This window comes from Melitaea cinxia, chromosome 8, assembly GCF_905220565.1.
Source record: "Melitaea cinxia chromosome 8, ilMelCinx1.1, whole genome shotgun sequence".
Classification (NCBI taxonomy): Eukaryota; Metazoa; Arthropoda; class Insecta; order Lepidoptera; family Nymphalidae; genus Melitaea; species Melitaea cinxia.
The window spans coordinates 3,938,242-4,082,420 of record NC_059401.1 but is presented as its reverse complement, the minus strand read 5'-3'; the positions used below and the strand labels follow the sequence as shown (position 1 = coordinate 4,082,420).

The window sequence follows — 144,179 nt, the reverse complement described above, 5'->3', positions numbered from 1 at the left end:
TAAATGCAAAAAGCTTAAATCTTTTAAAAATTGTAAAAACGCTGTCCCAATTCAGTATGAAAATAATAATTATATTAATCCTTTTAAATAATATCTTTCTTTAAACCCTTTCAATTTCCTTACTCGGTGGCAAAACTTCACTTATCTCTTCTGTTTTGTTTGGAATTCCATTTACGTTTCGTTCCATAGTCATGAGACTATCCCCATTTTGCTCCAAATTTTGATTGTGACTAATTGGGTCATTCTTCACTAAAGTTGTAACAACTGTTTTTTCCAAATCTTCTATATTCTTTTCGGGTACTGGATCAGGTTTTGTATGTACTCCATTTTGAGGTGGTCGTCGAGGTCGTTGTCCTAAAATAAAGTAACACATCAAAATATTAAAACACAAGTCTATTGTAAAATAATTTAGGCAAATTAATTTGCATGAAGTTACATATCCAAAGTAATGATAGAAGACTTATCGTTTTATGTCGTATATTTAGTGTCGACATTTTAACTCACCTCCTTCTAATAAAATTTTGATTAATACCGAGAAAGGAGCATCAATAACCACTGTCACAAAAACTGATACGATGAATGACAAGGTGAACACAGACAAGAATTCGTATATCTGAGAACAAAGAGAAAACTCAATTAACACTGGATACACACTAATAATTAAGAGTTTAGAATACCTTAACAATTTTTTTGTATGATAAATAATACTTGTATTTTATTATCACAAAATTTAAAATCTAGTCTGATCAAGTATGTCAATTATAGAAGATTCAAATGTTCCTAACTTACTCTTGATCCTACAGAAAAATGAATGGGTGCTACAAGCGTTCCAGATATTATAAATGTAATTGGATAGTGATAAAGATACATAGCGAAGGATGTACGTGCTGGCAATTTCCAAATATTTAGTGTTAAGAACCAGTTTATTGGACCTGAAAACATAAATGTTATAAATTAACTTTTTAATAGACATTTGACGATTGTGGAATTCACAGGTAAATGAATAGATCCCTAAAATTTGCAACGTAATCTTTTTTCATAAATTTTTTAAAGTTGGACTGGTAATTTGAAATTTTTCTTATTTTATTAAATTAATGTATTCTTTGCTACATTTAACGACTTGGAGACCTTAATTACTACTACTAACCAGGGAAAACACTTGAAAACATATTTTTGATCTATGTACCTACAAAGCTCGATAATAAAATATTAATCTCAGGTATTTTTTATGTCATAATACTATGTAATTACCTCCGTATCCTTTAGCACAAGCAAAAATGATCCAACTCAACCCTATAGACCAAATTAACCCCATGAATGAGTTAATAAAGTTATCTGCGGTTTGGTTGTCCCAATCTAACTGAACATTCTCGTATGATACGTAGAAGGTTGCTGCGATTAAGCCCAGAGCTATCGTCCAGGATGTTAAAACGAAGCCCTGTAAAAAAAATTAGCTTAACATGAGAAATATTTTTTTTGGGACATTTGCACGTTAGTTAAGATTTGATTTTAAATTTCTAACATTTTATAGGCTTTTTTAACTGTCGCTTCTGCTTCAATATAATTATTTATTTAGCTTACAGAATTAAATTTCAGTAGTGAAAGTTAAGTTAGGAATAAGTTTAAAAGTAAGGAATATTTAAAAAAATCATCTGATAGTACAGAATCGTACATTGTACATTATATATTTTTTTCTGTTTATAATTCTCAACTTAAGAAATAAATATTTTCAGATAGTTATGGAACTTAAGTGTTAGTACAGATGTGTTTCAGGGTATAATTATGATTGTTAAATTATTAAGGCCGGTTGATGATAACTTTCGCAGACAAACCTAAATAATATCTTTCTACTGTCTATATCTATAACGAATTTAGGTTAAGTGAAATTTACACGCTTTCCATTTTATTTATTTTTTGATAGATGCTAATATATATTTTATTGGTTGCCATATCAGTCTACCCACATTCTTTTCATTCCAAACAATCAAATGTCTTAAAGACATTGACAAAAGATCATATAAAGAAATATATATATAATAATTAAAATATATACAATATATAATGTTAAATATAATTAAAATATATATAACTTAGAAATTGTCAAAAGCGATATTCAACTTGCCATATTTAAATGAATCTTCTTTCCTTTGTATAAATATAGAACGTAGCCGACAATCATTCCGAAAAAGAATGGAGCTCCCCTAGTCCAAGGAAGATAGTAGTAATTGCTCAAGTAAATATTTAAATCATTCAGGCGACTGTAAAAAAAGAATAATGCATTTATTCATCACCTCAATAAATAATAAGTTAAATCTAATATAACACCAAAAGGCCCAAAGCCCTAAATTAAGGACAACAATATTTAGACGTTGTAGCCCAATATATATAGTTTCCAAAATAATGAAATTAAAGCCCAGTGAACTACAATTATGAAATAAAATGTAAACCACTTTTTTAATCATTTAAAGAAACCCAACCATTTATAATTTCTATAAAAATACAATCAATCTTGAACACATCTTTGATTTTAATAATGTCATCTTATCATTTAGGTGGTTAGGTGCGCGGGGTCTATCTATTACTATATCTAAACAGTTTTATTCTCGTAAAATTAGGAATAGAGGGTTTATATAAATTTTCATAAGTCTGTTAGGGGTCGTAAACAAAATAAGTGTGCATATAAGGGGGAGGGGGGAAGTATTTGTTTACAGTGATAAGATTTGACAAACGGGAATCAACTATCGCCCGTTCTTAATTTTTTTTTTTTTTGATAACAATAAAGTGTAATTTATAGGGGCTAGTTTTGTGACGTTTTATTTGCTAGGGGTCATTATCATGAAAGTGTGATAGAGTCACAAAGAGAGAGGGGGGAATCAAATTGATAAAATTTCGCTTGACGTATATTTCAGACGTTCTTTATAGTTATTGTTTTATTTATTAATGACCATAAGCTACCTTAATATATGTATTTCTTCAGTATGTGTGTTTATCATTGAACTCCTACTGAACGGCTGAAACATTAGGGTAAAATTTCGTACGTATATTTCTATGGGTTCCTAGCGGTTTATAAAACACAACTGGACTTTGTAGGTGGCGCTGCTAGTGGTATGTCACCAATCAAATTGGCACTTGTATTCCGGGCAGGGCAACGCCTGCCGGGTCCGCCAGTATACTGTGTATTTACTTAATTATTTTGATTAAATTGTATTAGTAAGACAAATATCATAATACATTGTCATATAATAATTAAAATTAATTATACATTATGTATAGTTTTATTTACTGCCATCATTTTGGGGTAACTAGCGACCCCGCGCGAGCAACGTTATTAGTTTTTTGCGCGGCTAATTAAAGGTTAAACTGAAATCGTTGGGTTTATAGTGGCAGACGATTGCGGGATTTAGCCTTGGGTCACAATCAGGTACTATAAATTTATTTTAGTACGATGGGTCGTACTTAAAAATTTGGGCTTTACGACAAGATTACTGAATCATGATTATGACAAAGTGATTAAACAAAATTTCTTTACTTATTTGTAAAAGCGTATATTACATATACGAGTATATGCGCTAATAAATATTAGTAAAATGTGACTGTGACCGAGACTGAGAATTGAGAATATCATCATTACAGCCTATACAGTCCACTGCTGGACATAGGCCTCCACAAGTTCACGCCAAAAATAACGTGAAATCATGTGTTTTGCCCATAGTCATCACGCTGGGCAGGCGGGTTGGTGACCGCAGTTGGTGATAAATTCTCTCGGTGTTAGATAGGCCATTTATTTAGAAAGGCTGTGGGTTATCATCACGCTAAGACTAATAGGAATTGAATCCACACAGATGAAGTCGCGCGCAGAAGCTAGTAGTTTACAATATCTTTTGTGCTTTAGTATTCATCATCATTACAGCCTATACAATCCACTGCTGGACATAGGCCTCCACATTTTTACGCCAAAAATAACGTGAACTCATATGTTCATTGTGTGTCACCACGCTGGGCAGGCTGGTGACCGCAGGGCTGGCTTTGTCGCACCGAAGACGCTGCTGCCCGTCTTCGGCCTGTGCATTTCAAAGCCAGCAGTTGGATGGTTATCCCGCCATCGGTCGGCTTTTAAGTTCCAAGGTGATAGCGGAACTGTGTTATCCCTTAGTCGCCTCTTACGACACCCACGGGAAGAGAGGGGGTGGCTATATTCTTTAGTACCGTAGCCAAACAGTACAAATTGAGAATATAAAAAATTCTAAATCTAAAATTGTTAAATTTGATCGATGAGCGTATATTATTTAATGAAAAATTAAAAAAAAAGATAGCAAAAAGTCAAATTAAAATAAAAAAAGAACTCACGTAATTGATACTGAAGTGGAAGCCACATTCACCATGAAATTCCATACAGTTGATGCTGTTAAACAAACCAACAAGCCTGCTACAAGAGCAAACCACGCTGCTTTTTTGTTTTTTCCAAGCACCCAATATAGAATAATGGGCGAGACAATGTACAGTTGGATATCAATGGCAATATACCAAGAATGTGGAACGCACTGAAACGAACGCGGTTTAAAAATTAATCAAACCTGATACAATACATGTACTTGTACGCAAACTATTTTTATAAAAAAACTAATTTTATTTCATACTAAAAAATCTATATCTGATATTAAAAATGTATCAAAAAATACGTAAGAAAACTTTCTTTTGGTCACATTGTTCTATTATTATCGTTTAATATCTTACAAGGCATACATTTAACTGTGATGTGTTAGTCAACAATTACACTGAATCAAACAGTTTATTAATTACTTACTATATGTTCAGGATTCACAAGGTTCTGCACATGCAATAACGTTGTCCACCAGAACGATCTGCAATTCTGGACATTATCCGAAACAGTAGTCCAATACGGTCCATCTGTTATACGATGAAAAACGGATGCCTCAAGTAGTACTATCGAAGCTAGCAATGGAAACATTCGTAGGAGTCGGTTGAGGTAAAACAAGTGTAGACGTTTTATAAGTTGAACTGTAAAAAAAAATGTTAATTTATGCAATATTTATTGGAATTAATTGTCATTTAACGATTTTTAATAGAAATTTTCAGCAGTGAAACACATTTCCATCAATTGAAGCAAATTTTTTGTCAAAAAAAAAATCAATAAATATATTAACTAATATTTAATCTACATTGCTTCTACAACGTATTGATTTTTTGGAAAAAAATTAGACTAATATTTTTCACACAGTTTTAGTCTGACATTTTTTTCAGTTCGGTTCCAACATAAATATAAATAAAATTCTAAAACTTTAAATAATTTTCGCACATATTAACATTTTTATTTTATATAATAATATTACGTACTTCCTGTCATCTTTTCTACTGAAGTGTATGTTAGCAGAATACCAGCCATCAGAAAGAAGGAATCCACTGAGTATGGACCCGTGTTGATCCACACCGAATCAGCAGATAGTATCCACTAAAAATACAAATAAAAATATAAGTGGTAGTATTATGTAATTAAACGAAATTAGTTAAAAATAGTGTGACATAAATGAAAATAAAAATAATTTAGAGATGAGTTTTATCGTTGTGTTTTAAAAAAGAAAAACGTCTTAGATCTATCTAAAAACGTTAATATTGGATATTGTACTTACTTCTATAAGTGTCGTTATGTTTGATATCAAGCTGTGCATTTGGAATGTATGACCAACAACGACCCACATCGTAGATATAGTTCTTATGCCGTCCAAACATTCTAACGCATTAGGATTCGAATGAAAAGTGAGCAGTCGTTGCGTGTTGGAGTAAACAGAAAAACTTCGAAACAAAATGTTTGCTTTCTTTGGATCTAAAAAAAGTTGAAAGATGTTTATTATTATCTTATGATGATGAAATTTTTTATCATTCAAAAATAAATTATGACAAAATACCAGAAATACATCAAATTTAAAAATTAAAATGACCTATTACATTAATTTTTAAAGTGCGTAGATTACTATCAAACAAATCATTAAAACTTTGTTCTACATAATCAATGTTTATTTTAATTAAAATCGACAACTATATCAGCGATAAATTATAAATTGAATCATGCATTAAAATTAGTTCATCAGTTTCATTATAATTCACTGCTTTTTTATTTACTTTTGCTATCGACTCTGGCTAAGCAAGATTTTGAAAACAACTATTAAATCGAGAAGGAACCCTTAATAAAAGTAATACGCAGAAAATAGGGCATAGAGTCTTGAAATTGGTTCTCTGTTTGGAAGTTTAAATTTTTCGGTCTATTTCACATTAAATACTTATTTTTAACCAGGTTACGTCTCACTACTAGGCATAGGTCTTGTTTTGATTTGAAATCTATTAATTAGATTAACTCATACTTATTATTTATATCAGAAAATACCTTCATCTGATATCTAACAAAAAACTTTTCAAAATGATTTATCAGCGTCTAGCACGTGCTAATAAATTTATTAACTTTCCTTGCCTCGTGTTCTATGTATATAAAATAATAAATCGGTGAAATGTTTGTGTTTCCGGAAAACCATAACCTGGGGATCTTTAAGTCGCGAGTGAACAGGTTACTTCTAGGTAAGCGTGCTCCATCTTAGACCGCATTTTCACTTATCATCAGGTGAAATAGTAGTCAAACGCAAGCCTATCATTGTATAAAAAAGTGTATTTTATTGTATTTTTATTAAATTTACTAGTATTTTACCCATGTTTATATTTACTGTTTGTTTCATATGTTTTATATGTATAGCATCACATTATCGAAAAATAAATTTTCTGACAAAATAAGATTATTAAAAATTGGATCGATTGATAATAATTAATACACTTAAATAACTAAAAGATTATATAGCTTACATGATATTATGCATATTAAATTCTTACCTCTTTTCTGGATAACGATATGGTTAACATCATAAAAAGTGCTCAATATCGTGATAAAACCCAGTAGAGAGAAGACTGCACTGCAAAGATAGAAAAAGTAAAAGATTAGCAAATAAGATATATCCAAAAGCAATGTGCGCGTTTGAAAGGAAGCTCATTTGTTTTGCTAACCGTTTTTATATATACAATTCTCCAACAAAAATTCAAATTTTTTGAAGTAAATATGATAATTGCTGTTAAATCAATAGTCAGAAGGGCATAAAATTTTAATAACACGTTTGTACAAATAGATTAATTTAATTTAATACTGATATCAAACCTGAAGCCTACTAAACAATGAAATAATTTCAGCAATTACTATGCCAAGACAATGTTGCAAATAGTAAAAAGTATAGACAGACATTATTCAACCTTCAAATGATATTTCAATATTCACATTCCATATATATATCAATGTTTGTCTGTATGTCCTTTATAGGATCGTAAACTATGCATTTGATCATGTCGTGATCTTAAGCAAAGTGTTGTGCATGAGCCCATAAAGGTTTCTGAGTTGGTAAGACTAAAAAAATAAAATTAAAAGAAAGCATAGCAACGCGCCCAGGGTACAGCTAGTATAATATACTACTTACTAGTTGACTACATGCCCAGTTTTATAGCAATAAAATCTGTAATTTTGTGTAAAATAGTAACAAAAATCCATTCACATCTGTATGTACCTATTCGCATGATTTTTCGCTCCTTCATTACAAGTAGGAAGACAAATTTTATCATTTACGTCAATCATTTATAATATGAATAACATTTTTTTACGACTCTTATTTTATTAGTTAGTAAGTGTCAGTATGTGGGCAGTATAGATAAACATCATATAAATGTTTGATTACTCACATAGCGACATAATCAACTGGGACCCAAGGTTTGTCGTTTGGTAAGCGAACTATTAGTTCTTCATATTCGAATCCAAAAATAGAAACGTTAAAAAAAAAGCTCGTGATCCATTCATCTGTTGTGCAAGGTTTTGGCACACAAAATGCGACTTCAATTCCTCCTATATCGACCGGGGAACCGTCAAGTATTCTGTAAAATATTAGAATTTATGTTCATGATTTTCGATTTGCACATTTAGATTATTTAGATAACCAAGCAACACTCATATTTTTGTCGTATTATGGAAAATTTTAGTTTTTAAGGTTTTATTAGTCTAAAAAATTACAAAGTAAATATGCAATAAATCAGCTTGTCTTGTATCTATCCTGTTAGCTAAAGTTCTCTTTCTTTTAAAGTCAACATTAAAAATTTAGAATCGAGACAGCACAAAGAGAACTGATTACCTTTACAACGAAAAATGTACTGGAAAATAGTGCAAAATTTGCTTACCCATCACCATCATTCCGAATGACGAACTCTTGAATGCCGTTCAATAATGCCTTAACTCGAATGTCACCTTTTTCTCTGTTGCCTGTTGTTAGACTCAAATTGTAAGGTAAATCGAACGGTAGTGTAGGTTCTTGCACTAATGGTACACGGATTAAGTAATATTTTCCTTCAATATGTATATCACCATTATCACTATTTATATTTAGACATTGTTCATAGTTTCCTAAATCTACAACGCTTATCATAAAAATCCCTCTCGGTAACCTTACTCCTGCATCTAAAACTACAAAAGAAAAATTAATTATTTATCAAAAAAAATATATAATTTTGTACATAAACAAATAATAAGAAACTGTATCCAGTGTCATGACTTCAACCTTGATAACTAAGAAAAGAGCTAGCTAGAGAGGCTATTATTTTTTAAACATTTTTTTCTCAAACTCAGTTAATCAACTAAAAGAAAATATTGTTAATTATTGTTAATTTTATTTAAAAATCGCTTTAAAAGGAAATTTGCTGGGTTCAAGCGTTCTTACTGGAATGGGACATAGTATATTTTTTTATTTTTACTGGAATGGGACATGATTTTTTTTTAAATCTTTGTATAAATGGATATAAATTAATATAGAAACCGAAATTTATTTAGAAACTTGTATTAGTTGTATATCTACATTTATTTTTATACGAACGACTGCAGATATTTTTTTTTATTTTTTTTATTATGATTAGGTCAAGGTTTATCAAAAATAAATTTTAATTATTTTATATATTCACGAAAAAATAGTGGTACAAAAATGCTCGGTCTGATAATAATAATAAAATAAATTCAAAAATTATAACAATAGAAAAATGTACATTTCGTTAAGTTTATATTTGCCTTCATATATTTTTATTTTATTTTATTAGTATCTTATTTTCAAGAAAAAAAGGTATCGATTTAGAAATGAAATAATTGTACAAGTTTAGTTCAAATAATCCACTTCACTGTCGTATAAATTTAAGACTTACTTAGTCGTGTCGTCGTCGTATTTATTTATTTATTTTTTATTTAGTATAATTAATATTATATTTCGTAAAATTATTAATTACATTTTTTATGTACTTATAATAATATATGTACCAAAAATGATCTGACTTATAACTTCTAAATTGATAAAACTCACACTGAGCCAGCAAGATAGGATCACTTGTCCTCATGTAGTCAATCTGTCTCCGACATTCTTCTCTATCGATCACACTTCTGTAAAGATCTTCATCATATAGACGCTTAGGCGTATTTTCATCTATAACGAGTCTTGCACTTGCAAAGTACAAAACTCCACCGAACACCACTATAAGATACTTAAACAAATTCATTTTGAAAACACAATAATTATATTAAATAAAAAATATTACACATTCCTTTGATGCTCATTCAACGGTGAACTTTCTCAAAATGAGCCTCGTCTTCTTCAGGACGGGGATCTCATACTATATTTATTGTTATAATTAATATGATTTTATCTTATCAATCAAATAAAAATAATTTATTCGTCGACTATAGCTTTTTATTTCGTGTAAAGATCTAGATAATAATTGCGAATTGCTGCTGATAAAATCGGGTCATTTTCGTGTTCTCTTGAAGTTTTTGAATTCATCAAATTAAAATATACATTAAAACTACATCACATCATGTAAATAAAAAAAAAATGTGTTAAATAAATGTATTTAACGAAAACTGAGCTTAATCTGCTTTTCCCGATTTGAACCTCGTCCTACAAGAACCGATTCATGTATTTTGTAAGTTGGGTGTCGATGGCAAGGGTTTTGCATAAGATGCTAAGGCCAGGCACGGGGTCGGTATGAAATAGAGTGAAATCAGTGGAGTGTGTCATATACATAAGAAGAATACTAACAACGAAGGACGTCGAAATTATTATGATTGATTGAATTACGTATATATGGTACAGAAAAAAAAAATGTTATTTAAAAATTTATTTTGTTCTACTTTTATTTCTACGGGACGGGACCACGATTGTCATTTTAAACTACTGATATTTTGACCACCTGTCTTGTAGAATCATAAGTTATCACAGCAACCGTCGAAGTTTAAAAGGTTATATGTAAAATAAGTAATTGTACACCTAAATTTATTTTCATAAAATTCGCATTATGCTTAAGCTGTCGCAAGCGTAATCATTTTGTTGATCTAGATGGATTAGCTGACTTATTGACAGGAAATAAAGTGATATAAAATGAAATAAAATCAAGAAGACAAATGATATGTTTATTACCAATTACCAATATTGGACATTGACTTGTAGGATACGACATTTAATGTTATTTAACTTTGTTCGATTACAGATATATAATTTTTAATTGATTAAATAAGACAATGAATAATGAAGAAATTTTAATATATATATATATATATATATATATATATATATATATATATATATATATATATATATATAATTAGTGCTAATATAAAAAAAAAGTATTACGGCAAGAAAATTAATAGCTCCAATATAAAATTATTTAGAAGTAATTTGATATTATATAATTAGTTAGCTCTCACGTCCACAGAAAGAAATTTCTTTTGAGATAACTTCTCTATTTACCTATGTAAACATATTTCTTTGAGTTCTTTCTATATTAAAAAGCGTATTATTTCAATTATTACTACATTAGACATCGATCATAAATATACGGATTACTGGAGTCAAAGGCGGTAAATGATCGGTACAATATGAAAACTAAAATAACCATAATATATATATATATATATATATATATATATAATTAGTGCTAATATAAAAAAAAAGTATTACGGCAAGAAAATTAATAGCTCCAATATAAAATTATTTAGAAGTAATTTGATATTATATAATTAGTTAGCTCTCACGTCCACAGAAAGAAATTTCTTTTGAGATAACTTCTCTATTTACCTATGTAAACATATTTCTTTGAGTTCTTTCTATATTAAAAAGCGTATTATTTCAATTATTACTACATTAGACATCGATCATAAATATACGGATTACTGGAGTCAAAGGCGGTAAATGATCGGTACAATATGAAAACTAAAATAACCATATATATATATATATATATATATATATATATATATATATATATATATATATATATATATATATATATATAATAAATAATAATGAAAGTGGACGAAACGAAAGAAGTATGTAAGGATCGTAGCAAGTGGAAAGAAGTGGTCTCTGCCTACCCCTATGGGAAAGAGGCGTGATTATATGTATGTATGTATGTATATATATTTAAACTGAACAATAAATACTTGTAGTAATATTCAATGTATTGCTAATATAAATATACAAATCGGATAATTTTGAATAAAGTCTTTTTAAACGTTAGGGTCGCACATTAGGATACATTCGTTAGTAGTTATATTTATAAATTGCACTAGTATGGAATTTCAACTCGTTAATTATAAAACATGTAAACATTTTAAATTTCCTTTTATAATTTCCTAGTAATAAAAATTAGGTCTTAAATTACGAACATGAATCTAGACTTTTCATATCTTAAAGATTATTTCGATCACCGCTACATTACATGTTATTTATTAATTACAAATTTGATTTCAACAAGAAAACATATTGATTAATTATTTTTTTCTCGATATTTTCCTGTTCCACTATTCTAAAAACGATTACCGCAAACTTTAAAATATAGTGAAGGCTAAATATTTTTTTAGTTAGATGACTAACAGTCTTCTTCACGAAATAATTTCATTAAAACTAATATAATATACCATTCACTACACCTTTGCTACAGTTCTCTCCAGATAGATACATAGGTATGTAAATATATACAATGAAATTATTGTGTTCAATTAATAAGTAATATTTTTTTATTTATAATTACCATACAAACATGTAACAAAAGTACAAATTACACATTCACAAAAAAACCAATCAGGTTTACATAGGAATATGTCGTTCAACAATCATTCGCAACACAAGAATCACAACACAGTACTTAATCAAAATACTTTCAGCTAAACTGTTTTATATTGGATATTAATTCTATGTTGAATGTCAAGAAAACACATAACACAATCACAAATGCCTAAATTATGGTAATCATCTGTATGACCTACTCACGTTCGGAGATCTAATAATCAACCCCTAGAACATCATCTAGTTGCTATGACCACTGCGTCAAATGTATGTGTAAGATTATACTTACACAAATTATGGTTGCATCAGAAAATACAATAAATAAGTAATAATCAATTAATATCAAATAAAGTTTCAGACTTACATCAAATCACATCGTAATATCAAAATCATATCATCATTATAATACAACAGTTTCATACAGTAAATAAAAAACAGCAAAACACAACAACAAGACACAAATCTTCACGTTGCAAATTTACAGAAACATAATAAATAATTTTAAAAAAATTGTCACACAACAAATTAAAACTTAAAAAGACCAACAAATCGCATTCCATTAACAAAGTAACTGACATTACATAAAAATAAACTTATTTGTAAATGTAAGCAGCAGTGACCGAAAGTGCGTACTTTGTGGACAAAATGTGCATTAAAAACGACTGGAAATGGCATGGCACTTCAGAATAACAAAATTCATAAATATATATTTTTTTCATTTTTTTCCTGTTCTTATTTTGTTTTTTACAATTTCAGGTTTCCATTTTTTATCCCGTTCCCTTCCCATTTATTATAATAATAAAGATTCATAACTCAAGTGATAAAAAAGAAACAAAAATAACAATAAAAGTTGAAAAAATAAAAAAAAAATTTACATGACTGACAAGGTATGCAATTTATTTATTCATCCTAATATAATAATCCTAAATATTAATTGCTATATCAAATAACACATGTTTAGAATGAAATCACTTTTATTATTGCCTAAAACAATGGCAATAAAAAATTAAATTTATAGTTTATCTCTGTATGCATAACAATTTCATACAACTATACTTAATACAATAATTAAAATTAAAAAACAAATTGGAGCAGCGTGGTGGATTAAGCTCCGATCCTTCTCCTAAATGAGGAAAGAGGCCTATGCTCAGCAGTGGGATATTACAGGCTGAAGCGTAAATGTCTTATAATGTACAAACACGGTCGTCTCTTACTACGGTAGGTAAGCAACTTAATGCTTGTGTTATAGGTAATAGCCGACTGTTTTAACTGAATGATTTCACTTATTATTTCAAATATTTAAGACATCGTGACAACCCTAGCTACAACGCTATTAACGTAGTGTTGGTCATATTGTCATACTGAAATTGTTTTTCACCTTATTGTGTTGTTAAGCGTACGTCTCAACTGATGGTAAGCGATTACCGAAGCTTATTGACGTCTACAACACCAGAAGAATCGCAAGCGCGTTGCCGACCCTACACCTAATTCCCCCCAGGAGCGCAGGAATACAATACTGCTTGAAAGCAGTATTATTAAGCTGTGATCTTCTGTAAGGTCGAGGTACTACTCCAGTCGGGCTGCTCCATTTTTTGAGAAGGAAATTTCCTGCTTTGTTAAAATTATTACTTATCTGTATTAAGTACAATACTATGTATTTTTCCGTTATCTTTTTATCTAATACTGGAATATAATAATGATATTTGATTGTTATCATAATAGAATTCCATAACAATGACGGAAGGAAGTCCGTATATAAATTCGTTACAGTAAAAATATCTTCCTTTCATGTTTTGTTATCTATACATAATCGATATTTTTACACAAGAAATACTTTTGTTAAATTAATCGAGATAATATTATATAGTGTATTTTATGTGTGTTAAAGTAAATGTTTATTTTTTTTATGATACTATTATTTTTTTTTAAAGTTATTGTAATAATTATTTATGGACAATATGGATATAATTAGAAAACGAAGGTGTTTTATGTAAAAAAAAAACAGAAGGTCACTGTTAGTTCGCTACAATATGCTTGCTCACAGATTTGCACCATGTACGTAAGATGTCAAAATAACTTAATTTTAAGCCTTTTTACCAATTGCTTTACACGTGCAGTCTGTGGACTAGCTATAGCTCGCGTGCTTACAGCCTCCGCTTACAATACAATAATACGCTTAGGATACTGTTGGAGCTACCCGTGGCTCTGCGATTCCTCAGCGACGTTCGCGAAATGATGAATTGATGACTAATTCAAAGCTTTCATGCATAATAGGTGTGCCTTGTTACTAAAGCATTTCCGCGGCAGCCGTAATAGTAATCTGAAAGTATCTACGTATAGATAGATGGGAGAGTCCAATGCTGAGATATTTTTATTATTACTAATCGTCGCCCAGTGGTCGAAATTCATAATTAATGTAAAAAATTATACATTTGAACATTATTAAGGTTGTGTTGTCAAATACTATACTTCTATTATAATAAACATACATACTTTACATACATATAATCACGCCTCTTTCCCATAGGGGTAGGCAGAGACCACTTCTTTCCACTTGCTATGATCCTTACATACTTCTTTCGCTTCGTCCACTTACATTATTCCCTTCATACATGTTCTTCGGTGTAGGGTACTCGTGACCTGGCCTTTTTTCAAGACGTCCCTTATTTGGTCTCGGTACGTCCGCCTATGTCTACTCCTTCCATCCACACTCGCCTTATACACTTTTATTGTCAATCGTTCTTCACTCATTCTCTCGACATGACCAAACCATCTAATCATACCTTTCTCAATTTTTGTCACTACATCTTCTTTCAGACCACAACGTTTCCTTATCTCACTATTTCTTATCCTGTCACTCAGTTTAACTCCTATCTTATACTTCTTAACGCTCTCATCTCAACTGCATTTATTCTGCTTTCATTTCTTCTGCTATAACCAACATTCACATCCGTACATGAGTGTCGGAACCAACACCCCCCCGTGCACAGCCAAACGAGCCATGTTAGAAACCTCCCGACTGCTCATAAAGGAGTGTAAAACTCCATTTACCCTGTTTCCTGCATTCACTCTTCTTTCAATATTACTCTCACACTTTCCATCTCTTGTAAACTTTGAGCCCAGATACACAAAGTCATTCACCTATTCAATTTTTCATCTCCAATCACGATATTGCAGTCTGTCACTGCCTCATCTCTTTCAAACACCATCACTTTCGTCTCCTTTACATTCATCTTTATTCCCTTTCTTACAGAAGCTCCACTCATATCAGTTACATTTTTCTGCAACTCCTCGGACGAAGACGCAAGTAATACTTGATCATCAGCATAAAGAAGACATTTGATTCTCAACCCATTTTCATTCTCTTTTAAATCTGTCAAACAATTGTCCATGAACAGATTAAATAGCCACGGTGACGCTACACATCCCTGTCTAACACCTTTTTCGATATTAAACCATTCTGTGTATGCCCCATTTATCCTCACACAAGCACTAGATTTCCTATAAAGAGATTACAAAGCTCGTATGAGGACACTGCTCACACCATTCACGGACAATGCTGACCACATTCATTTCTCATCACTCTATCATAGGCCTTTTCTAAATCCACGAACGCGCAATAGACTTTTTTGTTTTTGGCCAAACACTTTTCGGCACATTATAATAAACAAAAGAGTATAAATGCATGTGTGTGCCAAATACATGTTAGTGTGTGTATTTTTTTTTTACTAATTTAATGTATTTTTTATGCATAATTTTAAAAATATATTAACATTCAGCACTCCTTCTCTATATAAACTATAAGTGTGGGAAATTTTATACTCCTCCGTCCGCGCAAATTTTCGTACAAACGGGAACAAAATTTTCGTTTTACGTAGTAATATATGAAATTATGGAATTTTAATATTATGAAAATGACAACAACAACAAGTACTTTTATCGCACATCAAAAATCTTATAAATAAAGAGTAAAATTTCAACAATTAAAATGTAGAAGAGGCGGCCTTATTTCTACAAGAGTGACAAGTCGTTCTTGAATGGGAATCTTTTTTTTCTATCTTACCATCACGCATAGTATAATTGGGCACACGTGGATATCGACCCGAATGAACTAAATCACCTATATGGGTTACATAGTTCATACAGGTATGAAAGTATTAAAACATTTTCTACTCTATTTTTAAAAGAATTGTTTGCTTGTTCGCTGGTAAAGAGACTGGGAACCATGTTAATTCAGAAAATGTTTTTAGTTGATATCTATTTATTTCAATTTGTGCAAACATACACATTTAATAACACACACACACACACACACACACATAAAAACATTATATCCCGAACGCATTAGAATTTCATTAAATGCACAAAAAAATACTATAATTAGTTTTCATAAATACCATACTTATAATATGATAAATAAAATAATTAATCAATAATCTATAATATAAAAATGAGTCGCTGAATGTTTTGCTAAGCGCAAAACTCGAGAACGGTTGGACCGATTTCGCTAATTCTTTTTTTTAAATATTCCTTGAAGTACGAGGATGGTTCTTACGGAGAGAAAAATTAAAAAAAAAAATTAAATTTCCTGAAAAAGTCTAAAAACAACACTTTTCTATATTCCCATACAAAAGATTTGTGATAATACTTAAAAGTCACTGTTAGGCGATACGAAGTTCGCCGGGTCAGCTAGTTAATAATATATTAAATTATACTTTACTGATAATATGATAAATAAAATAATTAATCAAATTTCATCGCTTTTGTATCCAAAATGCATACTTACACTGCATTAAAAAACTCGAAAAGGTACAAATAAGATTGTAATTTTCCAGAAAGAACCAAAATTGATAGTCTGTTGTCGAGGCTTAAGTCAATTGGAGACTTTGTAAAAATCAAGGCAGATGTATAGGATATCTACACGAACTCGTATTTGTCTGGATGTGTGTATGACATGTATACAGAGGCTTGTTTCGCAAAGATCCTTGTTCAACAGTAGTTCATTTTTGGTTGCGTAGCGAATAATAATTCAGGTGTGCTTTATCTATATAGCTGTTATAATATAACAATAAATTTTTATAACGTTTAGTCTTAGCATATCTATTCATCATAGCATACGGATCCTTCGCGATTAGGCTTGCTGGACTTTGTACGCCTATCTTTAAATATTGTTATATAAACAGTACTACCTTACGCGTTATTGTACTTATTATCTATATTTTATATATATATTATAAAACATTATTCATACAGTAATATAATATATAGTAATCTTTATATTACGAGTATGTAATAATACAGACCTAAGTCTCATTTTTAATGTGAAACAACTTTTTTATTTATTTTAAAGTAATGTTATTTCGTAACAATTTATTTAGTAATAATAACTAGCTGGATGTGTGGCGCGAACTTGGGGAGGCCTATGTCCAGCAGTGGACTGCGATAGGCTGAAGTGGTGGTAATAACTAGCTGTGCCCGCGACTTCGTCCGCGTGAAATTAAAACAAAATATTGTTTAGTTCGCAGTTACAAAAAAATCTAAAATAAAATTATCCTAATTACTTCTTATTATATCAACTATCTTTCAGTAAAAATCCCGTCAAAATCGGTCCAGGTGTTTCAGAGATTAGCCGTAACAAACAAACAGACAGACAGACGGACAAAAATTGTAAAAAATGTTATTTTGGTATATGTACCGTGTAATCTCTCGCTCTGATCCTTCTCCTACATTGGGGAAGAGGCCTATGCCCAGTTGTGGGAAGTGAGACAGGCTGAAGGGAGAGTGATACATCCATATGCATTTAGTAAAAAGCGGTTATTTTAATATTACAAACAGACACTCCAATTTTATTTATTTGTATACAGATGTATAGATTATATTAATATCATAATGATAGTAAATGAATTTTCTTTATAATCACAGATTTGCTATGAAATTTTACAAGGAGCATAAGTACAGGTTTAAATTTAAGATCTATCCTAACGATTTAATAAGGATAATAACAATTAAATACCATAATGTATTGCTAACTAAATTCGTTCCGATGTACAATTAAGGGCTATTGAAATCTCAAATACCTACACCAATTAGAGCTATAAGCTATAAGTTAAACGATGGTAGCAAATCGCTGAGAGTCGGTAATTATTGGCGATACTCGACTTGGTAAGTATAATGTCTCATTGTTAATTGTTAGGGCATATCACGAGCGGATCTCTTTGGACCTGTCCGCCTTATCTTTATAAGACGGTGCAAATCCCGGCCTTCATAAAGGCTGTTATTCATTTACGTTAAAAGTATTTTAATTCTTTTTTTTTTTAATTAATTTATGTTTTTAACACTCAACGTTCCAACTAAATTATAAATAATATATAATAAACTGTAGTTGAAGACTACAATGATTACTTTAAAAATATTTTAGAAGGAATCCCATTCCACTTATTAATATTTGTTTTAGTCGACAATGTACCTATAAAAAAAAAAACTTTAAGCTAACTTGGACAATCTATTAATAGAGCAGCCGCAGCAAGTTATAAAGAAAGTTATGGTATCCCGAACAACACCGGGAAATCCAAGTAAAATTAGATATTATCACGGAGTATAATATCTTATTATAATTATGATTATAGTATTTCTATCGTCTGTGGATATTATCGTTTTCCAACTAACATACGTGACATAATTTGCTGTATATTTGTCATTATATTTCATATTAATCATTTACTTGTGTATCTAATCTAATCGTTACTTAAAATTCTTAGTAGAAATGACTTAATAATTAATTTTATCGAGAAAAGTGGACTATCCTCAAGGTGAACTATTTATCTAATTTATGGATAATCCATAATTTTACTTGCAAGTAGCACTGGATCATGTCTGCAAGGAAATTTTCGATGTTATAAAAGGCAAGGTAAAAGATAATACAATAATGATTATGAAAGCATATCACATGAATCAGCAATAAAATAGCAATTCTATCGTAGTTTGTTATAATTTGGACGATAAGCGCAACCAATATTTATTAAGTGATGTAATGAGAGATTTAATGACGTGATGAGGTTTTATGAATATTTTCATTTGTAGTTTTTGCGATTCTTATCACAATTTATGTTTTTCGTTTGCTTAATTAGCTCTAACAACATACTCATTTAAATAACATAATTTGATGAGGGTAGCAGGCATATATTGTATTATATACCTTCTGAAGACCCGCCCGGCTTCGCACTGGTGCAATGCTAATATAAAATATAAAATAAATATTTACAATGTAAGCGCAAAAAATGTGTCTATTTATGGTATCACATTAGAAACCTCTAAAATTACCAGCGTTTCTCTACTATATTATGCAAGTATTATACATAGTACCCGGGTGACCGAGCTAAGCTCGGTATTTTTAGTAAATCGTGTTTTTTGGAAATCATAAAGTATAAATACGAATTACATATTGATAAAATATGAATAATATTTTTCGTTTTTACCGACATAATAAATAAAAAAGTAGGAACAGCCTATTTAAATAAAAAATAACCAGTGCAATTAGAAAAAGAAAAAGAAAAAATAATTGACCAGGGACATGGGGATTTGAACCATGATCTTCTCGGTTGGTCCCGACCGACCGATTTCCCACCGAGCTATTGCAACTAACTTGACAAATGTGAAATTTACTTTCGCATTCTAACGATATTTTTTTCACTCCCTAAAAACAGGGATAAAACGACATTTTCTGAAAATGAATCCTAGCTAGATAGATTTATCTCCCCCAAAACCCCCTATATACTAAATTTTATGAAAATCGTTGGAGCCGTTTCCGAGATCCAGATTCTATATATATATATATATATACAAGAATCGCTCGTTTAATAGTATAAGATAAGCCTTCCTCTGGAATCACTCTATTTACTAAAGAAAACTGCATCAAAATCCGTTGCGTAGTTTTAAAGTTCTAAGCATACAGACAGCGGGAAGCGACTTTGTTTTATACTATGTAATGATACTTACGTACTGTCTTATATGCAAACATACTGAACTGGTCTTAGAACTCGATACCTACAATGTTACATCCTAACATCCATCCTCAATACCTCCCATATTTTATCCTGCAATTCCGAAACAATCAAGGGCTACGCATCTATTAAAAACCGCGGCCTTTACTAGGTATAACTAGAAAAAAAAACTATATAATAGGAACAAATGAATAGGTACTTGTTAGCTTATAGGGGCAGATCCTCAAACACGGGCGTGTTTATTAATTTGGACACGAATCTAATTGATGTCAAAATAAACTTCTAAATTGACGTAATTTTTAATGGTTTACAGCACTCAATGTAAATACTCGTAAAAGGTAAACTAAAATTGAATAAGACAGGAAACTCTAAAATGCACCAGATTTTAAGTATTTATAGTCATTAAATAATACGTTTAATATTGTTATTGGTAATTGTTTGTGATTGGCATTTTTAAGGATTATACGTACGTAATATAGCCCTCCAACAATTTAAATGTTATATATATTTAAAAAAAAAAACTTTACGATATCATTTATAAAAAAACTGTCAGCCTCAGAATGGAAAAGTGAGATATTTTCTAAAACAATTCATTATATATATATATATATATATATATATATATGTCGGAGAAACACTAGTCTTCACGACATCGTCATTAGTGGTAGCAGGTCTAGTGGGCATCATCGTCGGGTTAAATGCCAGCACAAAACAAAGTATTCACTGTACTAAAAGTTTATTGAATATTTTTACACAACGAATAACTTATAACACTAATTAAACGATTAATTCGAGCAGCGGGTTCAAGGTACCGATCTGACTTCACTAAAGTATTAACCAACCACACCGTAACAACCACGATTTTATAATAATGATCCACCGCGATCAATCACCGTATATCTACCCTCACCACTGAACGTTAAGATGGCGCCTCGACCCCGCTCGAGGCCTACCCTCTGCTCTGACATAATGTGCAATAATAAAGTCTTTATAAAAATTACTTTTAAGCTAAATTAAATTTAAACAATACAATAATCTAAGAAATTAAACAAATTATAATTATGATTTAACAAAGTATTTTCTAAGCTTATTGATATAGTCTTCATGTAACCAGCAATCAACTCCATTCTCACTACTTCCTCCGACACGGCCGTCCTGACGTTTCACACGTCCTCGTGTGATGTTAAAGGGCGAACAACATCATTATCTGTAAAGAGAGAAACAGATTTGGGTAACATGGTTCGGCCTCTCCTGACCAAATAGAATATGGTCATTATCATCTTCTACTCCAATATAGTCTGATAAGCGTTAAATTCTCAATCTCAATGAACATCAAAATTTGTGTAATAAATTGCCTCCACGCTGTTTACTAAACTGACTCAATATTAATGAAATAGCCACCTTGCCCCTATATAGTTTATAAGGCCACCTCGCCTTTTATTGTCTGTTCGGCCACTTCGCCTTACAGACAGTTCTTAAAGTATCTAAATGGCCAACTCGCCACTATTCAGGCCACCTCGCTTTTTATTGTCTGTTCGGCCACCTCGCCTTACAGACAGTTCTTAAAGTATCTAAATGGCCACCTCGCCACTATACAGGCCACCTCGCCTTTTATTGTCTGTTCGGCCACCTCGCCTTACAGACAGTTCTTTAAGTATCTAAATGGCCACCTCGCCACTATACAGGCCACCTCGCCTCTATATAGGCCACCTCGCCTTTTATTGTCTGTTCGGCCACCTCGCTCTACAGACAGTCCCTCTTTAACTATCTAAATGGCCACCTCGCCACTTAGATACCTTCACCGCAGCACTGTCATAATGTTTTTCATATGGCTCACACAGCCACCACGCTGTTGATCCATTATACTTGAACGAACTATAGTTAGTTCTTCATTCGCAACTTTAGTTAGTTCTTAAGTAATATGTGGAACCATTCGTAACTTTTACTACGTCACAAACATTTACAAGAGAAAACCTTTTGAATATACTAAGTTTGTCACTCGATATAGGCACAGAAAATTCCAAAGCTAACAAATTACGTCCAACCAAATTAAATATCACTACTTAGGATATCATCGGGTAGCTTCAGCTTGTAAAATCTCACTGCTAGGCATATGCCTCTTTCCTCATGTAGGAGAAGGCTCAGAGCTTAATCCACCATGCTGCTCAAATGTGGGTTGGCGGATATATTTCCTCCTATGAGTAACGATCGCTATCAGGTGTACATGATAACAACCGGGACCGACGGCTTAACGTGCTCTCCGAGGCACAGTGGGGAAATCCACTAGGATTGCACAAACACCCACCCAGACCACGGCAAATATCTGTATGGCCAATACAAATGTTTTAAATATGTGGGGATCGAACCCGCAACCGCCAGCGCGACCGTTCGTAATATGACGTATGACCGCTTCGCTAATGCGTCGTCAGGTAATGCGGGTAGAATGTCAAATAAAATTTTGTACTTCATGGCCGCAAAGTGTAACCTGGGAGAGAACTTGCAAATCACACAACACACACACCTACCAGAGTTACAACTGAATGTTGTAATATACTAACCACTTTATGTGCAATACTCTCTTTCACAAGGGAACAAACAGCACCAGAATCAAAACAAAATGAAAACTGCTCACCAAATTGAGTGATTATGCCAGTGACAGGCCTCACGTCGCATATATCCACTCGTTTCACCACGCTTGTTGAGGCGGCGGGTATTGCGCTGCTACTGACAGCCGGCACCGTTTTTGAACACCGTGATGCTACGTGACACTCAACGCCGCACTTGTAGCACGTTACTGAGGGCTTTGTTACGACCATGGCTGTATTGGACCGATCGAAAGTTGTTTGTTGCTGATCACGCGTACGACTGAAACATTCGTAAGATCTGTGACCAAGTTTTCCACACTCATAACATTTTATAGAAGTAATATTTAGTCTAGGACGTTTGCCGTCCTCCGCAGTACTTGTAGAACTATTTGCAATTTCGTTATAACTGCGCTTGCGATATGAAAATGCCATAAGTTCACGTTGCATTTTAGTGCGGGTAGTTATTTCTTCAGAAAAAATATTTCGTTGCAAGCGTGGTTCAATCTGTCCCATGTGTGCAAGTATCACGGATACTACTATTTCTTCCTGTCTAAATTACCCCATCGTGACATAATTGAAGTGAACAAACGACTTGCATATGCAGCGAGACATTCACCGTCTAACGGTTTACCACTAAACATTTTTTAAAACTGTAGCTGAGCATGTTTCTAATGTACCAAAACGAGAAAGAAATACATCTTTAAATTCTACCCACTTCATATTGACAAAAGCTATCTGAGAGAACCATGTCGCTGCTGTACCTTTCATAGCCTTACTAAGTATAATGGTTAATTTACTTCCCTGTATGTCGCGCCCTGATAAGCAGATGTCTGCAGTCGCCAGCCAAGCCTGGGCATCCGTGTCTGCGTTCTCCGGTTGGAACTCAGGCAGCGTAATTTTCTCGTCTTCAGTAGCCACTGGATTACGAAGCGCTTCCACAAGTAGTCGCATGCTATTTTGTTGTGCCTCGAATAACGCGCGCCAACCATCGCTCGCGTCAGCTGATCTATTTACGTTTTGTGCCTGCACCGATCCCACTTCTGATGTCGGAGAAACACTAGTCTTCACGACATCGTCATTAGTGGTAGCAGGTCTAGTGGGCGTCATCGTCGGGTTAAATGCCAGCACAAAACAAAGTATTCACTGTACTAAAAGTTTATTGAATATTTTTACACAACAAATAACTTATAACACTAATTAAACGATTAATTCGAGCAGCGGGTTCAAGGTACCGATCTGACTTCACTAAAGTATTAACCAACCACACCGTAACAACCACGATTTTATAATAATGATCCACCGCGATCAATCACCGTATATCTACCCTCACCACTGAACGTTAAGATGGCGCCTCGACCCCGCTCGAGGCCTACCCTCTGCTCTGACATAATGTGCAATAATAAAGTCTTTATAAAAATTACTTTTAAGCTAAATTAAATTTAAACAATACAATAATCTAAGAAATTAAACAAATTATAATTATGATTTAACAAAGTATTTTCTAAGCTTATTGATATAGTCTTCATGTAACCAGCAATCAACTCCATTCTCACTACTTCCTCCGACATATATATATATATATATATATATATATATATATATATATATATATATATATATATATATATATATATATATATATATATATATATATATATATATATACATATACATATATATATATTATGGCCTATTTTATGGGTTGTATTCAATAGATAATTTGAATATATCACAGTAACGCGTCACAAAATTTGGTATATTTTTTACAAGGTTCTTATACCATCGCACCAATATTATTATGCAAAAATAGAAAACTTCAATAAAAAAAAAGATGACGCAGTATTTCATGCAAAATATTACCAATCTATACAATAAATAAAATCGGAGTGTCTGTAACATTAAAATAACCGTTTTTTTACCAGATTCATATACCAAAACGGTACATATACCAAAATAACATTTTTTATCATTTCTGTCTGTCCGTCTGTCTGTCTGTTGGTTCCTGCTAATCTCTGAAACAGTTGAATCGATTTTGACGAGACTTTCACTGGAAAATTGCTCATGTAATAAGGAGTAACTTAGGCTACTTTTTTATAACTGCGAACCAAACAATAAATATCTCGTTAAATTCCACGCGGATGAAGGCGCGGGCACGGCTAGTTTTATAATAAAATAGGTACATAACTGCAACATAATTGCAGAATTTTGTTGCCAGATCTTATTTGCAAAACCTATATTCCGAATCGGTAGGAACTACTATACTATACTATATTATACGATACTCTTAACTATAATTCAAATTTTAATTTTTAACATGACGATACAAAAGTGCTTTTGAAACCTATTTCAAAGAAATTATTTAGAGTTAGTTTTTGATTGACAAAGACAATTTTGTTTTATCTGTGGATGGTCTACGAGAATATATATATATATAACAAAAATTAATATAAAATATGTTTGAATATGCTTATTACGAATTATTTAAAGCGGTAGATGAACTATAAAATAATATTGACTCACGAAGACTGAAAAAAATGGTAATTTTTGTATTTTAAACATTATCACGCGTATTAAATTTGAATGAAACATACTTTATAATAGATAAGTGTACAAAAATATTCGACGTAGAATTTGTAAATCTCCTCAAAACCCTTCATAATTTATTGCCGATGGACTTAAACCGTTGTTATCAAATAACTCACTGTTTATCATTAAAGATTTACGCCAATGTGTGATATTTATCAAATCCATACCGAGCTATTACATTCGATTCAAAATTCCACTTTTTCACGTTTACAAGTAATAATTTCGTTTACTGTATTCCGCTATTTCTCAATCTTCGATCCACGATTACAGTATTTGTTCAACATTATTATAAACAACAACATCAACTTAATATAAGATGGATAAGGTATAAAAAATTAAAGTAATAAGTAATCTTTAAAAAAATGTATTAACAGCTTACAGACTTCCAAAGTTCATTCAATTTGTTCTTTTGCTCTAAGATTGTGTAACTTTTCTTATTTCTTGAGTTCAAATAAAAAATACAACAAATAAATACGCACACGCACCATATTCCAATTTTTTTTTATCAAATTTAGTCCACCCAGTAAAAAGTTCTGATGTATCGTAGGTACATAAAAAAATACATTCAAACTGAGAACTTCTTCCATTTTTGGTGGAAAGGCTTTTGGCACATTGATCGGTATAAAACTCTCTGAATCTTTTCTACATCTGGATGTATCAAATTGAGTGTTGACTGACAGACTGTTATGTTTCTTACCAATTTTTCTCAGTAGAATCTTCATTCCCAATCGGAAGTAGCTTCATATTTACTTTAATTAATGAATTGAAGACTAGTCTCTAAAATGATTATTCAAAATTGTTTTTAAATTTTACTGGAATAAAGAAATATAATAATTTCAATTTTTCATTTCGATTAGTGCTCTAAAAAAATTGTGTATGTCAGCTCCGACGCACGACTGGAGCCTACTCCTTCAGATCGACTGTCTAATAGGCACAAAAAAGGCTTACTAGTCTAAGAAAAATATTAATACAATATCAAATTGTAAATAAACGAATCAATTTAAAGTCGTAACGCCATCTATCGAAACCAATAGGGTTCCGATAGATGGCGCTTAAAAACGTAACGAGGTCAATTATTCAGTTTATTTTACTTCTCATATTTTTTTCATACTGAGGGTCATATATAAAAATCGAAAACTCCAAAAAATTAGTTTAACAGTTTTTGACGCGATAACGTCTTATAAATCGGCTGCAAGCATGAAATGGTCACGTTCCTCCTGAGCCTGAATGTGCATGCGTGAGCGCGGAACAAGTGCTAGAGAGGCACGATCGGCCCAAGCGTTGGCTTGTGACACATTTATATCATCTCTTCACGCGTGACGTCAGAGCTTTGAAATAATTCAGTGATAATGCAATTCAATTCATAAAAGTATGCAATATTTTATCAATGTTTCTTTATGACGTTATCACGTAAAACTATCGTATAAACCGAATTTACCGACAACCATTTTTTTTCAGAAGTTTAAAAAAGATTGAGAGCTACTGCTTCCCAAAACGTTTTAGGTCTTCGAATTATTCCTAATACGTTTCCATTTCTTATTGCCCATTTCGGTTTCAGACTCAGACAGTAGTCATCAGGGTATCGTTAAATGCAGGTTGCCATTCTGTTTCCGTAGGCTATGCCTTTTAAATTGGCAAAACGATTTAGAACGGGCACGCTATCTAGATGCTAATATAGTTTGGGAATTTTTCAAACAGGTATTTATTTTAAGTTATACTAGACGAAGTTGATATTACGATGGCTCACAAAAATATAAAAATTTACATGTGTACTTAGATATGTTTATTATAATTTAGGCTTCGCTTCAAAAATGCGATGTATAATACCAAGACTTAATGAATTGAATATTACATAACCTTTTTCTTACAATAAAAGTATAATATGTTTTTATCTATAATTTTTGCAAGGTAAGAAAAGTGGAACTAAGCATCGTTTCTGTATTTCTGTCACGAATGTCAGAATTAGTAATTTATAAAGTATTATAATTGTGTTTGCTAGCAAACGATAAAAAAATCGACTTCAATTACATTGACAAGTAATACAACGTAGGTAGACAAAAAAAAAATAAACGCACTACTCGCCACTACTGTTTTCGTAGGTTCCCCTCGATTTCTTTGGGATGCAATCATCAGATTCTGGTTTCATTATCATGGTACCTTCCTTGGGATATCTCCTTTCCAACAAAACACGTATAAAAAATGTTTACGTTCGAATTGACTAACCTCCTCCTTTTTTTAAGTCGGCTAAAAATCATCGAAATATTTCAAAATATCATAAAACGTTTTACAAAAATGACATTTCAGAATTCACAATGCAAGTAAGTCAACGGTTATTATTTTAAAACAATTTGCTTCCTGTATTCTTCATTCTAAGTGGCATTGACTATATAATTTGTGCTCTATTGGAAGTCATAATACCAAAAAATATAAACATCAACAATTAAAACATATTTTAAACTTCGTACATTACTCAATAATTATAAAAAAGTATATTTTGTGTTTGAAAACTATTATCTACACATCTAATTAAATCATTAAGATATTACCCAATACATCTAGTATAGTAGTTGGGCTTTTGAGTTTTAGCAATTAACTTTTTTTGTATTAATTTTAAACTTATATATTTGCTCTTATAAAATAATTTGTGGTATTTACTTATAGACACAACGACCTAGACAGAAAAATTTGCTAAGTTTGAAAAATTGAAAAATATTAAATAACAAAGGACCAATATAAAAATAATTTACATATTTATATACGTAAAGTTAATAAAAATAATTATAAATTTTACGACTATAGTGTTTTCTATTTTTAACAAACAAACAACTCACCATTTTGGTCGTATTGTAGTCATGATATTTATTCCATTTAAAAACTCATATAAATAAAAGATAATTTACGAATCACTAAATATTGCTCAGTTAAAATTCGTCGGTCCCGCGGCGATCGTCGAATCGTCGGAAGCTGCAATTTATAAATTTATCTAAATGGTCCTGACCGCCGGCGAAAGAGATTCTTCAAACACAAATTTATTTCGAAGCGACTCCTTTAGCTAAAATGGAATTTATTGGCCGTGAATTGTTTTAAAGTTTTGATGAGTTTTGAATATATTTCTTGAATATTTTTCATTTATATTACAAAAATGAAGTAGGAATTTTTCTCTATAATTGATTCATTCCAAAACTTTAATATACATTTTAGTTATTTTTAAATTCGTGAAATCCTAATCCTTTTTAGAAGATTAGAAGGTACAATGCACACTAAATATAAAAATACGATATTAAAATCCTAAAGACTTTGAATGACTGAACGCGATAATAAATAAGGAATATGACTACTTAAGTACGCATTATATTTTTACTTTTTAGCCGTGAGGTGTCGGCCGCGTAGAATAGCACCACCCCCTTTCTTCCCGTGGGGGTAGTAAAAGGCGACCGAGGGATAAACCTGGCTCAAAATTATCAGGGTCCTGGAGAAGGAAAACTTCATTTTCAACACATCAACACTGAAACCCGGAATGGGGTCTCCGTCAAGCATTCGTGGCATAGCTCTAAAATACGAAAAGCTCCTGCAGCCGCACCGGCTCCACACGTATCGACTTGTCGTTCCTGTGAGCCTAACCAGTGAGGTCGAGAGGGTGGCGCAGAGCTTAGGCAACTCTGCGTTTTCCCGAAGAGTGTCCTAGGCAACATAGTGTCTTTCTGACACTGTCTAAATCGTCTGCAATAGACGGACTAAGGCCAGTGATTATATTTTTATAATTTTTATTTTCTCTATTTGACAAATATTTCAACCAAAAATTTATTTTAAATTTTATATAAAATTTCAAAAAATAATTAGAGATTTAATTATACTTTGTAGACGTTAACAGCGAAACTGTAGCATGTATAATGTGTACAGACAAGAGCTATGTCAAGACATAGGCAATCAAAATATTTTGAAACTCACTGAAACTAAATTTTTGAAGACAAATTCTTAAGCATCTGTATCTTGACCAATAGTATTTATTTAAAGAATGCTTTATAAGTACGAAAATATAAAAAAAAGACTTCAAAAAAAATTTTATTTATAATTTGACCTGTATTCTGTATTAAAGTGTATATTTTATAGAATATTAATAGATTCTTATAAAAAAGAAAGAAAGAGGTTTAAGAATAAGCGCTTCCCGAACTTTTCATTTTGTGAGAATAAAGCACAACCTTTTTAGAGGCGTGCAATTTAACTGGTAAATGTTAACGTTTCTTTTAAGGTCTCAAAAAACAATCTAATTACATAGTTGTGTCCACTGGCCTGATATAGATAAATTGCAAAAATGCCCATCCCTCTAATAAGCATTTTTATGTTTCGTTAATAAAAACGAAATAGTAATATTATTTCATTGAATATTTTGTAATTTTTATTAAAATTTCATTGCTTAATTACTGTATGTATTTATTTTGTCACTTATAATAAATGTAATATTTTACATATTCCTTTTTTTTTGTAAATTACACTTGCAAATATAACAACAATCGCGATAGATATGGCGTGTACTAAGAATTACCTATGTATAATGAAGTTGGTAGTGTATATTATTTAGTAAGCGCCATATCTTAAAAAATCTAGAAGTTTTGTGCATTCTAAAAATTTAGAAGTTTTGTGCATTCGGAGTTCCAAGTTCTTTAAATCTTAACCAAGGTTTATGAGACAATATTTAAAAAATCTCATTTCGTACATAAATAGAGTAAATGAAAGTAGAATGATTAACATTTATAAATACGAGTATTACAGCTCGCAAATGTGTTTTTATACGACTAGGTCGGCAAACGGGCGTAACGCCCACATGATAGTTAGCGATCACCATGGTCTGAATACGCCTTCAATTCCAGATCCATCGCAAACACATTGTCGACCCTACTACCTTGTTGCTTTGGCCACCTTACTTCCCAGAGCAGAGCAATAACAATAACAGAGAGCAGTGTTATTACCCTGCGATCTTTTGTGTGTTCCCCAGACGAGCTGCTCCAAATTAAGAGCCGGATATATCCAGCTCTAAATGCCCTCATATGCTTATATAAACCAATATGTTATATACAATTTTTAATATCGATCGGGATCGAACCTCCCCATTTTGTCTTTTATGCAACGTCCGAAACTATAACCGATCTATGAGTAAAATATCTTGGATAGCTTATGAAAATAAATTGTTTAAATATTTTATTTTAAATTTAATAAATTTAAACGATCACGGCCACAGAACAATAAAAATAAAATAAAATCGCATTTTTGCTTTCAGTATCGATAATAATATCTCAATTTATTAAATAAGTTCATTTACAGTTTTATTATAAGTATTTTAGTTGTTAAACTTAAAAATAATTATATTGAAAATGTAAGTAGTATGACTGCATTAAAACTAACAAAAGATTCCACATTATCAATCAAGGAATGTCAAAAGAGTTCAAGGAAAAGTCAAGACGTATTGTTTTTATTCTTCAAAAAATTGTGCTTGTGAAGAAACTCAAATTAAGAAGTATAAATTATTTTGTTTAATCCTCTAGTTGTTAAGCTAAAACTAGACAAATTTTAAAATCAAAGCAGTAACTCATTTTATCATTACAATAAAATTTAAAAATATCAAAAAAAAAAATATCGTAATAAATTCATTTCAATTTATTAAGACGTTCAATAATATAATTGCTACCCAGTTGGCTGTTTAAGATAAAAGGACAAGAATTTATTTTCGTACAATTAGTACCGGCTACCGATTTTCGGAATCTCGACAAAGTATCAGCGCACATGAATTATGAACATTTTTTTTTCACCAGGTGCTACTGTCCAGTAGTGATTGCATTCGAAACGGATAATTTTAATACTGGATCTTTACAAAAAAGTTGTGGCGTGTTGGAATGTATGTGTCGCCCGCGGGCCGGAAGACGACGAATTAAATGGAAGCGTTGCTCACGCAAAATTGCTTACAAAGGTGATATGAATTAATAAATATAGTATACTTTCTCCGTAAGTACGACATCTGTCTTAGATCTTTAATCACGGTTTGTGAATGTGTACGAAATTTTGTACGCGCACCGTAAGGCATATTGGAACTTGATTTGAAGATGGACCCGCAGTGTTTGTTAGAAAATTCGGCGAATAATTCCATGTTTATTTATTATCTCATAGAAAATTACCACAATATTCAATGATTCTAAGTTTTTATATTTTTTTTTTTTTAATATAAATAAAATGGCAAATAAGCGTACTCACCTCATGGTAAGCAATAACCGTAGCCTATACAGAACACCAGCAGCATAGCAAGCGAGTTGCCGACCTTACCTAAAATTTATATATCGGATGGAGAGGTAAGAAGATAAAGAAGAAAAATGGTGATGTGAAAACCATCCTCATTTTTGGAAGTCGGTTACAAAGTAAGTTATTTTTTTTTTTTAAATGATCCTTAGAAAAGGATCTTTAGAAAAATGCATTCGTCCCAATTTTGAGAAAAAATATTAGTTGTACAAATAGTTTATATCTCAAGGATCGAAACTGCTGAAAAATCACAAACGAAAGATTACAGTAGATCGAGAGGAAAGTTATATATATATAAGTTAGATGGAGCTAAAGAAGGCTTACTTCAGTCGTGTGGTAAAGCACACTCATTTTTAATATATTTTTTTTATCTAATATATAAAATTCTCGTGTCACAATATTAGTTACCATCCTCCAAAACGATTGGACCAATTTTTATGAAATTTTATGGGCATATTGGGTAGGTCTGAGGATCAGCCAACATCTATTTTTCATACCCCTAAGTTATAAGGGGGTTAATAACATATATGGCAAAACAACGTTTGCGTGGTCAGCTAGTTATATATAATAAACTCATAGCAATGATAATACGATAGACAATTCCAAAAGCTTAAATTTTACTAAGCCTGGTAGTAAGTAAACAGTGTGCTTTATGGAACATAAAAATACCGTCACCGTCGGACCACGTCCTATCATTACTAGGCAGTCACAGTACCGTCGATCTGTAGTCTTAAGTAAAACATCGCCTGTAGGATAAGCATAATTATAATGCATGATGTATAAATAAAATGCATGGGCTTTTTAGATCCTGTGGGTATTAAATTTAAATAAAAAAATATCTTGCTATAGTGTTATCAAATATTTATTGACTGTATATTAAATAAAAAAAAAAAAAATGAAAAAAGTTTTGTGTAAAAACAATAAACATTGCACCAATTTGACTTTACTCAACCGACGATCGAATTAGAAATCTCAGCGAAAACACATTTTGATTAACCAATTCACAATTTACACTACACACTTCAGCCTGTACCGTCCCACCGCTAGGCATAGGCCTCTCTCCATGTAGGAGAAGAATTGGAGCTTAATCCACTATGCTGCTCCAATACGGGTTATCGGTAGCGATCGTTATCAAGTCTTTATAATAACGACCGGGGCCGACAGCTTAAGGTCTTCTCCAGGCCAGGTAGGAAGACCCACTAGGACAGAAAACCAGACCAGAAACCACCAGGTATATCTGTTATATAATTTAAAACAAAACATAAAAACTCACTTTTATAAAGTCGGTTTAAAAAAGATAAAATAAAAAAAAACTCAATCGACTGACACTAATACCGTCTCCAGTATCCTAAACGAACAATACCGTCGTGTTGTATCAGATTTACATCTTGCTTAAATTGACTTGAAACTTACGTGTTTGCTACGTCTTTCAATTTTAAGCCTTATGATCCACATGCTTAAGTTTTATTTCCCTTGAACGATAAAAATCAAATATAAATGTTTGGTTTCCACGTTTTCATTGAGTTTAGTGTCAGTAGTTCTTATGTCATTAAGTATAACGATTATAATGCCTTAAAATAAAATTCTAAACAGTCAAAACTATAATGAACTTTAAAAGAACAAAAATACGGTTGATTTTGGTTTAATAGTCTGGAGGGATTTCTATTTGGTACGTGTAAGAGGGTAAATCGGTTTAAAACCGCTTAGTGTCCATCCCGTGTAGGATAATTACAGCATATGGGATGAAAATGAATACTGAGCTCAAATATATGGTGCAAGCTAGTGATCGACCGTGACTTTGCTAACACAAAAATTTACAAAACATTTACACACCCCGAGTTAATCTAAGTTCCGTAAAATAAAATAGTCCGTCTGTCTGGTTGTTCCAGCTAATCTCTGAAACGGCTTGATCAATTTTGATGTAATTTTCACTGGCAGATAGCTGATGTAATAAGGAGTAACTTAGGCTACTTTTATTTTCGACATTTATTTGATTTTAAGTATAACTGCGAACTGAACAATAACTTTTTTGTTAAATTCCACGAAGATGAAATCGTGGCCACTGCTAGTCTGTAATAAAATTGTAAAATAGTTTATGAGATTTAATTATGTAAGCAGACACAATAACAAAGAAATAAAATATTTTGTTAGCACTGTCAGAAAGGTGTATAATTAAAAAAAAAAACTTGATTCGTTCATTTTTAAGTTCAATACTCGTATTACGTGTCGGTACGAATATTACGTTTTTATTTTCAAATCAAGAGGTTACCAAGAGCAACGACCGTTATCAATTGTTTAAGATAAGTATAACTGATAATAATTAATTTGACTACGTGCTTCCAAATACATAGGCATTTAACACCTATTTTATTTTCTAGCCGTCTTAGCGCCCCTGTGCAACAATGTGTTTTCTTCTTTTCCAAATAAAGCTACATAACATGAAACTACGTAGCACATTTTTTTTTATATCATAGGGTACATCGTTCCTTAGCTTAATTGACTAGAGTACCGACACGGTCAGTCGGAGACGCAGGTTCGATCCCCGCTGGAACGGTTGATATGATATAAAAAATGTTTAGAATTCCCTAATGTGTGGGTAACACAAAAATAAATAATACATAGAGTATATTTAACTTAAGCTTATTATCACAGATTAGTATTTAACCAACTTAAAAATAGGACGGTGTTCTTAGTCGATTAGATTTATTTGTGTGCTTCCTCATAACTTCAAACTTAGTGTACCAATTTTCATGATTCTTATTTTGTTCGAAAGCTGGTGTTTGTCATGTGGTCTCATTTTATTTAAGCTAGATCTAACAGCTAACAATGTGTATTGTAGGTACTACACGTGTCGAAGTACAGAGTACTAAAGGAGATATTTATATTATATTTATGTTTATACTTTATTTACACAGCGCACTGTTAAACTGCTAATTGTTTTGGCTGCACTGTATATCACATAAATTGTATCTATTTTGTTCTGTAAATAAATAAATAAAAAAAAGAAGTAAATTGGAGTCGTTTTTCTTCTTGTTTGAGAACAATCACAGTTAAACTGAGGTGGGCCACAGCAGGAAATATCCTACTCAAAACCTGGGGCAGCCCGTCTGGGGTAGTACCTCGACCTTACAGAAGATCACAGCTAAATAATAATGCCTTAATAACAAGCTTCACGTAGACTCTGCAATGAATTTATAATAGCGCAACTATTTGGCCATGAGATCATGACATACAGAGCTACTTTCGCATTTGCCGAAATGATATGAAATATTATATTTAGTGATAGCACTTTGGTGTAATTTTATGACTCAGTTGCTTAATTATTGTAACAATAACATATGAGTAAAATATATTATTGATGGCAGATATTAAAATTACACGACTGCTAAGTAGATTTGTGATTAAAATCATTTACTATGAAAACGCAAAAAACATATCGCTTGTATCGAATAACGCACATTGCACAAAGTAATTTCATCATACATTAATTTGATGAATCAAAGTTCATGTAGGTATTTCTCGTGCTTTTATCGTCGTAACTTTTAGATAAATAAATAAATAAATATCTTTAAAATACACACAGTCGTCTGTTCCTAAAGTACCTAAGCAATTACTGTTACCTATAAGCCTATAACACACCTTGTGTTATAGGTTGCCTGAATATTATCCCAATATACCAAGATTTTTTATATGTTTAAAAGCATAAATCTCAAAACTCATAGAAATATGCTTATTTCAGTGTGTAGATTTATTAGCTCTGTTATCGTAACACCCATCATTCTGCATAATCATGCTATGATGCTATCAAAATAAGAATAGCCTTGTAATCTTATCCGGGAAGGAAATGTGACAGACGTTTTGTTGTTTTTTAATAATAAATACACAAAATAGATAGAGACAAAAATTATTAAAATAAATAATTATAAGGTAATCAATAGATCTATAACTAGATAGGTAGACGTTACTTTCGTGAAAGACAATTTACATTTTATTACTTATCATATTAATATTGGGTATAAATGCAAAAGTTGTTTCAATGACCTTGTAAATTAATGGGTAATTCTCGTTTATCTAATTAATATATATATATATATATATATATATATATATATATATATATATATATATACATACATTATAGGTATATTTATATAGTTTAAAAACATATAGATGACTTTAGAACCCTATCTATAGGGAAGAATGAAGGTAAATAAAAGGTTTGTTTGAAAGATATAACCGTAGAATTTACAAGTCCGTTATAAACGAATGTTTCGTATATAAAATCTTGTTCAGTGAGGAAAGGTATAGGGTACAAAACTTCACACTAATACACACTGCACAAACATACACACATAGTTATAGGTAACAGCCGACTGATAAAGCGCCATTTTTTTTTTTCGATAAACATACATATATATAATACATATATAAATAAATATATACCTATATTATATACATCCAGACTCGTTGACAACAGGTATATCGAGTGTATATTTAATTCGTATTTGCAATAAATTTGTTAATGCAATTTGAATTTTATTTCAATGTTGATTACAATCCTTAATTATTTTTAATTTATCTACAGAATTTTTTATGTATAAGAATATCTTGAGATCTCTTTTGAATACATTAAAATTATACAATTTTGTATTTTACGTATTAAGATATTTAAGGTCATTGACTTTCTTGAGTACAGAATATGTGAAAAATAAAATCTATATTTAAAAATAATACCTATCTATTTAGCGCGTAGCAATGGAATTTCTAAGTAAATATGTTTAGGAAGCTTTTTTGTAGAACAAATCATACAGACACAACTCTAAGAAGCAATAAAATATATTGACGAACATATTTACGTCACATTTATATTTATTTATGACAATTTCACTGTACTTGACATGTATCGTATGGGACAAACGTAGATTTTGAACATTAAGTAAACAATGCACTAAAATCTGACCAATAGCAGTAAAAACAACCGAACAATACTGCACGGTAACGCACGGTGCGCGGGCGCAGGGGCGGTACCGCCGACGCCACGCCCATAAGCCCCGCCTTTAAAGCTCTCACCACGTGATTTATGGGTACATTTTTTTAAACAATACATAATAATATAAATCTGTCGCGTTTACTTTCTTCTCTGAGAGAGATCCCATCTTACTTGGTGAATTGTGTTTGTGTGTGTTTATCCATCTTCGTATTTAATCGAGACAATGATACTTTGTAGTGCGACTTATTTTGTATGTGTTCTTGTGTATTTTGTACTGATTTGGTTGAAAATTTTAAATTAGAACTTCATAATATCGTTATTCCAATCTACTTATAAATATTAATCTATCTCAATACATTGAAATTTAAGGAATTTCATACAGTCTTAGGTAGGTAGATATACCTAATCAGAAAGGAAGCAATAATAATTTTATTATGATAATTTGGTAAGTAATTATTTTACATCTGCAGTTACCTGCATATTACAGTATAAAGATAGAATACAAAATGTCATAGCCTACAATCTACTCAATAATCAAAATTCCATCGTTTAATTTACCAATTAATAATTAACTTTAGTGAAACTAACTGCTTATGAAAACTAAATGAACTACGAACCCTCAAGTTAAGTAGAAAGGTAAAAAACCGGGTGGATAAGGTATATTAGATAAAAGGGCTAAAAAGGTGAAACAAAGAAATGTTTGAAATTTAGAAAAATACAGGTCGAATTGAAAATCTTTACGTATTTTGAATTCGGTTAAAAGGATTCCTTTCAACGAATCATACGATATTTGAGAACCATGTATGGAGAACGCAATGACGATTGAATCTTATTTTAGTAAATATAAATTAAAATTTAAATAAGATAAATTTTCCAGATATGGCGATTTAATATTAATGAAAAATCGAATTTTTTGATTTAAAGTTGTTGGTAGAGTACTAATTTTTATTTACGTATTAAGTAGGTAGGTACATGTCATGGCTCAATCACTGACATTCTTATCGAGTGGTAAGCTAAGTCTAGTTAAATAAGCTTAAGGGTTTCCTAAAAAGGTAAGAGAAATTTTATTAGTGTAGATTTAAAAAGTCCAACGAAAAAACTCCACCATGGATTTCAAATAGATTTAACTCTTGGTTTATTAATAATTTTAATGAAGTATGAATATTATTCAAACTTTCTGTGTAAATTTCTTTTTACGATTTTATTAATAGGCCAGTAATAATAGCCATTTGTTTGTGAGATTGAGGTTGACCAAAGTTAACCTCACACTAAATTTCCCCGATTTTTCTATCTCGGCCGATAGTTCTTAAAACTATCTACGCTATCTCTTCTACCGGTTTATTAAATATGCCATAAATCGTAAACGGTAAGCCTTACAACAAAGTTTACAGAAATCAAAAGATGGAATATTTTATTCTCTGGAATAATGGTCTCAATAGCATTTCCCCTGAAGTACATAGTTTCTGAGATATTAACCAAAAAAGATTTTTAAATATGGCGTTTGAAGCTCGCCCTGAATCTGGCAGAATTTTGTGATTTTATGCTCAATATGTGTTCCTAAACATTAAAAAAATGGACCGGAAATTTAGTACGAGGTTAAATTCTATTTTAACTGAAAAATAACAATAGTTTTTAAACATTATACATATTTACAATTCACAACTTAAGAACTAAATATTTACTTATATTTATTTTAGGCCATTGCCTATAACAATAATGAAACTTTATCAAAAAAATAAATAATCGAAATCGGGCTTTATTAAAACTTGTATTTTTTTTACAAAACTAACGCCCAAATAGAATCTACTCAGTAAAAAAGATATCACGATGTAATTAAATTTATTTGAAGTGACAGTAAAAATGAGAAAATAATGAACTAAAAATATTTTTAAAATTTACAGCCAATGTGATCCTATCAGGAGTTAGTGCTATGAACCAGTAGTTTTCATAGACTGTCTCACCACCATCAACTTATTCTATGTAGCCGTTAGTTAGAATATTGTATTAGTATAGAATACTGTCTCAGACTCGTACCACATGGAATATCAGTGCACTGTTAAGTTGCTAATTGTTTTTGCTGCACTGTTTATAAAATAAATTGTATCTATTTTTTTTCTGTAAATAAATAAATAAAATAAATAAATAAGTATTTTTAACATCTACTAATAATTTCTTTTAATCCCACCAGAAATAATTTAAAAAAAAAATTATAATGTAACTAATAAATAAAGGTTGGGTTTTGTAACACGTGTTCGATTATTTTTGACACTAAATAAACTTTTATATATATAATATATTAGGTAGTAAATGGCTCTCGCGAAATTGCATCGTTTTACTATTTATAATAATTCTCACTCACTCACTTCAGCTTATCGCAGTCCACTGCAACAAGTTCAAGCTCGCGCCAAAAATTGCGTGAAATCCACAGTGAAGCCCATACCATGCTGGACAGGCCGGTTGGTGACTGCAAGGCTGGCTTTGTCACACCGAAGACGCTATATATATATATATATATATATATATATATATATATATATATCTCATGAAAAAAAAACAAAATATATCATTATTTCAGTTAGGATAAATACAATCATACGGTCGTTAAATCTAAATTAATTCAAATAACGAATTTTTTGCAAAGACTTCTACGTATCGGTATCGCGAAGATCGGTGTTTTGAAGATAAGTATCTGGTTTTTAGCAGCATTAAAAGTATTTTAGTTTTATTATCTATCAACGAATTTCGATATTTAATAAAGATACTTAAAAAAAACTGTTATTAAGGAAATGTACATTAAAATCAATGTAACCGATGCCCTGTCTCAGTCGGTGCTCAGAATTAATTCCTGTTAGATGATTTGAATTTAAACTTTATATTGAATAAAATAAAGCTCATTTTCATCTATGCAGTTAAATCTTTCATGTTACAGAAAATGTCGATGACCTATACACACCTGGCGTAACCACAATCCCACAAGTTCTATATTAATGTCTGTACCTAAGTCCTTATCTAGATTAACTACGTAACAATAAACAAGAAAATAAAAAAAAAAATCTGCGTATCTATACTAATAAGCATTATAAAGGTGACGAGTTTGTTTGTTTGTTTGTTCGTTTGCTTGAACGCGCTAATCTCACGAACTGGTCCGATTTGAAAAATTCTTTCAGTGTTAGAGCCCATTTATCAAAGAAGGCTATGGACTATATCATATTTTAGTACATCTTTTTTCTTAAATTAACGTTGGTGAAACCGCAGGGCACATCTAGTATTTTATACATAAACTATCGAATCATAGTGAATTTTATTATTATATTCGGCCGCTCATTACAGTTTGAAATTTTTTACTAAAATAAAATTGAATAAAAGTTGTAACAAATACACTAGTAGGTAATTGCTATGTTTTTCTTCAATTGAACAGGTCATAAAGGCCTATTTCAATACAAAGATTCACAAGCTAATATTTTGTAATTATATATTTTGGGGATAAAATAAATTTCTATTACTTATAGTAATAATACTTATCGCGTACTTTTATTTGAAGCTAAAATTTATGTAAAAAATATATATCTACTGCAACTCAAATATTGGTAAAAAAAGGTCAAGGTACTTCCCCAGTCGAATTGCTCCAGATTTTGAGTAGTAAATTTTCTTGTTGTACCCTATGTAAGTTAAATATATACATACATATATATTTTAAATCTAACAACAACCACGCTAACTAATAACAATATCAGCTACTATCACAAAAAATTGATCAAAGGAAAATTGGACAACGGGATTCTTAAACACTGAATTTCATATTTGTCTAACAGGAAGGACGATATTTAATTTTAATCTATGATACATTATGCAGTTAGGTTCGACATCCAACCATAGATTATTTAGATTTTTCAGCACTTCCATCACACGATCACTACAACTGTAGTGAAATATGTAGATTTCAGTAAGGAACAATGCTCTAGAAATAAGCTTATATGAAGTACATTTCACTATTACAGCCAGTAAAACGCCTTTTAAGTGCAAAAATTAATCTTTGTAGTAGAAGATATATAGGTAACAAAAACTTAATAGGTATCCATAGGATACCCATGTCTAAGAATTTCTTCCAAGACTCATATCCCTACGAAGATTGTTCTCACCGCCAATCTTAAATTTAGTAAGTCATTATTTAAAGGTTGATTTCTACTCTAACGAAAACCAACAATAAAAAGGCCCTAATAATTATATATATAATATATATAATATAATTAATATCAATAAAATATTGTTTAAATGTCGCAAATGATGCTTATAATATAAACAACGGATTTCTAAGAATATTGTAATTATTTAATGATCGGTGGCAAAACATTTAATAAATTCTATTTGTTGCAAAAGCAGGTAAGTCAATTTCCGCAGCTTTATCGAACGAAATGTTTTAGAAATCTATTCGACTTATCTTTAATTACATTTAACATATTCATTTAATTTTTAATGTAGACTAGATTTGAACGGCTTCTTCAGAGGAATAAATATCGGAAATTGAATCTACAAATTAATAAAAAGTGATATAAATACCGTTTTTCATGTTAAACAGCGTAAATAGCTGCAATTATACTTTTTGATAAATATAATCAGATCATAATTATGTGTTTTTATTGGATAATATTAATGTAGTGCTTGGAAATATATTTAGGTATATACCTATAATTTTGTTTTTGGCAAGTTTACATTCGAAGGATATCCTTTGATGAATATATACTTAGGAGTATATACCTGGAAAACAGGTAAAGATATTTCTAGTAGTTTTTTGACTTTGAGATTGAAACCATTTCGTTATATTACATTCCTATTTAGGAATACTTTGCTTTGAGAAGGAAAGAAATTATCAAAAGGAACGAAAATAATCTGAAGTCAGTTGAAGAGAAATAGCGCGAATTGTCTAGCTTTGAAAATAAAAGAATTATTCAACATTAGCTTCATTTTAGATAAGCTTTGTTAGTGTTACATAATGATTTATATTGAAAAGAGAAACAACTGTTTTTGTATTATTCATATAGATACACATTCTTTTGGTTCACAGGAGTCTTTCCCCGGCAGTGGGATTTTACCATCTATTAGAGTACAATAAAAATAAATGAATATTTATTCATAGCTCCATAAGTGCCTCTTACATTAAAGTTAACATTATAAATTCTCTACGTGACATAATTTTATGGTAGATTTAAGGTTAATAAACGTAAGAATTTTGCATAACTGTTTATTACAATTACTAATTTAAAAATCGTAACTGATTCTATTATTATTTATTCCATTTGACTTTGTAAAAATATATAAGATAGTTAAAATGCTGTTAAAATAGTGATTCAACTGCATGCATATCTAATGATCTAATACATAAAGTACTGTTGACTAAAATATATGACGCGATTAAGTGTCTATGTTGTAACTTTTTAATTTGAATGTGAAACAATTTCCTGTTTCTAATGTGTTAATGATGTCCTAACATTAACCATTACAGTGTTAATGTACAGTTCTAGTGCATTTTTTAACTAAGATTTATTGCACATTTATTTAATATAAATGTTAAATATAAAAATCCATATAATTTGAAATTTAATTAATGTAAAAAAGTTGTTGATTCAAATCGTCCCTATCACTTTAAAAACATTTGAATCTAAAGCAAAGAAAACAGAACCCCTCAATTAAAACGTCACGTCAAAAAAGTAGTATAGCAGATGTTGTAAAAAACGAACAGGTAGCATTTGTACGTTAGAATCAGGTGCGCGATCCGAGGCTCCACGGCGCTCTGACGGGCGGCGCACGCGCAAGCAGGTGCCGCCTATGGAGGGGAGCACCTTACTACTTCTTACAACCTTACCCACGGAGCTTTCAACACCCTTAATATAGTCACATAAAGTTTAAAATCAACTAATAGAACCGTGTAATATATTTGTAGGGTTTTACTTCTCTCCTTTTTATCGAACAAAAAATGAACTGTAAATGCGATCACGGCCGTGGCTAAGGTCAATGTTAGCGCTTCCTTCAGTGCTCGTTCGGAGAAGACCGCGCGCGCATCCTGCGTAAAGCACCCTTAGCGGTAATGCGCTGATATTGTACGAACAATATTAGGACGAGTTGAACGAACTTCTGTCCGCGAATCTTTGGAATTGAAGGACTAAAATACTGAACTTAGCATAAGCAGACAGTGACACGGCGACGTTTAACATATCGATCGATCATTGCTACCCAAATATTTTATCCTTATTAATCGCGATGGACAAGTTTATAATTAATACAATATTTTTCATCTTATACTGAACTGTGTTATACTGGACTTTTTATTTTTGCATTGAATGTTATGTGCATGTGATTATGGAGACTCTAGTACTGATACCTCAGGAGTTGAGTCTAGCATTGAGGCCAGGGGGAGCCAGGGGCAGGGAAGCGTCTGTCAGCGTCTGGACGTCAACGGAGATTCAAAGGGGTGCTTTATTGTACCCCTTCCAGGGGACGATTAGAATTGACAAACTACATGTTTACTCCTATGTGCCCGATCACGACGTAAGTATTTCTGTAATTAAATATATTTTAAAATATTTATAAATTACTTAATAGTCTACATAGCTATTTTTGTATTGAAGCTTTTGACAGTAGTTACATGGCTGTTAAGATAACGCACAATTAATAATATAATTTTAATTGAAACATAAATAGCTTATCTTAATTTTTTAATTTCTCATGTTGTCTCTGACATTAATGGTCGTAAGGAATCGATTTAAGGTTATTATTTAACTTTATTCGTTTATTATACAATTTCATTGTCATTATATAATAATATAAATTTGTAAGAAAGATTATAATGTTTTTTTTTATCTATTTAACAAAATCTTGTGAAGGTTTTGATTCGAGAATTATTATGTATGAAATATTTTATTTATTTACATAAAATAACGTTGGTCAGTAACTACTTTGTGAGAGAAGAAACTTTAGCGCTTTGATGGATGATGATAAGATGGTTGAATATTATCTTAATCTTTTAGACTGCTTAGAATTATAATTGTCTTCATATTTACAAAATTTGACATAATTATTTAAGTCGATTGTAATATTTCAAAAACCATTATAAGATAAATATTTAGATATATATGTATTAGTTTGTAGTAAATGCTAAAATAAGTGTGATAATATGTTAGATGTAGCAAAGCTATAAATGCCAACTCAAGCAAAATAAAGACAAAAGTCCTGTATCTATTTTAAAATGTTAATAAAAATATTTGTTTACATTATACAAATTAATATTTGTTCTTTAAGAACAAAAGTGACAAACAAAAAGGTGCATCAATTTTATTTACATAATTGTTTTATAATGTTTGTATATCGTCTTTAAAATGTTTCAAATTGTGAGTCACTGTGGCTTAAAATAACGCGTTTCATCATTTTTAATATTGTCGAGATTAGATGCATATTTGGCAAACGTAAATAAAAAAATCCATATCGCTTATAGTATAATAAATTAAATTAATTTTTAAATAAATTGAAAATTACAGTTCTTGTGTCAAATCTATAAAAATAAATAAAATTAGAGTGTCTGTTTGTAATATTAAAAAAAAACGCTTTATACTAAATGCATAGGGTAAGTATACACGGTACATATACTGAAATAACATTTTCTACAATTTTGTCTGTCTGTTTGTTTCGGCTAATCTCTGAAACGGCTGGACCGATTTTGACGGGACTTTCACAGGCAGTTAACTGATGTGATAAAAAGTAACTTAGGGTACTTTTATTTTAGAAATTTACTTATTTTGTAACTCTGCAAACTGAACAATATTATTTTTTAAATTCCACGCGGACGAAGTCGCGGTCACAGCTAGTAATAAATATAATATAATACCTACTTCCTTAAGTTACTAACTTTGAATAATTACTAAAGAGTATTGAATTGATTTCCGCAATAGATATCTTTTGAAAAAAAAAGACTTTTTTTCAGGAAAATAATTCTCATAGTTACGTTAGCTTAACAGTCAAATAAGTCCCCTTCATGAAAATATTAATATAATATATAAATATAAGGATTTTATAACATACAAAAATTTTAAATATTTTTTTTAAACATAATTTTTTTTATATTAGACTTAGCTTAATGATGATGAGCGGTCAATTTTATTATTAATTAATAATTAAAAGTGTTTAATAATAATCATTATCAAAAAATCATACGATTATGCCGTTCTAATAGATTACTTATTAATAAATCTTAAATGTCACTTGTCTAATTTATTATGATTGTTTGTCGGCTATTTTGATCTTTATTAATAAATATTATATTAATAAATAATCAAGCAAATGAAACGAATACTAAAATTATGGTGTAGATATAAATTTTAAGAGAGGGTTCTGTGAGGGCAAAAATGTTATCATAAAAAGTTCTGTAGGGGAAAACTATTCACTTTCCCGGTTTCTAGACTAGAATTATTTCTCATATTTCGATTTGTGTTAAATAATAATAAGATTTAAAAAAAAAGTACGTATTTATTAACAAACGCTTCACGGTTTAATTCTTAGTCAGAGAACAAAATAAATATATAGATACTAGCTGACCCCGTTGTTTGCCATATATTTTATTAACCCCCTCAATCCAAAATCCTCCTCAAATCCTCAATTCTTTTAACTTAGGGGAATGGAAAATAGATGTTTTTCTATTCTCAAACCTACCCAATATGCACACAAAATTTCATGAGAATCGGTCAAGCCGTTTCAGAGGAGTTTAACTACAAACACCGCGACACGAGAATTTTATATATGAGATAAATTGTAATATAGTATAAGTACCTTGGTTTATCACACCCTTTATAACTATTCAAAGACTTGTTAAAAGTGGGATCGAACCTGCAATATCTTGGGTTGTAGCTGAATTTTTGGACTTCTACATTTAACTGTTATTTATTTAGTTGTAAAATACCTATTACTTACACATTATTATACTAATAACATACTCAGTAATTAAGTCCTATTCACACTGCTTTATCTCATTCATTTCAAATATCAAAATTAAAAGTTAAAAACATAAATGCAACTTTAAGCTTCATTGGTTTAAGTTTTAGAGTAATCTTAGAGAACATAGCTATTTTAGTTGCCTAAATAATGTACTAATTAGGTTTTTTTTTGCTTTTAAAGGTACTAACAGTGCTAATAATTAATAATAAACTCTTAGCCTGTTCTATGCGTAATTTATTTAAATACTAGTTAAGCAGCGCTAATACCTGCGTTGTCACTTACGGTATGATCATAAGTCTATACCATTATATATTTCAACCTTACCTTCGTTGAGAATTAGAGTTTTTGACGTGAAACTTCTTTACGAACGCTTGAATTGGGTAGTGAGCTGGCGAATTCGTGACGAGAGCGTTACTAAAAGTGTGATCGAGCGAGGCGAACGAAAGTTGAGAGGGAGATATAAGTTAGTGAAGATAGAAAGAGATAGGGTTATGTTTCGTAAGTTTTACTTTAGTCGTGTGGTCTACGAAAAATATTTTTATCTTTTTAGATAAAAATATTTTTCAAATAGATCCAGTTCTTTCCGCGACCAGAGCGTTCAAACAAAGAAACGAAAAGTCTATTTTGGCCTAATACTAGTACATATTCTAAAATACCTCTGTTTTAAATGACTTTTACGTTTTAATGTTAATATTTAAATTAATAACAAGAATTTGATTGCAATCAATTAGTTTACGAAAATGTGTTTAATATATTCATAATTAATGTTAAAATATACATAATTAATTTTAATACATACTATATGTATGTATAAATTTTCTATAAGATTGAATTTTTCATGAATTATTATTACTCGCAAAAAGATGGCTTCATACTTTTAACTGAGGTAGGGCACAGCAGGAAATTTCCTGCTCAAAATATGAAGCAGCCCGACTGGGGAAGTACCTCGAGCTTACAGAAGATCACCGCTAATAATACTGTTTTCAAGTAGTGTTGTGTTCCTGTTGATGAGTAAGGTGACCAAGGCTCCTGGGGAATCGGGCGTTTCGGGATAAGGTCGGCAACGCGGTTGAAATGTTTCTATTTTTGCCGACGTATAATCGTCATAAGCTTCAGTAATCGCTCACCATCACCAGGTTAGCCGTACGCTTGTTTGCGTACGGCTAACCTGGTGATGGTAAGCGATTACTGAACAAGCGTACGGCTTAGCGCTTTACTTAAATTGTTTTGTTTTTGTTTGTTCGTCTTGGGGCGTAAAAATTCGCACTCAAAGAAATAGAATTTTAGTTGTTTTATATTATATTAAGGCAGGTAACATAGGATAGACTTACATGGTTGACAGGGTATACTAATTTTATAACAAAAACAGTTTGTTTCAAAGAGTAACTACGGATCATTTTCTTTAATTCTTCCCTGGATAATCTACATTCCGAACCGTTGGTAGCTCCACTTTTAAATATAATTAATTCATTACAACAAATTAATGTAACAAAAATTTGCAAAATGACAATTCAAAATTTTTTATGTAAAAAATTACTGTAATGTATACAGTATTTTTTTAACTTTGATTATGACAATTATCTTCTAATATTATTATAGTAAATATATTATATTTAGTATTCTTAAATATTATTCAGTAAATGTTAGTTTTCTTTTGTTTCTGTCATACGTTTTCACTTGTAGCCATCCATGTAATAAAACAGTAATTAGTATAGATACTACAGTATGCAATCAATTACATATATATTAAAATTTTGATTAATTTTAGCGACAGTTCAATATTGCAGTTCAACATCCTTGTTACTATCTCCAATATAAATTGTGTGTGTCAATTTTGATTTAGTAATGTCTGGCTTAATTGTCGCTTGATTTATTACGTACTTCTCGGTTCATTTATATATAAATGTAATTAAAACGTAGCTAGAACAGAATGTAGCCTTTGTCTATTTTATTTATTATTATAACTAGCTGTCGGGATCGACGTTGTAATTGTCACAAATTTCATTTCTTAGTTTCTATAGAAAGTAAAGGAATTATATAATAATAACAGTTATACTTATAATTATTATTTTTAATGTTCTATTGAAAAGCTAAAAAAAAAAAAAATTTTAAAAAGCTATTTTGTTTTTTACGTATATGCATTTGTAAGAAAAATAACCATATTATATCGATCATTTTCAAGTTAAAAGTATATTAAGTATTTTTAAAAATAGTTTTAATTGTCAAATATCAATTGTCAATCAATTGTGTATCTGGGTTCAAAGTTTACAAGAGATGGAAAGTGTGAGAGTGATATTGAAAGGAGAGTGAATGCAGAAAACAGGGCGAATGGAGCTTTGCACTCCTTTATCAGTAGTCGGAAGGTATCTAACAAGGCTCGTTTGGCTATGCACGGGGGCGTGTTGGTTCCGACACTCATGTACGGAAGTGAAAGTTGGGCATGGCAGAAGAAACATGAAAGCAGAATAAATGCAGTTGAGATGAGAGCGTTAAGAAGTTTGATAGGAATTAAACTGAGTGACAGGATAAGAAATAGTGAGATAAGGAAACGTTGTGGTCTGAAAGAAGATGTAGTGACAAAAATTGAGAAAGTTATGCTTAGATGGTTTGGTCATGTCGAGAGAATGAGTGAAGAACGACTGACGAAAAAAGTGTATAAGGCGAGTGTGACAAATAAAAGACGTCTTGAAAAAAGGCCAGGTCAAGAGTACCCTAAACCGAAAAGCATCTATGAACGGAATAATGAAAGTGGACGAAGCGAAAGAAGTATGTAAGGATCGTGGCAAGTGGAAAGAAGTGGTCTCTGCCTACCCCTACGGGTAAGAGGCGTGATTAGGTATATTTATGTATGTATTGTCAAATAGACAATGGACATTGAAAGTGCTTTTAAAGAATATCATTTTATAAAATTCGACACTGAAGATCAAAACTATAAAAATCGATAGATGTTGAAGCATAATCGTTAAGATCTTAAAAAGAAAATAAAACTTTAATCATTAGACCTCAAGTAGCCCAGTTAATAAACACAGTTGCTCACGTACAATCTCGATTACCAACAAGATGATAATCCATACACACAAAAAAATCCACATAAAATAATCACAAAACCTTGATAATGTGGTCTCGGTTTTGATGTGCATCGGTTTTGTTATTCTATTTATCTATTTTTTGGACGTATTTAAAACCTGCTACAAATAAAAAAAAATTAAGTATTTCGTGAAGGTTACGTTATTAAGAGTTCCAGGCAATTAAATAATTATCATATTTAATGATGTTTCTTATGACAACATTCTTAACCTTTTTTTAATTCAAATTATATCCCTATGAATTAAAAACATTGCTAGTTACAATATATTTTGCTGAATAAAAGTTTTTGTTATTTCCATATTTTAAGGTGAAAGTTTTTGGTGAATCGAATTCGCGTTTAGCTTATTAATTAAATAAATCAATTTTTAGATTTTCTTAAATCGAGAACTGTTACTTTACACTTTAGCTGTTTTAATTTTTAATACAGTGATAACAATTTGCAAAATATTTAATATTACGATGGGACAAATTAATTGATTACTGATTTTTACATCACATAAATAACTCACAAATTTCTCAAATTTTAAATAAAAGCTTTGTATTTTATATTTAACTTACATTCAATTAACATGTGATAATAAAACAATAAAATATAACAAACCGCTTAAAAATCGAATCATTTGATTTTCAATAATCATCAATAACTTTTGAAAATCGAATCAATCATTGATCGATTAATATTATTTGATATGTAGAATAAAAGTTATCAATACGAATTTTATTTAGACGTATCTATTCGTTTGTATAATTCATTAATTGACCTCACGTAAAGAGGTTTCATTGCAACCTTTCGAATATTTTATACGAAGTATTTGGATGATAAAATAACACCTTAGGCGTATCAACCGGAAGTACTCTGTATTAGTTAAGGTGTTATAGTATGCACATACAAACTTTCACCGTGTTGAACGAGTTTTGTACGTATATTGTAAAATTGGATCATATTTTATGTTATGTAGATTCCCTACACACATATCTATGTATATATTTGTGTGGCATACATGTACATGTACCTGAAATGTTTTTTTTTTGTAAGACGTTTTAAGTAATCATAAGCTTCATTGTGTAATATACTTTTTTTCTAATGAATTTTAATATTAATCTAGATGCGGCAATTTAGATACTGGCCAGTAATAAAAGCTTGAGAACAGATTTAAAAATTAAAACTATAAAATGAACGAACAATACGCAACGGGATATTTGTGTTCGTAATATTGTTTTTGTAATTAATTTCACTTCGTTAGTCTTTCATTGAGAGCGCCATTGACGCCTTTCTAATTTAAAAGAGATCGCGTTCATACATATAACTCTTACATAATAATGTAATTCGGTATTCTGTAAACAGAAAAAGCGAACAAAAATTTATATTATATGAAACAGTAAAGCATTTTTTTACTGTATGTAGTATTTATAAAATAAATTACTATTCATTTCATGACAACAGCTTATAGTTCTTCTTTAAAAACGTAATAAAGTTACAACAGCAAATCTTTAGTTATACCATTTTATATTATTAGATATATGTATGAAACGAAATTAACTTACTAAAAATAATAAAAATCTAAACAACTTATACTTAGCAAAATCACAATCACATGACAATCAAATCTAAGTATAATTATAATATTATTATATGTAAGAAAACATCTTTGTTGTATCATTATACAATATGAAAGTAGTCATATTGGTTTTAAATAAAATGTTGGCTAACAGACCCACAGACGTGCAAGATTACATACTATTTATATTGTTTTTTTTTTCTTTTAAGATTGTTTCCTATAACTTACGCCATACCGAGCTAGTCGCTTTTTGTAGCTTTCAACGCACGCGCCTCCGTTCATTACGATCATCGCTTTGTTTCGTACAAGAACCTAATTACGATTGTCTGAAATGTTTTGACAACGTCCATTTATAATAATATTACGCCTTTATCAATTCTTTCAAAGCTTTACAATGAATCCGAAACAATATATTTGATGTATCGCTCATGAGTCACGTAATAAAGTGGTTTGATTGAACGTCTAGAGTCAATCGGTGTTAATAATTTGTATTAATTTAATCTTTTACTTAAAATATTTTTTAAGTGATATTATGTGGGTATATGTAAATACAGGTTATGCACAAATTTTAATCTATCAGTTAATGATGTTCAAGTATCAAATGTACAGACATTTTCTCTAAAGGTCGTAAACGCAACAACGCAAAAATTTATAAAGTATTAACTGACTTTTTAGAGAAAATGCATTAGCCACTAAGTGCTATGACTACGTAGTGTACCTCCATAACTATTTTTTTTATGTGGTATACTTGAGAATATAAGCACATTTTGTCGTAATATCATCGCTGAAATTGCTTAATTTTAAAATCAACATTTCACACGTTTTCTTTACCTTTTTCACCTAAACAAAAGAACAAAGCAACGCACATTGTTATTTCGTAAAACATTTTGATTATTTAATCTTATGTTACCGTCACAATTGTTAATGAAATGCTCTCTCGAGTTTGATGATACAATCGTAATTTGTGCTAACTTACACTTTAATAATTTCTTCACTGACGACTTTCAAACGACTTGCACATGATATTTCTAGCAATTTGTTACAAAACAAACACTGTTGAAAAACGCATGTTGTTTTATTGCTTTGTTCATATAATTTGATACTTTCATCATTTGGTTGTCTGCTATAATAGACGTTTCGAAGTCGGTCCCATTAGAATATATCATATCAGAACGTAATCACAAACGCCTAAACTAAAACAAACAAAATTCAAAGACCAAAAAAAAAACATTTCTAGCCTATTCAACTATTTGTCATATATATACATCCCTACATCTCGTTATCATCTCGATACCTACCTGTATCGCTAAACCTCGATGCATCAGCTATCCAGTAGAGTAGTGTAATTACTACACCAACGTGATTGTATATTCTTACATACGTATAGATGTGTTGTGTGTGTGTGATGTGTATAGATATAGTATGTGTTCCCCGAAAGCTATGACCTGGGGATCTTTAAGTCGCGAGTGAATAGGTTACTTCTAGGTAAGCGTGCTCCATCTTAGACCGCATTTTCACTTACCATCAGGTAAAATAGCGGTCAAACGCCAGCCTATCTATGTAAAAAAAAAAATGTTTTCAAGAATCTTTTCATTAAATATAAATGATATTATCTCTTGTTTCCTTCAGATCCAAATTTTTTATTGTAAATTCCGACTTAAAAAAGGAAATTATTAGAATAAAATAATCAATAATAATAATAATAATAATAATAATTACATGCATCCCAAATCAAAAAGTTTAAAACAAACATTTAAAATGTAATTTAAAGAAAAGTGAAGATTAAAGTACCAATTAAAAAATAATGTAAATAAGCTGGTACTATTATATTTTGATTACATCTACTATATGAATAGTTATTTCCACTTTTTACGCCGTGACTTTAAAATCCGAGCTTCAATATTGTTCTAAATCATAATTACACAGTTAAAATCTTCAAGTATTAAGTTTAACAACTAAATTAACAAATCAATATGTTGATAAAGTATTACCATACATTTTAAATTAGAATCAGTGTATACGGACTGATGGAATTATATTTAATATTCGTGATTCATTTATTAAGCGTAAGTCTGAACGGTATGGTTTATTTTAATTATAAACCAATATGAATATGAAATTAGATGTTTGATATGTATGGTAATGTGCTTCATACAACGGCATACAGACTCACGATCATAATAGTTGCCATATATAAAAAACGCATGAAAATATTACCGATAGTTTTAGGCAGCATTTATATCATCGGTTCATTATATTACAAGCTAGCGGAAAGCAGGCATCATTAGGAAATACGAAAACTTAAGTCAATAAAAGATTACATGTAAAGTAATTTAACTTGGTTCATGAACCAAGAAAAAAACTTAACAAAGAAATTAAAGCTGAAAAATAAATTATCTTTAAGTAATAACCATAATACTAAATCTGAATCTAAATAGTATTATATCTTAAAATAAACCTTCCTATTATACACAATTCAATTTACCTGTACACATATTTACTGAGCTGGTCGGCTTGCCGGATTTCTTTTAATACTACCTTCATAATTATATTGATTTTGATTAATTAAGAATTGTATTATGATTCTTATGTTACGAATGATTGTTAAACGACATATTCCTATATAAACCTATTTGGTTTTTTTGTGAATGTGTAATATGTATTTTTTTACACGTTTATATGGCAATAATATTAAAAAAAAAACATAATCCAAGTTGATCTCTCAAGTAAGTCATCGCGTGTATGGTCACCATAAAACTTCCAAGTTAGGAGTTCATGAACCTCAAAACGACATTTTTGCTAACCCCTGTTACTGTCGTATTTATATATTTTATTATTGATTCGTTAAAATACTCTAAAAAAATAATTAAAAATATTTTGAATTATTGTAAATTTTCAATGAACACTTTAGCTTCATAAATATATATTAGTACAGACAACTTGAGAAAGGAGGCTATTGTATTCCTACTTATGTGGCGAATGCTAGCGCTACCCTATCTCGCCCCACCCTGGTGGACGACTGCTCACACGTGGTGGTTTTTTAGACAATAGGAGTCTGACATAACCCTCTGGCGCCCCCGCGCTAGAGGGTATCCATGACTGATTTTCGCCACGTAAAAAAAATACATTCCTACTTGTCTGAGAACGTTATATTCGCAATTGGTAAATGCATACTATGAACAACAAAAATAAGATTGTTATCAATATTTCATGTATGCAAATAGCTTTATTCTGATAACTCTTGATAAGAAGTAATGAATATGTTTTGCATCTATATAAATATCGGAATAATCGTGAATGTTGACGGTCTTTAGCAGTACAAGACTACTAAAGTTAAGATAACTGTACAAATGTTGTAAATTAGATTTTTCACTATCGTTGGTCATCTTTTTGGAATTTTGCTATATTTATCAAATAAATGGTTTCATAATATTATTTTTTATTAAATATTGAGCACTTACCTATTACGTCAGAGTAATATTTTTATGTAAGAAAGTGACCTCGGTGAGTTTACTCGCGATCAAAGGCCGAACAATGCGAGTGTAAAGAACATCGCACTAGACTATTGTTCAAGCACAAAAGCGAAAGTCCTGTGAGATAATTAGTTTCACTATTGCGTCAGATGAGTTTTTCCACAATTGTTCGAACGCATGGAAAAATCGTTTTTACGATCATATTGTATGTGATGAGTCGGAAGTTAAAACTATATTTTATTCACATAGAATTTTGTATATTTTTGTTTGTAAAAAAATGTTTCAAATCAGCTAAAATTTCTTAAACACGCTGTATATATACCAAGATTATTACTATAAAATTAATTCACAGTACAGGAAAATATATTACAATTTTTGATCACTACCCTCACTATTTCGAATTGCGTAGGATATCACTTTACGTACATTCATATCTAACTGCTTTAATAATAACAGTAGTTGATACTACTTGAGTAACATGTTATGGAAAATGAAATATTGAATTTTGTTTGTATTTGGGTAGGCGGAAATATAATAGGACTGACTATGACTGTTCAAACAAGCTTGTTGTAAATTATCTCGGCATGCAACTTTCTTAAAGTGTCATTTTGTTTTATAATAATTACTAGAAAATAATATTATTTTAGTTTTAACCATGACTTAGATATTGCTGATATCTGTCATAATTAATTTAGCAGATTACGCAGCGAAACAGATACGCAAGTATCTGACCGCATTTGCATGGTATGTACTCGGTTTCGAACAAATCAAGTCTATTCGATCGATCTTTGAATCTTAAAATTCTCTTATACTCAAAGAATACAAGGTTTGTATAAAAATATTTACAAAGCAAATGCATTTGTGACATTTTTGATGCCATCGAGGTACAATGCATACACACGCTAAGAATGGGAACAAATTGAGTATTTGTATCAGCGAAATTACTTTTAAAGTGTACCTTTTCATTTGAGGTTAGTCAATTTATCACACTATGAACGAGATTGCGTCGAAACATGGAGAACAAATAAATTAACCAAAATAAAACGCAATAATAATATAACCCAAATTACATATGTAATATTTGATAATATAATGTTTGATAACATTACTATCTGTAAAATTTATTGCACTATTTATAATAAATTGTATGTAATGCGGAAACAGAGCATTACCGTTGTTTCCTAATCTTTGACTTAAGCCACCGATAAAAAGATAAGCGACAATAAAATAATTTTTAACAAAAAAAAAACCGACTTCAAAAAGGAAACTAAAAAGTGAAAAATAAATTTACTTAGTACAAAGTAATTCGTATTTTGATTTAGTTAATCAGAAATGATTAAATAAATAAATTATAATTTTGAAGTCGGTGCCAAGTAAAACAATAACTACTCTAGTATCTACTCGTAAGTTATATTCAGTTTTCTTTCATAATTTGTTTCATTGACTATTAGGTTGAATACTGTTATTATTCTGTTATTGTTTTGACATATCTAATAATATTTTTTGTACTTGTTTGTTGTGTGTGTGTTGTTTGTATTTGTTATTGTAGTCAGAGGTTGTTGTAGTATTTACTTGGCACCAACTTCAAAATTATAAAATATTTGTTTAATCATTTCTGATTAACTAAATCAAAATACGAATTACTTTGTACTAAGTAAATTTATTTTTCACTTTTTAGTTTCCTTTTTGAAGTCGGTTTTTTTTTGTTAAAAATTATTTTATTTTACAATTTTTAGTGATGGGTAGACCTAACAAGGATGCTTTTTCTCTTGTGTCGGGGGTTCGGAAACATACACAATACACAAGCACAAACACCCAGATCATGACAAACATCTATATGGCCAATACAAATGTCTGTCGTGCGCGGGGATTGAACCCACTAACGCCAGCGCAACAACCGGTGCTGTGACCGCTGCGCTAACGCGTCGACATACTATGAGTAAAGTTCGCTATCAGGCGTACATAATAACAACCGGGACTGACAGCCTAGCGTGTTCTCCGAGGCTAGGTTGGGAGAACCACAAGGATTAACAACTAGACCAAAAATAAATATTTATATAAACATAAATATTCACTCCGAGCTGGAATAGATCCCGCAACCGTCGGTGTTTAGGCGCCGCCGACACGGCACATGCACCATTATATCAAAGCGGTCGTCAAACAGCAAAAGGTAACTGCTGTAAATTGTTGAGAAATTCCCTCGAGTGTTTATGGGCTCCATCATCAAACATGGTCCTGCGACACAGATGATCACACAGCAGGTAATTGCTATAAGTCGTTGAAGAGTACCCTCGACTATCTTTCGTCTCCATCATCAGACTGAAATGGCACTTATAACTCATATATATGTAAAGTTCTCATCAATAGAAACGAATTAAGTTCAAACAGCAGGTAATTGCTATAAATCGTTAAAGAGTTCCCTCGACTAACTTTTGTCTCCATCATCAGACTGTAATGGCACTTATAACTCATACAGGTGCAAAGTTCTCATCAATAGAAACGAATGTAGTTCAAAAAGCAGGTAATTGCTATAAATTGTTGGAGAGTTCCCTCGACTATCTTTCTTCTCCATCATCAGATCGACTCCAGACCTTTATTAAATAGTAGTGCTTTATAGTATTTAATGAAAACATGATTAAATTTACTAGTCACCCTTACGATTTTTGAAAGTTTTCCTCGATTTCTCTGGGATCCCATCATCAGATCCTGGTTTCCTTATCATGGTACCAAACTATGAATATCTTCTTTCCAACAAAAAAAGAATTATCAAAATCGGTTCATAAACGAAGAAGTTATCTCCGAACATACATTAAAAAAAAATATATATATACGGTCGAATTGAGTAACCTCCTCCTTTTTTTGAAGTCGGTTAAAAAAGTAACCAGACTCCTTTATTCCAGGTGTCGTTGTTGAATGTATCTAGGTTATTTCTGTGCAGTTGAAAGTTACAGCGAAAATGAAGTAATACAAATTTGTAAGTCATGTAATCACTAATATCTAGCCGTGTGGCTAACGCAGTAAACAATATAGCCACCCCCTCTCTTCCCATGGGTGTCGTAATAGGCAACTGGGACAACACAACGGGATATCACAGTTCCATTACCACCTTGGAACTTATAAAGCCGAACGATGGTGGGATAACAAACCAACCGCTGGTCTTGAAATACACAGGCCGAAGACGGGTAGCAGCGTCTTCGGTACGACAACTCCAGCCCTGCGGTCACCAACCCGCCTGCCCAGCGTGGTGACTATGGGCAACACACATAAGTTTACACCATTTTTAGCGCGAACTTGTGGAGACCTATGCCCAGCTGTTGACTGCAATAGGCTGAAGTGATGATGAGTGATGAATCACTAATATCTATTTAGTTTAATCCAATCTACGGTGAAAACTAATTATAATAAATATAATTTCTAAATGAGAATAACGGTCCGGAGTGATTTTTTTATTTTGGAATGTAATTGTAACGTTAAATGTACAAACCAGAGCTTATAATGAGTATATATATATATATATATATATATATATATATATATATATGTGTGTGTGTGTGTGTGTGTGTGTGTGTGTGTGTGTCAGTGAGTGTATATATCGTTAGTCACATCTACTATCGTTAGTAAATATGAGCTAGCAAATAACTCATTTTACTATAGAAGATTTTTTACGTGGGCGCTCAAACAGCTAGCGGCAAGTCTGGTTCGTATACACTGTTTCAGTCCCGATTCCTACAAGAAAACCATAAACCAGTCAAATATTAGCATAATACAATCACACATCATTCGATGTTTATAGACCTACTTTTCAAATGTATAGTGTTATACAAAACACACCCAGAAGGGATACAGTTATAAGCTTTTAGCTATTCATGTGGAGGGTATTACGCAGGATAAGAATATTGAGAGCGAATATTGAGTGCACGCAAGTGCAAGATTATTATAAATTTATAATAAACACTGTATTGATTTAATTATATTAAGATACGCTTAAGCCTGTAACATCCCACTACTGGGCATAGGCCTCTTTACCCATGTAGGAGAAGGATCAGAGCTTAATCAACCACGCTGCTCCAATGAGGGCTGGCGGATATATTTCCTACTATGAGTAACGATCGCTATCAGGTGTACATGATAACAACCGGGACCGACGGCTTAACGTGCTCTCCGAGGCACGGTGGGGAGATCCACAAGGACTGCACAAACACCCAGACCACGGCAAACACCTGTATGGCCAATACAAATGTTTGTCATGTGCGGGGATCGAACCCGCAACCGCCAGCGCAACGGACACAATCCATGGCTGTGACCGTTGCGCCAACGCGGCGTATATTAAGATACCTACTACCTATTCTATACCTACCTATTCTATATTAATAGCTCATTCAAAAATAATCTACGTAATAAGTGAAAACAAATGAAAACTTATTATTATTTATCACTAATTTTCTTGTAAACTATCTACGACATATGTCGTAATGTGTACTATTAAGTACTATGTTGATATTTACATGTCCTTTATCACTACAGTCTAGCGCACGTTAATAAACGGCACCTTCGTAAAATGTATTATGGATTTCAGCAAAAAAGTCCATATTTTGCTTATAACGTGCGAAAAGAATTCTTACTATGAACAACTGTCTAATATCATCAACACATTTTCAACAACATTTAAAGGATTGTGAAATCGCTTAAAACATTCGAATTGTAAGTGTTAATCGACCGTGTAACAAATCCACGTATAATAATCAATTACACACATGACAACCGAAACAATTAGCCCGTTCCTTTGTTTCTTAATTAATCGATAACAGATGGGCCCTTGTTAGTCTCTGAATCGATATTTAATTGATATCGATATAATTTCATCGATAACCCGAGGATCAAACACAATGACCTCCCTCCGAGCCACTAGCTTTCTATAAAAGCGTAATCACCCATTGTTCAAAAATACGCAATTAATACGCCGGCAAAGAATAAAGACATTAAATTTTTTTTAAATCGTTTTAGGGAGACTTTGCTTTAGATAAAATCGCAGGAAATTTTGCATACACTCTAATGATTTGCTATTAAGTAATAACAAAAGTTTTTATCCTTTTCTTATCAGTGAACGTAAATAAGCGACTTTTGAACCGATTAATACATTTACAATGATGTCCAAAACAACGTTCACATCTGCGGGATAAAGTTCTTAGGAAGGTATTATAATTATCTGATAAAATTTGGCGATTTAAAAACAATAATCCTTAAATGTTTGTTTTTGTATGATTAGCCATTTTCGGGAAAAACTAAAACTGACATTATTCGAAGAAATATTAAGTAGTGAGTTGCTTGCTAATTTAAACTTTACAAATTATAACTATAACAAAGCAATATTTGACAACATTGAAAAAAATATTCAAGTAAATACACGTTATCAAAGATTAATCAAAATTTACTTATCCGATCTCGATTATAATTTAAATGAAACTATGCCACAAGCACGAGCTATCGAAAGAATCGCGGATTAAAAAATCGGTCCACCGAATAAAAAGTTATGAGGTGTAATACAACTTAAGTCGACGAAAAAATAGTCAAGTTAATACGCATTATTTGAAAATACTCAAAAACGACTCGTCAGGTCTCGATTAAATTTAAATGGGACCACATGACACGTACCACCTTTCAATTTAAAAAATTAGCGAAATCGGTCCACCCAATCAAAAGTTCGGTAATACATTTAATAATTGTGTTTGCAGGCAAACGAAGAAAAACCGACTTCAATTATATCGACAAGTAATGTATTACGTAGATCGACGAAAAAATAGTCAAGTAAATACGCATTATCAAAGATTACTCAAAAAGTTGTAATCTAAATGATCTAAATGAAATTTAAATGTGACCACATGATAAACATCGGCTTTCGATTAAATTAAAAATCATTAAAATCGGTACACTCAGTAAAAAGTTATGCGTATTTTCAAGAGTTTCCCTCGATTTCTCTGGGATTCCATCATCAAATCCTGGTTTCCTTATCATGGTACCAAACTAGGGATATCTCCTTTCCAACAAAAAAAGAATTATCGAAATCGGTCCATAAACGACGGAGTTATCCCTGAACATACATAAAAATATATATGTATATATAAGGTCGAATTGAGTAACCTCCACCTTTTTTTGAAGTCGGTTAAAAATCAGTTAAATTAAGAAGCGTCTCCTTTTTTGAAGTCAGTTAATTAAGTAAATCAGAACTTTAAGCTTACCTACTAATATACCTTAAATAAACCTTTTTCCATCTTTTTTCCATTGTCTGTTTTTTTTTTAATCTAGATAATTGTTAAGTAATAAGTTTTAATCCCAAAGACTACTATCTTATTTTTATTATTTTAACTATTAATTACATATTCGTTCTTGAAAATTTGTATATCCTTTTTTAACAATAAAAACAAGTACAAAAAATTAACGAAAATAAAAATACAAGAAAATGTTAAAGACAACGCAAAGTTACTATATTTTTATGACAAAGGTTAGTTCATTCGCCTTTATAATGACATGTTATCGTACCTAACTAAATATCGAAACAAAGTATCTCTGTGAATAATATAATAAATCAACAATTCACAGAGGCTGTTTACCTATGTGTATTAAAATATATCATAATTCTGAAGTCGTACTTTGACAAGTAATAATTTACTTGTCAAAGTATACCATCTCCAATACTTTTAAGTCCTTCAAGATAAAGCACGTTGAGCGATGCTGATATTCGGCATATGTTAGTGATGGTAAACATGACGAAACATGGCGAAAAGACATATTATCACTAACGAAGCATCTTAGACTTCATGTCCTTTACATCCATTTTACAGATTAAGAAATATTTTTGTGGTAAGATGAACAATCAGGCAATTTATTATTACTAGTACAGATTCTAAATTACGTAACATAATATATTGTTATCTAATGCTTACGCGAATTTTACTCATTATAATGAAACCACATTTTTTTGGATTTCATCGCGATTTATTAAGTTCCTGTCCTCCTGTAAACATGGTTGCTGTAAAGTATCCGAAACGTCGGGCATCTAAAAAATCTAATAAACCATGATTAAATCCGAAAGAGTTGTTTCATTATTATGTAACATAATTTTATTAATAGCACAGTGAAATTTTGGGAATAACGTTTTTCACTTTCCTCTCTCTTATATTTCCACTTAAAAGCGGTTGAACTAATTAATTTCTAAAATAGTAGCAAAATTAATTTTTGAAAAGCCGCAGGCCTCGACTTGTTCCCAATAGTTTAAAACCTAGTAACTAACTGGTATTCAGATTCAATATACGTCGAGAAACTTATGTGTGTTATAAATAGTAAAATCTATTTCAATAAATATTGGTACATTCACACATTAATAGTATTTACGAATGGATCCGATAATTGCCTAACTGCTTTATAATACCCGAGGCGTTTTCAACAATAATTCATAAGCAAATGTTTATGGCCCGTGTTGGTATATCGTTCGGCAAGCTGTTTGAATATACTTATTTCTCGATTGTGTTAACCGTAAATAGTACAGACAGATACGAAAAAAAAACATAAAAGTTTTATAAATATGTTTTTAACAATGTCGCAATATTGTGTACACAGTTGTAGGCCATAAATTGTACACACAGTGGGATAATTAATGAAATAAAATAATGATGCTTAGACTATATTTGATTATTAGTAATCTCGTTTTAATAGTTAGGGGTACTACTACTGAATATTGCGTCGATAACAATTATATGTTATTTTAATATCCCCGCCTAGAAACGATCATATTCGTATGGAAATGAACAGATAAGGCAAACCTAAGACTGTAAAATTTTTACTATATATTGATAATTTTGATAATGTCATATTAATTTACAATGTATATGTTAAAATTATTCCACACTGTATTTTATCAGTAAGTAAATGTTAAAATATTCTCAACTATTTACATAATTGAAGATTATAGGAGGAAATTTGAATTAAATTGTTTAATACTTAAAAAATTACAGCATCAAAGATACTCTATTCCCTACCTTTGCTAATAAAATGCTAATAATCTGCTGTGTGGTTACGGCAGCAAAGAATATAGTCACCCCTTCTCTTCCCGTGGGTGTCGTTAGAGGCGACTAAGGTATAAACACAGTTCCACTTGGAACTTAAAAAGCCCACTGATGGCGGAATAACCATGCAACTACTGGCTTTGAAATACACAACCCGAAAACGGGCAACAGCGTCTTCGGTGCGACAAAGCCAGCCCTGCGGTCACCAACCCGCCTGCCCAGCGTGGTGACTGTGGGCAAAACACATGAGTTCACGCCATTTTTATTGCAAACTTGTGGAGACCTATGTCCACCAGTGGACTGCGATAGGCTGATGTGTGTCCGTGTGTGTGTGTGTGTGTGTGTGTGTGTGTGTGTGTGTGTGTGTGTGTGTGTGTGTGCTAATAAAATACCGAAGCTTTACACCGTAATTAGTGTCTAGGTGTTCTTATTTTCTTTTAGTCTGGTGCCAGCATTGGCTCAAAAGTCTGTCGCTCGCAAACGAAAAAAAAAAACACACAGTCAGTTTTATAGACTCTTGTGCTTAGGAATGGGAAAACATTATTTTGTTACCGCGTGTACGTAGCTATTTTACTCGCTAGAGTAAAACTGGCCCATATAGAATATTTTCCTAAATGTTGATTAAGGAGAAGTTTTTTTTCACAAATGGTAAAAAATAATATATTAAGGTAATTTTTGAAAACTTTAATTGAAGACGATTCTTCATTTGGGTTACTAACTATACCAACAAGTGGTTGTCCAGTGGTCGAAATTAGACCATAATTAATTATAAAATTATAGAAATAAATAATATAAAATTATATAAATTAAATTATAGCTTTAAATATTATAGCTTTAAATATTATTAAGGTACAGTTGTCAACGATACTTCTATAATAATAAACAAAAAAGTATATAGGCGTGTGTGTGTCAAATACATGGCAGTGTGTGTAATGTTTTCTTTTTTTAAATTCATTTAATGTATTTTTATGCATAATAAAAAAAAAAAACTATTATCGTTCTGCACCCCTTCTTTATATAAACGCGCTAATCTCGGAAGCACTGGTCCGAATTAAAAAATTATTTTTGTTTTGGATGGTCCATTTACCGAAGAAGACTATATTGGGTATATGGTATATTGGTAAGTTTTTTCCTTAAATTAACGCGGGCAAAACCGCGGGGCACAGCTAATGATATAAAATTAATGGATAGGGGTTGGACTAAAACATGATGAAAACGTTGATTTTTTATATTTTAGTGATTCAGGTACTTTTATGTGTATATTAAAAAATCAACCTCTGAATAGATTAAAAAATCTAAATATCTAATGATAACAGGTTTAGGTGGTATTAAAATTATGTAAAATTTTAAATCTTATAGATTTTTTTTACCAAGTTACATATACGGCTTCTATGTTTGTATGCGTTTACATCAGATTCCAAAATTTGTATGTATCAATTACCCATAAAGAAACCATCTTCGAACATGTTCATAGACTATGACGTCACGCTGCAACTTAAAGGGCAGAACAGTATATAAGTGTATAATCTATGGGCAGAACAATAATCCAAAATGTCACACAATTTGACAAATAACAAAAGTTAACTTGAGTTTCACTCAAACTAAATTTGCTATATATTATATATTAGTCAGCTAGTTATGTTCTATATTATAAGTAATTTGATATCTAGAACGTCAATACATCGTTTCAGCAAAAACAAACATTGATAGCTAACAGTGCTAGTAACGAACGCCTCAAATCGATATTTTCTTTGAAATTTATTTACTTGAGACAGATGCATCACAGGCTGCGGGGTTTGAACTAGTTAGTTGTGTTCCACTCTTATCTCTGAACTGCTGCAATAAAATATAATTATTTACAGAACCAATTTGTTGAAGGAGTGGTGATTTGTAATACCTTTTATAGTTTTGAGTATTATTATTATTCTTATTATTATTTGCGTATTTTAAAATTAGAACTTTTGTTCGTATGACCCTTTATTTATCACAAAAAAGTCTATTTTTTAATGTTATTTATTTTACTAGTTATTTTACCCAGGGGTTTGATTTAATTTAATCATACGTAGGTTACGTTATGTTATCTGTTACAAACGAAAATGATAATACTTTGTTACTTAAATTTTTTTAACTTTTCTTTTCATCAGTAGGATAAAATACTATCTGTATTTTTATGTGTCATTCTTTCGAAACAAATTATAATAACATTTTTTAGTATTTTATAGTGAATAATTATTATATTTGATATAGTGTATAATTAATATATTCTGTTCAACTAATAATACGTCATGTCTAAGCCTAGCTTAGTCTACAGCCGCTGCGGACTTAAAAGGGTAATCTTGATCTTGTTTCAGAGTTAGAAAGTGTTTGGTTTACGAACGTTACTTATTGGCATACAATTGCAATTGATTCATTATACAGAGATGTGGTGATTTTGATATTTTAGAATATATTAACCAACTTGAAATTAGCCATGTTTCATTTGAATATTCATAAAGTCGGAACGTTATATGTATAAAATTTGTTTTATGGAAGGAATTTTTTTCGTAGTATTATCGGAATATTATTTACCTTGCAAAATGTAACGTTATGATTTTATTGACGTAAGGCATCCTTAAATCTAATCTTAACACCGAAGAAAAAACTGCAAAAACTAAGAATAATGTATGATACTGCTTAATATTACCTAAACAAATTAATGTTCATGTAATTATCGTGACTAAATTATCTCGTAGTAACCCTGATTCGATTTCATATTAAGTCAGATTAGCTAATCCATGATTTAAAAAAATAAGTAGATCTCTAACGATTTAAATATTTAAATACCTAGTAGAAAACAACTACCATTAAAATTAATGTAACGAACGAAATAACTATAAAATACGCCGAAACGTCATAAAAACGATATTATCCGATCCAACGCATCATTAGCGAAATTGCGTAAACCGTAAAAAAAAAAACGAACAGGCCGAAGCAAGAATGAAGAACAAAAAATATACCTGTCGTAGGAAAAAATTATCAATGGAAATGAATTGACATGTGGTTTTGAGAATAGGTTTCGCTAATGCGTCATAATTTACGACTGTGAATGGGCCTTTTTCTGTTAACGTTTTAGTAGTTCCTTTGTTATTTTCTAATAATTAATTATAAGTCAATTTTTTTTTGTATATAAAGTCATAGTTTTTAAATTCATAGTTTTTAAAATATAAGTTTTTCATAATTTTAAAATTAAATGTTATTTGTAATTTCTTTCAACTTGAGCATAATATTTCTGTCTTGGTAGGTACTATTTACTTATCAGTCATTAGCATTTCTTAACTTTGTCTATTAATATTATAGCTTATCAAACATATTGTAAGTCTTCACGTGTTTATCATTAGCTAAAATCAATGGACTTTGGATTATACATAAGATGGCTATACGAAAGCTATAAACTTGAAATAGTAGGTGAAGGAATGAAATATAACTATTTATTAGTAAGTATGAAATTAGTAGTGCAAAGCATGGATAATTATGACACTCACATAATGCGTTATCACTGAAATTAATCACTTAGAGTTAGTTGACCTGCTAATAACCTGCCTATAAAACCTGCTAATAAAGAAATGCTACATGACTTTTCTATAGGGTAAGTATATTTTCTATCGTTCTATGCTGAAGTAAATACTTATTTTAGTTTTAATGTGATATTATTAGCAAACGGTAACAGTATCAAATGTCCCCCGTTCGGCACACCTGTCCAAAGACTCGAATGTGTTTGTAATTAATCAAAATAAAGAAATAAGATAAGGAAGCATCTTGCAGAACATCGTCTCGTTTTGATTAATAATTAAATTCAACAGGAAAAAACATTAAGCCTATATAATAAACCTTAATTAATATTATATATTTGAATGTATGTGAAAACCTGTTATATTATCTTACTTTTCACATATTCGATACTATATCGATATCATGGGAATAGGAAAGCTATGGGAGGCTGACCGTGACGCTCGTGTTACTATCACGAGGATATCGTGTGACAGATACCTGCTTTAATTGGACAAGTGTGGGAAGAGCGATTGGGATGAGTTGATTTCTCACACCTAACCAGTTTTGCCTGAGCTATTATAAATCATGGTTCTGTGAACTCAATATTCATATGGCACAGTTTTGTTATAAAAATAATAAATAACAAAACGTGCTGTGTTGCTTATGCTAAATACACATATATAATATATAGCAGCTCGTTGGAATATTTTAAAGTATCTTAGTTCACAAACGGTGGTTCATTAATTTTAATGGCATTATGAATACTCATTCACCACTGTGTTGAAAGAAATTGCTTATACAAGATCTAATATCTATTCAATACTGGGTAGTTCGAAGATAAGTTGTAGGTCCACTATACTAAGTACCCTTACATAAATCACCCACAATTGAAAGATACTGCTGTTTTACTTTATAATGAGGTGGTAAAACAGGCTCTAAATGGGTCATAATTAGCATTGGCGCCACATAACATCTTTCCTACCTTCTATAGCAATCTGATCGCTAACCCAAATTTAAAATCAATTGTAATACAATATTGTTCCGAAAAAAACCAACGATCTGTAGAACTTGATTATTAAGATATTCAAAGTTATGCTAATTCAAGAAAGGACAGGACATCCGTTTTGCGTGTTAACATTACGAAATAATTTCCCAAACATTATGAGAAAAAAAAATTGATATAAATCTCAAATTCGGATATATTATTTCGAACAACGGAAATGTTAACGGATAAACATAAATTTAGTGAGATTTAAAATGTACGAAATGTGTCGGAAAGATATTTATTTAATAATGTTATTCAAACTGAATTTAATTTAATTTCCGCAATTGGCGTTAGTCATTAATTTATTTTGAATCTTTATTTTATAATAAAAATACGATCTATTCTTTGGAGCCTTAATATCTACAATCAGTATTGTGTATACTTTCATATTATAATGACTACAAAATTAAATTACGCAAATAGAATCTCACGATCAATTTTCGTTATTATCAGTCTGAAGTCGGGTTACTGTAATTTATTTATCATCGACTATTCCACCATAAACACAAAGGCGATTATTTAAATATAAAACATAATTAGATTTATGGCCATCCTATTGTAAATTGACGCAAATTTATTCAAATGTAGTCAGTTAATTGTGGAATGGGTGTTTATAATGTAACGATTTGATATTTGACGTGTGTCTATACATCAGCTGTATCTGAATATTGCATTAATCACACATGCAGTTCTTTCGAACAGTTATATAACTAATGCTTCCTGACAACGAATTAGACTATTAACGTATCGATCGAAACGCGTAATGGTTATCGAATTGTTTGAATTATTCAAACACGCTGCATCGGTTGATTGATTGTTAGTAATGCTTATAAAATTTGTCGTGACTGCTGGTTGATGGGTAATGGGAAAAAAGTATGGTGATTTGTTGTTGGATATTAAAAGCATAGTTCAAACGGTAACACCCGAATATGGGAGGTCAAATGCATTAGCCACCTAGCGGGACCGGAGCCATGTAAACCTTATTAATCAAACTCGATTTTATAGTTTCGGACGATCTACTAAGAAAGCCTGGGAACGGATTTCGGTAATCGAACTTCGCCGCGAATAAATGTCGCTAATTAAGATGACGTAGATGATATCGTGGGAGATTAATTTCTGGTTTTTATGCTACTGATAGACATGGTGGTTTAATTTTTAGATATATTCAAAAAGCAAATTGATTGCGAACAGAAATAGACTAGACTGGTAAGTATTTTAATGTCTATTGATATATTTTTGTTCATATATTACTACTTTTAGTTTTTAATAACTTGAACGTAAAATATCTTGAGGGCGATGATATTTTTTTTATTTATTAGTAAAATGATGAAGTAATTAGTGAAAGCTTTGATGACTTTATTAGTTTTAGTTTTTATTTTTATTCGGCTGCTATTGAAAAAATAATAATAAAAAAATGACATAGGTTTTATTTCTAATATTAAAAAGTAATTTATTGATTTCCAATCAGTATACTTAAGAAACTTTGATTAGTAAAAAATTAAGATTTTAAAAAGAAATTGATTTTAATGACATTATGGTAAAAAGCGGCAAAACTAATGTACGAAAAAAAAATTAATTAGACAGGATTTCGCTTCACGCAATTAAATGGAATTTATAGACCAATTAAATGTAATATTAATTATTTTTTTTACGCGTAAAACCAAAAAGCTATTTTATCTGTCTCCTGACAAAAGCTTACAGAAGATCATTACGGAAATGTAGCAATAGATAATATATAAGATTACTTTTTAATTACCATATGTCTATTCTAAGTGGAATTTGTGCAAAATCTGTTTATAGTTAAAAAAAAAATCTTATTTTCATGCCAAGAAGGTTTGTGTTTATTTACACATTTTTTATTGAATTCGAGTTTTATTTATTTATATATACATATTTTGTTTAGAAAAGCTCGCTCTAGGCATAACTATTAATAAATATATAGTACCGTCTACAACAGTCTAGGAATGTCAGACTGTCGGACAAATGGATCCTTTGAATATTTAATAAAATTTTGATGAAAACGCGACAGCAGGGTATACCTAAAATTAATGCAGGTATGATAATAAATATTTGCTGAATACCAACAAGCTCAGTAATTTCCAGCATTCATTAGAAAAATCACTTACTGCAACGATCTTTTCAACGAAGTATGTCTTGGAATTTTCTTGGTAATATGTAACTTTTTAAAGATGGCTTGCACATCAAACAGAAGACTACAAACGACACCGGATTGCCATCCCTACTTACATGCCACTGCTGATTATAAGCTGAGAAAAAAGAGGTGTCAAGAATGTTAGTGAATACTCCTTTAAATTATTTTCACTACAATATATGATTTCAAAGGTTATATCACACGTTTGCGATCTTGAAAACGTTATATATGTAGATGAATACAATTGACAATTTAAATATGTGTATTTTGTATTTATTAATATCGTATATCGTATTGTGAAATATGAGCGTGTGTACATTTTGCGGTGACAAATGAATATGAAGTTACTGGGTTGTGGGGAGATGAGTAGATTCTAGGTAAAGGTCTAGGTTGTCTGTGACGGAAATAGGTTTGTAGTTTATAGGTTGTCCATCATTTATCGTTATATCAGCTACAGTTTTACCAACGTATGAAATATTTAAAGTTGCAATTCATATTAGATTTAAAATTATTTGAAGAGAGGGATAAAGAAAAATGCTTGTCTACTCGACGTTGTGCGTTTTATAATACGGCTGAATATTTTGTTTGCTTATTGAATAGGATCAAAATATAATTTCAAAAATTACTTTCGAATATTTATGGCCAATTTATGGATAATGTTGGCTACAAAATGCAACGTTATGAAGCAAAGTAATATCGAAACTAAACGACATCTGAATAAAGTATAAGAATGATAAACAAAGTATCAGTTATATGAAATTCACGAGATCAAATACAGAAATTATAGTTCTCAACCAATAAAGTATCAGCTGTGCAGTAGTAAGTTCGAACGGCGTTCGTGATGGGCACGGTCGTAAATACCGAGTCGGTAATCGAACGCGCTCACTACCGGTAATGTGAATCACTTGACATCCAACCACGAAACACTTTTTAAAATACATAAATCTATTTGTGCGCAGTTTAGTTCACGAACGTATTGATCAATGTCGATACGGTTTTTTACGAGAAAGTCGATTTCACTAGCATCAATAGCTATTAATGATCATAAAATTGCTTAAGGTTCCGTTGCCAAATAATTATGTCTAATTTTCATAATTTGTAATTAAGACTTCTAGGAAATTTATAATTTTACGGTAATAGTTTAACTCTTCCAATTTTGAAATTAAATTGAAATTAGTTTTCTTTATATTTTATATCTATATATATATATTGGTCTGTGGATTATAAATATTACTTATAATTTGTAATAAAATTTATGTACATAATCTATCTATATTTTAAATCTTATCTTTATATCCAACGAAGATTACACGAAGCGCACTTTATGGTTACTGTGTTAGAAATTATGTAGCGTTTTCACGTTACGTTGCACCGTCTACTAAAGCAATTATTACAGAAATTGCTTCCTATAAACCATAATGCTTAATAGTTACATATTGATTTATAGTCAAATTAAAATTTACTTTATTTAAGTATTATAGAAAGAACTCTGTCACATTAAATCTAATACGCTACTTAAGAGCTTATTACAATACTTTGTGAAATTTACTCACTCATTTGATACTAACGTTTTAAACTACTCTATTTTTTTTTTTTTTTGAAAATATGATTATTTAAAATACTATTGAATAATTAGGTTTTTAATTAAAAAAGTTATGTTACATATATCTAATATATAAAATTCTCGTATCGCGGTGTTTGTAGTTAAACTCCTCCGAAACGGCTTGACCGATTCTCATGAAATTTTGTGTGCATATCGGGTAGGTCTGAGAATCGAACAACATCTATTTTTCACACTCCTAAATGTTAAGGGTAGTCCACCCAAAATTTTTTTTTTAATTTTTAGTTAAATTAATTATTTTTTATTGTATTATGATTTGGCGTTGAAAAATACATACAACCCTAAGTTTTCACCCTTCTACCACCAACCCCTATTTTTAAATAGCGTTTAGCGGCAAGACAACGTTTGCCGAGTCAAGTCAGTAGTTAGTCTATAAATACATTTCTTATTACTTTTTACGTACAGATACTTTAAGATATTATGGTATTTATGTCCTTATGCATCATTATATTACAGCCGTAATATTTGAATAAATTATCTTTTGAATAACAATTTATTGAAGTATTGATGTGATAACAATCGATAAAATCAAAGGTCACCTTTATTGACATAATTAGACAGTTCAATTAAATACATATAATCTAAAAGATATACAACGAAGAATAATATTGAATTGAAATACATGTAACAAATAAAAGCCAAGTAAATAAAATTTAATGTACAGGTATACATATTTATTATTAATATTTCAAACGTCTCGATGCGCGGGTCTGTGTGTGTGTGTTCTTGTTAACTTGTCGCTATGATTTCAAAGACAGTAGTTTTTCGTCACTCGTCGTTCAAACGACAAGTGGTTGCTGAACGCTTGCGAATTAATTTTGAGATTTGTCAATGTTTTAGATTTCTTGAAAATTACAAATATTTCAGCGTACACTCGTTTCATGCTCAAATCCAAATTGCTAACCCCAGCATATGTAAATCACACATAATTGTATATCTAAATATATAAGACAAATAACCTACATGAAACTTAATAATATTGGATATACCCGTAGTTCGGGAACATATTTCTTCAAAACTTTTTGTTAGGTAATCTAATTAAAGCTTTGCCCAGATAGAACAATACGATTTGACGTTGCCCTAAAATATCGTAATGTGTTTTTATTTATTAGAATATTAGCGACCCGCCCCGGCTTCGCAAGGGTGCAATACTGATACTATAAATTACACAAGATACGTTAGAAACCTCTAAAATTATCAGTGTTTCTCTGCTATATTATGCTTGGATTATATATATAAACCTTCCTCTTAAATCACTATGACTAAGAAGAAAAAAAACATATTATAATTGTGTATGCAGGTAAACGAAGAAAAACCGACATCAATTATATCGACAAGTAATACAACGTAGGTAGACGAAAAAATAGTCAAGTAAATACGCTTTATCAAAGATTATTCCAAAAGTTGTAATCAGATCTCGATGAAATTTAAATGTGGCCACATGATGAACATCGGCTTTCGATTAAATTAAAAATCATCAAAATCGGTACACATAGTAAAAAGTTATGCGGATTTTCGAGAGTTTCCCTCAATTTCTCTAGAATCCCATCATCAGATCCTGATTTCCTTATAATAGTACCAAACTAGGGATATCTCCTTTCCAACAAAAAAGAATTATCAAAATCGGTTCATAAACGACGGAGTTGTCCCCGAACATACAAAATATATATATATACGGTCGAATTGAGTAACCTCCTCCTTTTTTTTTGAAGTCGGTCAAAAATCCGTTGCGTAGTTTCAAAGATCTATGCATACATAGGGATAGACTAGCGGGCGGTGACTTTGTTTTATGCTATCTAGTGATTGGTACAATACTGTCAAACAGAACCTCTATGCTAAATTGTAGCCCAGTTTCGTTAAATAGGCATCGTAATAGGCAAAAACATCGTAAAACTTAAAAAAAAAAAAATATCTTATCGAACTATTTTATAAGTAAAACAATTTTATTGAATTGATCCTTATGTGAGCTTCTTTCTAATATTTTCAATAAAAAAAAAAACCCAAGATAATAAAGATAAAACTTTTTAAAAATCAACTTACGTAAAAACGATTTGGTATTAAAATGTATTACCGTATATAGGTTTTAACATTAAGGTATTTTTGTATAAGGCGTGTGCAAAAGCGCTTTTTTTCTTTAAAAGGTGCAAACAAGATTGCGCACACTCTTCGCAGATTTGGTGGTATTCAAAAAACGCAGAAGGAATTATATCAAAAAGTTTACTTAAAATTTGTAAGCCAAATTGTTTTAAGAAATGTTATTGTTACTTATTGACTAAAAATAAAATAGCGTGATTTAGTATTTTTGACGTTACACTTATTATAGATATTCTCTTCTGATGACTAATTTTCTGATAAGCTCAATCTCTTTCCCTTCTTAAAAGAAGATACTTTTGCATAGCAATAGACTGTTACGTAATACTCAAACAAAGTAATATTACACAAATCATTGGACATTTTATTTAGCGTAACATAACACATACACACACACACACACACACACAAACACACACGCACACACACACACACATACACACACATAAACACACTCAGAAAACACACACACACACACACACACACACACATACACACACAAATTCTCGTGCGCGCATACAAAATAATCGTGTTAACGTTCTAGTTAATATTATTTGTGTACGTATGTGTATCGATATTTGTATAAATTCAAAACAAGTATGTGTATCTCGTAATAGTAGTATACTCGATCACACCGTCATACTTATTCATAAAACGGATTACTTGCAAATAGGCTGAAACCAGTTGGGCAAGATCTGGTTTAAATGAGCTCACGACCAAGACAAAGTGTAAGATAGGTTTTTTAACTAAATTGCATTCAATATGTATGGAAATTGTATCGCTTTACTTGCATTTTGTATAGGACTTTCTTGTTTATTACTTTTCTGTATATTACTTACTGTTCTGTATATTACTTACAACAATGTATACACTCTGTAACAAAATCGCATCACATGTAAAGCTAGTAAAAAGAGATTTAACAAACTAAGCAAATAATTAAAATAGGAAGACAATATTATATGTTTGTTGGCTGAGCAAATAATAATATACAAGCAACAATGCTCATATTATAAGGATTTATCGAAAATTAAAATTTTGAATCAACAAACAATATAAAATAATAATGAAATAACAACAAAAGGTTCCAAGATTCGGATTCTTTACAGCAACCATGGTCATGGGAGGACTGTTAAACGTTAAATTAAAAAAGTTAATAATTCGCGATAAAATCCGAAAAAGTTGTTTTATTTCTATTTTCAGTTTATATAATATAGTTTAGTTTGTATATAATTAATATATTTTTATTAACGTTACTCATTAATGCTATGCTGCGACATTGGATAAAGCTCCATGTAATATGAATGTATAATAATGTAATAGAATGTAAATAATTATAAAAATGTTATAAATTTTCAATTTTAAATTTTCTGTACTAACACTAGGTTATAAGAAACATTGTTACTAACACTATATGGGCTAGTCCTGAAATAAATGTTATTCTAAACATTTTTCAATATCATATCAAAAATTGACCGCTCCAGCGGGATTCGAACCCGCGTCTCCGACTGACCGTGTCGGCGCTCTAGCCAATTAAGCTATGGAACGATGTACCCGCTAGAGCGAAATTTTTGATATGATTATTTTTATTTTCGGTTTAAGCGAACCGTGGCGCCGTCTATAGTGAGTTCTTTACAGAGACCCGTAACTATTCAAAGTTTCATATTACAATGAAAATCTTTGACAGGAGACGACACCATGGTATTTTTTAATAAGAAATCGAATCGGGTTCGAACCCCGCTGGAGCGGTCAATTTTTGATATGATATTGAAAAATGGTTAGAATTCCCAATGTGAGGGTAACACAAAAATAAAATCGTACTTATTATAAATGTTATTATTATTATCCTGAATGTCACTCCGCCCGCCCAATACATAATAGATACATATATTATAATAACTACTTATATAAATAATATAGTAAATTTACTTATACTTACATATATAAATAAAAGCGGGTGGAGGAATATGCCCCGGCAGGGAGATCAAACGGCCGGGGGTTAGGGCTGTAGGCTGAGAAACCGGCGGACAATCCTAGCCGAGTCAAGTAACACCGCCTTCTGCATCCTGGCTGCGAGCGAACCGTCCCGGATCCCCAGTTGCCTCAGATGGTGAGCGAGGCTAACCGGGATCAAACCGTTGGCAGATATTACGATAGGGATTATTTCAGCAGACCCCACACCCCACATGTCGACAATCTCCAGATCCAGATATTTACGTTTTTTCTCAGTCTCGGCTTTCACGAGGTTCTCGTCATGCGGGACAGTGATGTCCACTAAAAATACCCTCGACCGTGCCCTGTCCATCACCACGATATCAGGCTTGTTCACCAGTATCGTCCTGTCTGTGGCGATAGGCAGGTCCCAGTAGAGCCGGACTCCGTCGCGTTCGAGTACTGGCACCGGTGAGTATTGGTAGTACGGCATCCTTTGTTCCAGGAGACCGTACATAAGAGCGAGCTCTTGGTGGAGAATCTTGGCCACTTGGTTGTGTCTGTGCAAGTACTCAGTACAAGCAAGCGCGGAACAACCCGAAAGCACATGCCTGAGTGACTCACCGGGATGACGACAGGCTCAACAGAAGTCGGGAGTGCCATCCTTCAGGACGTGCTTTCGGTAGTTGTTCGTCTTGACCACCTGATCTTGTATTGCACAGACAAAACCTTCGGTTTCCCCAAAAAGGTCGCCGAATCGCAGCCACTGCACGGAGGCCTTACTGTCAATGTGTGGTGCGTGAAGCGCCTTGTAGAACCGTCCATGCAGTTCCTTCTCCATCCATACGGTCTCCCGGTCAGAGGTGCTCAGTACGACCGGTTTCTGCCAGTTCTCTTTGGCCTTTCTTATTATTATTATTAGTATTATTATTATTATTAAAGCAAGGAAAGAAATAAAAGATTATCATAAAAGTTCTATGCTCTTTTTTCTTTAATTATACATATCTATACATGCGTTATAAGAAGTTGAAAAGTTTGTTTTTTTGGTTGAAACACGCTAATTTCAGAAACTACTGGTTAGAATTGGAAAAATAAAATTTTTGTTGGATAGCGCAGTTACCGAAAAAGGCTTATACGGTACTTTTTTAACCGACTTCCAAAAAAGGAGGAGGTTCTCAATTCGACTGTATTTTTTTACATATGTATGTTACTTCAGAACTTTTGACTGGGTGGACCGATTTCGACAAAAAATGTTTTTAATCGAAAGGTGATGAGTGTCATTTGATCCCATTTAAATTTATTTGAGGTCTAACAATTAATTTTCGAGTTATATCTAATAATGGGTTTTTACTTGACTATTTTTTCGTCGAGCTACGTTGTATTGTACCGCATAACTTTTTAGCGGGTGTACCGATTTTGATGATTCTTAATTTAATCAAAATCTGATGTTTATTATGTGGTCACATTTAAATTTCATCGAGATCTGATAAATACTTTTTGAGTAATCTTTGATAACGCGTATTTGCTTGATTTTTTCGTCGACCTACATTGTATTACTTGTCGATGTAATTGAAGTCGATTTTTTTTCGTTTGCGATCAAATACAATTATTTATCAAATAAACGCGTGTGAACCCGCGTAGCATAGCTAGTAATACAATATTGTGACATTTCAAGCTCTGGCTATTGATGACGTATGTAAATGCAACTTAAACAACATTTAACATGTTAACAACTTGTTTTATAGCGTTGCCGAAATTAAGAAATAATATTAAAATAAGTAAAATTATTGAATGTAATTAAGATATCAAGTCTGACAAGTGAAACGCAAAATGAATAATTTGTCTGTATAAGACGTGTATAAGATGTGTGTTGAGACTTCTTGACATTGGATCTCTGATTGGAACTCATAATATACCTTAATATAATGGACTTAGAAACACTTTTTAAGCGATGGCTACGAGCCTGTCAGCTTGTAAGTAGCTACCAACGTTTCGGAATGCAGATTGTACTGAGTTGAGTCGGTAAGAAGTTCAATTCTCAAAAAAAAAAATTCAATACAATCATTCAATGCAAGAACTTACGTCAAATTTCCTTCTATTTAATCTTATATGAAATTACTTGTTTTTTTTTCAGTTTAACATAAAAATTAACGTTGTTAACCGACTTCCGAAAATGGAGGAGGTTCTCAATTCGAATGTATTTTTTTATTTTTATGTATGTTACATCAGAACTTTTGACTGGGAGACCCGATTTCGACAAATTTTCTGTTAATCGAAAGGTGGTGTGTGTCATTTGGTCCCATTTAAATTTATTTGAGATTTAACAACTACTTTTTGAGTTATATCTAATAATGCGTTTTTACTTGACGCTTTTTTCGTCGACTTACGTTGTATTATACCGCATAACTTTCTACTGGATGTACCGATTTTGATATATTTTTTTTTGTTGGAAATGAAATATCCCTAGTTTAGTACCATGATAAGGAAACCAGGATCTGATGATGGAATCCCATAGAAATCTAGGGAAACTCTCGAAAATCCACAATAACTTTTTACTGGGTGTACCGATTTTGATAAATTTTAATTTAATCGAAAGCTGATGTTTATCATGTAGTCACATATAAATTTTATCGACATTTGATAACTACTTTTTGAGTATTCTTTGATAACGCGTAGTTGACTATTTTATCGTCGATCTACGTTGTCGTCGATGTAATTGATTTCTATTTTTTTTTGTTTGCGAGCAAACACAATTATATTACAACAAATATAAAATACAATAAGTTTTTTTAATAGCTTTGAAAGAAAATCTCCCTTGATTATGGTACTTTTTGACTCTGGAACGGTTGTCAGGTCGAGTGCCGTTGGTCAGGTTTTTTTTAAACTCACCTCAGAAATCAGGTGGGGCATAGCGAGATGTATCCTGCTCAAATTTTGGAGTAGCCCGGCTGGGAAAGTAGCTCGACCTACAAAATACCACAGCTAAATAATATTTGCATTCAAGGTGATCAGACCTCCTGGGGGATATGGGGTAGGGTCGGCAACGCACTAGCCATGGTTCTGGTGTTGCAGGCGTCTGTTTGCTATGGTAATCGCTTACCACTATGTGAGCGTTACGCTTGTTTGTCGTCCTAGCTGTATATATATATATATATATATATATATATATATATATATATATATAAATAATAACAAAAAACTTCCTGTAGTTCTAACTGGTTGTGATGTAACAAAGTATTTTATTATAAGCAATTATTAAATTTGTATAAATATAGAGTTAAGTTCATTTTTGTGTCAAACAAGTATTTATTCAAGTCGAGGGAAGTCGTATTTTCTTAATGACTTGAAATAATGTGTTCAGTTAATGAATCGGTAGATCGTTTCCATCGTAGCTTTATATTATAATGTCATCAAATTGTCGGTATTTCTGTGTTTCTCACGTATTTGAATTTATTAGTCGAGTTCTGCAACTGCCCTCAATGGGCTTCCTGTTTCGATTTTATAATTTCGTTTATTTATAAATTTGTATAAATTTTAATGTTGTAAATCGTATCATATTATTACGTCTCACTCGACTGTGATAGAAGAAAGTTATATTGTATGTTCATGTTTGTCTTATTCTTTATTGCTTCTTGTACTGTGTAAGCTTTTTATAAACCTTATAAATTTAATATAAGTGTACTTACTAAATAAACAAATTGATCTTAATTATAAAGTATGAAGAGTATCAATAAGTTAAATATAGACAGGGTAACAATAAATTTAAATAATAAACTTATCTAGTTAAGAAACACTGCAAAATTTTTGTAGATTTATTTGAAAAAGAAAGTTCTGACTACAGACGATGTATTTTATGATTATAGACATAAAAAACCTAGTAACATATTTTGTTCCCTGTTACCGAAACTCCAAAAAAAGGTTGATTTATATTTTTTTATCAACAAGTTCGTATTTAGATTGCTGAATTTTAATTGCCTCGTGATTTTCTCACAGGCTAATTAATATATATGTATATGTTTTTAATATTATGCAAAATTCATACGAAATCGCTTTGTCGGTACGAATGATAAAACTTTTTTTTTACACTTCTCAAAACTATCTTCAACGTGACGCATTTAAAATTCAATTTCAAATATTGTTTGTACCTAATAAAAACTTACTTTTAAATTATCCTAATGTCCTTAATTGCATACATTGAATAAATCTTGGAATTATCGTTTTAAATAAGAAATTATTGACTTCTTTCATTTAATTAGTTAGAAATACAACTAATAGTTAATATATCTTAAGTTTTATTGCATTTGGTTTGTTCATTTATTTTATGATTAGGAATTAAAATTGTTCAAATAATACCTAATGATAGAATGAGCTAGTATATTTAGTCGATATATATTATTATTGTTACCAAATCTATACAAATAAATAAAATAGGAATGTCTGTTTGTAATATTAAAATAACCGGTTTTTAATAAATGTATATGGCTACACTATATACACGGTACATTTACCAAAATAACATTTTTTACAATTTTTGTCTGTCTGTCTGTTTGTTTGTTCCGGTTAATCTTTGAAATCGATTTTGATAGGACTTTCACTGGCGAAATTTATTCATTTTATAACTCTTCGAACTGAACAATAACTTTTTTGTTAAATTCCACGCGGACAAAGTCGCAAGCACAGCTAGCTACAAATAAGTTATTTGTTTACATCAAATCATATATTAGTAATTTCACTGTCTATATCATTATAGATTTTTTTTATTCAACTATAAATAAATATTGAACCAAAAAAATATCACTTATATATCTTAAAAACATAAAAAAAACCTAGACTAGACACAAAAGAATAAATAATTTCGTATTTTCAAATAAAACTTTAAAAAGACAAATTTTACGATTAATCAATACAGAATCGAAATAACTCTACTATAATGACGTTCGAACTACACTTAACATTTTTAATACTATCTTAAATCATCAAGTCGTTAAACAGTTAAAATTAACTTTCCGAAATGACATATCTCTTATATCAGTGTTGTTTGGTTGGTTCCATTAATGTATGGTTATTTTTTAATCCAAATCGGTAGCCTAATCGACTGTTAATTTGTTAGATCTAAGCCTAAAAGCGCCGCTTTCGATCTTTTATGGCTCTATTCTCGTCAACTTGTTTATTTTATACGTCTTCTATTTTTAGTAAATAAACTTTTTTTTTTTTATTTCGCCGACGCTCATTTACGATACAGATAAAGATGTAGTCAAGGAGGTTTTACTATTAGAGGCTATTTATTGCTTCGACTTATTTTAAATGCGTTTTTTTAAATTTGGGTATAATTATTCTTCTAAGCGCACATAAGCGTTACATATTGAAATCATATAACTACTATTTATTTTTATTAACTATTCTACTTAAATATTTCATTAATAAACGTACACGCAAAGCGTAGGTATAAAATATTTATCTTCCCCTCAAATACAAGATTTGTCTGAACGGAGCAAGAACTGGTCTAGGTCGGTGGTAAGTTTTATTAGACTAATAGAAATAAATTAGCACTTAAAATAATTTATTACCTTACGTAAAATCTCACAAATCCATGCCTTTGAAATATACAAATTTAATGTACTCGCACAAAATACTCTCCACATATCTAATATATCAAATTCTTGAGTCCCGGTGTTTGTTGTCATACTCCCCCGAACAGGCTGGACCGATTTTTATAAAAATTTTTGTGCATATTGGGTAGCCCTGAAAAACCGGGTAACGTCTATTTTTCATACCTTTAAGATATAAGGGGTGAGATATGGGGGCTAATAACATATATGGCAAAACAGCGTTCGCCGTGTCAGCTAGTATTCATCTAAAAGACTCAACTTCTCTAAAAAAACATGTGTGTGTCAGCTCCGACGTAAAACTGGAGTTTACTCCTTCAGAACAACTGTCTAATAGGTTGATTACGAACTTTATAAAACTTTATACTTATCGCAACACATTACAGCGAGATTAAATAATAAATGGGTTTTATATATAATTAAAATATAAATATAACGTCACTTAACCTCAAGATACACTTAAATGTACATATGTACCGACGAGTTCTTTAGATTTGCTTATTAATAAACCCGACAACGAATCTGTATCGGATAACGGTACATTCCGGAATGCTAATATGTTCTGTACCAAGCAATACACATTTATCTCCTTTAAAACATAGGTAACTGGTGCGTGGTTTAATTCGATAGCTAATCATTATGTACTCTCTTACTTATATCCGAGGTAATATGAATATAAATCGATTATCGAAGATTATTTCTAGACTGAAGAAATATGACACGCAAAAATTTAAGTTTGCACATAGTTACAAAAAATTGAAATCATAACACATGTGTACAAGGCCGTTTCAATTATACGTAGTAATAGGTGATTTATAATTAACTGTTCCCTTCTAAGTCAAAAGTTTTTTTTATTTGTGTGACAATTTGTAGTGTATATTGTAGTAGTTGTATTATTATCTATGCAAAATTCTCTTCATTATCATGATGCAAAATCTATCATTTCTCTTATATCAATATTAATACTACAAGTATACTTCGATTAAGAAATTGGTATAGACAGTCTTGTTGTACCTATCATTATATTTTTATGTTACTTTTTTTAAATGTTTGCTCTCTATTACATATGCGGAAAAAACCGGGATGTCTGGTGCGAACTTGGGGATGCCTATGTCCAGCGGTGGACTGCGATAGGCCTAACTGAACTCAATATATTTAGTTTTAAATTAAATTAAATCAATAGTATACAACATTGGTGATTTATTCATTAGTCTATATTCGTACATTAAAAATACTAATCACGAATTTGAAGTTATAACTACTTAATACGCGTTAAAAGGGTAACTTACTAGTTTTATAATTGGTTTTAAGAGATTTCTGCCCACTCAATTTGGAAGCGTAATATTTTTTTTTTTCGGTAATAGGTACTTGTTTTATTACCATTACATTATTTTTAATTCCACGCTCAACCTGAATATACTTATCAATATATTTGATGTTGATTTATTTGGCAGCGTGCCTCGTACGTACCATGTAACGGTAAAATCGATAACTTCACGATCTACTAATTACTATTTAATAATTTTCGTAACATCGCCCATTGAAAACCAGTAATGCATGTGGAAGCGGGGAATATACTCGTGTCGTATAGAATAATTAATCAGACACGATGGATAAATTAGGCCTTTTTATATCGTGTTCCATTGAGCGCTGGACGTGTTCTGCTTTTTTTTTTACTTATTTCCCGTGCAGTAAAATTCTTAATGGAATTCCGAAGCACTACGTTTTGTAACGATTGATATTTTATTAAGAACTAATTGGTGTATTTGCATGGTCCATAAAAATAGTTCAAGAATTTATATTGAATAATTTAAATTAACTTTTATTTTCTTTTAATACAATATACAGTATTGTGCGAAATGGTACTGTCACTCTGGAAACATAAGTTTCCCCTTTTAACGCTTACAGCTGAAGAAGTAGTAGGTAATATTGTAGTGATTTTATTAGCTATTACCTTTTTGAGTTTGTGTTTTGTCCTTTTCTTATTTTAACGAGTATAATATTATACTTAGTCTTTATAGACATTTACTAGAAGTAGTGGTCGCCCAGAGGTCGAAATTCGACCATAATTAAAAATTTAAATTAAATAAAACCAAAAAATAATAAAAATAAGGAACCTTTTTTTTAAAAAATCAATTTGACTACAGACTTTGACAATCAACAGAAAAATATAATATGCGTGTGTGTCAAATACATGGGTGTGTAATATATTTTTATTGATTTAATGTATTATGCATAATTTAAAAAATATATGTGCATTCTGCACTTCTTCTCTATATAAACTATAAGTATGTGAAATTTCATACTCCTCCGTCCGCGTAATTTTCGTAAAAGGGGTACAAAGTTTTTGCCTCACGTATTAATATATATATAGTTATATTGCATGTTTCGTTCTGATTATCGTTTGTCTTTTTGCTATTATATAGTTTATTATAATGTGTTATTAAATAGTTTATAGCTATCATATTTCCATTTAAATGAACATATTACAAAACTAACATCTAACGCCTTTTTAATATGATGCAGTTATTATTCATTCTAAAACGGCACCTATGATTCGAAATGAAAGTTAGTTTAAAAGAACGGACGTATTAACATAGCCTGAAGCGGTCTGATCAACAAAACATATGAAGATAAGGCTTGCGTTAATACTCTGAGAATAAACTATTTTTTTCAATAAAACATTAACATCACATTTTTTTTTTAATGTTTCTTTCTTAGACTACAAAAAATATATTTGATTTGGTACTTTGATTTAATCTAATCGATACTCCATATATTGATATATTAGAAAAACACATTAGTTAGCTAAATTCTTTATTAATGAGAGTCTTGAAAACACTTATATAACATAAAATAAACATATAAGTATTTTTCTATTTCTTTTATAATATTAATAATTGTTGTCAAATAGTAGGTACAATTTCAATCACTTTTTTTATCATAAAACATAATTCGAACCCACAGTGTGTCTGTTGCTTAAGTTTAATATGAATCTGTGATATATCGGCTACCGAGGCGGTTACAACCCACCAATTATGAAATAATTACAAAGCTTATGGTTTTTTCAGTTCAGGATTTAAGATGGAACTGGATAAGAATTGTGAAACAGAGGAAGCGTCTATGGAATTTCCGCTTAAGAAACTATGGAACGGTATCTTAATATTTTCGTCTAAATTACACATAATCAACGCATTGTTGTGCTATATTTATTATGTGGATTGTGATTATCTGATGATACGAGTCATCTAGAAATATGGCATTAAATGACAATACAGAGCATCCTAAGAATTATGACTATAATGTCTACCTTTATATTATAGCCTTTACTATACTGTTACTAAGAAAAAGAAGGGGTATATGAAATATAAATATTTATTCACAGCATCTATTAGCGATAAATTAACTTTACTGAACTTTTTATTTTAATTTAAGTACTATTATAGTTTGTGTATTGGCAGATGGGGTTTTTTGTGTTTAATTAGAATGCAGTGGTATTTATACTTCAAAATTGTTTCCTCCAAAGTTCTTATTCGCTCACTATCGTGGCTGTTTTTCGCAAAACAATAACTTATAGAAAAAAAAAGATAAAGAAAGATTCAAAAAATGTACATATATAAATATATATATATATATATATATATGTGTGTGTGTGTGTGTGTGTGTGTGTGTGTGTGTGTGTGTGTGTGTGTTTAATAAATCACGCGTTAATTTTAAGCCGCTTCTAGATCGTCGATAATCTAGATCGCCTACCGAAATGCAACCGTATGAAAGTCCGTCCTCAACCCCGCCCTGTTATTTTGTGCAATTATTACGTCGCTAAGGAATCTGGATGCGAAAAAAGCGATAGAATCCGACGGACCCTTGATTAAAATTGTGACGCGATGATTGCAGATTCCGCTGTATTATTGCGTTCTTTTTGACGTTGCCTTAGAATTTTGGATTGCTTAAAATTTAAATGGTACTAAACTAATTTTAGGTCTGGCTTTAGTGTGTCGAATTCTCTCTCAACCAATACGGTTGGGATTAAATAGCTACTTTAACTACTTGGTTATATTTCGTCGATTAAATAAAAACGTTTTTTTTAACGCACAAAAACTTACTTGTTACAAAGATTTAACTGTAAAGTCCTTTTCATTGTAAAGAAACAAAAATAGCAAGAGGCCTATAGAGTGATGCTTAAAAAAAATTCCTTTTTTATCGTTTAGAATTCCGTAAACTCTAATTTGTAAATTAAAAAAAGAGTCACTCAAGATTCGATCACGATCAAAATGGTGTTCTGAGACAAACAATAAATAATCCAATTTTACGGTCTATGAAGCGTCGAAAAAGATACAATGCGCAGTGGGACGTGGTAGTTTGTAACACTTTCTTTGGTAACATCGTATGCAGTCAACGCTTATTATAAGACAGGGCTGCTTCATACTGTAATCTTGATACTTTTTGTATTTTGAACAGAAAATTTTGTTAATTTACATCTGCAAAAAAAAGACAATTAATTTTAGATTGTTTTTGAAGTTGAACTTCTTTACGCAACCTTGACTTGGGGAGTAAACTGGTGAATGCGTGACGAGAGCGTTACGAAAAGTGTGATCAGCCGAGGCACACGGAAATTGAGAGGGAGATATAAGTTAGTGAAGATAGAAAGAGAGAGAGCTACGTTTTGTATATTACTGTAGGGGTGTAACTAAAGAACTTTTACTTCAATCGTGTGGTCTAAAGCACGCCCGTTTTTTTTTCTTTTTTTTTATTTATACGTGAACATAATTTGTTATTTTATTTTGTATTGCATAGCAAATGAAAAAAAAAGCTTGTGAAAATTTCTTCGATGTGTTCACTTTATGACAAATATCAAACAAATATTTTAATACTCCTACTTTGAAACAGACAAAAAATGACACTTGAATGAAAAGTGAATGATTATTTAATTATGTTTGTAGTGTGTAATCGCTTAAGGCAATTACACGGTCTAACAATCACCCTCTCTCGTGGTATACCGGACCGTGACCATACCCTTTACACAAGTAAACCACACTTGGCATACATAATTACATATATATCAACTGCAAACGGATCAATCTGCACACGGTGTGCAAATTTGATTAAAATTGGTTAAGTGGTTTAGGAGTTCATCACGGACAAACAATGTGACGCGTAATTTATATATATTAAGATTTGTATATCTATGAGACAAATATCAGCGTAATAAACAAACAAAAAACGATTATAAAAAATCGAAAACAAAAATTTTAAAATTAAATTGTGAGCAAATATTAAAAAAAAATATATAGCCTTTTTTATATAAACGTTTAGTAGTGAATAGAATTGGCTCGAATTTAAATTACTTTCAGAGACCATAAATCCAATATGAAACCTACTTGAATTATCGTAATTAACACCACTTACAATCAAAAAAAATGTCATTAACAACGATTAACTATTTCTTTTACCATACAAATGTTCAATTAAATTTAATCACGCAATTTTATGGTCGGACGCACTCCCCACGTGGTATACCAGACCATGACATATTGTGTCTAGTGACAATTAAAAAAATATATTATAAAAAAAACATGTTTAAAATTATTTAATACAGTTAAACTGAATTTTAACATAGCACGAGAAGAAAGAATTGCCTTAATTGCCGATCTTTCGCACTTGATAGCAATCCGATAGCAATAAACGCAAATTATTACGACCAATATACGCAAATTTCCGTTTTTATTGGGCCGACTTGATTTTTTTCGGCTTTAGAAAGCTTGTTTGTCGAGCAAGGCTTTATAACGTTAGACTCGAAGAAATGAATCAGTACTAAAAATGTCATTATCATGAATTAATTATATAGTAATAAATAATTGCTCTATAATACTAAATATAAATAAAATTTTGCTCATAACATGTTAAATAGACACTCAGTAATATATCATATGTAAGCGTAAACCCATTATCGTAATGACACGGTAATTGAGTGCAATACCGAGCATGACGGGTAAGGCACGCGTCACGGCTCAGTGTAACACGTGGTTTATTTACCATGTGGATAGATGGGGTAGGTGTTGGACCGTGAAATTGTTAACAATATTAAATGCCACCTCTGATTATCTTTATATAAAAGAGGGTTCGTTTACAAATTTATTGAAATATTACCTTAGGGGAGAAAACATTAAAAAGAAAGAAAAATTAGATGCATTTAGACCAATAGTAAGAGATTTTTCTTTACCGTCAGAATTTCTTAGTAAGATAAAAAGTCTATTTTGTTCTACATGTATTATCATCATCATCAGTTTAGCCTACTGCAGTCTACTGCTGGACATAGGCCTCCCCAAGTTCGCGCCAGACATCCCGGTTTTCCGCAATCCTCATCCAGCTAACACTGTCAATCTTACGTACGATCGTCGGTCCAACCGGCCGGAGGTCCCACACTGTGTTTGCCAAGACGCGGTCTCCACTCCAGTACCCGTCTGCTCCAATGGTCATAGGTCCTATGACACAGATGACCAGCCCACTGCCACTACAACTTGCTAATTCTGTGGGCTATGTCGGTTACTTTCGTTCTCTCGCGGATAGTCTCATTTCTAATCCTATCTTTGAAAGAAACCTCAAACAGGCCGTTCCATTGCACGTTGAGCGACTTTAAACTTGTGGACCAGTCCCTTCTACATGTGTAGCAGCTGATAATATTAATAAGTAAATAATTAATTAAAATCAAATAAATATTGAGCATCTTCCAGCATCTGTATTTCCTACCTTTACAAGTACCCATTCATTCCAAAAAAGGGTTGAAGAAATTTATCTAGAAATAAACATATTTGTCTCTTCTTTACTTTCTATCAACCAAGATACATAGAAAAAGTTATGGATTTTGTAAAATACATATTTCATTCTCAATATATATAACCGTAAAACATGATGACACCACAATATACCTACATATAATTGACCTTAATTATTTTATTATATAATTTGAGACACCAGTAAAATATTATATATTAAAAGATATACATTTTGATTTCATCTTTTGTTCATGTCATAATTGTTTATATGGAGTATAGCGTAATTTTAACTCGTATCATATCGTCTTTCGTCGACAATCTGTCTAAAGAAGAAAAAAAACCCGAATCCCACTGATCACACTAAAGATTAACGTATTCAAACAAAACGAAACTCATCACCATATAAATTTTACATTAATTACAGTATAAACGTATCAATTATAAAACGGTAAGTAAATCAGTAATTTACAAATAATCGTCAGTAATTGCGGATAGTCTACAATATGAATTTAATCCAGTTACCCGAGCTACTTGTCAGTTACGTCTGCGTGTATGTTATTTATACTCTATTATTTATTTCCAATCACAACGCACAGCTGACAATTGGTACAATCGCAAAACCGGGGTTCCGTATGAAATGAGGTGCAATTTGGATCATGACTATGCCACTTGAAACATTCGCCCTCGAGTCATATTGTTTGAGTTATAAGGGAAAGCACATATTGAAATTTCTATTTATCTAATTTCATTTCGTTTTTTTTTTTTTTTTTTAGAAACGCTTATAATTATTATAAGAAAATAAATATTTACAAATTATGGAAAAAGTCTTTAATATATCTTTATATTTTTTTATTTCTTTTGTGTTTTCAAAAACCAATTTCTCAATGATGAATAATTTGGTAGTAAAATATGGAAATATTGGGACCACTATTTTATAAATGCCATAAAAGTACGTAAGCCAATCTCAGTAGTTATTGAGTCTAAAACTATCCATTTTCCAGGTCAAATATTTAATACGAGATATAAATTATTCTACTACAAACTGGAACAGACTGGGTGTTTTTGTTTCTATGCACTTAGCTTCCGTACTTGTATTGCAACGGCCTCCTGTTATTACGTCTTCCTTGCGGGCTTCACGACTTACAATCTTTGAACATTTGTAAAGACACGTGCTGTTAAATATAAACGTCTGCTCAAATCTCGTGCAATTTTAAAAATATCAGCTGCTGTGATGAGTTCATATTTTTAACGGTTTTACAAACTAATCGACCTGCACGGCTTTAAATGAATAATATATAATAAACTTAACTGATTTTTGTGGTCTTTATTTATATTATACTTCTAGATTTAAAAACAATTTTTTGAGCCATGTAAATTATCTTTTTCTCTGTATTTTGACCATCTTCGTATATTTTTCTTTTCTCTTTAGCGATTGTCGAAAAGCTATGATACTTGAATTTATTTAAATTTTCATCTCTTGATATAGCTTTTCCATCCATTTCACCAACGAAAACCATAAGTATTCAGTCATTTTCTAATTTTTGTTCCTTTATCGTCTCAATCTGAATCCATATGCGTATTCGGTTACAATAATCTAGTATTATTACTGTTTACCCGCGGCCTTCAAGACTCGTAATCATTGAACATTTGTAAGGCATGCGCTACTTTAGACACACGGTGTATTTCTCAATGATGATTTATTTACACCTACGCTTGAATATAAACTTGGAAAGCTGTTTGCAAAATATTGGTTTCCTCTTTAATCTCAAGCAGTCCTTCTCACGTTTATGTTACAATATCATTAACTATTCTAATTCACCTTATTTATCTGTTATGAATCGATTTTCTTAATGTCTTTGATTTTCTTCAATAACTTCACCTTCCTCACAAATTACTACATATTACAATTTCTAAAGCTCCAGATTTCGTTATTGCGTAGGAGTATATAGTTTTTTATCTATATATAAATTAATTTAAATTCTTTATTAAATAAACGACATGTTTTACAACCTCCAATTTAGTTCCTGTATCAACGTTTTTTCGTCTTAATTTCCATTCGACTCGTATATTCTAACGAGCCTCCTCAGTTTAAATTCTCGTGCATAATAGCGCGTGCGGCCGACGCAATTTTGTAGATGTGAGTCAAATAATCGCTTCGGGCGGCGCAATCATGGATGTTGATCTCCATTGTTACGAGAAAACGGACGAATTCTGCTGCAGAATTAGATCTATTTCTAATGTTGTTTTGCACTCTGCAGCTTGAAACTGTATTTATATTATGAGTCTAATTGTAACTATATTATTATGAGTCTAAATTCATGAAGGAAAATTCAATGGATTCCATATACGATATTTGTAAAAGAAGTGGCTACTTTCTACTTCAGTACATTTTTTGGAATATTTTTGTCTTTTTGATACATCAAGTGAATAATTTCAAGAAAACGGTTTATAAATAATAAAAGAAACAAAAGTTATGTTAAGTTTACGTTAGATAAAGAAAATGAGAGACAAATTTTATCTAAATATAACAATACTTGCCGTCCTCCAGCCTGTATTATGGTCTGGATATAGAGTGAACTGGATCTGCAAGCGTACGAAAAAGTTTTTCTGCATAATGGAAACAAACTACATCTAAGTTTAACCGATATCGCATGCAGAGATGTCAGTAATGCGAGCCTCGGGCCGACAATCATTTTGGCTTCTGTTTAAAAACGCAATCACGATATTAAAGTTTTAGTTACGTACATATATATGCACCCACATAATTTACCAACATTACAACATAATTATACTATGAAATAAATTTCATACCTCTGAACTATTGCTAATTTTCTAAATTATTTTTATGAAATTTAATGACTAATGACGAATATAAGAAGTGTAATAACACCAACAAGTAGCAATTGTAAACTTGCAGAAATATAATTAATAATGCAATCAAGGTGTAGTCAATTCAAGCACAGGTGTTTATTTATTTCAGAAACAATGTTTTGTAAGACAATAAAGTGAGCACTGAAAGTGTTTGCTGGCAAGAATATTAACAAACACAAACGTAATGCATAATATTATTTATAAAAAAAAAAAAAACATTTTAACACACAAAATTAAACATTTACCCAATGTAACAAAGACAAATTAATTTAAAATATGAAATAGTTTACACCTACTCTTAAACGTCAGAACAACAACTTAAAAGGTTCGATTGCATTTCAAAATCTCATCAAAATACCGTTCCATATTGAATTAAAGCAAAACATCCAATAAATTGTTCGAAAGGTTCCGTTAATTAATTGTTAAAAATTTTTCATCATCGTCGAATATTCGAAACACGTGTTTATTACATATAAATATGTGCATATCGTTAACCAGCAATTAAGAGCAATAGTTAACATTTGGTACGGTTAAATCTAATGCTATTACGATACTTACTCGCACTGTACTGGTTTTTGAGAAAGCACGCAAGAATATGCCCCTGGCGCGCTTCTGTTAGTCGAAAATCGTTTATATAATATCGTAACGACGCCTTCGACGGAGTTTTATATAAGAAAAATGTTTGAAAAAATAATATAAAATATTTGGAATAGCGGTTATTATAATTAACATTGAATTTTAGTGGTTTTTTAATTTTTTAATATTTTTTTTATTACGTTTTCCAAGTTAGTAAGTAATATGTGCGTAAAATTGTAAAAAAATATTGAATTCTTTAAGTAGCAAAGAGCATAATGAAAATAAAGACATATTAAATTTAAGTGTATGTTTAAAAAGAACATGCAACTATTTCTCAATAACACATATGTAGAAATAAAAATCAACTATCAATGAAGAGGTACAAAAAAGGACAGAGTTATCAGACATTCAGATTATTTTAATCCTGCTGGTTTTAAGACATGCTATAAGACATATACTGGCGAATAAGAGGTTTCATAAAACTAAGCCCATCCTTACAAACTCAATTAATCTTATTTAAAATCATAAACCATAAATTTTCCAATTACCACACACACGCAGTCGTCACTATCATATCAGGGTAATTAGCGAGAAAGTTAACTCACTAGACCAAAAATATCAGAAACTAGTTTTAATTCTTAATTAATTGAGACGATTAGATTTCGCATTCAGCCTGTATAATCCAACTGCTGGGCACAGGTGTCTTTATCCATGTAGGAAAAGGTTTTTATTAGATTTCATCAGTACTAAAATAACAGAAGATTCCGCAATAATTCGAAGAAGTAAGAATACGTTAAAGACTTGATTAATGATTTGAAGTTCTATTTTAAAAAGAGGGTAGATAAGCAAAATTACTTAATACGTTTAAAATGGCACGGACAACTATGAACGTGAATATTGTGTGTTCTAATAAATAAAAAAATATGATATATATATATATTCATATATATTATAAAATATGATATATATATATATATATATATATATATATATATATATATTATTTATGGAGTGTTTTAATGATTTATTTATTTCATAATAGTCATTCTTTTTTCAAGGATATATCGCGTAGTATTGCGGCTCAGTGTAAACGGATCATATCGGTCGTGATAGCTAGGGGTCGATGTAGTTCTTCGAACGTTGATGAGAAGCATACGCTGTGATCTTGACTTCTCGTGAAACATTTGTACTAATGAAGATAATGATGTTGCGAATGATACGAGGTACAGAGAGATTACCATTGCGTGAGATATTACCAGAAAGTTTATTCATTTCTCGTAATATGAATTAAGGAATCCGTGTAAAGAGGAAAAGAGGTTTTATTTTTTAATATATTTTGTTTTCAAACACTAGAAACAGATTAATATTCTTAAAGTTCTTAAACTTTTGTTTTGTCGAAAACGTGCTAATTCATACATTTAATGATGTAATTATATGAATATAACATTTACGTTACCTACTAATTTTGCAGAAATAAAATCAGATATATAATACAAATAATTAATACAGGTATATGAAATTTATAATGTGCGATGTTTATATAATCATATAATTATGACTAAATTGTATGCGGTTAATATGAAGTTCACATAATTGGGTAGATTCCAGAAACACCTATTGTTCCTAAAATTATAACAACAAAGATAACATAGTAAAATGTTACAAAAACGAAACAATGATAAAAGTAAAAAAATTACAAACAATCATCACCAAATAGAGGAAAAAAAATAATTCACATAATTAATATACAGTATGAGATCGTTATTAAAATTAAATTGTCCATTATAAATATTTAAAGATATAAAAACATATTTACCTCAAGCATATACCTTCTTCCTTCGAGTTAATTGTTAAACATTGCTTTAGGTTTGACTTTGCTTTGCGCAACTACGTGAACAGTATGTACATTGTACATATTTATATCGTGCATTTCATCCTCATTGACATTTGTGACTACTTTTCCTATTTCATAAGTAGCATCACGTTTTATAGCCAAGGCAGTTCAGGACAATGTAAGTTATGGTAAAAAAATATTATTTACAAATATAAACGTACAAATCGTACTTGTTTTTATTATAACTATTTGCAAACAGGGAGAATAGAATAGATAAATTTATAGAAACAATTATCAAATATTGACATATTCAGTCTAATTCGTTCCGACAAGTTGTTAATTTTTTTATTAGATTTTACTTTTAGCAAATTGCTTTTTAAAATTTATAACGTACATAAAATATCGCACTTTGATCTCTCGAGAAATCGATAAAATCGATATATAGAGAGCAATCGATAAAATCGATATATAGAGAGGAACTGATAAAATCAATATATAGAGGAATTGATAAAATCGATATATAGAGAGGAATCGATAAAATCGATATATAGAAAGGAACTGATAAAATCGATATATAGAGAGGAACTGATAAAATCGATATAGAACCAATTAAAAACCTATAAATTCAGAACATAAATCGAAGTATTTTAAATTTAATTCATTATAATAACGTATCAAAATAAATCGAATACGCATTTTAAATAAAAATGAAATAAACAAAAATTAGTTCTAAATATCTCCATGGACGCAAAAGAGTTTTTTTTTAGTTTTTGACCCAAAAGCATTATTGCTTTTTCATCGCATAAGCAATTTATAGTTATATAGGCAGTTTTTATGTTACCTTTGTTGTTTCAATAAAAAAAAATCCTAGTATACTTTTTATTTAAATCGACTTAACTAAAACTATTTCAATTTGTTAGAAACAAATTGAAATCCTTTTTGTATAATAACAATTATTTTTATTTCTTTTGTTTATATTAATTTAACTAAAATTTAATTTTTAATCGATGGATCTGATATATAGTTTATTTTATGTCTTGTTTCGTTACCACGGTACAATATTAGTATAAATTTGCATTTTTATTAGTCTAATATATTTGGAAGCTGTAAAGATGATGTCTACATTAGCATCTGAATTACTTTCGAATTGAATATTTATTGAATGTTATGTTCAGTGATAGTTTTGTATTCTTTGTTTTTGAATATGATATATAATCATCGATTTTTAAAAGGATTGTATTTCATACTAGCGACCCGCCCCGGCTTCGCATGGGTGCAATGCTTTTACTAAATATACTACAGAATGTCTTTATTTATAGTGTGAAGCTAGCTTATAGCATGGTTATTAACATAATAACAACAACATTCAAATATGCGTCGTTAGATTACACGTTGTTACAGAGTGCATTGAAGAAATAAAGGTTCACTGCTCGTTCCCCGTAGGTGATAGCGTGATAATATGAAGCCTATATGTTGACCCGACTTCTTAATAATATTCGTGCTAAATTTGAAGTAAATCCATGCAGTACTTTTTTTGTTTATCCCGGACATACATACAGACAAACAGACAAAAATTCTAAAAACTATATTTTTGGCTTCGGTATCGATTGTAGATCACACCCCAAGTATTCTTTAAAAAAAATATTCAATGTACAGTTTTGACTTTCCTACCATTTTATTATAATATGTATAGATGTATAGATAAATATTTCGACATTGGTACATTTATTTTTGAAATACAGTGATACGGTTTGAGACGAAAAATTGTAAAAAAATGAGCACCATTTTGTAGAAAATAGTATATAAATTTTAAAAAAAGAAACAAAACTTTATTAATAATGTCCACTGTAACCAGACATATATTTATGAATTACACAAAACATATTTAAAGCGCTTACACGTGTAGATTCATAATTTTGAATTGTGCAGAAGAACGTTGTGTTACATCACAAAACAGTCCTTGTACCGACCTGCTTGTGTAACCCTTACAAATTATACTTCTTTACTTCACACACAGATAGATGTGCCTTTATCGATAAATACCGTTTAAATATCTCGCTTATCGATAAAACATCCTACCAGTCTACGAATATACTACCGTTTAACTTTGAATACATATTGCACAAAGATCCCATTTCAAGACTCGCGCTATCATTGCCAATATATTTCTAAATAAATTGCGGCGACATCAGAGAGAACCGTCGGAGATATTAAAAGCCGATGAATTAAAATTTGATAAGGCGTATAAAATAGTTGAAAAACGTTCGTTAAAGTGATAAAAATTATACTAATTGCTGTGAAATAGCGATAAGAAAAAGTTGAATCTAATTAGAGGAATATTGGCTTTTAAACATTTAAGCATTCAGTTGAGGCGTTTAACTTTTATCTATAGTTTTAAGTTCTGCTGATGAACTTTGTAAATATTGGAAGATTACGATGACCTGTACCAACTATTGCCATATATTATACGGCCATAGCTTCAAGTCCGAGCTCAAATCGGTCTAATTTTTTCATATTGCAAGTTTTTAAACAATGTCAAAAACAAAACAAAAAACAATTTGGAAGATATTCCTGGACTTGTTTTTTCATCAGACAGTATCTGATCAGATACCATTCATATACCTATAACCAGCGTTAAAACTTCTAGAGACTGTTTAGAAATTATTTGTAATATAAATATATCATATACTTAACTCTTAACTTGTGGTTAAGAGAATTGAGGGTAGACTGTTTTTTTCACTGACAGTGCCAGCTATAAGGTGTTTTCTGAACCATCTTCATATATACTCGTAATATGATAAATTCTAAGGATAGTTCTGTGGATGGAAATATTGTCATGATATTCAATTTTCTTTTTGTTAAAGGTACGTCATCGATTTGGTCTATTCGACGAAGTTTGCACATCAGGGGGGGTACAAGTCCGACATTGTAATTGGGTTCGATTTTTACGAGTCTCAGAAAATTATGGACCTCAAGTAAGTGTTTTTTATAAAATATTTAAAGCTATAGATAAATCAAAATATATAATACTATGTAACTACGTACATAAGTTACAAGTATGTAACTTTCATTTATTTTATTTAACTAAAAATTATCAGTCAAATTTAACTTTTAATCAAATATTCTGTTTATTTGAATCTCTGTAGGTTTTAAAAATACTAAAATAATAATTGTGTTTGCTCGCAAACGAAAAAAAAAACCGACTTCAATTACATCGACGAGTAATAACAACGTAGATCGACGAAAAAATATTCAAGTAACTGCGCGTTATCAAAGATTACTCAAAAAGTAGTTATCAGATCTCAATAAAATTTATATGTGACCACATGACAAACATCAGCTTTCTATTAAATTAAAAATTATTAAAATCGGTACACCCAGTAAAAAGTTATTGCGGATTTTCAAGAAGTTCCCTCGATTTCTCTGGGATCTCATCATCAGATCCTGGTTTCCTTATCATGGTACCAAACTAGGGATATCTCCTTTCCAACAAAAAAAGAATTATCAAAATCGGTACACCCAGTAAAAAGTTATTGCGGATTTTCAAGAATTTCCATCAATTTCTCTGGGATCCTATCATCAGATCCTGGTTTCCTTATCATGGTACTAAACTTGGGATATCTCCTTTCCAACAAAAAAAGAATTATCAAAATCGGTATATTCAGTAGAAAGTTATGTGGTATAATACAACGTAGGTCGACGAAAAAAGCGTCAAGTAAAAACGCATTATTAGATATAGCTCGAAAAGTAGTTGTTAGATATCAAATAAATTTAAATGGGACCAATTGGCACACACTACCTTTCGATTAAAAGGAAATTTATCGAAATCGCTCCACCCAGTCAAAAGTTCTGATGTAACATACATAAAAAAAAAAAAAAAAAAAAAAAAAAATACAGTCGAATTGAGAACCTCCTCCTTTTTTGGAAGTCGGTTAAAAATAGCAATAATATAAAACTATTAAAATTAAGCGCGAGCGGAAATGCGAGATACATTTAGTTTTATACTTTTTTTTATCACAGGTTAACCTAGTCTGCACAAAAGTTAAGGGTGAACCCGTTTACGAAGCTGTTAAACCAGTGTCAGCTCACACCGAGCTGGTGGTCTACTACCTTCCTGAAAGACCTGAAGAGCTGTTCTTCGTAAGAATGAGGAACAACTTGTACAGACAAACTATGGATTCTATATTAGAAGGTAAATAATAAAATATACTTCATGTGCAAGTCTATGTTTAAGCCTCTGCTATCTCTCTCACAAGAAAATAATAAGAGAATACGTTTTACATACACACACAGTCGTCTGTTCATAGTCAGGTGTTTTAGGTACCAGCAATAAATTTATCTCCTATTTTTATAAATAAATTATTATTATTATTATTATTATTTTATACAATTCGGTCGGCAAACAAGCGTACGACTCCACTGCTACTAGCTGTGATCTTCTGTAAGATCGAGGTACTTTCCCAGTCGGGCTGGTCCAAATTTTGAGATATTAGGATATTTCCTGCTGTGGCCTCAGTTAAAACAGTTAACACACCTATATAATAAATATCGAGTTTATAACTCTGAGGCTAAAAGGAAAACTCCTATTTATTAAACCAATAGAGCACATTGACAATTAACCTCACACAAACCAGGCATTAACCGTCAAAACAGATAAATCCAAGCAGTCTGTCTAGTTTAAATGTATAATTATATCTTTTATAAAAGAAGCGGCAGTAGGAATGTGTTTACTATCATTTGTTATTATATACCTTGTTATTATTTCTGAGACAACGTACATGCGAATACTATTTATTATCAAAAAAATTGTACATTCTTCTGCATTTAGATGGTGATTATAATGTTCGAATGCGGTGAAAGTGGTACATACACACATAGGTATGCAAAGTTTTTACGATCGTTTAAAATAAGCGTACCGCTTCGTAATAGCGTCAGACGATGCATGAAATTGTGCTAAATTGATACACATTGAATTTAAAACTCATATAAACATTTCGATCGATATGAAATGATAAATATTTACGATAGCTGGTATTAGGTCTCAGTTGGACGAAGAGAGCTTCCTGGTGATTTGAGTTTTAGTATTTTCCTTACCACGGTGTTGTCACCGCGTATTTACGCTTACATCAAGAGTATTATAACCGCATTGCCAATTAGCTGTCAACGTCATTCAACACATGTACACTATTTGAGGACAGCATCATTTGACTTTTTTCTACGTGACATTGGCAAAATTGTCTGTGCTCATTTAGCACTATTGAAAGCCATTAACCCTGAAGAAGAAGAAGAATATAATTTTGATGGATTGAAGTTTCTGGTAACTTCTTACAATGATCAGAAAAAAATCTGACTTTCTCCGTCAATACACATAGCGACTAAAACTCGATTGATTCGGTTTAGGGTCGATTGCCCGATCGATATAGAAGCCCTTTTTTCAATCGCCCGTCAAACTTAACAAAAAAATATCATAAACATACAAAAATAGCCCGTTACATATTTATTACTTTATGTAGATCTATAGATAATTTCGAGGGTACTAATTAGTGGAGTCGATCAATATTCAGATTTTTATTAAGTGGCTACGTTACTTATCATCGCATTTACGACTTTTAATTTTAAAAGAGATCACTATTTAAATATCTCTTTTCACAATTATCGCGATATTTGCAGAAGGTCATTAAAATCTACGAATCTAGTTCTTCTTGCCTACGATGGGTTCTGTAAAAATTTGAGTTTTAAAGTTAAAAATTTTGGTACATGAAATGGCATTTGTAGCGGTCGTAATAGTAACACATGTTTTATAAAAGTTTCACTAAGTGCTACATTTCGGAATGTAGAGCCCTTTTCCAGGCAGATATTTGTTCAGTCAATATCAAATTTTAGCAATAGACTTCCACATATATAGGTACGGAACCCCAAAACCCATTAAAATGGCGAGCCGTTGACGATACTTCACACGTCGCCGCAGGCTGAACTGAATCTACAGAAAAAAAAATTAATTAGATTGCACGACTATATCAACAATTATTTAAAAAATAAAACCTGATTATTTATTACGCTTACAGCAGCCATTTTATAAATATTATCTATATATAAAATCTATAGAATAATATTCTAGGTATAAAAATGTATTAATACTAAAAATCTTTAAATATATCACACGTAGTTACTTGTCACTTCGTTGGGCGGCACATCAAAGAATTCTTTCGGTTCGGTAGTCGAGTGTTTCATGATTGCCTTTTTATCTCACGAAGGCACTGATCAATGCGACATCTGTAAATGACTGTCGTTAGTAACATAACCGATGTTTGGGTTGCTAGTGATTTGTTACCGTATGTAAATTGTAATAAATTATTTTTCGATAATAGAAATGCGTTGCGTTTTGTTTATAAAGATTTTTTGTTAATTGTTTAAACGATTGTGTAAAACATTTTCTGTATTAAAAGTTATATTTAATATCATTAGTAATATATTACAAATATTTTTCTTTATTAATAAATCCGAAATTAAGAAAATACGCTATGAAAGACAAAGCAGGACAAATTTTAAAAAAAATATTTGATTTTAAAATATATAATATTTCGCATTTATTATCACTTTGTTTATTTTATTATTATATATATTTTAATAATTTTTAGAAGCACCGAAGTAATAATCAATTTACTGTACTTATCGTATTCATAAGTTTCTCTTATATACTGGTTCATAATAACATATACTACTGGTCGCCCAGTCGACAAATTTCGCCCATAATTAATTTAAATTATAAGTTTGAACATAATTAAGGTTCTGTTATCAAAGACTAAACTTCTAAAATAAAAAACAAAAGAGTATATATGCGTGTGTGTGTCAAATTCATGGTAGTGTGTGTAATACATTTTTTAATGCTTTACAGTATTCTTGATGTGTAATTTTAAAGAAATATTCTTAGGCATTCTGCACTCCTTCTCGATATAAATTTCATACTCCTCCGCCCGTGTAATTTTAATAATATTAATATATAGATATCACGCACGAATCCGCACGCCATGCGCCGTCATAAGAAGAACATCTTGTGCGTGGCTATTCGCAGTCATCCGCTATGTTCATACTGAAAAAGGCTATCATAAATCAAATAGATATTAAGAAATCAAACAAATATACCTACAGGACACTTATACAAAATACATTTCTAAATTGAAATTATTAACATTATTATAAACAGAGCTTAACAGCACAGTTAAGTTATATACGAAACGATAACGAACGCGGCACGTTTGTTTCACTAAAGAGATCCGATCGGACACCGCATCGATAATTCCAATGCAGCTGTCGGCGGAAATGGTCTATATGTGTATATAAAAATATTGCTAATGTTAAGGTTGATTTCATATGATACGATTGTTTTTAAAATACAATGGATTTTATGTTTAAGTTTATATTCAAAAACAGGCCTTACTTGAATTAGTAGTGACATTAGCGTAATTTATAAATTTAATATTATAGTCTTTTGTCGAAAAGGAATTATTTTAAATGAAAAAAAATAAAAATAAAATCGTTTACTTAAATTAAAATAAGAAATTTGAATTGATTTAATCAAAAGTAAAAAAAAAATTGTTTCGTACTTTTTTTAATTTGCTTTATAACGCACATCAGAGTTGTCATAAAATATTTATAATTCTATTTTTAAATTAAAAATAATAAAAACAAAAGAGATATTTTATACGTGCGCAAGCCGCCTAAAGAGAAAACAACACTCTAACCGGCATCTGTTGATACTGAAACGATACTAACCATAGATAGAAATATGGAACTTAGTTATTCAAAATCTGAACAGTAATCAATTTGCACGTAATACTCTGCCAGTCAACGGAGATACTATCAAATTGACATTAGATCCATATACAGAATTCCGTGCAAGCAATCATTAAAAATATTTCTACCAATGATAACAAACAACTATCCTTTGATCTGGTACGAACTCCGCTAATTAATCGTAACCATCTAGAGAATCATGCGGAATATTTATCACACAAACCAGCTTATGATTATTATTATTATCATTTTTTTGTTAAAGTAAACGAAAGTCTGAGACACAGAAATCATATTTTTTTTCAAAGCCTAATTAAAACTGATCTATACCAAACACAGAGACTGCAATAAACATAAATTGTCTAGACTCACATAACAACGTTTTTACGGCTGTCAATAAATTGGTTCATTAAATTTTTCGCTTTGATTGGATCATGTCTTAATGGTGAACATTTGAACGGATTTTAATCTTTCGTCTGATTCATCGGCTCAGCGCCATCGTTTTACTTTTAAGGAAACTTGACTTTTTGTTCTGAGTCGATCAACATTTTTACGAAAGACATTTTGATGGTAGAATATTTAAAACTGGCATAACCTTTAGCTTAAATTCAAAGTATCTCATTAATGTACAATTTTTAAGTAGCGTAAATTGTTGCAGATTCGCCGTTAGACCTTTCCACTTCCTTACTGTCCAGAGTACTTTTACCGATTTCACCTCCTTCGGGCCCAGAAGACGAACACAAATCCGTATCTGGTGATTCATTGACATCGTCATCTGCCGGGTCATCGAATGAACTACTAGAAATGACACCTAAAATCCAAAGAAGACCTGCAAAATCTGAGCGTGCCTTATTACCTTGCGAAGTTTGCGGGAAGGCTTTTGACAGGCCATCATTATTGAAACGGCATATGAGAACTCACACAGGTAGGCGGCCTTCATTTAAATAATCATTTATCTGGAATGTACCAAGATGTAAATAAATACTTTTCAATATGTCTGAACTAAAAATCAGCTTTCCAATTTAATAGTATAATAATAAGCTGTATTTTCACAAAATTTTAATTATTAGTTTATTTTTTGTAGGTGAAAAACCTCATGTATGTATGGTGTGTAACAAAGGCTTTAGCACATCGAGTAGTCTCAACACACACAGACGAATACACTCAGGAGAAAAGCCTCACCAGTGTCAGCACTGTGGGAAAAGGTTTACGGCCAGTTCGAACCTTTATTATCATCGTATGACACATATCAAGGTAAGGTTCTTCACATTTCTTTTTACAAAAGTTGTTATGCAACAACTTTAACAACAGTTTTGTTCATTATTTAACATTCAATATATTTTTTAATCGATACAAAATAAGTTTTAATTATTATTTGGTAATAAAAATTGTGACTAACTCAGCATTTAAAAAATATAATATATTTAACTGGTTTTTATTTTTTTCCCTTTAAACTGGAATTATGTAATTTTTTAAAGTAAGAAAAAGTTTCTAGTTGTTTTCGTCATGTGCATTAAGGTGAAAAAGTCGTCTCCTCATAATATTCGTGAGAATATCATAACACGTAGATTACTCAACTGTATTTTTGTTTTAAATATATTTAGTGTATATAATGTCATTATTTATTTAGTTACTAGTTGTAAAACAAAGCTATTGAATTGGTACACATTTTTAATGAAAAATAATAAAAAAAAAATTACAAAAGTTACGGAAGTTTAACATAACAAAGTAACTTGCACTTTGTGAGTCAACAAATGAATTGCTGCATTTTAATAATTACAGGATGAATGATGTTCGATATATAAATATTTCATTTAACGCTTTTATCTCAATCACGGAAAATTACATTCTGCTACACAATTGATTTGCGAAACCTTATAAAAACTTGTTATCCTTCTTAAGACAATAGCTGATGTTATTACAGTTTTTTTTCTATTGATAATTCACATATTTCTTATCAAGTATATCCTTTTGCGTTATTGCATCTAATTGTACTGTGTCATTATGAAAAAGGGTATAAGTGCGCGATTATTAGTCAGTATCATTAGTTATCATTGTCGCTTCAGCCTGTAATATCCCACTACTGGGCATATGCCTCTTTCCCCATGTAGGAGGATCAGAGCTTAATCCACCTCGCTACTCCAATGCGGGTTGGCAGATATTAGTTATCATTATTTTAATTATATTTATTTTCCATTTATACAAAATCAACCCATTATTTGGAACTACTCATAAAATTTTATAATACTATATTTGATTTTTGTTTTGTCGTCGGTCTTCCCAATTAAAAATATTATTATGATTTTCAATGACAAAAAATTTTACCATTATTAAATATTATGTATATAGGTATATACGAATTGTTTAAAAGATCGTTTAACTTTTAAAAATATATATAAATCGTAATTAAATTATAATTTTTTTATTATTATTATTTTGTCATTGTTCTGTAGTTCACATAATCTGATCTCGAAAATTATCTTTAAAATATACAATTAATATGCTCATAAACGATGATAATTACGTACAAAATCATCGTACGAGTCGGTAAAGGTTGATGCATATTACATGGTGATGTTACCGTGCTCACTTCCCATAACGCCCCTTGAGTTTTTACTTATTTAACTATGACCTCATGTGTCCACCATTTAAGAAAATCACACAACGTCGTATATCGCTTGCAGGGTTGCTTCACAACTATTATTTTCCTTATGTCACGTTTCATTTTTACGAAGAACTTCCATTTATGATTAAGAGAAATCTATATTATCTAGTATAAAATGTAGGGGTTGCAAGTTGCTAAATTTGTACACTAGCTTAAAAAGTTACACTAGCTTCATCAGTAACAAATACCTACCCCACAACTAACTATTAAAGATCAATACTAATTAGAAAAATACTTCGCAAATATATACACACTGATTTAATTTTAAATATAAATTAATAAACTTTGAAGATACATGACATAAATACATATAAATTATGATAGCCAAGAACTATGGTACAGATAGAAATATTTAAAAAGGGTAAATTATATCCGATTTTTTTTAGGCATAATTATATCATTTCAATTCTCAAATCTACTAATATTTTCGAACGTTTTCTTAACATATAAAAACAAAAAATTCCCATTGCTTGAGTTTGTTTTCTTGTGTTATAAAATTTTTAATCGAATAAACATTTTTTTAAAAACAATTTTTAAATATAAATATTATAAAGTCTGAACTTCTTAATGTTTGTGTTTTTTTTTTTTTTTTTTGTCACAACAAACACTTTCGTATTTCAATTACGACAGAACAGCCCTAGTTTCTTAAGGTGCACCTGCGGTCACAGGTAGTTGCGAAGACGGAGGGCCAATAAATTACCGGGTCAGGTCATCGTGGGAAATATAGTGGGCAAGGAGTGTGACGCATTGAGAAATTGTGGATTTATGCGGGTGACCACTGGATCTATTGTTTCTACTAACTTCTAATGGATTGAATGTTTTTAAAAAAATTTAAATTTCAGTCAAAAATGAAAAATAACTTTATTTAAATAGGCTTCAAAATTACCTTCGAATCGTCATTTTACAAATTAAATTATTAATTATGGGTAAAACGGAAGCTATCACCTATTCAAAAGAATCTACATATTCTGCAGAAAGGAATCGTTAAGAAATTTCGCAGATATTCAATTGTTTATTAATTTAAAATTGGAAAAAAAACCTTATAAGAAACAGCGTCACAAAATTGACACATCTTTATCATTAATATATTCCTGCACCGAATAACAAATAATCGTCATGTTTTATTTTAGTCGCCTTTTGTAACTCAATTTCGATTTTAAATTTTTATTATTCTTTTTAATTTTGTAACTGAGATATGGTACAGCAGGAATTATTCTGCTTAAAATCTAGATTAGGCCGACTGGTTAAATATCGTGCTTGAGGACCTAGTTCTAAAAAAAATTCGAGCACATTAAGAGATATTTGCTTAATTTCAAATTTTTAAATTTACCTTCATTTCAAATTAAAATCATCACTTACGTAAATCATACGTAGATTTTGCAAGAAAAATCTGAGATTTTTATACATTTCAATTCATATTTCGCTGAAATCATAAACATTGTATTGAAATAAAAAAAAAAATACAATAGCCTCGTATCAAAAGTCCGAAATAATTTCCCATGAACTCAAGGAACCGTGTCGTACAAGACGATATTGAAGACGTCGCGGCCAACGGACCGAGACTTCACACGCTCGTATGAGAACTTACAATATGAGATGACCAAACTATGGTTTTCGTCACCCACCATGATTTTATAAAGAAATAGATCGAACTGGAATTATACACCTGATATTAGTAATAATCTACATTTTCTTTAAAAATCTTGTAAAAAAAATAAGTAAGGAAAAAAATCAAGTGTGTTAAGTGTTTGTGTCATGATGATCAGTTCTGCATTTCATTTTGAAAGTCATAAATATCGTTCTAAATCCGTTCAATACTGGTTCATTATCTTCCTCCACTGATAAATCAGACATTCTCTCAAGAGGGATCTTTCAACTGTCACCGAGATCTTACAAGACAGTACCGGGTTAGTTAACTATTGACAGGTCCAATAATAAAGCATCCACAATGGATGTGAATGATGAACAATGGGGTGTAGGTAGTACAGGACATATATATGTGGTAGCTCTTACCATTGTTGTTCTTGAGAATTATTTGGTTCTCGAATCGATTTTATAAACATTGATAGCTTATTCTAAATGCAATATTTTTTATTAAATGGATATTTAAATAAAAATTTACGGTGGTTCATTTTGTTTTAATATTTGTATTGTTAAATTTTAAGTGTTGCTATTTGAAAACAATTGCTTAGGTACAAAATGTTGTGAATTTCAAGTTTGGTATATCAGTTTACCGCATCTTTGCATGTCGCCATAACTTGACACGTTTCTCTCGTTAGAGGTTCGTTATTTGTTAGTTGTCCGTACGTCTGTCACTCTGCACATCCGTTGTCTTTAAAATTGGTGTCGCAATAGTCGTAATTTGGTAGACGTCGCCAAATATTATATGTTTCGTTTTCTACTTGTATAGATATGGTTCCTTTGAAAACGTATCATTATATTTATTGTACCTAAATCAATGAAATAAAATGAGCATGTTTTAAGGTCCCAAAATTTCCATCGCCAGTATTTTCTAAATATTATCCAAACATTTAAGAATTTCTTATAGAATGGAACCCATTCTATTGTAATATATAAATAAAACAGTTTCAGACGTTTCCTAAATGAGTAAAAAGTTTAATTCTTTTTCTTAACGGTCTTATTATACTGAACCTGCCTTTTATGTACATAAAATAAACCTTAGTGTACATGTTATATCCGTTAAAGAATTCTTCCTCATCAGTCGACACCATATTGTTTTTATAATCTCCGTACACTGCTGTCTTCTGCACCTGCCTGTAAAGGGCTTTAAAGCAAGCTTTACCGTATTGTTAATTACCTTTCGACGAAAACATATTTTAGGACAGTAAAACCTCTTTTATCACCTGTTATTATTATTTTTATTAAAATATTTAATGATCAATGAACGATCTATATAACTACTGGATGCACGTAGCTATTGTATCTTCTGTATTTATTTCTAGTAAAAGCAATGTACTATAGATTAGTTATTGGATTTTTTTTATAATTAGGATTACGGTTTTCAAACAGTAAAGAAATATTTCAAATAAGACAGCGATATATTACTAGTTTATAATTATTAAATGAAATTATACCCGATAATTATACCAGTTTTGTAGCTACTACTAACTTTTCTTACCTCTTTTAGCTGACAAATTATATAATTTCACAGACATTTTCAATCTTAATTTACTCTCAATCAGGCCCAATTAAGATTGTGTAAACATTTTTTTACGACAAACCGAATCATCAGAGCCACATTAAAACTACTAGTGACCATTACACGTAACGGATATTGATTATTTACGATATCGGTATCATTTTAAGTATAAATAAATATCTATTTGAAGAAATCAACGACAAAATTAAGTAGACTGATCTACAACAGGAAGTCAATCAACAAATTTATTGACTTTCCATTTGATAGTCACCGACGCTTGTTACCGCCTTATTGTAACTTGTTCTTAAACTATATTATATGGCTCTTTTGGTATCTCAATTGCCCTTAATATCTGTTGAATATTTTATCTACGTTTCGATTCGGACTTGGTTATTACGTATACTTGCGTCTGTTTACATTTTTAAATTTGAAGATTTAAATATAAAACATGCGTTTTGTATTTTGAAATTATAACTACAAAATAACAGCGGTCTGAAATAGTTTTCAAAGGTTCTGCTGGCCTCAACTACTTAATAGGTTATGGCTCTTATCCACTACGCTGTTACTAAGTAACTATATTAATTGACAATTTTCCTATGACAAACAAATTTAATTTTTCAGAGTTCGATGAGTTGCGTTGTCGCCATGGTATGGTGAGGAGACCGATAAAGACAAACTCTGAGAACTGTAACAAATATTTAATATTTGTTACAGTTCTCAGAGTGTCCACTTGAAAACAAATGTCCACTTTGGACTGACCTGCGAACGCGGAATGTTAAGGATTTTTCGTCTTCATCACAAAGGCCGTTTCTAACTAGCCATATCTAATTTTGTCAATATTAATACGTATAATACAAGTAACATGTTTCACTTCAACATTCGACCTACAAAAAAATATTTTGAATCAATTCTCAATTAATTATTTTCTAACATGATTAATACATTGCGACTGTAGTGTGTGTGCGCTGTTTCTACATCGATAATGATTAGTTTGACGGCTTCAGTTGATAGTTACATGGAAACGGATATAATTCTTGATTTTATTGCTCTTGTGATTATAAATGACAAAAATGAACTTCTTAAAATTTTCTATTATAAATGAGTGGCCATTTATAAACTTTTGATTGATAATATTGAAATAGAAGAAAACAAAAGGGTTTTATATTTTAATAATTTAATTAATATTTTAATCCTAAATGATTGAATAAAATTAAAGAATTTCTAATTTTGTGTTAATTGTTTGTGTGGTTGTAAATAGGCCTTCAAGAAATGTTAATTTATTTTTGTTTAAACTATCTGCTTAAAAATATTGTTTACACAAAAATGCTTGTAATTTTTTTCGTTTTAAAAATAGGTTATTATTTTTCTTTTTTATAACATTGATATACTTAGTACAGACAATAGCCTAAGGTTACTCCAGTGTTTATCAACTATATTTATCAATGAAATATGTAGTTTTTCATTCTCATCAATCTACTCTACGTTATATTTACTTTTTGTTTATTATCAATATCGCGTGAACATCTGCATATAACTCGTCGTTACAATTAGCTTGATTTACAAATAATAGCGGGTAGCGTGCTACGGACAATTTCAATTCATTTTCATCAAGTGAGACGCAATATCATTTCTTGTGCGCTAAAGGTGCGATCACGATTTATATGAATTTTATGTTAATATCATAAATGCAATATTTCGTGATACAATTTTTATTATTAAATAATTATTTACAAATGTTTTAATTACAACATTAATAAGCTATCTTTTTAATATTCAGTTGTTCACTACAATAGCTGCACCCTGTCATTGCAAACGCGTTATTAAAAAAAAATCTACAACGTTCCTAGGTAAATGGGCTACCTAACACAAAATATATTTTTTTTTTCAATTCCAACCATTAGTTCCTAAGATTACAAATAAAGAAATGCATTTTTAATTTTTATAATTTCAGTTTAGATTAATCTAATTATATGTGAGACATTAATCTTGTGATCAAGGATGATAAGGCCAAGTTTTAACGGAAATTGAAAAGTAAATCCGTGTGTATGGATGTCGTCTAAATTTTCTTAACAAAAGGTGCATTCTTCAAAACATCTTGATGACAAAATCTCATGTACAGTTTTGAAATTAAATAGTAAATAAGCATTTTTTATGCAGAATTTTTATCGATGTAGAATTTTAGTTAGCAAACAATAATATAAAAAATAATTAGAATGAAATAATGTAACAAAGTATGGAATCAGTCTCCCCATTATCATGGCGATTGAAACATTGCCGAAATATAAGGACCTAAACAAAATAATAAACGTGGTAAGCACCCGAACAAATATAAATTTAAATATGAAAAGTGATCGCGTTAGCTTAAAATAGTATATTCAAGTATAGAACTCTGGCGTATAGAGCGTTAGTCGTTAAAAGCCAGTAAGAAATTACTAACATCCAATTTAACTTAATTCGAATTTGCTTACAATAGATTTTTCTGTTGATCTTTATCAATCGACATGATTGTGAGCGATTGAGCGTAACACACACAACAATTACATTGTAATTAGATTATTATCGTATCCGTATTCCCAGATTACTTGAGTTTTTGATAAATATACTCTCTTTTATGGTATTTTATTTATTTATTTATTTATTTATTTATTTATTCTTAGTGTACACCGAAATACAGACACATATAAAGAAAGATACATACAAGATGTACAAAGGCGATCTTATCGCTAAATAGCGATTTCTTCCAGATAACCTTTGGGTACTGGACACGATACAGTAGCAGCGGTTAGAAGTGTGCACAAATTAAGGAGGAAAAATCAATAATAAATAAATAAAAACTACGATATGATAGACTTACATAATTATTAAAGAAAAAGAAAACATATAAATATGCACATAAACATAAAAACATATAAATGGTATTTTTTTTTTTACGTTTGTTTTAATACATATGTATATTTTGCATTACTCTATTTGTTTGAATATGGAAGAGGTTTATTTATATATAGAAATAAAAATATATAATTATAAAAATCATAATATGAAAGGAGTCATATTATTATATTCAGTAATAATTGTTCTATATGCATGTGATGTAATTTGTTACCTACTATTGCGAACAACTGGCGTGCACGCGATCATTGACAATACCATCATTACTGATATCCGTTTATTGAAGAGTCATTAAAAATTATTGTGAAAAAATTAATGATCGATTAAAGATTAAATTCTTTTTAGATGGTAATTTTATTGTTGACACTAAGTTACACAGTCACGCTTATACAGAATCTGTTGATAATTATAAAATTTACATTACATTTACTACCGTGTTATTATGTAAGTCAGAAGACTTGAATTGTTTGAACATGTTAATATTAGATGTTAAATTAATTGTAAAATAATTGTTATGGATATGTTAAGATTTTTATCAAATATTCTTATATATTTGCGTTAACTGAGCGATGTAATAATTATGATTTTATATACTCTGTGTCTAGCAAAACACAGACAAAACTGTAAAGAAAGTCTTGTTTAGGTTAATTGATTTACAAAACATTGAACTTGAAGAACCGTTCATAAATTTATTTCTTTTATTCCATAGAATTCAATAGTATTAATAATTTTACTTTATATATTATTTACACAACACTAACACATATATTTCCTAAAATATTTTTACTGCCATGTGTAATACTTGTTGTTGTAAGTTAGTAAGATAAAAAGAAATTATTTTCAACTAAATAAATAATTATGTACTAAGATATCTGAAAAAACAACCAATCTCAAAGAAGATGATCATCTTGATATTATCAGTAGCGGCACGGTACAATGAATATTAATACGTGGTCCGCTAAATACAGCATGATACACGTGATCATAACTTATATTATCCGAATCATAAAGTTTAAATTCCTTTATCAAAGTTTCTATTTCGAATTTTTCACATCAGTAAAAGTGATTTAGAATATTTTTATTGCAATCAATTTTGTTATTAGGCATACGGACTAAACTTAAGGTTTAAATTAGATTTGCGAATTGTAAGAATTCAGCACTTGTTAAATGTCGTCGGACAGTTGACTTTTTAAATTCCTGAATATGCTTTAGATACTCAAAAACTAAAGCCTTCTATCCCGTACAATAAGATGTTAATATGTGAATAGTGATGTTTTACTGCATGCCCATTATTAGGACGATATATAACCTATAATTCAAGTTCACAGATTTCAACGTGAGACTCTGGTGCGGGTTCTTTGTACAAATAGAGGTTTAATTTGTCATAAAAATGCTGCGGTAGTTATCTTGCGAATAACACGTATTCTATACTACAGGTACTGATGTTTTCTGGGACTACCTTCAAAAAAGATAAAACTTGACATTTTAATGCAATATATAAAAAAATCCTTTACCTCTCAAAACGTACATACTATTACTGATTCTTTAGAAGCTTAGTATTTGAACATAATACAACTAATAGCATAAATTATACAAATGTAAAATATCAAAGAAAATAACATTGATATAATAAGGTCAGTTACCTACCAGTGGTGTTTTAATAGAATTTGATGAACCGCAGTGATTAGTGATTGAGTTAGTAGAATATAAAAATCGTCTAAAATATAAGATTTTAATTTTTAATTTTAATCAAATTTTACCCTTTGTTACACCGTCTGTATTTTAATTACTATATCTATTCACTATATTTTATTATTTACTCAAAATTCTTTTTGATTTTGTTAATTTAAAATGTAAATATTAAAAATATGTTCCAAAATAAATTAAAACAACATACCTATCAATAAAAACCAATACACTTAATACATCAAAAGGCGATCTTTCATTCCGAATAACTCTAATACTGGTATAGATTGAATCACTACATCACACAATCAATCATATTTTATCGTCCTTTTGCTGCTTGCGCTGATTAAATAATTTGAACGATGTGACATTATGAAACGACTTATGTTTGAGGTGTGTTCACACATAACGAAATTAAAGGTATAAGATAATTGGAATATCCAAAGCTACATTAACACAAAATGTTTTATTGTTGTTTATATCTTTAGCAGCGAGTTCGTATGTAAAATCAAATAAAACATAGAAATAAAAGAAAACAGTTCTTTGTAATTCATATTGAGGATTCAATCCAGTTCATTTTGAGTACTTATTATCATAACTTTATCTAAAATCTAAATTTAAAAAAGGTGCAATAAAAACTTTGTTTTTTGAATAAACGAAAATTCGTTATTTAATCGATGTTGTACGTTATATGATAAAAAAGTTATACTGCTACTATTTCACTCATGCGGCAGGGGGAGGATATCAAATAATTAAATGTATACTACATTTTTAATGCGGTTAATTTTCTTTGTATCGAATGAGTGTTTACTATTACTATTAAAACAGGTAACAATTTAAAAAAATGTCTTTTTTATTATACAATTCACTTCTAAAAGTTTATTTTCAGTAGAGTTAAATAAAATACATGTAACAATATTATTTAATAACTAACATCGCAAAAAGAAAGATATTTGGAAAGTAAAAAAATATTGTTTCACGTTGTACTAACACATTGTGGTCATAATGTGTTTCTGATGACGCTTTTTGGTGACTTCTGATTTTGTACACATAAAATGGGTGCAAACATGGATGAACATATAAAACCTAAATCACAAAAATAAAACTTAATGAACTTGCTAATATGGCACCATGGTCTTAATTCTTATCCAGGTATAGCGCTGAATTTAAATTAATCTTATCAGTCGCACATGGCCAGTCTCAATCGCGGCTTGATTGGAAAGGTGCGATATTTCTTGTTTGCCTTTTTTATTTTTAATACTGTGTATATAGATTATATAGATTTCATAATTTTAATTCTCTAAAATCATTAATTAAAATTATGTCCAGAGGTTTGTTATAGTTTCATCGTCGTTAAACGTTTCTATTTACGACATTAAATAATTAAAATGAAAATAAGCAACTCCTGCATCGACTACTTAGTTCTACTAAACTATTTTCGTTCATGAAAGCTGCTGTATAATTACCAGTGGCTGCATTAAAATTTTCTAGCCATAAACCTGTGCATCAGGCCCTTTGCATAGCTGGTCATAACACCGCTATCAGAAGATATATGAGGGTCCAATTAATATGCACCTTGTCTCACATCGGATTTAGCCGACAGAAAATTGATTAATTGAACTCTCTATAATTGGGATATGGTAATTAATTAGAGAGTATTGTGGGTTCGGATAAGGGCCATACAATTTAATGAGACCTCTTTGATGTTTATGTCCCTCTAGTTTAAAGTATTACTGCAACAAATTTTACCCGTTTCGTGTAACAAATTACATTCGTTAGTAACTTTACAATCGTTCTATAAACGTGATTACCTATTTTAACCATCGCTGAAAAATTCAATGAAGCCTTTAATTCCGAGGTACATCAAACTTATCTTCATTAGGAGAAGGTATATCCTGATTCCCGAGAATAAGCCCTAACGAGCAATACCGAAACCTAATAGGTCCTGCACGCACGTTACGGGGATCGATTTATTTAGTTAAATTAAGCGAGGTGCATCGCATTTGCATTCAATTTCCATAACGCAGCGCAGGCGTATCAGTTGGCCATACGTCACTGTTCGGACGAGATACGGCCGCTGAATGGATCGTGATCGAACGAGCGATTTAGCTATCGGGTGGAACGATATTATATCGATTTCGTTTTGAATATTAATGATTTTTAAGATTAAGGCTAATTTTAAGTTTTTATTTTTCAATATCAACTTCTTGATTTAATTTAGACGACGTCAAATCAATATTTTTTCCTTACTTCTTAATTTATTTTATCGTATTCAATATCTTCTTAATCAATTTTGCTGATAGATGTTACACTTTAAATTGAAGTAGTCGCATCGTTTTACACATAAATTTATTCTTTATTTTATTTAAAAAATGTTAGAGTAGTTTTCTGAGTTTGACGCGTATCAGTGTTTATCGAAACCACAAAAATGTATCGTCTGTTCATTATCCTTGCACGCATGAACCGACCAGTTTTTTTTAGTCCGTGATTTATCCAACGGAAATTGTCAGACAACTAATGGCTCTTTGTTTATTGATTTATACATTGCAATATTCGGTAGCAAGAAAGGTCGAAATAATATCAGATCTCATTTTTTGCGTCTCTGATTGAGCCACTGGGGATCCGCTAACCCGACCTTAATAAAATATTGTTTTGATCCCCAATAAATAGGTTCTAAAAATGCATTTTGATTCGGACGTCTTATAGTAATTATAGTTTTTTATTAGGTGTATATTGTGGGCGGGCCAGCGAAAATTGAATGGGAGGGAACAGTCCTAGCGTCAAATTTGATTTTGATATCGGATACGACTTGATTAAGAATCTCATTAGATGTGGTCACAGGAAATAAGAAACTGTTCTATTGAAATGGTTCAGTAATTAGCAGCAGATTTGATCTCTGATTATTGCGTATTTTATATTAAATCCTGTAATTTAAGTATTGTCGTTACATTAGAAGATTTTAATCGATTACTTTTAAAATATTCAAGTGTCTTGTTTATTTTAAAATTGTCTTCATTTTTTTATTTTTGTAGTGAATTTCAATTTTCGAGCAATTTTTTTTTATAATTACGCACAGTTGTATCAGACATGCCATGAGGAGATAAATGGTAGTTGTTCTGGAAGATTTATGTGGCACTTAAATAAAAAATAAGGAAAGAAAAACAAAAAAGAGATAGAAAATTTTCGCGAGAATCGTGTGTACAATTCAGTCAAAACTTTTATTGATTAATGTAAATAAAACCTAAAAAATAAATAAAGAACATAAAGTAGAACGCTGTAGGTCGTTAAAAATAGTAAAAATATTAAAACTTCCTTTTAAAGTACACGTTAAACTGACAAGCATTTCAAAGTTATTCCATTAAAGCTACAGATGTGATGTGTAATGACGCTCAGTCGAGAGCCGGGAAGCCACAACGAAATGACGATATGGTTTATTCAATTACTTCTGTCCGTGTTAAGTATCTATCTTTTACGGGTAATCAGTGACTTGCTTTATGGTAAACATTCTGGCGGTTGACAATTTGGAAACATCAATATTAGTGACAGAGGAATGTAATTTTGACTGGCCTTAATGTTTCGACATTTTGCATCTTTTACGTATGAGATATTTTTGTTTTATTAAAAACTATTTTGGTACAAATTGTCAGTTTAATTAATTTATTTTAAAAATCGAATGTTGCATTATATTTGATAAGCATTTTTTGTCAATAAAACAGTACGCAGTTTTATGATACTGTCGAGTGAATTGATCAAGCAAAGACTCGAAACAAGGCAAAGGCTTCCATTATAAATTCATTTGCACGCTCTTCGCTCGATGTGCACCGTCATGACTTTAATTATATTGAAGATGATGATGATTATTAGCCGTTTTATTGTCTTCCAACATTGATTTTATTTTCTTTTTCTGGTCATTACCTTCGGGAATGAGTCTTATGGCTGTACGTTTACTGCGATGAATTGTAGTTTTATTTTTGGATTAAACTCTTTGAGCAGCCAGAAATGGATTAAATTTAATTTGTTTTAAGGATATCTATTCATTGACTATTGTTTATTTTACATTTAGTACTGCATATGAATTCATTTGTTCTCTTCTCGTAATTATTTTTCAATTATTCAGCAGTCAAATAATGATATTTAAATTATAAATTCTTTTAAAATGTTTACATATTAGAAACATAAATATAGCTAGTACACACACATCTACTACACAATTAGTATAATCAATATCAAAAATGTAAGTGCTATTCACCTTGTTGTATGAGATCTTACACAAACACTGCATAAAAATGTTTCTTCAACAGGAGAAGCCTCACAAGTGCAGTCTCTGCTCGAAGTCATTCCCAACGCCTGGAGATCTCAAGTCACATATGTATGTACACAGCGGATCGTGGCCATACAAATGTCACATCTGTTCTAGAGGATTCTCGAAACACACGAATCTAAAGAATCATCTGTTTTTGCATACTGGTAAGAATGCTATCATGTTTAGCCGATTATGTCTTAAATGAGTAACACCAATTCTAGATGTCATATGAATCGACATTATGCTAATTTTAAATATTATATTGACATCCTGCATTAATATTGTCATTTTTCTCACGATTTGACATAACTATGTTAATTTAGAATTAACGTCATTCAAATATAATTTACATTTCATCCTTTTCAAATTTATTTTTCATTTTTATTTCAATTTTTTTTAAATCTTTAGTTGATACTTTGTACACCCATACTAAATTTATTGTATTTTTTTACAGCAAAGCACCAACGAAACAATGCAAGAGACGCCACTTGAAGGGGGTAGTTTAAAAAAAATCAAACGAACATTCATACAAAATTATTTAAATATATAGAATTATAAAAAGTGTGATATTAGATATTAATTAGTTTTAAGTGTTAAATTATTCAGATAGATATATTTTATAGTTCATTACAAGTATATATTATAAATTTAATGTTTAAGGAAAACATTGAACATAAGTTCGATATCGTACCCTTAGTTTCAAAACGCAAACTTTCACGTTAAAAATGTTACGAAAAGTGCGCTATGCGCGTTTCTTTTGTTTTAAAACTAATTGGGGTTCTTATAGATTATTTATATTACGAATTAATTAAGCCATGTATTATTGTATCAATGGAGCAATAACGCAACTATACATATATATGTAATTATATAACTAAGCACAAGTGAAATCGTTTGATGGGTAAATTTATTTTGAATTAAATTGAAAATGTTTCAAAATATAGCTCAGTATACTGACCTACGCACATCAGAATCCTGATTTTGAATGACAAATTGATTAAAGGCAATATTGAACTAGGATAACAACGTTAATAGAATTTTGAAGACCTTAGATAAGTATATTTAGTATTGGTATAAATAACCCTAAATATAAAATGAACATTTAAAATACTGTCTAAGTGTCATGGAGATAGTAACTATTGCGTCATTAGTCAGTGTATTAAGTGATATTTGGGTGAACATAGTAATTGCTGACAATGATTATTTAAGTTTATATAATCATATTATTTTATAATACGTAGTGTGTTCATTTCATTTTGTAAATATATTTCCCGCCTTCCTAAATTAAATAAAATGTAAATAAAATTTAGTTGTATTAAATACTACATAGAATTATGTAGAAATATTTTACACATATTGTACTTACATTATGTATGTATATTCTTAGTGTAAACTCCGTCCAAAATAAATTCAAAAGCGAATTATTAATTTATAAAATAAATATTTATATTATTAATTATAAGCACATTTATGAGTACGCAATTAAACTTTTATACAAGAACAATTGTTTTTCATTTATTTTCTCATAATTAATAATTGTTAGATTGTTTATTGTTTTTGTTGACGAAAAAGTTAGGCGTGACGTATTTTATGGTCTCTTAAACAAAGAACTTAACTAAAATGAACAATCCAACAAACAAAAGCCAGGTAATTAAAACAAGGAGAAAATTTATCACCCAGCCAAAGTAAAGAGACACTCACAAATATATTTATAGCGTACAACAACCGTAGGCGTTCGTACACGCGAGTTCTCTCCCGATTTGCATAATACAACTTCAGTTGGCAGTATTAAGTCTTAATTGTTCAGTTGCGCATGCGCCACTGGGAGAATTAAAACCAGAAAATATACATTACATTTCATGGTCTCATTTTCGTTTAGTTTTGAATCGAAACAATTATTTAAATTGAATTATAGTGTTCCATCAACTTAGTATAGGAAAAATCGTTTCGAATGAAACATTCAAATATTTTTTGAGTCAATTAACTTATCTAAGTCATTGGTTTTCTATTTGTTTTGATTTAAATTTATGCTGTATTGCTAAGACAGTTTTTGGCAGATTTAAACTTTCGGTTTATATAATTTTAACTTTGCTCTATAATTATTATACAGTATTACTAATTTTTTACCCCTTCTGGGACTCGGATTTTTGGTTGTGTTGTTTATATTAAAAATGATTCTGACTACTATTATGAAGTTCTATGTCAGAGGTATTGAAATAGAGATATATACACATACGCAAATGCCTATACCTCAAAAAAAATTCAAGTTCCATTAAACTAAATTAATTAACTTCCATAAATATTGTCACGAGCAGGGATTGAACCCACCACTGCTTGCTCAACCACCAATTGCAGAAACTACTGCATTAACGAGTCCTCGAATGCTAAATAATGACAAATTGAGGTACATACTACAAATTCATTACATGACACCTTAGATGTCAAGATTGACATGTCAACGAACGACTTGTTGTGTTGGCAAAACGTGACATTTTTCTATATACCCTCCCGTTTTCTATAAAAAAGTACACGCTTCAAGCACGATCTTTTAAAGAACTGATCTTGCATTTAATATATCAAACTTGTAACTATAAAACCACGGGAGCTAATTTGAAGAACCAGGCGGGAATAGCCGCAGGAGGTCCCTAGTGTTCCAGTTACATGATGTGAACGGAAGTTGGTACAAATGCCCTGTATTAAATTTAATTGTTACGTATAATAATTCATGATCAGATTATGTGGAAGAAATACCTTATTTTATTGCCTTAGCAATCGTCAGGTAAGAAATAATATTACTTATACTGAATATTGTTTCTTTGAGAAACTACGCATTACTTCTGTACAGGTAGGTAACTTAGAGTAAAATTACGAAATGCATGATTGATTGATTTTAGGATGTCTAGACTGCGTTAAAAGTAATGAAGGCTAATAGCCTTTTTTAGACAGAAATTGACGAAAAATAACCATGATCAGATAATAATTTAATTTTTGTGTGGTTATTATACTTGCATTTTTATTAGTATCTTGCAAAATAAAATAACGAATAACTTCTCTTGAAGAAGAAGAAGAAGAACCGACGAGGTTTAATACGAACACGAGATGATCTATATATATAAATGAATGTTTGTCTGTATGTCCGTTATAGAATCGTAAATTATGCCTTTGATCGTGTCATGATATTCAGTAAAGTGTTGTGCATGAACACAAAGGTTTTTGAATTAGTACGACCAAAAAAAGCAACGCGTGCAAAGTACAGCTAGTTATTTATAAAAGATAACAAAATAAAGTCATTGTAAAAGTGCAGTGTTAACTTAGATTTAAATATTAAACCATCTGATGTCAATTTATACATTCTGTCATTTGTGCTATTTTTGCTCATTTAGCATGTCCAAATTTAACGCTTGCTTTCGTATTAAACGATCTACACAATTTTCTGAAAATTTTTGAAAGTATACGCTTATCAATACGAATATACAAACTATAAATAATTCGCATAGTCAATATACTATTTCTTATTAAAAAGTTAAAATCAAAAGCAAGAGATGTGTTATACACAATAACACAACTTGATGACAGCCTTGAATCCTGATTGAAATAAAGATAGTAGTCGACCAGAGATTGAGAGATACCATTTGACCTCAAGTGGCAGAAGGACGAATATTTAATAAAGGCCAAGTTATGTTGGTTTTTAGTGTTGTGATTAAAAAGTCTATATAAATACTTGTAAATTTTTATTTATTATTCATAAATTAAGTAAAGTTTTGTACTAATCAATGATTTTGCCTTTATAACTTTGAAAGTTAGTTACTAGTACTAATATCGATGTGTTAAGCGAAGCATTAACTTTTTTTTTTTTATATAACTAGTTTGGCAAACAAGCGTGCGTCTCACCTGATGGTAAGCGATTTACGAGCTTATAGACGTTATCAACACCGGAAACGTCGTAAGCGCGTTGCCGACCTTACTCCCAATCCCTTTTTTGGTGTCGCAGGGGAACCCATTTACGGGTGATATCCAGGACGCCCGGGTAGGTAGTCCTAGACCATATGTCGGCCTCAGCACTTGGGGATGCAATACCGACCAAACCCCTGCGGGAGCCTTCAGCCGCTTTAATTGGAGGGTCCTGGATCTGCAGGCAACAGGATCATGCCAGCGACAGGTTGGCCTCGGCGAAAAGGCCAGACTTCTCCTCCATGGGAACTGTCCGGCTCACCTCTTAACAATCCCGACGACGCCGTGTCTAGCAGGACCGGGTAACCTTACTCCCAATCCTGGCCCAGGACCTCTGGTCACATTTCTTACCCCCCAGGAACACAACACTGCATGAAAGCAGTATTATTTAGCTGTGATCTTCTGTAAGGTCGAGGTCAGTTGTATATATAATAATCTTAAATGAACTAAGCAACTTACTGCATTGTTACTACGTTGGTCATTTTGCTTCCCCGATATTTAGGGACTCTTTCGAGCTTCATAGTCACGGATACACAAAAGTGTCTATGGGTGGATTTTAAAAATGTTTATTGATAACGGAGAGGGTAAACCGATATGGGTATTAATCTTAAGGGTTCTTTTACTTTTTTAATGCTCGCTACCTCTACCACTGCTACTTTGCTCGAATAAAATAATTTATTTTCTAAACACGAAATTACTACTATGACTTCTCGCTAACTTATGTTAACAATTTTTTGGATACACATAATGTAACCATTAGACTCCAGGTATTGAAAAAGTTACAAATCGTCCTTTCAGTATAAATTTTTATATTATAGTATATATAGTACAGTATAGTTATTTTTATTGATCCACATTGAAATACACATAAATTAACGATCTACTCGTGAGCAATAATCTGCAATAAATAAGAATAATCTGGAGATCTAAATGGTCAGTAGAAAAATATTCTTGTGTGTACTTAAAATAAATTATGTAGTATGAAAATTCTTAGTCACAAAATAAAATCAGGATTCAGTCCAAAATATTCCACTGCTGGCCATAAGCCTCTTTTCCACGGAGGAAAAGGATTGGAGCTTAATCCACTACGCTGTTCCATTGCGGAGACCAACAAAAAGAGAGACATCCAAACTGGAAAGAAATATTTGCTAATACGTATATCCTTCCTGAGCGGAAATCGAACCCGCAAACCACTGATGAGCAGGTACCGGTACAAGCACCACTACACAGAGTGCTTGCGGAGCCACAAAAGAGAATAAAAAGTAATAATTTTATTTTATTAAATAAACGCAAAAAAAATTGACAAGAAAAAAAGAGAAATAATTTGATTTAATAATTAATAACTAAGTATTTTCTAAGAGGAGCCATTTTACTCTTGGTTATATCCAATGAGAGCAGAAATAATTATTTTTCCTCAAATCTTTTTATCCCACTCGAAAGTAAGATAAGTATTAAGTGTATTCTGGTGTAATTGTTTTAGAAGGCCTTCACTTTAAAACATTAATAATATTGTATCAATCACGTTTTAATGATTAATGAAATTCGAAAAGTGCCTTACGTTTATTTACTTTCTATATACAGAATGTTCTTGAAACGATGATTTTATAAATATCTAAAATTCGATATCTATTACTTTTTCAAATATAAAAAGTAATGACGTTGGTTTTTGGATAAACAGTAAATTTTTTAAATGTAGTAATTTTAAGAACGAAGTAAATAAACCGAGTTATTTCGAATACATGCTTGTTTTATTATATATCTATGTAAATTACCTGAATAATGACCTGAAACTTTTAATTATCTAAATAAATAAGTAATCTAAATATATGGTGTCAAGTGATCACCGCTATCCCTCAAAACGATACCACCAGGAAAACTAAACATGCGATGTTAGTTAAATAAAGCTTTTTTACTAACTATTATATTTAATAATACATATTTTCAATTCACAACTAAAGAACTAAATGTTTACAGATAGTTATGGTGCAAACCATGTCCGCGTGGAATGGTGCCAAGAATGGTGGTAGCATTTTCCCGTTGAATCGCTATACCGAATCTCTGGACAAAAAATTTAAGGTGTCCTAATAACGATATCTCGCAGGATGTTACAAAACAAAAACTTTGGGATATGCCAATAGTTCACAATAACAAAAAGTTTGGGATATGCCAATATTTCACAATACTCATATAAATTTGACGCTAAATCTTACAAGTGACAAAACTGTTTCAAGCTTCTAGCTGTGTCAAATAAAGAGTCCGGTCACTGGTTACGCGCAGTGCCATCAAAGAACCTTGTGATACTTTTAGACAATGAAAGTTTTAGAATTGCTGTCGGTCTCCGATTGGCTCAACTGTGTTTTGAACACAGATGTCTGTGCGGAAAGGAGGTAGATTCTTTCGGACTATACGCCCTTTTCTGCAACAAGAGTTCAGGTAGGTTTTCCCGCCATGGTTCCCTGAATGATACCATAAAATCTCTTGCCACCGTCGACGTTCCTGCTCTTATCGAACCTACTGGAATTAGTCGCGATGATGGCAAGAGACCTGGTGGATTGACGTTGGATTCCTGAGAAAAGTAAAGGGCATTTTCGTGGGACACAACCTGCGTGACACACTTGCTTCGTCTCATGTCAGGAAAACAGCCTTAGGAGCGGGAGCCGCTGTGAAAAAAACTGAAACGACTAAACGGCACAAATATTCGTCACATATTCCAAATTACATATTTCTGCCGTTAGCAGTCGAAACACTTGGACATTGGAGTAGCAGTGCTAAATTATTTTTTTAAAGAGATAACTCCTCGCCTTATTGCCTCTCTGGTGACAAGACTGCTTGTGCATTTTTTGCTCAGAGAATCGGCATAGCGATTCAACGGAAAATGCTGCCAGTAGTCAAGCCATTCCACGCGGACATGATAAGTAAATAATTATTATAAGAAGGAAGTTCACCTGTGATCCCTTCACGTAGTCAGCATATAAATTTTTAATACTATATATCGTCTTTTAAGCTGGAAACCAGACTATCAGACAATTGTATTACTATTTAAAAGTAGATTTTGTGTTTTTTTAATATAATTAATTGAATAAAGTTAATATAAATTAATATTTAAATTAAAATTAATAAAATCCAAATTTATACATAAATATATATGAATAAAAAAATCCAATATATTTTTATAACTGCACCTGTAAACTAAATGGACAATTTTCGTAAAAGCGAAACGCCGATCACAGACATTATAAATCTTTATAAAACAATTACATCGAATACTGGGTGGTCTGATATGGACCACCGAAACGTTCCTTGTAGAAACTTTACTATAAATCATAGAATAACTAGAACGTTGGAAATGACAAGTGAATTTTTGATTAAACTTAATAAAGATTATTTTGTTTTAGAAAAATTTTAACCGACTTCAATAAAGGAGGAACTTCGTAATTCGACTGATTTTACTGGGTATATCAATTTTCATGATTATTTTTTAATCAAAACCTGGATTTTTTTTTGAGTTATCCTATTTAAATATGACCGAGATTTAATTTAATTAAAAATAAATAAGGTAAATAAAATTACTTTTTAAGTTTTTTAATTAATTATTTTTCGACTATCTAAATCGTATTTACTATTCAATGCAATTTTTTTTTTTTTTTTTATGTACGAGCAAACAAAATTACCTTTAAAGTTACTTAGTTATAAAAATATGCTACCACCGATAATATTCCCAACATTTTTTTTTACTTCACGCCAAAACTAAAATCTAATGAAACCCAGAAGAAATTCAGTTGAAGAAATCGAGTTAGCTATACCACTTGAACAGTCTTTTAGGTAAGCTTGAAGATACTAAGGGGTAGGGAAAGTTCCCACTTAAACATTTATTACGTCAAAATTAACAGGCTCTCCAAAGACTTTAAAAATCTAGGTTTTCTGAACTTTGTTATAATGCTTCAGTCTGTAATATACTACTACAGGCCTTCTTCTCCATATAGGAGAAGGATTAAGCTTGATCTACCGTGCTTCTCCACTGCGGATTGGCGAATATATTCCCTACAATGAGTAACGATCGCTATCAGGTGTATATTATAATAACCGGGACCGACAGCCTAACGTGCTCTCCGAAGTAATGTGAGAAATCCACAAGGACTAACAACCAGACCGAAAATAAATATTTATATAAATACAAATATGCATTCTGAGCGGTAATCGAACCCGCGACCATCGGAGTTTAGGCGCCGGCGACACGGCACACGCATCATTACACCAGCGCGGTTTTATATAACTTTGTCATAGATCCAAAAGAATAGCCAAAAGTTTGATTAAAAAAAGTTTATATAAGAAAATAGCATTTTCATTTCAATTGTATATAATTATTGATCATCACAGCCTTTCGCAGTCCACTGCTGGACATAGGCTCCACAAGTTCACGCCAAAAATGGCGCGAACTCATGTGTTTTGCCCATAGTCACCACGCTGGGCAGGCGGGTTGGTGACCGCAGGGCTGGCGTTGTCGCACCGAAAACGCTGCTGCACGTCTTCGGCCTGTGTATTTCAAAGCCAGCAGTTGGATGGTTATCCCGCCATCGGTCGACTTTTTAAGTTTCCAGGTGATAGTGGAACTGTGTAACCCTTTAGTGGCTCTTACGACACCCACGGGAAGAGTGGAGGTGGTTATATTCTTTGATGCCGTAACCACACAGTTATAATTAATATTAATTAAATAATATTAAAAAATCATGCTAACTATGTATTAGCAAAATTACTCTACTTAATGGAGAGATTTATGAATATTTATATCATATTTAAGGATTCTTTTTAAGCTATGATCCTTTAATAGGTTAGATAACATAAATGGCTAGTAAACTGTCCGTAATCATATATAATATAGAATATATTGATACCGGTATTATAAATTATTTAATTTTAGATGATAAATTGTTATTGCAATTTTCGAAACTTTCAAGTATTTTTGTTTTTAGGAAACAGCCGTGAGAAATAAAATAATTCTCTACACATCAAAATTTTCTAGAAAATTTTATTCATATAAATGAACTGACAAAATATACGTATACTTAAATTATAAATAAGGTATACAATACGATGGTGCATCTCTAGAAACTAGTTCGTGCCACAAATACTTAAGACACTTAAACCAATCGACGTTCTCATTTCTCCATTTACACCTATCGAACAATCAAAATACTACATTCACAAACCAAACTGTGATCACAAAAAGCTCGATTAAACCAACAATTTAGAACGGCGCGGGCGCACAATACCATAGATCGCCACAGGAGCCGATGTACCAACTACCACATACCGTAACCCATTGAACCATAATACCCTTACGTATAAAGCATTTTAGATGTCAAGTTACACTGGTAATATAAATCCATTCGAGCAACTATCAGTTGAATAAAAAATCCAATACAGCTAAAGCAAAATAGAGGAGTTGTTTGGATCAATATGGAGTGTTGTTCGAAACAAACTGCTTTGTCATAGGGCGTAATCGAGGTGGGACGGTGGCGCCTTTGTGAGAGCCGTCACCGGCTTTTTGTGGCGATATCTGATGGATACTGGTCCCATTTTGCCGACAAAAAACTATCGCAGCCTCAGCGCAATCGTTCATACGTCTTGTAATATCCATTCGATTTTATAATGAGAAAATCGATATGATTAGAAATGAAACCATGGTTCCTTTATCCATTGACTCTTTCACCATACGATATTCATAGTTAACGTCGTAATGCATTCAATGTTGAAGAGCGCGTGACGAATTGCAAAGTAAGTATCAACATATTTAAATATCGAATCATCACGACTTGTATCAATCTACGAGTATCTTATATTATTCATAGAAACAAAAAGATTTATATAACAATACGCGTCGATAAAGCGAATCTAAACAAAGGTGGTAATTATATCGATCGCTTGATTTCGTCTCGTCGTTTCACACTCGATTCGGTCTCAATAATCGATACGAAAATTACGATCACTGCTTGAATTAATCGATAATTGTACGTAAATCATCGATGTTCGATTGCATAAAGCGAGATCGGGTGCGAAGAGTTAATTTATCGCCGCATAATACTCGGATGGCGTGCTTCGGGTACATAACTCGGAATGCAATCCTGGCTTATGATGGTGAGGAATCGGTAGGCGATGGTAACTTATATGGTGTGAAATTCCTTGTGGAATTTGAGGAGTTTGTAATTAATGATGAATAATAATGTAAATAAAATGTTAATGAGTAACTGGTAAGTATTAATTTTTTGCAAATAGCGAATGTCATAGTAGGTACTATTTTTACTTCAACGGTTTGTGAAACTAAGATATTGTAGTTATAACAATAAATACTTACTTTATTGTATAACTAGCTGTGCCCACGACTTCGTCCGCGTGAAATAAAAAAAACATATTGTTTAGTTCGCAAAGTTACAAAATAAATAAATTTCTAAAATAAAAGTAGCTAGCCTAAGTTACTCTTTAACACGTGGTTCAATAAGTCCCGAGACTAAGTACTAAAAAAAGGTCTTTTTTATAAAATTAATTTTTATTCATCAACATAGTCTCCTCCAAGAGCGATACAGTCCCTCCAACGCTTTTCTAACTTTTCTATCCCATGTGTGTAGAACGATTTGTCTTTGGCTTCAAAATAAGCCTCCGTTGCTGCGATAACTTCACTATTTGAGTCAAATTTCTTACCCTAAAGCATTTTTTTGAGGTCTGCAAACAGCCAGTAATCGCTGGGGGCCAAGTCTGGCGAATAAGGGGGATGAGGAAGCAATTCGAAGCCCAATTCGTTAATTTTGGCCATCGTTCTCACGGACTTGTGACAAGGCGCGTTGTCCTGGTGAAACACCACTTTCTTTTTGTTCATGTGAGGCCGTTTGTCCGCAATTTCGTACTTCAATCGCTCCAATAAGCACATGTAATAGTCACTATTTATATTTTGCCCCTTTTCAAGGTAGTCGATGAAAAGTATTCCATGCGCATCCCAAAATATAGACGCCATAACCTTACCGGCCGATTTCTGAGTCTTTGGACGCTTCGGGCGGCTTTCACCAGCCGCTCTCCACTCCGCTGCCTGCCGATTGGATTCCGGAGTGAAATGGTATATCCAGGTTTCATCCATTGTTACATACCGACGTAAAAAATCCTTTATATTATGATTCATCAGCGCCAAACATCGCTCTGAATCATTGATACGTTGTTCCTTTTGATTAGTTGTAAGCAAACGCGGCACCCACTTAGAAAAAAGCTTTTTCATGGCCAATTTTTTTATGTAAAATAGTGAAAACACTACCAGCTTAAATCTTCACTATCTCGGCTATCTCTCGCACTTTTACCTTCCGATCTTCCAATACGATTTTGAGGACTTGGTTAATATTTTGTTGAGTCACTGCTTCATTTGGACGACCTGAGCGTTCCCCATCATTGGTGTCCATGCGACTGCGTTTGAAGTCGGCATACCACCGACAAATGGTTGCTTTAGAGGGAGCTGATCCTGCATAGCATTTTATAAGCCATTGCTGTGCTTCAACGGTATTTTTTCCCATTAAAAAACAATGTTTTATCAACACGCGAAACTCGTTTTTTTCCATTGTATCGAAATTACAACCGTAGCGTCACTTAAATGTTTCAAAATCAATAATTTTATTGTTCCATTTTTAAAAATTTGACACATATTCTTGTATTGATAGCCAGTACTTTTTAAAAATCAAAAGAGTTTTTAATATATGCGCCATTTCCAGGTTAGTCTCGGGACTTATTGAACGATCTAGTATTACATCAGCTTTCTGCCAATGAGTCCCGTCAAAATCGGTCCAGCCGTTTCAGAGATTAGCCGGAACAAACAGACAGACACACAAAAAATGTAAAAAATACTATTTTGGTATATGTACCGTGTATACATCCATATGTATTTCGTAAAAAGTGGTTATTTTAATATTGCAAACAGACACTACAATTTTACTTATTTGTATAGAAGATTGTCCCGCTAATAAATCAAGATCTCTTAGTTTTTTTTTAATATATATCACTAGGTCGCCAAACAAGCGTACGGCTCGCCTGATGGTAAGTGATTACCGTAGCTTATAGATGCCTACAACACCAGAAGCATCGCAATCGGGTTGCTGACCCTAACTACAATCCCAACCCGGAGCTCTGGTCGCCTTACTCACCATCAGGAACACAATACCGCTTTATCAAAACAGTATTATTTAGCTGTGATCTTTTGTAAGGACGAGGTACTACCCCAGTTGGGCTGCTCCATATTTTGAGCAAGTTTCTTGCTGTGCCCTAACTCAGTTAAACAGTCCAGAAATTACAGACTCACAAACCTTGCAAAAACCAAATAACTTGAAACCTGGAATTCTCAGACTTATTTGAATGTACTGCTCATCTTAAGCTGGTGAATTAACATACTTTATGTTGAAGGCTTAAAAAAGGAAAGGCAATCGTGTATAAAGTAGTAGGTAGGTACAGCTAGTGTCTACAGTATAATAAACAAACACATGAGCTAGGATATTATATTGTAATTAATTTATTACAATGACTACAAATGTTTTCTGCATACATTATTTAAATACGCATTATTTATCTACTTTTAAAAAACATTTTTTTGTAGACGATATTTTTCACGCAATGTTATAGTGATGTTATCATTACATAGTATAAGACAAAGTCGCTTCCCACTGTCTGTATGTTTAGATCTTCAAAACTACGCAACGGATTTTGATGCGGTTTTCTTTAGTAAATAGAGTGATTCCAGAGAAGGTTTACATGTATAATATAGTAGAGGAATACTGATAGTTTATGCAATCGCGCGAAGCCGGGGCGGATCGCTAGTATTATATGAGCTAACAGTGGAAACTTTACTGATTTCCGTTATTGTATTATAATTAGTTGTAATATAATAATGTAGTATAAAATAGTGTGTTTCCAAAATAAGAATAAAATAAAAAATATTTATGTAAATTCGCTGGAGTTAGATTAGTTTTAGTGTGTGGCTACGGCTGTAAAGAATATACACATAGTCTTCCCGTGGGTGACGTAAGACGCGACTAAGGGATAACACAGTTCTACTACCAACTTGGAACTTAAAAAGCCGACCGATGGCGGGATAACCATCCAATTGCGAGCTTTGAAATACATAGGCCGAAGACGGGCGGCAGCGTCTTTGGTGTGACAGAGCCAGCCCTGCGGTCACCAACCCGCCTGCCCAGCGTGGTGATTACAGGCAACATACATGAGTTCACGCCATTTTTGGCACTAACTTGTGGAGGCCTATGTCCAGTAGTGGACTGTGATAGGCTAAAATGATGATGATGATGAGATTTCGAATACTTGCAGCAGTACGCTTGTTTTTCGATTTATTTATATAAAGAAAAAAAAACTGAACTTAAGGCGTCCAACCTGTAAGCAAACACTTTTATCCCTATAACCTTATTTCCAAGAACAAGGTTAGGCTCAGTTTGGACTCGCCGTCATTGTTGCCTTTAAGAAGTATGGTTCACAAAAACTTATGGTAGCAATCCGACCAGACAACTTCTCAAAATATATTTCCCCTAGCAAGACACAATAAGTGAACTAAAAAGAATTTATCTAAACATTTAGTAGTTTGCGTAGTTACAATTTATTCTGGTTAGATTACCTGAACGGTTATAAGGTTATTTACATCGAGAACAATTTTTTTTGTAACCATCTCAATATACAAATTTCACGTTCAAAAATTAACCGCATCAATCAAGCTCTAAAAAATTCTTATACAATATAAAGAGATAAAAATCAAAAGAACCTCATCCGAAGAAAACTTAGGACGTGTTGAGTTTTTCAATTCCGTCGATAATGTGTATCAATATCGCTTAAACTAAAGCAAACAATCCACGTTCCGGAACCGTGTTTACTTCTAATGACGGCTATCTGGTTCAGACGGACCACAAACAGATCTCAAGTGTAATTTGGTCGGCAAAAACCACGATGATTGCCAATCGCCACACCATGGCATTATACGATCTGATTTCTTATTTAGTGATGTGAGTAGGTTATATTTTACCTATATGCTAAATATATATGCCTTGCAGTTTCACCTGCGTTGTTATATAGCCTATGTCTTTTCTTGAGAAATGGACTATCAAACCAAATTCTTTTTAATTTCAACCAGATGACCATCCTGAGATTAACGCCTTTATGCAAACAAACAAACTCTTCAGCTTTATAATATTATAACTTTTTACGCCATTGTTTATCCATTAAGAATCGATACTGGCGTAATGTATAGGCCATATACAGATAGGCTATCTGATGGAACGAATTGCTTAGATCGTAGTGGTAATCTTCTATTAATGAGACTATTAACTTAAAAATTTTATTATTTTTAAATTTGGTGCTAGTAATAAATCATATTAATAATAAGTCATATTAAAACCACAAGACATAAAACGTCTATAAACTACCAGTGCATAAAATAATGCCTTCTTTTTTTAATAAACAGATATTTTAATTGTTTAATCTTTAATAGTCAACTGTTTCACGAACAGTTTTTAAAATTGGCTTTAAAAGGATAGGAGAGGAAGATTAATCCAGTTTCTTTTTATCTGTATGTAAAATATATATTTTAAATAACATAACACGAATGGTCATCACTACAAATGCAAAGGCACGTGGCGTTCCGATGCATTTTCACCGCGGAGCTATAAGATTCATTTATTTAAATTTCATCTTTATTACTAGGTATAAGAGTTCACTTTCTCTTAAGTCTTTTTCAACGCGTTAAAATATTGTTAAAATATTGTTGTTTGCCGCTGTGATTACAATTTACAGCCCTTTAAGTATGTTTGTTTTACAGCTTAGAACAATCGCTTCGACTGTGCCAATATGTTTTTGTTGTTTATTTATTTATCACTGATAGCCATTTTAAACGAGAGTAAATATCTGAAACATTAACTACAACCTGAGCCTACTTAGTCTTTAAGGCTGTATGGATATAATAATAAATAAATAAAAACTACAACTTGAAAAAAAAAAGTATTCATAAGCAATCTAATACCACGTAAATAGGAGTGTAAAAGTGGCACTAAATGAAATCACAAATAACTACTATATATTATTTCTAAGCTATGAACTATTAACCAGTAAATGAAGTCGTTTCAGTTCATTTACAAACGTATCTTGTACCTAAACAGCTTATATTTGTCTTTTTTAATTTAGCCTTTTTTATTTTATGATAGATTCTTGAATTATAAGCATACTAATAGATTTCTTGATCAAGCGATTTGTAATTTTAAATAATAATAATGTAATTGTAACAAAATCTTTGCAAATTGTGATGACACGTTGGCGCAACGGTCACAGCACTGGCTTGTGGCTTTCGCGCTGGCGCTCGCGGGTTCGATCCCTGCACATAACAAACATTTGTATTGGTCGTACAGATGTTTGCCGTGGCTTGCGTGTGTGCGTGTTGTGCAAAGCTTGTGTCTATCCCCTGTGTGCCTCGGAGTGTACCTCGGAGTGCACGAAGCGAAGCGACGAAGTTAAGCTGTCGGTTCCGGTTGTTATCACGTACACCTGATAGCGATCGTTACTCATAGTAGGGAATATATCCAACCCGCATTGGAGCAGTGTGGTGGATTAAGCTCTGATCCTTCTCCTAGATGGGGAAAGAGGCCTATGCCCAGCAGTGGGATGCAGGCTGAAGTGATGGACATTATGTTAACTTTCTGAAATAACATACTTCTCTAATAAGTACTTAATCTGTCAGATCTTAATTCATCTACGAAAGCGGATTAGCCTTTCTTTATTGTTTCACTGAACTAAAAATATTTATAGTCGTTCAATATTATAATCTTAGACTTTTGTCTCGTTACATTTCTTTAATTATATTTTAATAGAGTATAAAAACAAAATTGTAGATAGGTATATGTTTTGTAATCGATAACATCAAATAAAGGAATAACACAACATGTACCTACTTTGAAATCTCTTGTAGTATCACAGATAAGAAATATATTAAAAAAAAATGTTTATCATGATTGATCTAGTATTTTATCGATCAAAACACAAATAATACCTACCAAAAAAGTGTGTATGTATGTATGTACGCACGTAAGAAGCTAAACTTCATTGGCTAACTAACTTCACGTTGCTAACGTCTTCATCGCTGACTTGGCTTCTGGGTGTCGGTTTTTTGTGACTGTGTGCGTGAGCATCGTAAAATTTACTCTGATAATTTTTCCTTAACGCGCAAAAAGTGGGATAACTTCAAAATACAAATAAATATAATCATAATGTAAAATATAATTTGTAATATTCTGATTATATACGCTTATTTTGTTACTGAAAAGTGAGAAAATGCCTTAAAGCATAATTTTTTTTACAAATAATTTAATTTCTATAACAAATTAAAACTAATTATTAGTACCTTTATAAATAAAAGTGATAAAGGAAAAAATTAAATTTCCTAACGTAGATGTACTTTTAGAATTATACAATTCCAAAAAACGTGATAATATAAAATTAAACATCAACAACATTTAATCATCTATAAAACATTGCAAAATTATTTCATGATCTAGTTGTCGAAGATTATCTTCTGATAACGTCAACGTGTACACATTTATTATCTTTAATAGATTATAATTAATCTAATAAACGAAAAGATAGAACTTCATAGAACAGTAATGTTGTAGGCTCGATGAAAGGAATGAAACGGGAAAGTATTTTTACATGAATTGCTTTTAACAACACCAACGAAATAAGTAAAGTTACATTCTTTGTTCTTGGCCAAATTTTATTAACCGACTTCCAAAAAAGGAGGAGGTTCTCAATTCGACTGTATTTTTTTTTTTTTTTTTATGTATGTTACATCAGAACTTTTGACCGGGTAGACCGATTTCGACAAATTTTGTTTTAATCGAAAGGTGGTGTGTGCCAATTGGTCCCATTTAAATTTATTTGAAATCTAACAACTACTTTTCGAGCTATATCTGATAATGCGTTTTTACTTGACGCTTTTTTCGTCGACCTACGTTGTATTATACTGCATAACTTTCTACTGGATGTACCGATTTTGATAATTCTTTTTTTGTTGGAAAGGAGATATCTCTAATTTAGTATCATGATAAGGAAACCAGGATCTGATGATGGAATCCCAGAGAAATTGATGGAAACTCTTGAAAATCCGCAATAACTTTTTACTGAGTGTACCGATTTTGATAATTCTTTTTTTGTTGGAAAGAAGATATCCTTAGTTTAGTAACATGGTAAGGAAACCAGGATCTGATAATGGGATCCTAGAGAAATCGAGGGAACTTCTTGAAAATCCGCAATAACTTTTTACTGGGTGTACCGATTTTAATAATTTTTAATTTAATCGAAAGCTGATGTTTGTCATGTGGTCACATATAAATTTCATTGAGATCTGATAACTACTTTTTGAGTAATCTTTGATAACGCGCAATTACTTGAGTATTTTTTCGTCGATCTACGTTGTATTACTCGTCGATGTAATTGAAGTCGGTTTTTTTTTCGTTTGCGAGCAAACACAATTATTTTAGTCAAATTATATCTTATATCTACATTTTTTTTTTTCCAGCTTGTATCTGACAAGCTTCTTTCGCAGATCGATTTTCAGTACGCTCTGATTCTCGTAATCAAAAAGAGCAGAGCAATAATCCTTTAAACTAAAACATTTTCCTTACCAAGACTAACAATAATTTTCAATTGATTATGATAGCAACCGTGACCACACATTTAATAATATCCAAGTATGTTTATAACAACAAAGCCAGCCAAAACAAAACACATGAGTTCACGCCATTTTTGGCACCAACTTGTGTAGACCTATGTCCGGCAGTGGACTGTATTAGGTTGAAATGGTTATGATGATGATGATGATGAAGGTATATTGGAGAACCGTTGGAACAAAGACGTACAATTCGAAGACTAAATAATATTTAAATAAACAAACAAACGTTTACATTTCCGCTCTGAGCTAGAATCGAATTTCGACCTGACCCTACGGCTTTTTCGAAATTTTGAACACCGCCAAAACATTCGTCTAGATTACCACAATATGTTCCAATAATATTTATAATATTCACCATTTGTATTATTTCAAAGATTCGACCATCTTAGTCAATTTGTATAGATAAGTTAGAAGCAATTATTAATACTACGCATATTTTTCTTTATAGGTAAATGAACACTTTGTTAAAAACTTATAAGTAGAATAATTCTTTTTAGATTTTCCTTCCTACTTATCCTGTAACAGATTTTTCATCATATAAGAGTACTAAGAGCTAAACAAAGATCCTGACCAATTAATTGAAAACTGTTCAGTCGCAAAACTAAGCACATACGAACTTAAAATATTGACATTAATAGCAACAGGAAAAAATAAGTAATTAAATACTATAGCGACCGTTCGTAGCACTACTAATCTACCAGTAATGTCAGCAAGAGACGGTTGGCAGGTGCGCGTTCACCTGTTGCCAACGGTTAGTGATGTAATTGTGAATGGGGTGGGTGAGATTTGGCGCTTTTCTGATATAAAATTATTTATTCGATTAAAAATTATACAGTCAAGTAGATCATTATAAATACCGGAATATTGTTATATCAGTTTCAACTGTAACTGATATCATTATAAATTTTCAGAAAGATTGACATCAAATATATGGTTGACATCCTCCTATACGCACCAAGCGATTCACTCGTACATTCTTGATCCGTACGGCCAAAGAATGGAACTCTCTACCAGCATCTGTGTTTCCGGAAAACTATAACCTGGGGATCTTTAAGTCACGAGTCAACAGGTTACTTCTAGGTAAGCGTGCTTCATCTTAGACCGCATTTTCACTTATCATTAGATAAAATAGTGGTCAAACACAAGCCATATATATCATTGTATAAAAATAAGCAATTTTAAGAATGACAAAATATTTTTTTTTACCCGTTATATCAATGGGTCTTAAAAAATTAAAAGCAATTTAAATTATTTTGAGATAGATTTATTTAGCACTATGGCATGCGCCATAATAATACACATTAAAAGACATGCAAATTTTTATTTGAGATGATATGATTATAGTATATTCATTTTTTTCCTGCAATGTCCTCAAAATTCGAGTACCCTCTTAGACTGTCAATCTTCTAGTTAGACGATAATAACATATAAGGTGATCCACTTGTGATTACAGGTTCTATGAACATAATAACTGTTATTTATTTTGTGTAGCATATTGATAGTACACTTGCCAAACACCTCGTACATTCCAATGGAAAAAGTACGAGGAGATTCGTTTACTTATATTACTTATATATCTTCAAATAAAAAATGTAACATGAACAAAACCTTCTAATACGCAGTAGCTAGTTCCATAGCGTGTCGAACATATTCATAACAAACTCGGGTATTAGGTACCAGTCGAATTTTACTATCAATTATGTGTCTTAAACATTAAAATATTATTAAAACAGAAGAGCATTCTAGAAACAATTTACATCTAACAGAATGCTTCTTTAAAAGAATAACACAATGTTTCTAGTAGATATAAGTCACTTTTATTGAACGACCTTCTTTATATTTCTTTTATTCAAATACTCGTAATACTCACTATAAGCGTATCACGATAAAAAGCATTCAAGTGTCTTGACGCTTTAAGCGTTTTTTGCTGTTCCATTGAATCTATCCATAGAATTTTAGGACAATATAGCAGTTTAATGGGCAATAAATATCTAGAAAGCTAATGAAGCAGCAGTGCAATCGAACAATAACACAGGTTAGGACAGGTGCGGTCCGCACGCGCCGACCGTTAGCGGTAGAAAGTGCGCGACCGCGCAAGCACGCGAGTAGTGTGCCTGTTTGTGTGTGTGCGTTTTGGGACATTCTATTTTAGCCCTACCTACAATATTTAAAACAGTTATTGAAATTTATCTTTGATCTTTACGTTTCTAATGATAAGTAACCTTAATAGTAAAAATATTAAACAAAATTGATCGAGGCTTCGTGTGTTATAAGCAAAATTACTAAATACGGCAAAAATTCTTTTTTTTTTCAAATTTCAACGCTATCCCTAAATATCATCATTCATCATCATCATTACAGCCCAAACAGTCCACTGCTGGACATAGGCCTCCACAAGTTAACGCCAAAAATAACGTGAACTCATGTGTTTTGCCCATAGTCACCACGCTGGGCAGGCGGGTTGGTGACCGCAGTACTGGCTTTGTCGCACCAAAGACGCTGCTGCCCGTCTTCGGCCTGTGTATTTCAAAGCCAGCAGTTGGATGGTTATCCCGCCATCGGTCGGTTTCTTAAGTTCCAAGGTGGTTGTGGAACCTTGTTATCCCTTAGTCGCCTCTTACGACACCCACGGGAAGAGAGGGGGTGGCTAAATTCTTTAGTGCCGTAGCCACACAGCATCCCTAAATATGCATACTTGTAATTGTTTATGTTAATATCGTATTCTGTCATTCATCATTTCAGCCTATCGCAGTCCACTGCTGGACATAGGCCTCCCCAAGTTCGCGTCAAAGATCCCGGTCTTCTGCAATCCTCATCCAGCCTACACCGGCAATCTTACGTAGATCGTCGGGCCAAGCGGGCCGGAGGACGTCCCACACTGCGTTTGCCAAGACGCGGTCTCCACTCCAGGACCCGTCTACTCCAACGGCCATCGGTCCTGCGACACAGATGACCAGCCCACTGCCACTCCAACTTGCTAATTCTGTGGGCTACGTCGGTTACTTTCGTTCTCTCGCGGATAGTCTCATTTTTAATCCTATCTTTGAGAGAAACTCCAAGCATAGCCCGTTCCATTGCACGTTGAGTACGTATTCTGTAAATGTGATTAATCTTCGTATATATTACGTTTAGTTATAAAGCAACAAAAATAGCTTGCTGTTAACTTAGTATGCAATAAATTTTATAAATATTCTGGTGTGAGTTGAAAATATTTTTATTGGTTTTTAAATTATGTATTGATATTGAACTCATAGTTAATAGATTCTTCAAAAAATTATTGTAATGCTTAATTATAATATAGTATTAAGCCATTCTAATTGTAAATTAATATAAAAGATATTTTTTAGTAATTTTCTACTTTTCTATTCTCACGAAACCTAACTTCTCTTGTATAAACGCCACCGGTGGTTACTTTTCTTTAATCTTTTTGACATTGATGTTCACTCATCGTGAGATAGAGCTACTTATTTTGCTGATGATTTGCACAAATTAGAAATAACGTTAGACAATAGTTTTGAATATGAATATCAGTTAATTTAATTTAGATTTTGGACCATCGATACTGTGTCTTATGTTCAACCAATAGTTCTTTTTGTTTATTTTTATCATTTTTAGAGAAACTGAGCAGCTGAATAACATTCATTGAGAAATGCAAATAAGTACATATCGTCCAATTTAAATTTTCTACAAACATGTTGGTCACAGTAGTCTTACCGAACATACTGGTGTGATTAATGTCTGGAGGAAATTTGACGGCTGCTGTTGTTTTATCTACTTAACTGCACGCCTCGGTTTTTTGTCAGTCAATACGAATGTGGAGCAGTTGTTAATGTCTTAGAAAAATTATTTAGAATTCGTCCGTAAATATAGATGATGTTAATTGTAGACAGATGTGAGTAATGATGTGAATATCTAATGTATATAGATGAATGAATATTTAAAACAATGTTTGGTGCAACATTAAATACTAAGGACCTTGAGATGCGTTTATTGGTTTTATTAATTTTTGATATTTTGTTTTATTTTTCTATAAAAACTTGTTTGAAAATACTGTTATAGACATTTAATTTTATTCTAGGTAAATTGAGCCCTGTTTGTTTTGAATTATTTATAGTTAACTTCTTTTATTAGATATGTACTTCTCTTTTATATTATTACGTGAAATTTCAATAATTAGAAAAATGTCCTTAAAAATATATGTTTTAAAGTGCTTGAACTGAAATAAAGCATCTTTTTCATTCTTAATCTATGCCAACACATAATATACATATGGAGAACAGCGTATGAAATTAAAACGTCATTTTAGCTCCATTATGCATTACGACGAAAGAGATTTCGTTTACAAACTCTATGATTATAAAACTACAATTATTTACTTATAATAATAAAAGAAACAGCACATTACTTGTGCTTAGCCTCAACTTGGCTCGTATTTTAAGGGTTTAAAATCGAAGATTACATATATGAATATATTGAGAGCCAATAAAACTTTAGGTATACACACATTTCTTAGTTTCTTACTGATTCTTCCCGGCGAGATCTGCATTCCGAATCGGCATTAGTTAATGTAAATTAGACTTAATTGCCTTATTAAAGACTAAGTAAGTAAAGTGCTTTCAAAGCCTTGTTAGATGACGAATATTTTTTTGATTTGATTCGATTTTATTTACTGGTCAAACCTTAAGCGGTACTGAAACAACCTGTCAACGTGCCAAAGCTTAGAAATTATTTCTTTTCACACATAGAAGTGGGGTTACAATTCAATTTGTGACGCTATGTAGGTCGATGGTAAATAATTCTATCACACAAAGATTGTTATCAGATATCTATCATGGCAATCAAGACCGAGGGCTTTACATGCTCAACGAGGCACGACGATTAAAAGAAAAACAAAGGGGAGTCAAAACCGCAACTGTTGGTGTAAAAGAAAATTTTGTCAGCACTACGCCAAATTGATTGTAATTGTACAACGATCTCCTTACACTTTATAGAAATCTACTGATTTTTTTTTTATATCACTAGGTCGGCAAACAAGCGTACGGCTCACCTGATGATAAGCGATTACCGTAGCTTATAGACGGTTGCAACACCAGAAGCATCGCAAGCGCGTTGCCGACCCAATCCCTAATCCCCCCCCCCCCCAGGAGTTCTGGTCACCTTACACCAACAGGAACACAATACTGTTTGAAAAAAGTCTTATATAGCTGTGATCTTCTGTAAGGTCGAGGTACTTCCCCAGTCGGGCTGCTCCATATTTTGAGCAGGGAATTCGATTGACCCGTACTTAAAGCAAAACACTTGGGGGATTAGTAATTAATGAATCCCAAAAAATAATACTGATATCATGTGACAATACATAGCCTGACATATGACATGAAATGGGACATCTGATTTTTAAGCCATTTTTCTAGTCAAGAAGTATTTCAAAGTTTTGTATGCCAGATTGTATGCATATCCTAGTAAATTATGGATCACTTTGATTTATCTTTTCTTTTTAAGTAGACATTGAAACTGAATAAAATAAAATATAAAATATTAGATGCTGATAAACATAGACACTAATTTCTTAATTACAAGAAAATAATTTTTAGGACATGTTGTTAACCTTTGGTCAAAGTAAGTCATACTACGAGAATTTATCTTTACGACAACACTTTTCAATTTAACGATAAAAATATGGATCTACTAATAGCTATTTAACATACTTTCAACCAAATATTACATTGTTTATAAAAAAAAAAATTGAATTGACTCATTTGTACATATTTGTAAATTTCCACTTTATAGATATCACATAAATTTTACTACTGAGTAATACATACGTCTATTTATTACATATGCACATGTTATCATTCTTTATAATCTCAGTCGACGAATATTTCTTTATTGTTTTATCTCAAGTAGCAGCTGAAAGCGACTCTTTCGAGTGAAATATTTTTTATAAATTCTATACAAAACTTAAACGCAAAAAACACACACAAAATCCTACAACTCTGTCCCCATTAATCTATAAAATTCATTGATGGAATACAAATTGACCTGACATTTGATGGGACCAAGGACCCGTCTATGTTTTACACCTGCTCTAAAACGTTTCTACCCTCATATCGCATTAGAGTCGTTTTTTCTAATAACTCGTTTATAAGATAACGAAGGAACGAGAAATAGTAAAACTCACACACAAACATATCATGCACACCTTTTACGCAATAAAATAGAATAGCAAAGTCTTAAGATTTTAGACTACAACTGTATTTAAGTAGATACAGGTAGGCGTCTAAAACAAACTGTCATTATGAATAAAATACATAAAGCAATAAACAGGGAATTTGCAGACTGACGCATTCAAAACAGCCTATAATTGTCCACGGCAAGGAAGAGCATTCTGCTACTGATCTTCCCTGATATATGAAAGGGTAGGACCTGACTACAGTGGAGCATATATATATATATATATATATATATATATATATATATATATATATATATATATATGAGTAGTAATATGATATTCTATATACACTAGTATTAACACACGAATGTGGGTAAAAAATTTTCACAAAGCAGTTTTTTACAAATTTGTCTAAATGGTTTTTTATTATCATATTTTTGAAACTATAAAATTATCTGACCTATATCTTAGATGTATAAAAATATCACTAAAGATAATGTAAATTTTCGTTACGACGATATCAGGAAACCGTTGACTCAACGGTCAAGTTCTACAGACAAAGAAATATTAACGTAGTTCCGGTTTTTTTAGAACAGGCCTTCCTTCGCGGTTTTAACCGCTTTGAATAACGATAACTGTAAAAATTGTATATTTAAAATTACTCGCTTGCTTCACTTTAAAGTAAACAAACAAACATTCTAGCTTATTTTAAGAGTAGACCAGTTATATATTTTCTTTATAAATAAGTTAAAAAAAAGGAGGCAATTTATTAGAATTTTGGGCAGCACAGGTTTTGGAGACCAATTTTTTTTTTAAAGTGCAGCAAACGAGCTTCCTGTCCTGTCCATCTCCTGATAAAGTGATCAACTTTGTTTATAAGAGTAGGTGGGAATAGGTATGTATTCAGGTATGTGGAAATGGATAAATAATAATTACATAAATGTGTATGTGTATGTAATGTAATGCATGTATGTGTGCATAAACATAAAACAAGGAAAAATAGTCTAACCTCGTCCTAGCTTTACTAAACAGTCACAGAACTGTCGATTTATAGTTCGAATAATAAATCGCCAGATATAATAATGCACGATGTTCAGCAAAAGGCATGTGCATTTAGAGCCCGTAGATGTTAATTTTAAATAAATAGATAAAAAACACAACCAAGAGCTACAAATATCTTTGAATAGAGGAATGTAGAAGACGAAATGAAAGATTTTAGCCCTGGGTGCTCTTACTATATGAAACGCAGCTATAGTAGCAGCTATACTAACAGCGAGTTTTAGTCAATGTGGAGTTGAGCTTGACTATACCGTGATATGAGGTGTATTGCATCAAGAATGCATTCAGTTTCATTTTTAAATTCTACTAAGCATTCCAGTCATCTTGATTATAATTTTTTTTCTTCCTTTATATTCTTAACTTTGGGGGGAGGTGACTGGTGACTTATAGTACAAATACAGGTTTTATACCTTTTTTGGGGCACCAGTCCTATATGTCCAATTGAGTTGTCAATTTTTGTGTTATAGTTATATCTTTAATGAGCTAAGTTGTCATTGTATCAACATGATTATGAATGAATAATAAATCGTTATAAACATTATTATAAGTCTTAATTCCATTAACACGATCACTTGGGACACAGTAGTTCATCTGATAAGATGCTGATATGTTCGTTATAAATGTCAGTTATTAATGATTTACGTGTTTATCACTTCTCTATGTCAAAGAGCGGTTGTTATCATGTACACCTGATAGCGATCGTTACTCATAGTAGGAAATATATTCACCAACCCGCACTGAAGCAGCGTGGTGGATTAAACTCTGATCCTTCTCCGACATGGGGAAAGTCGCCTATGCCCAGCAGTGGGATATAATAGGCTGAAACGTGTATGTCAAAGAACACATAACGCTATCAGTCTCAGTTATTATCATTATGGCTTGTTAATTATGGTTACATTTTGTAAAAAAATTACCTGTTGATTCACTGTTCACAGTAGGTGGTCACTGGCAGTTGGTGTGACAGGAGAAGCTCCAACTCTTCTGCTATTTAACTAAAAAACCTTTGCTTAGTTGAAAAACATTTACAAGCTGTTGCAATTTACTTCTGTTCACTATAAGTATCAAGTAAGTAAGTATCAGTAAGTGTCAATTATTATTCCTAATCATAAGTCAAAATAATTAAATATTTTTTCAAACTTTCCGGTTTCGAGGAACATAAACTACTACACGAATGAAATTTAAAAAAAAATCCATTCCATCTTTAAATTACAAATTTTACAAGAAAGAATTAAATTTGAAACTATGTAGATTCATTTATTCGTATACCGTCCACGTAACACCCGTATGTTGAGTAACGAAACAAAAGAGAAAAAAGTAACGAGAAATAAAATAACATCGTGTCCACGATCTAATCGTGGTACGTGGCTTTTTTTCTACCATAGCGCTCGTGCTACCACCACGAAATCGCCATTCGTCACCCTCTACTGGACTATATGGTTCACGCCGTTTATAAAGAATGGATCAGAAAAAAAAGTTTTTAAGATTGGCTCGAGGAAGGTGTTAAATTATACTTTTTATAGTACCTTATTACCTATTCGATATCGGTTTATATATGACATATATTTTACACACATTTATACATTATTTTCTTGCAGGCGATATTGTTGCTTAAAATAATAAATTTAAGCAATAATATCGCATCAGTTTGATATTGCCTGCATGTTTTACTGCTCGTCAGTATCGTAAGATGTAAAATAAATGTATATTAATAAATATATATTTTAGGTACTTAACTTCGTGAATCTGTATCAATTTATCGGTATTATTTAAATAAGTAAATATCCGTTTTTCTTTTCTTTTTTGATAATAAAGTCAGACGGTATAATTATTCCATCAATGAGTCATCGTATAATCAAATTAAGAAAAAACATGAAATGACATTTGAAACGTGTTTTATTACCTAGCGGATGTCCTGCGCTAGATGTGATTCATCTAATAAATATTCATTTTAAATGCATTGTCCTAATTTATTATGTATTTTAATAAAAATGGCATAAACTCACTCGAATATATTAAATCTAAGAATAAAATGCAGAACCCTTAAATGCCAACTATACTTTTTGCTGAAAAAAAGCATCGCTAGGTCCATCGTACCGGAGTGAATCAGACCACGCGACACTGTGATCATCAGGGTGCGCACTATTTTTAAACGGTTTTATTTAGCTCACCCCGTTTGTTTTTTTATTTTTTCTTTATTTATTCTTGGGTCAAATTTAGTAATTCAAATTTCACCCTCTTCCTGTCAACCGATTAATCTGAAATTTTGTATACACTTTGGATTTTGGTGACAATACAATTATGTTTATTCATTATCATTATAAATTCAAGATGGCCGCCGCTACAAAATGGCGGATAACGTAGGTTTTATCAATCCCATCAATATGGGTATCAAATGAAAGGGCTCAACAAGCAGAATACAATATACTATAAAAAATTGAAATCCAAGATGGCGGCCGCTACAAAATGGCGGATAACGTAGGTTTTATCAATCCCATCAATATGGGTATCAAATGAAAGGGCTCAACAAGCAGAATACAATATACTATAAAAAATTGAAATACAAGATGGCGGCCGCTACAAAATGGCGGATAACGTAGGTTTTATCGATCCCATCAATATGGGTATCAAATGAAAGTGCTCAACCAGTATAATCAATGTACTATATAAAATTAAAATCCAAGATGGCGGCCTCTACAAAATGGCGGATAACTTAGGTTTTATCAATCCCATCAACATGGGTATCAAATGAAAGGTCTCAACAAGTAGAATACAATTTACTATGCAAAATTGAAATCTAAGCTGGCCGCCGCTACCAAATGTCTGATAACAATTTTTTATCAATCCCACCAATATGGGCATCAAATAAAAGGGCTTGACAAGAAGAATACGGTGCACTATACAACCTCAATATTTAAGATGGGCCTTGCAATAATGAAGCACTAAATGAATTAAACAGAATGCGAAATAAAAACTAAAAACTAGAAAATAAAAATAGGTAAAAAAACTTTTTAAGTTAAACGGTTTTATGTTAAACATACATTGCAATGTTTAAGATAAATGTACTAAAAACCAAAAAATAATAAAATAGATACAGTCGTGGGAATTATAAACATATGCATAGACTAGACTAAAATAAAACCGTGGGGCACGTCAATTGTCTACAAATTATCGACTTAATGTGCGATAGAAGAATCGTTTAATTCGTCGTTAAAATAGGCAGTTGGCCCGCAGACGGTGAGGAAATTACTTACTATTTTCTTGCTCATGGAAATTCCAATAGTTATACACTCCATGTAAATAAAAGAGATGTTTCAACTAGTTTATCGTTGGACATTCACACTGCTGGCTGGCGAGGAATCGTTTCACTGCTCGTAGTTTGTCTTTAATCGACAAAACATATGATAAAAGTACTACTCGCTCACCACTATGAAACCCTAAAACTCGCTTATAATCGAGCTTGCTAGCTTGTTTCCACATTCTAGCCCTACTTATCACACGTCCATCGTTGTCGGTTGAACAACTGCCTAATTATAGTGTAACATTACAAAACAAACATTTTAATCAACGATTGTAGACAATTGACGTGCGCCACGGTTTTATTTTAGTCTAGTCTATGCATATGTTTATAATTCCCACGACTGTATCTATTTTATTATTTTTTGGTTTTTAGTACATTTATCTTAAACATTGCAATGTATGTTTAACATAAAACCGTTTAACTTAAAAAGTTTTTTTACCTATTTTTATTAAATTTATTATGCCACAGTATATGACAAAATTACTTGGTTACCCATACATTTCTTATTTCTTACAGTAAATGTAAGAATTATTCATTTAAAACGCGCAATGTATTCGCAACAAGGTTCGTTTACTTTCAGTCGTGTTAAATGAAGCGAAGTGATCGAGGTACAAGAAAGGCTGGGACATTGAAAAAATGATAGTTAACCGTGGTTGAGATTGGAATGGGAATAGAATAAGGCACGTTGCGGTGTCGTGCGCATTGGCGCGTGTTACTGATACTGTATTAAATATAGTAAAAACTCGTTCATAGTGTAGAAAATGGGTAATGTGGTATACTTGGGTGTAATAAACTTTAATGCTATTATAGTTCAAACATATTTATTTTTAAACAAATAAAGCTCATCTCATTACTTACTCTCAGCTCATCATATTACTTATTCAATAACATCTTTTGTTACACTACGAATTATTTTTAGTATTTTCAACTTTGTGATTTTAGAAACAACCTTATTAACTTAAAATTATAATCAGTAGCTATACTAAGGAACTAGTTTTTAAAATAATCAAACACGAAGTACAATATTTAATAAGAAGAAAGTACAGACAAAGTAAGTCGGTAAAACCGGCATGTGTGTTGGATAAACACACCTGTTGGATTTCAAAAATTACAAAATAGTCAATAACTTTTACTACTATGTATAATTTGAAACTCCTCAAAAAACGTTATCTAAAAAGTAATTTCTAATTATACTCAAGTAATACTTTTATAAAAATACATTTTTTTATAAGATTACTATTTTCTAATCACCTGAATGCAATCTTTTAAAATAACAAGACTAATACAATTATCTACGCCGTTTCAACCACTTAGCGGTTAAAAAAGCATTTTCGCCAGATAATAGTTGGTGAGTCAACAACAATTAATTGGGGTACAAAAAACCATTTCCTATGATTTTTATCGTAAAAATAACATCAATAAGTATCAATAGGGCCTTATGCTCCATTGGCCATGTGTCGCGCACATGTTGCCATAATGATACACGTTTTAACATATTCATAAGAATCCGGTAATTTTACTTGTAACACCTTTTGTAGTTTTTTTTTCTTTCTCTTTTTTCTTAACCCTTTAGCTGCTAATGTCGTAATGGCAGCGGACATTTCGTCAATTAGTTGTAGCATTGTGAGGGTTGAAGAAGACAG

The 144,179-nt window shown here is 31.3% G+C and overlaps 1 protein-coding gene across 1 annotated transcript; it reads left to right on the top strand.

Annotated features, from left to right (window-relative positions):
• The first annotated feature begins 42,994 nt into the window (after positions 1–42,994).
• On the top strand, positions 42,995–114,810 carry LOC123655964 (zinc finger protein 177-like). The gene is made up of 7 exons (XM_045591700.1): positions 42,995–43,183; positions 94,689–94,799; positions 95,845–96,016; positions 100,274–100,540; positions 100,700–100,869; positions 114,317–114,482; positions 114,773–114,810. The coding sequence occupies exons 1-7, from the start codon at positions 42,995–42,997 to the stop codon at positions 114,808–114,810; spliced, it is 1,113 nt and encodes a 370-aa protein (XP_045447656.1).
• The last annotated feature ends 29,369 nt before the right edge of the window (positions 114,811–144,179 follow it).

Bases quoted from the DNA above. Each gene is read 5' to 3' on its own strand.
- LOC123655964 (XM_045591700.1), top strand. From the start codon at position 42,995: ATGGAGACTCTAGTACTGATACCTCAGGAGTTGAGTCTAGCATTGAGG. The intron at 94,800-95,844 runs GTAAGTGTTTTT...TTTTTATCACAG, and splicing joins CAGAAAATTATGGACCTCAA to GTTAACCTAGTCTGCACAAA. The intron at 100,541-100,699 runs GTAGGCGGCCTT...TATTTTTTGTAG, and splicing joins GCATATGAGAACTCACACAG to GTGAAAAACCTCATGTATGT.